Source organism: Trifolium pratense, linkage group LG3, assembly GCF_020283565.1.
Source record: "Trifolium pratense cultivar HEN17-A07 linkage group LG3, ARS_RC_1.1, whole genome shotgun sequence".
In the NCBI taxonomy this organism is placed as follows: Eukaryota; Viridiplantae; Streptophyta; class Magnoliopsida; order Fabales; family Fabaceae; genus Trifolium; species Trifolium pratense.
In genome coordinates, this window is record NC_060061.1 from 50,021,554 (window position 1) to 50,165,732 (window position 144,179).

At 32.2% G+C, this 144,179-nt stretch overlaps 14 protein-coding genes, 2 long non-coding RNA genes and 1 other non-coding gene across 18 annotated transcripts in view; 9 read left to right on the forward strand and 8 right to left on the reverse strand.

Moving 5' to 3' along the window:
- LOC123917522 (vicianin hydrolase-like) overlaps positions 1-4,494 on the forward strand; it is a 7,720-nt gene extending 3,226 nt beyond the window's left edge. The window contains exons 8-13 of the mRNA XM_045969273.1: positions 2,034-2,149; positions 2,272-2,486; positions 2,581-2,612; positions 2,969-3,071; positions 3,475-3,583; positions 4,139-4,494. Coding sequence (XP_045825229.1) covers positions 2,034-2,149; positions 2,272-2,486; positions 2,581-2,612; positions 2,969-3,071; positions 3,475-3,583; positions 4,139-4,310 — 747 coding nt within the window. The 3' untranslated portion in view covers positions 4,311-4,494. The remainder of the gene's footprint in view (positions 1-2,033; positions 2,150-2,271; positions 2,487-2,580; positions 2,613-2,968; positions 3,072-3,474; positions 3,584-4,138) is intronic.
- Positions 4,495-10,248: 5,754 nt separating this feature from the next.
- Positions 10,249-16,661, forward strand: LOC123917523 (vicianin hydrolase-like). The gene is made up of 13 exons (XM_045969274.1): positions 10,249-10,453; positions 12,131-12,200; positions 12,306-12,364; positions 12,922-12,997; positions 13,216-13,287; positions 13,742-13,829; positions 14,033-14,285; positions 14,661-14,776; positions 15,030-15,244; positions 15,338-15,369; positions 15,696-15,798; positions 15,910-16,018; positions 16,306-16,661. Exons 1-13 carry the CDS (start codon positions 10,277-10,279, stop codon positions 16,475-16,477), a joined length of 1,542 nt encoding a protein of 513 aa, XP_045825230.1. The 5' UTR covers positions 10,249-10,276; the 3' UTR covers positions 16,478-16,661.
- Positions 16,662-34,170: 17,509 nt separating this feature from the next.
- LOC123917525 (O-fucosyltransferase 20-like) lies at positions 34,171-37,913 on the forward strand. The gene is made up of 6 exons (XM_045969275.1): positions 34,171-34,959; positions 35,241-35,406; positions 35,610-35,699; positions 36,065-36,348; positions 36,628-36,886; positions 37,130-37,913. The coding sequence occupies exons 1-6, from the start codon at positions 34,280-34,282 to the stop codon at positions 37,397-37,399; spliced, it is 1,749 nt and encodes a 582-aa protein (XP_045825231.1). The 5' UTR covers positions 34,171-34,279; the 3' UTR covers positions 37,400-37,913.
- A 1,280-nt stretch (positions 37,914-39,193) lies between these two features.
- Positions 39,194-42,803, reverse strand: LOC123917526 (S-adenosyl-L-methionine-dependent uroporphyrinogen III methyltransferase, chloroplastic). The gene is made up of 6 exons (XM_045969276.1): positions 42,595-42,803; positions 41,999-42,550; positions 41,323-41,400; positions 41,139-41,208; positions 40,081-40,358; positions 39,194-39,932 (listed from the first exon to the last, which is right to left on the reverse strand). Exons 2-6 carry the CDS (start codon positions 42,518-42,520, stop codon positions 39,786-39,788), a joined length of 1,095 nt encoding a protein of 364 aa, XP_045825232.1. The 5' UTR covers positions 42,521-42,550; positions 42,595-42,803; the 3' UTR covers positions 39,194-39,785.
- Positions 42,804-45,524: 2,721 nt separating this feature from the next.
- On the reverse strand, positions 45,525-50,824 carry LOC123917527. Its single transcript, XR_006812478.1, has 8 exons — positions 49,549-50,824; positions 49,282-49,427; positions 49,004-49,039; positions 48,834-48,917; positions 48,327-48,427; positions 47,900-47,939; positions 46,849-46,929; positions 45,525-45,964 (listed from the first exon to the last, which is right to left on the reverse strand). It is a non-coding gene; the product is annotated as an uncharacterized LOC123917527 (long non-coding RNA).
- A 13,300-nt stretch (positions 50,825-64,124) lies between these two features.
- LOC123917528 lies at positions 64,125-66,894 on the forward strand. Its single transcript, XM_045969278.1, has 3 exons — positions 64,125-64,394; positions 65,728-66,534; positions 66,642-66,894. The coding sequence occupies exons 1-3, from the start codon at positions 64,385-64,387 to the stop codon at positions 66,674-66,676; spliced, it is 852 nt and encodes a 283-aa protein (XP_045825234.1). The 5' UTR covers positions 64,125-64,384; the 3' UTR covers positions 66,677-66,894.
- A 4,810-nt stretch (positions 66,895-71,704) lies between these two features.
- On the forward strand, positions 71,705-73,177 carry LOC123917529. Its single transcript, XR_006812479.1, has 2 exons — positions 71,705-72,759; positions 72,862-73,177. It is a non-coding gene; the product is annotated as an uncharacterized LOC123917529 (long non-coding RNA).
- Positions 73,178-74,322: 1,145 nt separating this feature from the next.
- Positions 74,323-76,079, forward strand: LOC123917530 (thioredoxin-like protein Clot). Its single transcript, XM_045969279.1, has 2 exons — positions 74,323-74,595; positions 75,690-76,079. The coding sequence occupies exons 1-2, from the start codon at positions 74,451-74,453 to the stop codon at positions 75,941-75,943; spliced, it is 399 nt and encodes a 132-aa protein (XP_045825235.1). The 5' UTR covers positions 74,323-74,450; the 3' UTR covers positions 75,944-76,079.
- A 5,018-nt stretch (positions 76,080-81,097) lies between these two features.
- LOC123915310 (F-box/LRR-repeat protein At4g14096-like) lies at positions 81,098-82,222 on the reverse strand. The gene is made up of 3 exons (XM_045966446.1): positions 81,311-82,222; positions 81,150-81,218; positions 81,098-81,103 (listed from the first exon to the last, which is right to left on the reverse strand). The coding sequence occupies exons 1-3, from the start codon at positions 82,220-82,222 to the stop codon at positions 81,098-81,100; spliced, it is 987 nt and encodes a 328-aa protein (XP_045822402.1).
- A 14,765-nt stretch (positions 82,223-96,987) lies between these two features.
- On the reverse strand, positions 96,988-100,098 carry LOC123915311 (F-box/LRR-repeat protein At4g14096-like). The gene is made up of 3 exons (XM_045966447.1): positions 99,151-100,098; positions 98,835-99,026; positions 96,988-97,710 (listed from the first exon to the last, which is right to left on the reverse strand). The coding sequence occupies exons 1-3, from the start codon at positions 100,084-100,086 to the stop codon at positions 96,988-96,990; spliced, it is 1,851 nt and encodes a 616-aa protein (XP_045822403.1). The 5' UTR covers positions 100,087-100,098.
- Positions 100,099-102,431: 2,333 nt separating this feature from the next.
- Positions 102,432-107,609, reverse strand: LOC123917531 (30S ribosomal protein 2, chloroplastic). The gene is made up of 4 exons (XM_045969280.1): positions 107,273-107,609; positions 105,736-105,837; positions 105,331-105,624; positions 102,432-102,767 (listed from the first exon to the last, which is right to left on the reverse strand). Exons 1-4 carry the CDS (start codon positions 107,531-107,533, stop codon positions 102,729-102,731), a joined length of 696 nt encoding a protein of 231 aa, XP_045825236.1. The 5' UTR covers positions 107,534-107,609; the 3' UTR covers positions 102,432-102,728.
- A 6,621-nt stretch (positions 107,610-114,230) lies between these two features.
- Positions 114,231-116,582, forward strand: LOC123917532 (FT-interacting protein 3-like). The gene is made up of 2 exons (XM_045969281.1): positions 114,231-116,167; positions 116,270-116,582. The coding sequence occupies exons 1-2, from the start codon at positions 114,231-114,233 to the stop codon at positions 116,580-116,582; spliced, it is 2,250 nt and encodes a 749-aa protein (XP_045825237.1).
- A 2,308-nt stretch (positions 116,583-118,890) lies between these two features.
- Positions 118,891-122,132, reverse strand: LOC123917533 (FT-interacting protein 1-like). The gene is made up of 2 exons (XM_045969282.1): positions 121,030-122,132; positions 118,891-120,842 (listed from the first exon to the last, which is right to left on the reverse strand). Exons 1-2 carry the CDS (start codon positions 121,861-121,863, stop codon positions 119,208-119,210), a joined length of 2,469 nt encoding a protein of 822 aa, XP_045825238.1. The 5' UTR covers positions 121,864-122,132; the 3' UTR covers positions 118,891-119,207.
- Positions 122,133-125,988: 3,856 nt separating this feature from the next.
- Positions 125,989-132,425, forward strand: LOC123917534 (putative disease resistance RPP13-like protein 1). Its single transcript, XM_045969283.1, has one exon. The coding sequence runs from the start codon at positions 126,111-126,113 to the stop codon at positions 129,912-129,914; it is 3,804 nt and encodes a 1,267-aa protein (XP_045825239.1). The 5' UTR covers positions 125,989-126,110; the 3' UTR covers positions 129,915-132,425.
- Positions 130,159-130,319, reverse strand: LOC123919129. The gene has a single exon (XR_006813058.1). It is a non-coding gene; the product is annotated as a U1 spliceosomal RNA (small nuclear RNA).
- Positions 132,426-134,689: 2,264 nt separating the features above from the next.
- On the forward strand, positions 134,690-142,095 carry LOC123917537 (chaperone protein dnaJ GFA2, mitochondrial-like). Of its 2 annotated transcripts, XR_006812480.1 has the most exons (19): positions 134,767-134,963; positions 135,065-135,155; positions 135,330-135,416; positions 135,745-135,827; positions 136,701-136,784; positions 136,906-136,944; positions 137,231-137,320; positions 137,806-137,850; positions 137,931-138,018; positions 138,140-138,204; positions 138,313-138,387; positions 139,082-139,154; positions 139,696-139,787; positions 139,888-139,959; positions 140,691-140,747; positions 140,835-140,883; positions 141,054-141,120; positions 141,666-141,874; positions 141,942-142,095. XR_006812480.1 is itself a non-coding variant. In XM_045969285.1 (18 exons), exons 1-18 carry the CDS (start codon positions 134,901-134,903, stop codon positions 141,763-141,765), a joined length of 1,320 nt encoding a protein of 439 aa, XP_045825241.1. In that variant the 5' UTR covers positions 134,690-134,900; the 3' UTR covers positions 141,766-142,095. The 2 variants fall into 2 exon arrangements, 1 of the variants encoding a protein (XP_045825241.1); XM_045969285.1 differs by having other exon boundaries at positions 134,690-134,963; positions 141,666-142,095.
- A 474-nt stretch (positions 142,096-142,569) lies between these two features.
- LOC123917538 (protein LIM1) lies at positions 142,570-143,609 on the reverse strand. Its single transcript, XM_045969287.1, has 2 exons — positions 143,241-143,609; positions 142,570-142,803 (listed from the first exon to the last, which is right to left on the reverse strand). Exons 1-2 carry the CDS (start codon positions 143,548-143,550, stop codon positions 142,790-142,792), a joined length of 324 nt encoding a protein of 107 aa, XP_045825243.1. The 5' UTR covers positions 143,551-143,609; the 3' UTR covers positions 142,570-142,789.
- Positions 143,610-144,179: the final 570 nt, after the last annotated feature.

A 144,179-nucleotide genomic window follows, 5' to 3' on the forward strand; every position in this document is an offset into this window, starting at 1 on the left:
TATATATTTCTTTGAGACATATATTAGCATGACCATTTTTATTATTGAAATGTAAATGGATCTCATCATTTTAAAAATATGATTGTTAAGGGTCCCATAATAAATACTCAATGTGATAGCCATGATTCTCGGCAAGATTGCAAAGTTTAACCAAATGAAAAAGGACTATACTCTTTTGAATTTAATTCTATTTATGGCTTTAAATCATAAAAGAGGTCCACACTTTTTGAATGGTGGTGGGTCCCGCATGTAGTTAATACTCCCTCGGTTCATAATATAAGAGAGGTTTTACTTTTAGATTCATTGAGAATCTATGTATCTAGCGTATAATATGGACTAGATACGTTAGATTTTCAATGAATCTAAATAGTAATGTCTCTTTTATATTAAGGACCGGAGGGAGTAGTATTACAGACAATTATGGTAAATTACCATTAATGTTCTTTTGAAAATAGAGATAATAAAGGGGCTCAAACTTTAATGGTATCTGTAATAAAAGAAAAAAGTTCAAAGGTATTTGCGCATAAGTCCTAGTTTAATTAGGAAAACATGTCGAAATTATTAAGTCAGATATTATGATTTGAATTTCGAATTATTAAGTCAGATATTATGATTGGAATTTGAATTCCGACTCTTTCACTTATGCTTGTGTAAGTTTCTTATGGCTTTGTCAATTCGTGCATCTACCAAAAAATAAAATGTTGAGAGGTATGTTCTCTGTCGATAGTTCGATTGATGATTTAAGCGACAATATTTTGAGAAGGAAGGTTAATGTTCAATCTTAAGAACTACAACATACTTATTATTATTATTTTCAGTTTTTTATAAGAGTTAATTGAATTTTTAGATTCATTGAATAATTAATATATCTAATCTATAATACTCTCTCCGGTCATAAATATTAGCAAAAAAAGTTGTTTACACGGTGTTTAAGAAATTTAGTAAGTGTAATTAATTTTCTTGATTTAATACAAAACATGAGTTAAATTTACTATATTACTCTTTTTGAAAAGTGTAAACGTGAAATAAATGCCTAAAAAAATAGAATTAAATAAGGGTATATTAGAAATAATAATATTAATTAGTTTAAAAGTAGTTAACTTTTACTTATAATAGTGACCAAAATTTGAAGTGTTTTTTTTCTTATAAATATGACCGAAATGAGTATACACTAAATAAATTAAATATTCAATAAATTTAAAAAATAAGTTTTTTTTTACGGTAAATTTAAAAAATAAGTTGTTTCATATAAAAATGACTAAAAAAGTACTTGCTAACATTTAGTCACATACTCCCTCCGGTCCTTTTTATAAGGAACACTTTGGAAATTTTATTTGGTCATTTTTATAAGAAACACTCTTTAGATTTATTCTTTCTTAAATGCACAATTTCATTTATACCCTTATTAAATGAAATCAAATACTTCATTCCAATGCACTAGCATTAATTAGAGAGATATATTCCACATGTTAGTCCAAGGTTACTTTTGGAATACAATATAAAACTCTAGAATTATTAATGAGAAAATTAGCTTCCTTGGTTCGTGTGTTTTTTTCAATGTGTTCCTTATAAAAAGGACCGGAGGGAGTATTTTTTTTATAACAGGTTTAGTCACATTTTTAATCAATCCTCATTTGCACTCTATTGACTATTGACCATAAATATGAAAAGTCAAAAGCAATTATTTTGGTTCTTAAAATGTACATTGAACTTGTAAACATGTATTCGGTAATTTTTTTCTTTCACCACCAATTTAATCTGGTTCGAGAGTCAATTCTACTATCAAGTAGTTTCAACCCCTCCTGGTCGTGGTCCTTCCTATCAAGTTTAGCGTTAATCACTACTGAATCAACTAACAATTGGTGTATTCGGTGACTTTTTTCTTTAGTAATATTATGAAGTAAATTGACAAGCGAAAGATACATTTGAAGATAAGTTAATTATTTAAAAACAAATTTGATAACTATAGTCTATAATTGTTCTGTTTATTTATTATACAAAATTGATAAATTTATGTTTGGTGTCATATATAGGCTCATCAAAAAGGACAAATTGGAGTGACCTTAGTGACTCACTTCTTTGAACCATATTCCAATAGTGATGCTGATCGCAAAGCTGCAAGTCGAGCTCTTGACTTCTTCTTTGGATGGTATGCATTCCATATCTTCGAACAAATTTAGAGGAAGCAATCTTCGAACAAATTTAAGCTTTGTTACATTATTAATTGAAATGTGATAAAAATTTATTAATTGAACATTATTAATTTTTCAGGTTTGCTCATCCAATTACATATGGTTACTATCCCGAAATTATGGTATCATTATTAGGTAATAGACTCCCCAAATTCACAAAGGAAGAATCTGAAATTATCAAAGGTTCCTATGATTTTCTTGGTGTAAATTATTACTCCACATATTATGCACAAAGCAACAAACCAGCATATGTCAACCAGACCTATTACACTGATATGCAAGCAACTGTCTCTCGTAAGTATATATTTATAGAAAATTTATAGAAAAATAAGCCATTATAAAATATTTTCTATTGCATTTTAATATTGAATTTTTCTTTTGATCACAGCATTGAGGAATGGTGTATCTATTGGTCCTTCGGTATGATTTTTTTCCTCCGCAATTTCTCTATTTTTTTTTTTGTTTATTTGATTTTGTTTGGTTCATAATGTAATACACCAATTTCATCGCATTATATAGAAGGTTTTAAACTGCAGTTACAATTTTAGTTAACATATAATCATTCTCAATATTATAGTAAATCATAAACAAATGCGACCTATGACACTACGATAGTTAAATTGTGACGCATTTGTGGATATCTTCAAATTTTATTTTTCAATCACAATTGCGGTTGTGAACTGCAATTTAAAATCATATTTTTATTTTGTATAGATATTATTAAAAGTGTAAATAAAATACTTAAAGTAATGAAGCAAAAATTTATGATTGTGCAGACTGATTTGAACTGGCTCTATGTCTATCCGAAAGGAATTCATGGTCTTGTGACCCACATAAGAGATGTGTACAAGAATCCACCGGTGTACATTACTGAAAATGGTAACTATATAGTTATTATTTATGTTTATATTTTTGTGACGAACTAAAGTTTGAATTCTTGTGAGTTTAGGAGGCATAGAATCAAGGGGTCGGATAAATCCTATACAATCAGTCGAATCAAATATTAGTTTTTACAATCGTCCAAAGGATCGAAGCCATGAAAATATCCTATTAGACAAAAATGTGTGCTAATTCCAGCGCTCTTCAAATAAAAAATTAGAGAGACAATTAGATTAAAAAATTTAGAGAGAATTGGTTTCATTCTCCATGGTTCTTTTTCCTTTTTCCACGATATATTGATGCAATAAGTAATTTCAAGTACTTTTTAAGACACTTGCTAGTTAAATGTTCAATTGAATAAATGTGATAAATAAAATTAATTTGTTTTCTGAATATATTTCAGGTATTGCTCAAAATAGGAATGACTCAATTCCAGTCAATGTAGCTCGCAAAGATGGCGTAAGGATTAGATACCATGATGGCCATCTCAAATACATCCTTCAAGGAATAAAGTATGAGTCAAACAATTTACTTTTACTTTGACAAAATAATACTCCCTCGAGTCGATCTTATATATAAGAAAACTTTTACTTTTTAGGTTGATTGAAAAATGGATGTATTTAAACTATAGTATAGATACATTCATTCTACAATGAATCTAAAAAGTAATTTGTTCTTTACTATGATAAGTATAATCAGAAGACTATAAACCCTTCTTTAAAACTTTGCACACATTATAAATATACACTAAATTTGCACGGTTAGCTATTTCAATTTTACTATTATATATACACTCTCCGGCTACTATGATAAGTAATATATTTTTAAAATAATTATTAAAATAATAATATATTTTATTTATAATATGGAAATATTCTCTAGAAAATTGTATATTCAATTTTCTAAACATTAAATATTTTACATTATTAAATATTAAATTTTCATATTTAAGTACAAGGACACATGTTAACATATTCATAACTCAAAAACTGATTTTTGCATGATATATTATTTTATAAAATATCTCAACAATTATTTACATGATTAAATTTCCTTTTTCCTTGCAGAGATGGTGCAAATGTAAAAGGATACTATGCTTGGTCATTTTCTGACAGTTATGAATGGGATGCAGGCTACACAGTAAGATTTGGAATCATATATGTGGATTTCAAGAACAATTTGAAAAGATATCCCAAGTATTCTGCTTTTTGGCTTCAAAAGTTCCTACTTAAGGGATAACTCAAAAATGTGTTGTTCATTTGGCATGCCTAAGATGTTTCTCTTTGTTGTTTTTCCAATGTCACTTTAGTATGTTGTTACTTGTATTCAAATACATTGAGATAATTGGTGACATCAAATAAGTTGTTCTTATTGGCATGTTGAAATGAGCAAGTCAACATAATAAAATAAGTTGTTCGAAAAATGTTTCTTAATTTTCTTGTTTTCATGTCTTTATATTATTTTATTTTGTTTACTATGATTATGAGTGAGTAGACCTCTTATTTTTGGAATTGGATATCAGGCGATGGACCGAAAGGGCGAAAGGTGAAGCTTGATATTGGCATATAAGATTTGATAACCATATGACTATAGTTGCACGTTTTTAGACGTTAATCTATGGACCGAAAGATGAAAGTTGACGTCAAACATATAAGATTAATTGGACAAGAGAGTCAAATTATGAAAATAGACTAAATTTTCTTGAGATGATATAGGGTAATCAATCTTAATGTGATTTGTCAGTGATTCCGCCATAAAAATAGAATGTTTTGTTAGTTCAAATTACATTTTTGCAAATCTGAAAGGAGACATTTGATACATTAGTTTATCTCATCTTTAAACCATTAATTCTCGTAACAAACAAGAATTGATGTTGTAGTTTATATCACTGTGACGAAACCACGATCCTATAATACTACTAAAAGAAATATATTATAGCATATTTTTTAAACAAAAATTGTTCCTACGAATTATTAATCTTTTAGCTAATCACCATAGTTAAAGAGATATGTACTCGATACAAAGTCCTTGAGAGATTGATGCTTTTCATTATGCTTATCATTTACAAACTATGTATTTGAGAGACATTTCAACTCAACATAATATGATGCATTTCTCACATTTTTTTACACTTCCACAACCAGGGCCGGCCCAAGCCCAAAGCAAGTGAAGTTAGGGCTTTAGGCCCCCAAAATTTGGGCCAAGAAATAGGCCTCAATTGTTTTTTTTTTTGTTGGGGAAATAGACCTCAATTTTTAATATAGAGATATTTGTTCCTAATTGTTGACAGTATTTTAGTAATAGCGCAGCGGCTGAAGGCCTTGCATTTTTTAGCTCTTGGTCACAGGATCGAAACTTAACTGTTGCATTTTCAATTTATTTTTCCAAAAATTATTAATAAGCCTCATTTTCCAATGTTTGAATAATAACACACCACCACCACCGTAATTGCTTTCTTGGTGAGCAGTACACCAATATAATTAATTCACTAACAAAGTTAATTTTTTGACCTGATGATTTATTATAATTATTCATAAGTGATTAAATTATATTTTACAAAAAATTCTAAAAAAAAACTATTTTTTACAAAATTACCTATAACTTCTTTTCTTTTTTTTTTTTTAAAACTTGATATCCGGCCCTAGGATCGACTAATCAAAGGGACCAATCCCACTATTTTTTGAAAACTTGAAAAAAGTAATTAAAAATAATATTAGAAATAAAAGGATTAATATTTAGCCGAGGTGTGACAACTATTATTGTATAAAAGGATTAATTTTTTTTTTTATCATTTCTTTTATTTTTTTTGACAAACTTTTTTTTTAATCATTTCTAAAAGGCCTCATTTAATTTTTCGCTTTAGGCCTCAACATATGTTGGGCCGGCCCTGTCCACAACTTCCTTCTTTTTACAACTCAATTTCTTTTGTAATTTTTTTAGACAAACTTGTCAAATTTCCCACAACTTGAAAACCCCACACTATGCAAAATTAATCACAAAAAAAATTCAAGGCAAATCTCCTCCATTCCCTAAAATTGAATAGGCGAACATATCATTGTTTTTTACTTTGAAACTTGTTATGAGCTATAAAATAAAGAATAGGATACAAAGACTCAAGGAGATTAACAAAGGAAAATTATTTATGTCTCTTGGGAGGTGACATATAGATATAGTATTGGACAGACTTTTATTACCAAAAATTTTGGCCAACGAATTTCTCTCAAGATTTGTTTTAAAGGAGCTTTCGAGTTTTCAATATTGTAACGCCCTAACCCGAATACTCGTATTATCCGGTTTTATAAGAGGATTGTTTTAAAATTTCGCAGCGGATAAAAATATAACTTCATTGATTAACAATTGAGGATGAAAATAGAGGAATATTATGAATTAGGGTGTTACTAATCTCAAATTACATTGCTAGAAATTTAATTAGTATACATGTGCATTAGATGAAAATCCTTTCCTAGTGGCTTATACATTTTATGTCTTAACCTAGACAATAGAAATAAAATTGAAATACTATACACCCTCCCTATGTGTCCAAATCAGAGCGAGGCTACACCGGATCACGAACATCAATACGCAACACCTGAGAAACTAAGCTCCCAAGTGCCCAGTCAAATAACAGGGTAAGTTTATATTTATGAGTAATAACGGACAAATAAACAAAGTATGAAAATACATCATTTAGATTCATACATCACTCATAATAAATTCACCATCATCATCTACACATCCACAAAACAATTTCAAATGCACAATTCACAACAAGTACACATTCTCAATCAGAAATGCAATGAATCCCTAGATGCAATCTAATACATGTGGTACCAAGTTTTTGGACGTCAGAGTTATTATACTGAACAATTCCTCTCCAACACTGAGCCGAAGCTCTAATCTTCTTCACCGAGCCGAAGCTATACATGTTATGAATGTATGCATGAACACATGACAAGTAAACACACAACATTTTGTTACTCATCTCATTACACCATCATCATTGTCATTTGAACACCAGAGATCTTTTACTGATATAGTTCACACCACAAACTCTCCACCAATTTAATTTCAGAGATATATTACCGAAATCTAACACACCATTGCACTTATAAATTATTAACATCATCAATAATCATACACCAATTTACAAATTATCAATTAGACATCGTAAACTTAAACTCACCAATACACCATCAACATAGTAATCATTTAAAAAAGACATACCAATCAAACATACCATTTACGATTCATTCGTAAATCATCCTTTTAAGATTAGATAACTAATTTAGCTAATCATAAACTCCCCTCAATCACATTCTCTAATATTTCCTAAAATTCTTAATTATTAGTTACTAAATTCATTTTATTTTCAAAACAACTTCTCCTAATTAACCACTAAGTTTAATTATGAAAAATAGTGATATAAACTCCCCCTAAACTCGTATAATAGTTAGGATTAAGTAGTCTAAAGATTAGGGATAAAAAAATATCAACGAAACTGCACCACAACACAAGACAACACAGTAAAAGGCCACCTGGGCTGCCAAATTCGCCTGGGCCGAAACAGGCTTCACATGGGGCAGAAAAGACAGAGCAGGAAGCATGTGTTGGACTTGGAAAGCTAAGGAAATGACAGACAGTCTGCAGAATTTTGAGGTTTTGAACTACTCACCGTACAGACCATAAGTTGAGCTACGAGTATCCGATTGAGGCGCGTAAACATGTGTTGGAATATAAAAAGACAGTTTTTAGGAAAATAGCTAAGGAAAATAGCTACAACTTTCATGTTGACGACAAAAGCCAATTTGTATCGCAAAAGGTTCAAAAATCACGTTTTCACTCTTCAGACTCTATAAAAAGACAGTTTTTCTTATACTACAAAAATCCAATCTTTGATTTTCCAAAAACTCAAGTTAATTCCATTAAACCAAAAGCATCACCGATGATATTTGAAGCTTAACAAACATCATTCCAACTACAATCAACACCAAATCATCAAGATTCATCATTAATTCATGAAATCATATAAAAACTCATTTTTCAAGCTAAACCGTCCGAAATCAAAGAATGATACGGATATTGAGATAAACCCGGCACAATAAAGACAGTATGAGACCGCTCTAGGAATAAGTCTTGTTGAAAATTCAAAGCAACCCAGAACAATCAAAAGCCAGATCGAGGGATGGTCAATCAATGGACTCTTATCACCACGAACACAAGAATCACCTAAAAAACCCGCAACTCATTAGCACAATGAACGACTACAACTGTCAACACAGAATATCTACGCACTTAGCTCTTTCGAACATTATTAGGCCGAATCAAGTCACGATGAATTCGGATCGTTGGAAGCTTCCAACAAAACAAGGCACCTTTTTTGATAAAAATGTTGAACATATTGAAGCCGCCAAAAAGGCATCATATGAATCAACACCGAAATTCATAAAATAAACTCTTCTCTGTCGGTCGATGAAAAGTATATATACAAACTAAAGGACATGAAATTCATGAAATTGTCCCTCTCCTAGAATGAGACAAATCATCACCGATTGTATGTTCATTGCAAATTCTGAAGCACCGAAGCAACAATTATGCACTGTGTAAAATATTATTGCATTTCTTTTCCAAACATATAAGAACAACAAAATTATATAGCATTATAGCAATATAGCATGCACTTTAATATTACAGAGATGGCAAACAAATTTAGAGAAGTACTCCAAAAGGGACCACAAAACTTACAATAAAAGAACAAACCAAGACATGATGTACAAACGTTTGTTGTTTTTTTTTCTTCTTAAAACCAACGCTTAGGTATCATGCACTTTAATTATTGGAAAATGTTAACTTGTGTCCTTAGGGCACATGTTAAAGAGATAAATATAATACTAAATTTCTATATTTAGTTATCTTATCATGTGCCCTTAGGGCCATGTTAACAAAAAAAATTATTGTATATGGGGCAATTTTGCATTATTAGTAATGGTAGATGAAATGTCTAAATTAGAGATGGGAGCAAAAGGACATTCTAGTGGCTGGACCAGTGGATTTATACCGGGTGTGTGCCTAAATATTATTTTTTTTTTTTGTGCCCAACTAAGTATTTTCCTCACTTGCATTCACTTCTTTTATGTTTTTTTATCTGGTCAAGTTTTCTGCTCCTGCACATATTATACGATGTCTCTGTCAACTGAGCTAAGCTCACGGGAACGATATTAAATATCATTTCATCCTAATCAAAATATAAGTCGTTTTGACCATGTGTATTACACAAATTAAGAAATATAATTAATGATATATGGAATAAAGAAAAATTACTCTATCAGTTAGTTTACAAAATTGTCGTTTATTAATAGTATGAGAAACATAAATTGAATAATTGAAATTAAAGAGAGTAATAAATATTACCTCCGTCCCTAATTATAAAACTTTGTTTGATCACTGCATGTATGTCAATGCATAATTTTGATCACTAATATCTTTAATTGTCTATTAGTAAAAATTATTAAAACTCAATACTACCTCCGTCCCTAATTATAAGACCCTGTTTGACAAAAATTAACTACTCATTTACCTTGTTTTGACCGTATTTTTTTAAAAAATATATAAATGTAAATATTAATATATAAGATCTTGTTCAATTTGTTTTGATGAGTATTTTCAAAATATTAAAGTTTTATAATTTTTACTAATAGGCAATTAAAAATATTAGTGATCCAAATTGTGCATTGACGTACGTGCAGTGGTCAAACAAGATCTTATAATTAGGGACGGATGTAGTATTTTGAAAATACTCATCAAAACAAATGGAACAAGATCTTATATGCTAATATTTACATTTATATATTATTAAAAAAAATACAGTCAAAACAAGGTAAATGAATAATACATTTTTGTCAAAAAAGACTTATAATTAAGTACATAGGTAGTAGTTAAATGTATAATAGTAAGTGCTTCATTGGTAATAGTAAATGATTCATTGATAATATTATAAAACGACTTATATATAATTTGGTATAAATTTTTATCTCAAAGCGAATTATAATTTGAATCATTTGATAAGGAGGGAGTACTAACTACTAAGTATAATTTTTTAACTAAAACTATTTCCAATAAGCTAATTAAAAAAATCACGGTCCACTCTTTTGCATTTAAATAGATGTGAGTACTACATCTTTAGACATCAAAATCTACAAACTACAGCCATGGGAGCCAAAGGTCCTTCCCTTTTCTTTCTTTTATCTCTGGCTACCCTTTTGGCTGTTGTCACTGCAGGAACCACTGCATCACCAAATGTGCATCCAAGTCACTATGCTTCAACATTCAATAGGACCCTTTTTCCAAAAGATTTTCTATTTGGAATTGGTTCTTCTGCTTACCAGGTTCATATCATTGAATTTGAAGAGAATTATATTTCTATAGTTTGTCTTACATTTTCTTTCTAATTAATTAACACCTACATGATTTTTTCAACTCTTTGTTAACAATTTAAATCAACACAAATTTTACAAACTAATTGCTGAAAGTGTTTTTAGAAAGTTAAAAGACCCCAACTTTCCTACATTATTTTGTAAAAAATTTGGTAAGGCATTTTCATTACTTTTTTTTTTTACTTAAAAATGCTCATAGCATTTCATTCGTAATAATATGATTGATACATGTCGGTACATCAATGAAAATATTAGAGCTAGCTAAAGATGTGGCTATCATCGCAAGATCATGAGCTGCCTCATTTACTTGTCTCCTACCAACTCAACATGAGAGTTTTCAAAATACAAACTAAAAACACGTTTACATTCATTCAATATAGAACCAAATTCTGTAACATCATTTTGGCCTTTGTGAAAATAATCAACGGCCTTATTATTACTTATTAATGATAATATGAGTTAAACATTTTACACATGAATTCACATTTTATTAAGAGTTCCACATTAGTTTAATAACGCTCTGATATGCATTTTATGAGTAATGACAATTTTTACTTTATAAAACCATTTTGTAGGAAAATTTTAATATGGATCACCTCTTCAAGTGGTCCATGGTAGATCAGTCATGAATAACATTATAACGAATAAGAATTTCACAAAATTCATCGTTGGATTGAAAGTTTATATTATATAGATTATTCATAAAATAAAATAAAAAATTGAAAATAATTTGATATGTTATTGAGACACATCAAAATTAATCATTGGATTGATACCGTTAATCTTATATTTCTCAATAACATATCAAATAATTTTCATTTTAATTTTTTTTTATGGATGATCTATATGATATAAATTTTCAATCCAACAGTAAATTTTATAAAATTTATATTTGTTATAATAGTATTGATCACTGGTCCACAGTGGACCACTTAATTAAGAAGGTGGTCCACCATAACATTGGCCAAATTTAACATAAATTTTAATATTGTATAAAAATTTATCTAGACTATTGGATCACATGTTACTCATTTTGTACCAAAATGTAAGTCGTTTTGCTCATATTACACAAATTACGAAATGTGATTAATGTTGTATGAAAAAAATAAATTATGAGTTATTTTACAAAATTGTCCTTCATTAATGGTATGAGAAGAATAAATTGAAGAGTTGAAAGAAGAAATAGAAATAACTAATTAAGGGTATAATAGGAAAAAGATCATTAAATACTTCATTGATAATGTAAAATGACCTATAGTTTGGTACAATTTTTTTTCTCAAAATGACCTACTTTATTGGATGTACCAAAATTAACGGGATCCGGATTGTATGGAATCAAAACTGCATCCAGTCAAGACAGATCTAGCCATCTGATTATGATCAAACATTCTAGATTAAAAAAATTTTATTAGACTACATAATTGTTTTAAATCTGTACGTATAACTGCATGCAATTTTCCCTGCATGCAATTTAAATCCCAATTATTGCCACTTCAAAACTCTTTTGTAGTTAGAAACTTAGATGTTGATCAGACCTGTATTGCATCTGTCATTTCCTCAATTTTGGTTAATTAAATTTATGTCACAGTCACAAATATCATTTTTGTTGTTTTGTTAAATATTGATTAGGTAGAAGGAGCTTCAAATATAGATGGGAGAGGACCAAGTATATGGGACACTTTCACTAAAAAACATCCAGGTTACCATATTATTTATTAGTATTTTTTTTTCTATCTATTTATCCATTTTTTGAACTCATTTAAAAAGAATTAAATTTCACCTCTCTCTATCTTTGATTGAGCAGATAAGATTTGGGACCATAGCAGTGGTAATATTGGATCAGATTTTTACCATCGATACAAGGTACAGTTGCTGAAAATTTTCAATTATTATTTACTTTTTCTTTCGAGAAAAGTAAATGATTTCTCCCTCTGTTAAAATTTTCTTTTTTAATGTACCGAAATTTTTTTTGTCTTTTTAAGTTTTTAATACAATATTATTTGTTCTAAATGTAACTTTAATTCCAAACTATTGTTTTCGACTATATATTTATGACAATTAAAATATATTAATTAATAATTAAAATGGCTAATTAATAAAATCATCATTAAATTTATTTAAGGATTGACTTCTTCTAAAAAAATGTTTTTAAATACATATTGATCGGAGATCAAACTCAAACACCGATTAAATAATTCAAGTATCTACCACTTACATTATACTTTTAATGATAGAAAAAGTTAATATATGCCCTTAAAATATTTGTTAGTGTATTATAAAAAGTTAATATATGAAATTTTGTTGTGATACCATCATCGATATCTGAATCCGCGTGAAATACAGAAGTTATATCCACAATTTGTTGACCAAAAAAAGTACAGAATTTTAAACATCAACTTCAAAGTTCAAATATTTTGCAGAGTGATATAAAGGTGGTAAAACAAATTGGGTTGGACTCGTACAGATTCTCTATCTCATGGTCAAGAATATTCCCAAGTAAGAATTGACTCACTATTCTCAATTATTATAAAGGGATACCAAAATAATTGTGTTCGGAAGGGATACCAAAATAACAGGTTTAGAGACGAATTTCATATTATTATAAAGGGGTAGAATAGGGCTCACATATTTTTTTATTATAAAAATTTCTTCACTAATTTATTCTGGCAAATACGTTTTATTTGATTTTGAGTGTGCAATGATTTCATATGCAGAGGGCAAAGGTGCAGTCAATCCCTTGGGAGTTAAGTTCTATAACAATCTCATTGATGAGATCCTAGCAAATGGTAAAAATCTCTTATATATTCTCACTGAATTTAACTATAAGTCTATAAGGAATTTGTTTTATGTCCATTGAATAAAACATGTAGTTGAATCATAAATAGTCCAGATATATATTTTATGGAAAATGCTAAACAGTGCCCCGGGCGCTAGTTAAGGATACAAATATAGAAATTTTATCTCATAAATTGTGCATTCAATGTTTTAATGAAGTGAAAAGTTATTCTCTCTCATCATTAACTTTATCATTTGTTTCCTTTTTTAGTATGCTTAACTAGTGCCCCAGGGGCACTGTTTAGCATGACCCATATTTTATTTAATAAACTTAATTTATTTTTTTGCATATATATTCAAAACTGGATGGAGTAATTTACTATTTAGTTTATTCTTAATATTAATTAATTTGTTATTTCTCCAACTCTGCCTTGTGAACTCATTTTTTGACATGTATTATGGCAGGCTTAATACCCTTTGTAACTCTGTTTCATTGGGATCTTCCACAAAGTCTTGAAGATGAATATATGGGATTTCTAAGCCATAAAGTAGTGTAAGCGACAATCTATTTCCAAATCACACATTAATTTAGGATGAATAAAATAATTATGATGCATTATCGGTGTAAAATTGTTTTCAACAAAAAAATAAACACAATTAATTATATATGTTACTTTTAATTATTTGACGATTAATTGATGGTATAAAAAATCTTTACAAAGAAGTAACTTATTCTTAATTTAATGGATAAAACAGGAAGGATTTTGAAGATTATGCTGAGTTTTGCTTCAAGACATTTGGAGATAGGGTTAAAAATTGGGCAACACTTAATGAACCTTTTTCATTCACCATAAATGGATACATGGGTGGCACATTTGCACCTGGTAGATGTTCTAAATGGGTAGGAAATTGTGAAGCTGGTGATTCAATAAGAGAGACTTACATTGTTGCTCATAACTTGATACTTGCTCATGCTGCTGCAGTTAGAGTCTACAAGAGAAAATATCAGGTAAATTATAGGAGGGATACATTGCATGTAGTGAGCGAAATCTGGATTGTCCAATTAAGATCGAACGGTGAGATTTTAAAGCCAATTTTTTACTATTTAAAAAAATTAAAACTGCAACAAAATTTGTACCGTCGAATTTCAATATCAAACGGCTACCGACTGCTGACTGCAGCTTGACTGCAGCTTGACTGCATGGTTAACAACTACATTGGATCCAATTCCATTATAGGAGTAGTAAATTACTATTAATGTTGTCTTGAAAATATATATCAATAATAATAATAATAATAATAATAATAATAATAATTATTATTATTATTATTATTATTATTATTATTATTATATTGATAAATTTATATTTGGTATCATACATAGGCTCATCAAAAAGGACAAATTGGAGTGACCTTAGTGACTCACTTCTTTGAACCATATTCCAATAGTGATGCTGATCGCAAAGCTGCAAGTCGAGCTCTTGACTTCTTCTTTGGATGGTATGTATCTATTTACAAATTAAATTGAGATGAAGTATAATAATCTATTTAACAAAAATAATTTATTTTTATATATGAAATGCATTAATCTATGAAATTGAATTTACCTTGCATGAATAAATTTATTGTTATTAATTAAAGTAATATTATTTAACAATTATCTTCGAACAAATTTAAGCTCTGTTACAAAGTTAAACTCTTATCACTAACGTGATGCACGAACAATTCAAATGTAACATTATTAATTTTTCAGGTTTGCTCATCCAATTACATATGGTTACTATCCCGAAATTATGGTATCATTATTAGGTAATAGACTCCCCAAATTCACAAAAGAAGAATCTGAAATTATCAAAGGTTCCTATGATTTTCTTGGTGTAAATTATTACTCCACATATTATGCACAAAGCAGACCACCAACAAATACCAACCAGAACTATTACACTGATATGCAAGCAGAAGTCAGTCGTAAGTATATATATATATTTATATAAATTATTTTCTATTGCATTTTAACATTTTACTAAGAACACAATTATTGAATTTTTCTTTTGATCACAGCATTGAGGAATGGTGTATCTATTGGTCCTTCGGTATGATTTTTTTTCACGACAATTTCTCTAATTTTTTTTATTTTTTTCTGTTTTGTGGTTGCAATTTTAGTTACCATGTAATCATTCTCAATATTATAGTAAATCACAAACAAATGCGACTTATGAAACTACAATAGTTAAATTGTGACGCATTTGTAGGTATCTTCAAACTTTATTTTTCAATCACAATTGCGGTTGTGAATTGCAATTTAAAATCATGTCATATAAATTATATTTTGTATAGATATTATTAAAAGTGTAAATAATATAATGTTTTGAGACTTTTTCTACTTAAAGTAATGAAGCAACAATTTATGATTATGCAGACCGATTTGAACTGGCTCTATGTCTATCCGAAGGGAATTCATGGTCTTGTGACACACATAAGGGATGTATACAAGAATCCACCAGTGTACATTACTGAAAATGGTAACTATATATATAGTTATTTTTTATGTTTAATTTTTTTTTATTAGCTTGTAAATAAATATAAGAGACTTTTACTAAATAAAATTAATTTGTTTGCTAAATATATTTCAGGTATTGCACAAAATAGGAATGACTCAATTCCAGTCAATGTAGCTCGTAAAGATGGTGTAAGGATTAGATATCATGATGGCCATCTCAAATACATCCTTCAAGGAATAAAGTATGAGTTAAACAATTTCCTTTGACAAAATAATAAATAAATAAAAATTTGGACAGGATTTTAAAAAATTATTTATTAAGAGTTTAATAAATATGCACTAAATTTTCACGGTCGGCTATTTCAGTTTTACTATTTGGTTATTATGATAAGTAATTTATTTTTAAAATAAAATTATTAAATAACTAATATATTTTATTTAATAATCTAAAAATGATTTTTGCATGATATATTATTTTATAAAATATTTCAACAATTATTTACATGATTAAATTTCTTTTTCCTTGCAGAGATGGTGCAAATGTAAAAGGCTACTATGCTTGGTCATTTTCTGACAGTTATGAATGGGATGCAGGCTACACAGTACGATTTGGAATCATTTATGTGGATTTCAAAAACAATTTGAAAAGATATCCCAAGTACTCTGCTTTTTGGCTTCAAAAGTTCCTTCTTAAGGGATAATTTAAAAATGTGTTGTTCATTTGGCATTCCTAAGATGTTTCTCTTTGTGGTTTTTCCAATATCACCTTAGTATGTTGTTACTCGTATTCAAATGTATTAAGATAATTGGTGACATCAAATAAGTTGTTCTTTTTGGCATGTTGAAATGAGTAAGTCAACATAATAAAATAAGTTGTTGGAAAAATCTTTCTTTTGTTGTTTTCATGTCTTTACATTATTTTATTTGGTTACTATGTATGTGTTTGGTTCTGCGGTGGACATAATTGATTTTGACAGAATTGAGTTTGACAAAATTGATTTTGATAGAACTGAGTTTGATAGAATTGATTTATGTTTGGATATATTCATACAAAAGTGAGTTGAACAAAGAATTTGAGTGTAAAAATCAATTCTAGAATGAGAAGCTACAATTTCTAGCTTCAAGTAGAATCCATTCTAGAGACAGAATCAATTTTACTTTTGAGGAACCAAACAAGTCAGAATCCATTCTACATGTCCAGAATCAATTCTGGCTGCTCCAGAATTGAAACCAAACATACACTATGATTATGAGTGACTAGAGCTTTTAGTTTTGGAATTGTGGAAGAAATTAAATGAGAGGATTTTCATAATCCGAATTCTCTCTTTTTCCTATGGGCTTTATATCTTTTAATTCAATCTTATTGTTCTTCTTGTATGTAACCATAGAAATATAGTTATCTAATCTTAGATATCAAGCGATGTACCAAAAGGTGAAGCTTGATATTGGCAAATAAGATTAGATAACCATATAACTGTAGTTGCACGTTTTTAGACGTTAATCGATAGATTGAAAGGTACAAGTTGACATTAAACATATAAGATTGAATGAGATAGTCAAAACATGACAATAGTCTAAATTTGTATAAATAATATATCCATCCTCAATATATTTCATTGTTTTTTTTTCCTTTCTAATTTTCATCACTCTCATTTTTTGTTTCGTCTTTCTTTCACCACTAATAAGAGCACATCTGCATCATACCACGAAGACTTCGTGGTTTGATGTGGATGTGCTCTTATTAGTGATAAAAGAAAGACGAATCAAAAAATGTGAGTGATCAAAATTAAAAAGGAAAAATAAACAATAAAATATATAGAAGAAGTTAAGGATGAATACAATATTTATAAATTTATTTTCATTGAATGACATATTGATTGAAAATGAGAAAGCCCTTTAAAACATGTAAAAAGCTTATTTGGTCAATGCAATTTGTCTTCTATTGAAATATGGGACAAAACCTCTTGTGAAATTATATTACCAATGATATATATCTATATATGTTGTTCATTCTATCATGTTTGAGGTCTTATAAGATCTTCACATTTTTTATAAAATATAGTACCAAATAATTATTATCTCTACTTATCAAACAAATAATTTCTGTGTTGTTCATAATTTCTGTGTTGTTCATAATTACATGATAAATTAATTATAAACAAATATTCTCTTTTAATATTCATTTAATAACTAATATATCCGATCTTTAATATAGATCAGATACACCAGTTATTCAATGAATATGACAATGAATCATTGATGCAATGTCTTTGGAAAAATCTTATTTTTCAAAATTGTGAAGAGTTCAACTGAAATTACTTTTTATTTTTAAAACTAATTTCATAGTAAAATAAAAATGGTTGTAAGATTAATCTTCTTGAAGGTCGTATTTGTAGAACAATATGTATATCTTACATATTAAGAAATGATGATGAGAAACATAAAAGATAAAAATACATATCATATTAATGTTGGGAACTCACCAATATCAAATGAAGAATCTCATGTGCCATTTTATCATCATTAATAAAGAAAATCACAGCTGCTGGATATTTATGTCATGAGATTTATCATCTTTAAGGGACCATTGTGAAACCTAAAATATTTTTAAGAGACCAATAAATTAATTAAGTCTTTTTGTTTCTATTTGATCACATCTACGTGGCAATACAAGTTTAATAAAAATTCGTAGAGTTATTTAAGATATCGTATCATAAGAAAATATGATTAATTATGCTTGTAAGTTGTTTAATCAACCACCAAAAGAAATAATTAATTAAGCTATATTACTTTATAAGTTGTTTAAATAAACACCATTGAAGTAAAGTTATTGTGGGTTATATAAATATGATGTGGGACACTCGAATCCACTAAATAAGAGATAAACAACCTAAAATGAGTTTCATAAATTATGTTCATTGGAGATGCTATGAATGGTACATGATACGAGTGGAATGAAAATAATATTTTTGATATGTAGGGGCCGATGTTCGGACCCCAGACATCCCAATTATCCATCTTAAGAATGAAATTTATAGCCACTAGATTACCTGAACAAAAAATCCAAAAGGCCATAATAATAAAAAAATAGGTCGTTAATATTTTCAAAAAAAGGTAGAAAAATTCCTAAAATAGTATATATAAAAAAATAGCATTAAATATTATTTCTATTTTTGTGAGTATGTATATAAATTAGACCAAATTTTAGTAGAAGACAAATTGCATTGACCAAATAAACTTTTTACATATTTCAAAGGCGCTTTCTCATAAACAGTTTACAAATAATATATTCATTCTCAACTTCTATATATTTCATTGTTTATTTTTCCTTTTTTCCACCACCTTCATTGTTTGTGTTCCATTTCCTTCACCATCAACCAGAGTACCTCTGCACCAAACCACAATGCAGAGGTGTTTTGGTTGGTGGTAAAGGAAAGAGAAAACAGACAACGAAATTGGTGAAAATTAAAAAGAGAAAATAAACAATGAAATATATAGGAAAAGTTGAGAATGGATATATTATTTATAAATTTATTTTCATACTTTCTAATGGCATTAATTGAAAATGAGAATGTCCCTTTAGAACATATAAAAAGTTTATTTAGTCAATGCAATTTGTCTTCTATTAAAATACGGTCTAATTTATATACATACTCGCATAAATAAAAATATTTACCACTATATTACACATATATATATACATATATATATATATATATATATATATATATATATATATATATATATATATATATATTGGGAATTTGTTTACCATTTTTTGAAAATATTCTTCCGATCATTGAATAAATGATGTACATGGTCTTTAATATAGATCAATACTCCATCCGTCCCAAAATATTAGAACGACCACTGCACGTACATCAATGCATAATTTTGATTACGAATATCTTTAATTGTCTATTAGTAAAAATTATAGAAATTTGATATTTTGAAAGTACTCGTCAAAATAAATCAAACAAGATCTTTATATGATAATATTTACATTTATATACTTTTAGAAAAATACAGTCAAAACAAAATATATGAATAGTGAATTTAGTCAAATGAGATCTTATAAAATGGGACGGAGGGAGTGAATCTAAAAAGTGAATATATGCTTATAATTAAGGCTAGAAAGAATATATGACAATGAATCACCGATGCAAATTGCTTTCGGAAAAATCTTAGTTATTTTTCAAAATTGTGAAGAGTTCAAGTAAAATTACTTTTAATTATTTTTAAAACTAATTTCATAGTCACAAAATAAAAATGGTTGTAAGATTAATCTTTTTGAAGGTCGTATTTGTAGAACATTATGTATTTACATATTAAGAAATGATGATGAGAAAGATAAAAGATAAAAATACATATCATATAAGACAACATTAATGATTTCCATTATTTATATTTTTCTTGCCTTGCTAATTGATCGAGTGCATAAAAAAACCTTAAGATTCAACTTGAGAAAACAAATCCACAAAAAATTGATGCATCCAACAATAAAACAAAATGAATAATAACCTGAGATTTTCCATGTATTGAGTAGAACGAAGCCGTGATTTATTGTAAGATAGCGAAGGGATACTTCTGTATGCCAACAGAAGAAAATCAAGGCAAAGAAAAGAGTGAAATCGATGCCGATTTGGAGCCGCGGCGCTACTAATGTCACTACAACCTTACATTTATATAGCGTTCACGAAGAGAACTAGGGTTTAGTACTAGGTTGAATTTAACATTTTATAATTTTATAATTTTTTTATTACCAAAATAAATATTATAAAAATCTATATATTATAATGTCTAAAATAATTATGTTAAATGTGTTTTAGAATACAAAACTATTTATTAAATTAATTTAATCAATTCGTTTAGTATTAATTTTTTTTATTAGTAATAAAGTCGAATGGTCTAATACTCGATGAAATAATATGAAAAAATATTTGTTCAAAAAAATCAATACTTTAATGGATGTCAATTATCTCAAAGAGATTTTTCTTCACAATTGCGCATATAGAATATATATTTGGTATAAAAGAAAAAGAGAACAAGAGGGGTGTTTGGATTAAAACGGGAGTTGACAGATTTCCAATGTGTAAAACTAGCGGCCCAATTCACAACGATTAGGTTTTCTCTCATTTGGGCCGGGCTGAAATGTAAATAAGACAGCCTTCACTTTTGGATGGTTTCTTTTCCCACCCTCCAAATTTCTCTTTTCGCGCAACACGCAGAAAACTTCGGAAAATGTTTTCTGAAATATTTTTTTTTCAGTGCAAATTATCGTAAAAACAAAATTTTGAAAAATGATTTCCGAAATTTTCTGCGCGAAAAGATAAATTTGGGGGTGGAAAGACAAATCATCCTACACTTTCTAGTTCTATTCCAAAGATGGATACCAAAAAAAACCATTGTGCTTATTTTGATATGCTCATATTATCTACTTGTTTTTTTTGGACAGACTTATTAGCTTCTTGTTATTTGCCACATAATGTCTAATCTTGATTAATGAGAATGTTTCTGCTATTAAAACAAAGATAAATAATCTCAATGGATTGAGTTTTTTTAGAAAGAGATTAAATTTTCACAACATAATAATTATAAATTTCTCTTTGAATCTCAGTTGATAGATGTTTCCACATAATACCTAACACTAAAAGCACTTAGAATAGAATCACATATAGTGGTAGAACCTGTGAAGAAAAAAAAACCAGTTGTTTGTTACTTCATAGAAATATATTTTTAATTCATATATTATGGCACCAAATGTATACTTCCTCTATCTCTAAATATATTTAAAAAGTTGATATATTTAATTTAAAATTAGATTTAAATACATCAATTTTTTTGCCAATTGTTCCGGTTTAAAACACAGACCTAGGCTTTATCCCTGATGAAGGGTGTTTGCCTAAAGTTTTGAGCGAATGCTTAATGAGTAGTAGTAATTAGGCCCCTTACCCTAAAGGTAAATTCTCGTTATAGTGTGACAAATTTGGGACTTTTTCTTCCCATGAACCACAATCATTGTAAGACCCAAATCCATATGAGGCATGGATCCTAAGAAACATCTTATCCAAGCTGAAAATGATACTACATCTATCTTTCCTTTGCGTCATAGCTCGACCACTGTTGTGAATTCGATAAAAGTCACACCAATAATAATCTTGATGTGTGGAGCAAATACGATTAAGCAATCAAAATAAGCGAACGGCAATAATAATCACAAGTAATGATAAACGGCGAGAAAAGAAAAGAACACAATAAATTGTTTACCCAGTTCAGTCAATGTGACCTACTCTAGGGGAGAGAGCAGCTCTCCGTTCCACTATCAAACTTTGTTCCTTGATTACAATGAGATTCTCAAAAGAGTTGCAAGAAAAATAGAGTTATCCTATTTCTACCCTTTTCCCAAATCTCTTCCCGTGACCAAGAGATTTCAATGAAAGTGTTTCCCAAGGTGATAGAATGATTACCCAACCCTAGAGTGTTCCCAAGATGTTACTCTTCTAACCCTAGTTTGTATGTTGGCCTCAGAAACCCTAAAAACTTGTTATGAAAAACAGAAAACGTGACCCTTTAAATACTCTGCAGCGATTTCCGCCTGAAACACAGCTTTTTCCGCCTGGGGCGGAAACTTCCGCCTGAAACACCAGTATTTCCGCCTGGGGCGGCAAAACAGTGAGCACCCCTTTTCCTGCTTCAAATTTCCGCCCGGAACACAGGTTTTTCCGCCCGGGGCGGAAAACAGCAGACTTGAGTTGTTTTCTTCACGTTTTCAAGGCAATTTGCAACAAATCTCCACCTTGCCTTTAAAACGATGGTGATGTCAACTTCCCATCAACCACCGTGCTGCTCTCTCCAACCTCCGTCTACTCTTCAACGAAGTTAATTAAGTCCAAGCAATGCTTGAACTTAGCTCTAGGTAACGATTTGGTGAACATGTCAGCTGGATTCTCCTCTGATGCAATTTTCTGTACCATGATCTCTTTTGTTTCAATCATGTCTCTTACAAAGTGCAACCGGATGTCAATGTGCTTTGTCCTTTCATGATACACCTGGTGATTTGCCAAATGAATGGCACTCTGACTGTCACAATGTATCTTCACACACCCTTGACTAATCCCCATTTCTCCAATCATACCCTTCAACCATATGGCTTCCTTGACTCCTTCAACAAGAGCTATGTATTCTGCTTGAGTTGTTGACAAGGCTACAACAGATTGTTGATTGGCCTTCCACGTTACCGCTGTACCGAACAATGTAAACACAAAACCCGATAAGGATTTTCTAGTGTCAATATTACCTGCATAGTCCGCATCCACATATCCCTCCAAAGCATCTCTTCCTGGGTCAGTTCTTGTGTACTTCAGACCACCCTTCAAAGAACCATTCAAATACCTCAGAACCCACTTCAAAGCTTGCCAATGAACTTGGCCCGGATTTGCCATAAACCGACTTACCACACTTATTGCATATGATAAATCAGGCCTACTACAAACCATGCCATACATGATGCTTCCAACCCCACTTGCATAGGGAGTACTCTCCATCTTCTTTCTCTCATCCTCGGATTGAGGACACTGTTTTATTGACAACTTTGAATGGTGACCAAGTGGTGTATTCACTACCTTAGAATCTGTCATTCTAAACCGCTCCACCACTTTCTTCAAATAATCATGCTGAGATAAGAACAACTCACCTTTACTCCGGTCTCTCAAGATATCCATACCAAGTATCCTCTTCGCATTTCCAAGATCCTTCATCTCAAATTCACCATTTAATTTCTCCTTGAGCTTTTGAATCTCATGCTTGTCAGAACTTGCCATAAGAATATCATCTACATAAAGAAGGAGGTAGAGAATGACTTTCTCATTCCTCTTCATCATGTACACACAACTGTCATAGTTGCTTCTCACAAATCCAGTCTTCAATAAGAAATCATCAAACCGACGATACCACTGCCTCGGACTCTGCTTCAACCCATACAAAGATTTCTTCAACAGACATACTTTAGAATTGTCTTCCACAAAACCTTCAGGTTGTTGCATGTAGATAGTTTCTTCTAACTCTCCATGTAAGAATGCGGTCTTCACATCCATCTGTTCTAACTCAAGATCATACATGTTGACAATAGCCATAAGTACCCTTATAGAACAATGTTTTACCACCGGTGAGAAGATTTCATTGTAATCAATCCCCTCTACCTGAGTAAAACCCTTTGCTACAAGTCTCGCCTTATACCTTGGTGCTTCGACCCCTGGTATACCTTCTTTCCTTTTGAACACCCACTTGCTACCAACTACCCTTTTATTTTTAGGTAATGGCACAAGCTTCCAAGTCTGGTTTTTCTCCAATGAAAGCATTTCCTCATTCATTGCCTTCAGCCAGTCTTGACTATCTACGCTTTCTGATGCTTCCCTGAAGTTCTTTGGTTCCGAGTCTTGCACTTCTTCAGCTGCATTCAAAGCATAACAAATAAGGTCAGCATAACCGAGTCTATTAGGTGGACGAATAACTCTCCTCTCCCTATCTCTTGCTAGCTGATAGTCAGGAACAGTTGTTTCATCACTTCCACTCTCATCAGGTACTTGAGTCTCATCCTCCTTTTCCCTCTCATCAATGGAAGGCTCCACCTCAAAATGAATTTTCTCCACCCCCGTTTCTGGTCTTTTCTCCAGGTCTTTGCACTTCATCCCCATCCGGGTCTCATCAAAAGTGACATCCCTGCTTATGATAAACTTTGATCCTCCAGGCTCCATCTTCCACAGCTTGTAACCTTTCACACCCTCGGGATAACCAATGAAAACACACTTCACAGCTCTAGCATCAAGCTTATCTTGCCTGACATGTGCAAATGCTAAAGCTCCAAAGACTTTCAAGTTAGAGTAGTCTGCCGGCTTGCCACTCCAAACCTCCATAGGTGTCTTTAGATCAATTCCTGTTGATGGACATCTGTTGATCAAATATGCAGCAGTGTTAACTGCCTCTCCCCAGAAACTTTTGGGTAATCCAGCTCCCAACAGCATACATCTCACGCGCTCCAACAAGGTCCTGTTCATCCTTTCAGCCAGACCATTCTGCTGCGGTGTGTATGCAACGGTTCTATGCCTCTTTATACCTAGTTTCCTGCAAAACTCATTAAATTGCTCTGAAACAAACTCCAGGCCATTGTCAGTTCTCAACACTTTCAGTTTAGTTCCTGTTTGATTTTCTATTAAGGTATGCCATTCCTTAAATTTTTCAAAGGTATCACTTTTGTTCTTTATTATGTGAACCCATACCCTTCTAGAATAATCATCAATCATAGTAAGAAAATATGAACCTCCCCCATGAGTGGAAACAGACGCTGGACCCCAAAGGTCCGAGTGAACATACTCAAATGGTCTACTAGAATTATGCACTCCCACCCCAAACTTCACCTTGTGTTGTTTGCCTAATGTGCAGTTATCACAAAATTCTAGTTTGTTCAATTTTTCTTGTCCTAGCAAACCTTGTTTAGCTAGTTCAACTAAACCCCTCTCACTGACATGCCCTAACCTCAAATGCCATAGTTTGGTTATATCTGCAGCCTCTACACTAGTTACTAATGCATTAGAAATAACAGTGGAACCTTCTAAAATATAAAGACCATTAATTTTAGACCCTTTAGCAATTACTAATGCACCATTTGAAATTCTCATTACCCCACGTTCAATTCTAGTACAAAACCCTAGACTATCAAACATGCTTATGGAAATTAAATTTCTCTTAAGTTCGGGAATATACCTCACATTCTTCAAAAGGAAATCACGGTCATCAAACATTTTGAGACGGATAGTACCCATACCTTGAACCTTGCACGCCTTATTGTTACCGAGACGGACAACTCCACCTTCTTTAAGTTCCAAGGTTTCAAAGTACTCCTTTCTTGGACAAATGTGATATGAGCACCCTGAGTCCATGACCCAGCTTTTCTCAGGTTCCCAACTTGTAACTGTTAGTGCTCCTGCACTCTCATAACCTTCCTCCTCACTAGCGGCAATTTGGACTGACGAACTACCACCACCCCTTCTCTCGGGACAGTCCTTCTTGAAGTGACCTGGTTCATGACAATGGTAACATTTGAACTTGCCACCACCATCACCCTTTGCCCTAGACTTGGACCTGTGTTTCTTCCCTTTTCCTCTCCCTTTGTTTTCACTTCTCCCCCTTGCAATATTCAAGCCTTCTCCACTATCATCAATTTTCATATCTCTGAGTTTAGTCAACTCCTTGGTTCTCAAAGCCGATTGGACTTCATCCAAGGTGATAGTGCCTTCTTTGCCATATAGCAATGCATCCTTGAGATTGTCAAGAGACTTGGGAAAAGCACACAACAGGTGAAACGCTTTGTCCTCATCTTCCAGGTTCACATCAATGTTCGCCAAATCGTCAATAATTTTATTGAACTCCGATAGTTGTTCCATTACCGACTTATTCTCCACCATACGAAAGAAAAACAACCGTTCTTTCAAACACTGCTTATGTGCCAGAGACTTCGTCATATACAACGCATCAAGCTTGGTCCACATAGCCACAGCTGTTTTTTCTTTCGCTACTTCTCTCAACACCTTATCCCCAAGGCACAAAATAATCGCACTCAGTGCTTTATTATTCATCTCGGTCTTTTCTGCTGGTGTCAAAGTAGCAGGCATGTGTGCCTCTCCTAGAAGCGCCTCATCACACTTCTGTTGAGTTAATATTGCCCTCATCTTCACCTTCCACAACCCAAAGTCGTTACTCCCGGTGAACTTCTCGATGTCCCACTTAGAACCCATGATACTTAATTCTGTTTGATCCTTTGCCCCACGGTGGGCGCCAATTGTTGTGAATTCGATAAAAGTCACACCAATAATAATCTTGATGTGTGGAGCAAATACGATTAAGCAATCAAAATAAGCGAACGGCAATAATAATCACAAGTAATGATAAACGGCGAGAAAAGAAAAGAACACAATAAATTGTTTACCCAGTTCAGTCAATGTGACCTACTCTAGGGGAGAGAGCAGCTCTCCGTTCCACTATCAAACTTTGTTCCTTGATTACAATGAGATTCTCAAAAGAGTTGCAAGAAAAATAGAGTTATCCTATTTCTACCCTTTTCCCAAATCTCTTCCCGTGACCAAGAGATTTCAATGAAAGTGTTTCCCAAGGTGATAGAATGATTACCCAACCCTAGAGTGTTCCCAAGATGTTACTCTTCTAACCCTAGTTTGTATGTTGGCCTCAGAAACCCTAAAAACTTGTTATGAAAAACAGAAAACGTGACCCTTTAAATACTCTGCAGCGATTTCCGCCTGAAACACAGCTTTTTCCGCCTGAAACACCAGTATTTCCGCCTGGGGCGGCAAAACAGTGAGCACCCCTTTTCCTGCTTCAAATTTCCGCCCGGAACACAGGTTTTTCCGCCCGGGGCGGAAAACAGCAGACTTGAGTTGTTTTCTTCACGTTTTCAAGGCAATTTGCAACAACCACCTAGTCCTTAATGACTAGGTGTAGGGATGACCCGTCCGTTTGTTCCCTCGACTCTTGTTATATCTCTGACTCGACTGTCTCCCAAGTTCTCATGTTCTTTCCAAGGGTACCAATCTCCGAGCATTGTACACTCATTTTTGTCTATAGACCGAATAATGTATCCAAGACTATGCTCACATTAATGATGTCCGATCCTTGGATTCCTAAGATTCAAAATCTAGCCGAATGAAGTTTTATTTAATTCTAGGGAATTTCAAAGATATATCCAAATCTATACTAGAGGATTATTCTGATCAAGAACAGAACAGGACTAATCCATTCACATGACTAACTTCCCAACATACAATTCGTGTAGATCTCTATGAAATTATATGCTTTACTTCACCTCTTTGAATATATTAATTTGCATGCCATGTGATGAAGTGCATTATTTTTAAGATTTTCATTCAAACAAACAACTTGGTGGTGGCCTAGGGGTGCAGTTTGTGGTATTTTGGTTTGTGGATAACAATTCAACACACATTATTTTCTTAAAATATACTCAAAGTAAAATATTATGCACTAATGAGAATTGCATATTCAGTACCTATATTGTGTTATCATAAAAAAAGAGTAAATTGACTACTTTTTACACTACCAAAAACCCATGGTACTATAGCCATTAATAGTTCAACCCAATTAAACTACTAGCTTGTACAATACTCCTTTCTTAAATTATGCAAATTTTAAAAGTTTCTAAACCTTTCTAACCTTTCCTACCTAATTAAAAAGTTATCATGAAATTAATTTCAATATCACCCTATTGCAGTTATATGTGTTGAAAAAGACTCATTCCCCTCTCTATTTAATGGAGATTTTTAATCTTATCGATTTATTACTCATGATTTTGACCTATAAACTACTTTTTGGTTTACGGTAGAGCCAATGAAAATCGAACATATGATTTCATGCATTCTATCCAAACATCTTATACCAGTATAATTAATGTATTCATTATATATATGTGAATTTTGTTGAAAGAATCGACATACTCATAATAATAAACAACATATAAATATAAGTAATCAAATAGTAAGTGTTTATAATTATAAATGGATGGAATAATAATAATAATAATAATAATAATAATAATAATAATTGATTATTATTATTATTAACACAAATCTCCAAACTTGAAAATGAAGAATTGAAGATAACTTTTAATAGTGATAATTAAAGAATGTGGCTCTCTTCTCGATCTGGCATTCTATTATTCATTCAAATTTTTAGCAAATTTTTAAAACAAGGTCCACTATAAAATTTCTTCTTATGTAAAAGAGAAGCATTTTTTCTACCATGCCCTCCTTTTTATTTTGGGGTACAATCAATCTAGCATGCCACTTTTACTCAAAAACATACCAATTAATTATTATATGATGACAGATCAAACGTTTTAGCCAATAGGGCTTAAGGATTCCCGTGGAGTGCAAATTTGATGTAGGAGGATTTCTTCGGTATTTTATTATTTTAATTAGATTTAGTTATATTTTAGGTAGATTTCTTATTTTTATATTTCACCTAGATTAGTTATTTTTATATTTTAGGTAGATTTGTTATTTTTATTTAGGTAGGTTTGTTATTTTTATTTTTACAATTTTTTTAGAAGATTTGTTATTTTTATTTTTCACTACTATTTAAGGTAAACTATTATAGCCTTAAAGGAAACCTTTTGATTCAATAAAATTATAGAGAATTTTCTCAAGTTTGGTGGATTCCAAATTAATTACTTTTCTAGTGGATTCCAGAAATTTGGTGGATTCCAGAGCCTTATTGACATGTCCATTTATAGGATTAGCGATTGCTTTTCGTTCACGCTTCCGTACCGTGTCAAAATTCATCATCAGCAAAAGTAATCTTTTACAATATACATAACGGCCTAGCTGAATCGGGACAGTATGGACCTTGTAGCGCCGGCTGAAGCGAGCAAGTCTGATAGCGGATGAACCAACACGATATAACAAGGGCAAGAGAATTAGCTCAAAGGTCTTGTGAGGTGTAATGTGGATGATTTTCCAAGAGCAGAATTGTTATGGTGCGGTGCGGGGATCAAAACAAAAATGGAGAATGCCGCAATGGAACAACACATGTGTAGTCTGACTGCGCGCCAGCTAGCGCTATATTTTTATGTGCAATCTTTCGAAGATTTGCTTGAAGAATTATTTCGTGGTTACTTATACAACAAGGCGCATATGGTCTATTAGTTTTTGAAGGCAGCCGAACCCTAGTTCTATTTTCTAAAGTAATGAAATAACTTTAGAAAATATATTCAAAAATATATCTGTTGCAGCCGCAATTCTAGAAGACCTAATTCTGACTTGAAGGCCAAACTATTTCACAGCTATAAATACAAAGGCAAGCATATGGTTCTGAGCATCTAAAATCGTGGTATTACAAAACGTGTGTTTCTTAGGGTTATTAAATAATGTAAACTTTCACTATATTTAATAACTTTTAATCTGCGTAAAATTTTTTTTAATCAAGTAGTTTTGTTTTGAGAGGTCGCACGACCCCATCCATATAGAATAGAGGTTTGTTATTTGAACATCAAATTTGAGATAAAAAATTGACATTTATCCTTTCTCTACTCAAAAGCATGCAAATCGAAGTATGAAAAAATATTAAAAAAACAAAAGGTATATTTATCAAATTGAATAACATTTTCCTATATAATATGCATATATAGCCTTGGTACCTAGAATCAGAACCCAAATTCAGAACTGTGAACATATACACACTAATAGGAGTAGTACACCCACTTTCACCTAAGTAGTTAAAATATTTAATTAAATTTGTTAAAATATTAGTGGTTAGTAAGCTATAACTAGACCACCCAAAATCACATAGTAAGGTGAACTAAAGCTAATATAATATTATTATTAAAAAGAAAACTAATATCATATTATTTTTGAGGTGTAAATTATTATTAGTCAATTGATATATAGTTAAGAAGTAACAATCATTGTTTATTTCTAAAATCATCTTTTGACATTTTTGTCGATTCTAGGTATATCTAATTTGTTCAATTAAAAAATTACTAATTAACCCCACAAAAGAAACCTGTCCATTTTATATTGATTACATAATTATTAAATTAATGTTAGCATAAGTTAACAAAATATAGTAAATAATTACAGTTTAACTATTCAAATAAAAGACTTAGCATTAAATAATACAATTTTTATTTTATAAAAGTATTTTTTTATTATAAAAAAGTATTTTAAATTCTTTGAAATCTTGAATACACGTACGCCGTTAGTATTCAAAAAATTGACTACAACTACAAAAAAATTATATCTATATTAGACTCTTTAACATGTGTTAAGAGAATCACTTCTTTACAAGAGCACTTAAATGAGATGACATGAGTCTCTTTTAGATTAATCAAAGGTCCTTGATTCGATCTTTGACTTGGGCATCCAGCCGTGTTAAAATTTTTAGGAAGAGTTTGTCATTCATTTGAATTCCACAAAGCTTAATAAATTAGTCTATACAATTGCACACAGATGATACTCGATTTACAAAAAGAAAAAAAAAAAAAAACAACCAGATATTCCAACTATATATTGATAACGAAATGATTAAAGCAAATAAGTTTTAAGATACGGGCCTTCAATAAAAAAGTTGGGTTTACTTGTACTTGTGATAAAATAAAGAAATATATGGAAATTTTTTTTTGGTTTTTACCACAGTTTAATCTGGTTCGGGCATCAGTTTTGACACAAAGTGGTTCCAGCCCCCTCCCCATCAATCACCATTGAACCAACTAATGATTGGTATATATGGAACTTCTTTTAATTGTTAATAAACTAAATAAAATAATTGTTAATTAATAAACTAAATAAAAGCATGCGCTAAACATGAGTTTAGTTATGATGTTGTCATAATGTTTTAAAATTTTGGTTGCGACACTTACATGTCAACTGTATGCCTAGCTTGTGCATACATTTTTAATTAAGTCAATATGCTCATACATATGAACTTATGATTATTTGATCATACATATTGAACTCATGAAATTTTTTCCTTTCTTTAAACATGATATAATTTGAAAGGAAGGATCAAGTGAAAATGGCATAATTTACTTATTTTCAAACCAAAATATGACTAACAATATCAAAACTCGAGCGAAAACACAAATATTTAATCAAGGAAAATGCTAATATGTAGTCTTAATTAAGTAGGTAAATGTAAAAATATTGTTTTAAAACTCATGGATTAAATATTTTAAACATTATTTTTTTTTATAAATGCAATCTCTCTATATCTAATTAATATTTTAACATGTGTCCTTACAAGTTAGAATACATTTAACTAATAATAATGTTATCATGACCCTTTAACTAATAATAATGTACTTGAATAATAATGTAAAGTTACACACAATATATCAAGGTGATTGTATTTAATTAATATTAATGCTCTTAAAATTCGAACAAGTTTTCTTAATTCTTAGTATATAAACCAAGATATCGTTATACCCAAAAAAAAATATTGAAATATTGGACTCAAGTGATTAATGAGTTTTCTCCGGGACGAATTTTTCAGGATAAACCAAAGTTTGATTCCTAGTGGGAATATTTTTTGTTAGACTTTATTTACCTTGCGGCCGAACTTTGGATTACTAGGGTACATTCCTCTGAGAATCAAAGAATTAATACATTTTTTATTATATTTTATAATTTCACTTTTTTTTTTATAATTATAATTTCACTATACTATAAATTATATATTAGTGAAAAAAATACCATATTGATTGGAATTTCCAAGTAAGAATGCAACAAGCCAACAACTCACTATGTTGACTAGAAAATGATGCGTGGTGGAAACTTGAGGTGTCATGATTCATACGTAGTACTTAATTTTATTTATATGATTCTCTTTTAATATTATTAATGATGATCAACAAAATTTTAAGTATACTCTCATTGTTTTTTTTTATGCTAATACACTGATGTAGCTAGGTGTATCCTCCCCGAGAGGTCGAGCTCTAGGCTCAACATCACCCCTTTGGGTGGAAAAGTTAGATGAGAATAGTTAATATTAGACCAATTTTTTGTGAACAATTAGTTAATTAGTGTATTTTTCAAAGGAACGTTTTTAATGAAATAATTTATTTTATATTATTATTTTAACATGCATATATATGTCATATTTGCAAAAGCCTTTTTGATAGTTTGTCTTTGAACAATATTTTGTACTATAATTTGATGAGGTACAACATTCAAAATATTTAACTTGTCTAATCTTTAACTCTCTTTTTGGTCCAATCTCATAGGACATGCTTAGATAAACAACTCATTTATAGCTTATAACACAAACACACTTATCATAATTAACACTCATGTATAAACTTAAGCAATTTTTATAACAAATGATAAAATGAAGATAACTTATGAAAGTTGTTTTCATAATTTATATTGAAAAATATAAAATATACAGGAAAAAACTTATGAAAATTGTGTTAGTAAATTATCCCAAATAGTCTCACAAAATTTATGTTATTAAATAAGTTTAAACAAGGCAATCCAAATATATTTTACAAAATTACAAAGCAAACATATATATAATTTTTTTCCTATCTACTTTTGTTTATTTATTATTTTAAAAACTAACTCACCCTACGAGAAACAAAAGTCGAAGGTCTTCACTTATTCACTTTTCAATTAAGCTCACAACTCACGAAAAGACAACTTAATCTCAAAATTTTTCTTTAGTTTCCTTTTGATTAGTGTTTCTGTCGACCCTCTTCACTCACTAGAAACTCATAATAATAATAATAATAATAATAATAATAATAATAATAATAATAATAATAATAATAATAATAATAATAATAATAATAATAATAATAATAATAATAATAATAATAATAATAATAATAATGTAATTTTTTTTAAGTTAAATGATCACCAAATATAAGAGAATAATGCTAGCAACACACTCTTTAACAAACACACTCCAACACACTCTCTTTTATTGGTTGAAATTCACATGGGTCCCATAAAAAAATGTGGATCCATATAATTTTTATGGGACCCATATAAATTTTAACCAATAGAAGAGAGTGTGTTAGAGTGTGTTTGTTAAAGAGTGTGTTGCTAGCACTCCTCAATATAAGAACTCAGGTGATCAATTTAATTAAGTTAAAAAAAAAAAAATCAATATACTATGTCACTAGTGATGAATTTCTTTTTGAAAATTTTATAGACAGTAATAAAAATATGTGGTGTATTTAACATCTCAATGAATATTCTAAAATACTGTACTTTTTGTATATATATTTGTTTAACCTTTAACTTCTTATTTTTCAATTTCAAGACTCTTAAAAATATATCGGCTAAATTGTATTTTTGGCCTCATAATTTATACAAACTTGTGATTTTAGTACTTTAACTTTTAAAAAAGCTCTTTTGGTCTCCTAATTTTTACAAACTTGCAATTTTGATCCCCTGACCAAGTCAACGCAAATGTGGAAGTGACTCACATGCCACGACGTCATATCTGCAAGCCATGCTGACGTGGAATATGAGTCACTGTCCACGTGGCAAGACATGGTGACATCACATGTGAGTCACTTGTCACATTTGCGTTGACTTGATCAAAATCAGTGAGAGTCATTCTTTTGCAAAATTGGCTACGGTTAGAGTCAAAATCACAATTTTGTGAAAGTTAAGAGGTCAAAATTGGAAGTTGTAAAAACTAGAAGGTCAAAGTGGAATTTAGCCAAATATATTTTAAAAATAACAATATAATCTAATAATTTAAAATAAAACTTATATTTAATACTACTTTTTTCATTTTTCAAATGGAGTTTAAGTACTCTTTTTTTATTTTATTATAAATACACACACACCAAACACATAAGAATCTCTCTAAGTTCTTCTCAAGAACTTCAGAAAGAAGAAAAAAAACAGAATTAAGAAAGAAAAAAAAAACAGAGTCTCTCTCTCTCTCTCTCTCTCTCTCTGAGATAATCAATGGCAAAATCCAAGAACAATGCAAAGAAGTTATCATTCATATCAGTTCCTTCACAAATCATAAACTCAATATCATCTTCTTCACTTCAATCTCTCCTTGAGTCTCCAAAGAAATCTTCAAGAACTTCCATTTTCACCAGAAAATCAACATTATTGTGGTTTCTTACTCTTTTTCTTGTTGGTTTCTTTGGTATGTTCAAGTATGGTTTCAACTTTGACACCCCATTTCCTCAAAAACTATGTTCAACAACTCACCAAAAGTTCTCACTGTCAAATCATCATTCAATATCCAATCTTGGTGTTAATCTTCTCTTGCAGAAAGAAAGAAAAACTTTGAAAAATGACCATAAAGACGAGTTTTCGAAACATGAAAAAGAACAAGTTTTTGTTTCTCATGTTGAACTTGGAGCAAAAGGGTCTATTGGATTTGAGAAAAAGAGTGATTTTTGGAAGCAACCAAATGGTTTAGGATATAAACCATGTTTGAGTTTCAGCAGAGATTATAGGAAACAAAATGAAGAAATTTTGAAGGATAGAAAAAAGTATCTTATGGTTGTTGTTTCTGGAGGAATGAATCAACAGAGGAATCAAATTGTTGATGCTGTTGTTATTGCAAGGATTCTTGGAGCTGCTTTGGTTGTTCCTGTTTTACAAGTCAATGTTATTTGGGGTGATGAAAGGTATAGATAAATAAATATTAATTCTTTTTTCATACTCTATGATGATTTTTGTTTTCTATGTTTAATCCTATTTAGAATCGACACTTCCCGTTGGGGTGTCCGTATTTGTGTCAATAGTTCATAGAATTCAAGTTTAAAATTTGGACTAAAAAATTATTTTACTTAGTTTTGGAATTTGGAACTGCAGTGCAGATTAAGCAACAGTTATGTTAAATCATTAGTAATGATGTAATTTATTTTTTTACTATATTTATGATGTTTTTTATTGCTTTGATTTGCAGTGAATTTGGTGACATATTTGATTTAAAACATTTCAAGAAAATTCTTGAAAATGATGTGAGAGTGGTATCAGCATTGCCATCAACACACATAATGACAAGGCCAGTTGAAGGAAGGCCTCCTCTACATGCTACTCCTAGTTGGATCCGTACAAGATATCTAAAAAGAGTAAGAATAGTTCAATGCTTTTTGTTCTTGGCTAAAAGTAATTTTTGAATTAATTGATTTTGTAAAATTGGTTTTTACTAAAAGTGAGTTGAATGTAACATGATTTTTTCGGATATATTTACGTAAAAATCTATGTTTGGTTTTGGTTTTAGGAGATAAGACCCTTTTGCTTATTATATATGATCCTTTTTTGTACTATGCAGCTCAATAGAGAAGGTGTTTTGCTTTTACGCGGCTTGGATTCAAGGCTTTCGAAGGATCTTCCTTCTGATCTTCAGAAGCTTCGATGCAAGGTATAAGTTATAACAAAATTTCTTCTTTTCTGGTAAGGTTTTAGAAAAGAAAAATGCTATTTGTCACGAAGGAACCTCGGACAAATATGAGGCAGTATATTTTTATAGGTTAATATTTAACCGTGATGACTCGCTATTTAGGAAATGAGATAGGTTTTAACTTAGCTTCAAAAAATCGGCTTATAAGATTAAAACTGATCAAATTTTATGAGCACTACTTAGACCATATATCTTCGAAAAATGTGAGACTAAGCATACTTCGAGGAAAAGCCAAGAAAATAACTAAAACAGATTCGTAAAAATTTATTTTTATGACAGACAGGTAATTAATTGCTGATTGTGAAATTTGTCATCTAAATTTTCAGGTTGCTTTTAATGCATTAAAGTTTGCTAAACCAATTGAGGAACTTGGCAACAAGATTGCAGAGAGAATGAAAAGCAAAGGACCTTACCTTGCTCTTCATTTAAGAATGGAGAAAGATGTATGGGTGAGGACTGGTTGTCTCCCTGGTCTAAGTTCTGAGTTTGATGATATTATCAATAATGAGAGGATACAAAGACCCGAACTCTTGACTGCAAAATCAAACATGACTTACCATCAAAGAAAAATGGCCGGTCTTTGTCCTTTAAATGCTATCGAGGTTACCAGGTAAATCTTCTATCTATCTGTCTATCTGTCTGTCATTTCAATATAATTTTCGTAATCCTTTTTGCACGGGGTCACCTATGTAGCCCCTACGCTACAAATTAAAGGCATGTTTTAGTGTTTGACACGACAATGATGCATGCTTTTGAATATATACAATCACTTCTATTTTTTTAAATCATTATCGTTGTGTAGGTGTTGGTGTCATGTGTGATATTTGAATCCGTGCTACATGTCGGCTACTAGTATATTATGTTTGATATTTGTATCTGTGATTTCTAGGCTACTAAAAGCTCTAGGAGCTCCAAATGATGCAAAAATTTATTGGGCTGGAGGGAAACCATTGGGTGGAAAAGAAACTTTGTTACCATTAATCAAAGAGTTCCCTCATTTTTACAATAAGGAAGATCTTGCTTTGCCAGGAGAGTTACAACCATTTGTTAAGAAGGCTTCTCTAATGGCTGCTATAGATTACATAGTCTCTGAGAAAAGTGATGTTTTCATGCCTTCTCATGGAGGAAATATGGGACGCGCAATTCAGGTATATGATTTTGATGTTCTTGCTTATCATATGAATTGAAAAATGTTTAGTCCGACATGGACACATGTCAGTGTTCGACCTGTGTCAGTTTCCAACACGACATATGTCATTAAATTCTACCACTTCATTTTCTTAAACTATTACTGGTATCTATGTGTCAGTATCAACGTCGTGTCTGATATGTGTGTCTTGTCGGTGCTTATTGTGAAAATTTCTAATTTATGTAACTTAATGTTGTTTTAGGGTCACAGGGCATTTATAGGACACAAGAAATATATAACTCCAAACAAGAGACACATGCTTCCTTATTTTCAAAATTCTTCACTCTCTGAAGAAGAATTCAGCAGGATTATCAAAAAACTGCACAAGGACTCATTGGGACAGCCAGGGCTTAGAACCCACAAAAATGGGAGAGATGTTACAAAGTATCCTATCCCTGAGTGCATGTGCAATGCAATGCCTCACATACTCAATTCTGATTTACACATTAAGACAAAAGCTTCTGATACATAAAGGTTACCCTGCAATTCAACATGGAATTGAGTGCTATTTTGGATGGTTGTTGCATTTTTTTTATCCTTTGGAACCACCTCAAGTTCCTTTCAGGAAAACTACGAGAGTTCATAGTACCTATGTAGCATCGACACTTCTAATTGAAGGCATGTCCGGTGTCTGAGATCGACATGACACCGGTAAATTTGATTACACTTAATCACTTTTATTTTCTCAAATTGTTACCGGTGTCATGTTTGGTGTCCGTATCTTTGTCAATGCTTCATATTATCGCCATTCTTTTATACATAATTAGATATGGCAATGTAGGTTTGATATTAATATGGCAATGTAGTGTATACAACAGATCATTTTTTTTTATACAAAGTAATTGTATAGGATACATGTTCTCTTTTTTATTTTCTGTGTAATTCTTGTTACTACATGATTATGAATACTTGTGAATATTTCTATTTGTATAAATTACAATTTTTGGATTATATAGAAAGTTACCTTGTCCCACTTCACTTACCAAAGCTTAACATTATTGTAAGTTTGGCATCATGTGTTTGTTCTGGTATTATTCTGTATAATGTTTACTTTAGGGCATAATATTGTTGAGAATCGCAGTCAAATGAAACTGATGCAACCTCAACCGCAGTTGCAGTCACATACCTTTATTAAAAACTTCGAGTGGAAGGGGAACCATCAACTTTAGCGAAAGTTTACGTCAAAATTTAATATAGCCTACCGAAAAAAGAGCATCGAAAATAAACCAAAATGACAGATAGCAGAAGGTCCGGTTTAGATGTACCGACTTCCGTTGGTTATGAATGAGTGTTTTTTGCATATAGATGCTCTTTTTGAGGCATGAAATAAATCCCTCTTTTCCTTGCATGAATATGACTAAAGTTATCATCAAATTGACTTAGTTTAAGATCTTCTCACTGTCAATTTGATCCTAGGAAAAAACATCATGGCCTACTAGGACTTGGTTTTTTCTTCTTGTCAATGGATGTTTATCTACCATCATTACAAACTATAATAATGGTACCTTCCTAATTCATTTTACACCATCATCACATTACTTCTATTCACTGTTTTGCCACTCTCAGAAAACATGCACAATGGTAGTTTTTAGATTTTTTTTTCTGTTGATTTACATCACATAGTATTGAGTTCAACTTTACACAATTGTGTGTGTCAGCAATTCAGGATCATGTCTTCCATGCTGGCATTTTTGCACAATGTCCTTGATCCTATAACTAGTCTGGTCCCAACGACACAAATTAACAATTGGTAGGTACTAAGCTTGTAACCTTGTGCTTGTCCTTAAATGGAATTGAGCATCAAAATAGTGTTTGATTTGGTGTCATGGGGCCCCTAATGGCCCCTAAATATTTAAGTGTTGTTAAAACATATATGAATTGCCAATTTCCAGATTTGGCATGTATGATCCTTTACAACCTACATAGTGCAGCTGATTGTAGAGCCGTTTGATTTTTTATTTAACGGCTCTGCACTACCAGTTGCTGAGTTGCATAGAGCCTCGGATCCAATCCGGATCATCTCAACTCATTCAATCTGTAACGCCTGTCAACAGTTACTCAATCGCGACATTGATGACCATCAATTGTAATGGCTTCACTCTTCAATGTCCCAATAACTCTAAAACGGCACCTATATACACAAACACTTCACAACAATCTCAAGTAGACACTATCTATCCCTTAACAGATGCTCATATGAGTAATTTCAGTGACCTAAGACTTGGCCCATTAAACATTGAATAGTTTCATAGTTTGCAATGCCAGATTGAAATTCTACATACCATAAGTTCCACAAAGTGAATTGATGACAGTAATTACATGTTCAACTGCAATCACAATTTGAAATCATTACAATATGCTCAACTAGCTAGTGACAATACCAAATGAATGTCGAAAGAAGGAGCATCTTCGAATTCTAACTAGCACGTAACAACATTGATAAATTGAACTATGAAGTCAAATATTCAAACTAAACTCCATATTTCTCTGTTAAATATGATCCTAAATAGCTTATGGCTAAAGTTTTCATCTAATCACTATGGAAAGTCAACAAATGCAGGTAACTGTGGCCTCAGCAACACTTGAATTATTTTGTTCCTCGGTCAAAAAATGAGTAAAATCTGTGCATCTCACTTTATTCCCAATCTAGAACATGTTGAATCAAAATTTGTTCCGAAATACTTCTGCGCAAACCTAACAATTCAATAGAAACCGCAATCCAAGTGCAGAAGTTCTTGATTTTTTTCTTTAAACATCAGAAAATACACCAAATTACATGGACCTTAAACCCTTTTGTATGCAAAGGGTATCTTTCATCTTCACAAGCATCGCAGTAATAATGTTTCACAAAAAACTCATCATGCTTGCATTAAACATGATTCTTGTTTTGTAGGAATTGGCCAAAATGGTGATAACTCGACAACTTTTCCTATTATTAGTAGTGTTGGTGACTCCAACCCAGTAGATGCAATTTTCTCTGGAAGGTCCTTAAGTTCTGCAAACACCTGCACGATTACAAATAATATGTCTAAATCAGTCATTGGACCTAACATACTAAAATGTTGGAACTCGTAGATTCATATTATTACAATCATTCAACTCTCAACAATTATGTTGCCAAACGGGAAGGGAAGGGAATGGACTCGGTCATACCGTGCGCTGTTGAATTGTGGTCCCTCGCTCAATGGCTACAGCTGGTGTCTGAGGCGACAAACCATGATGCATTAGCTTCTGCGAAAGGGAAGGGAAGGTTGACAGACCCATATAAACCACCAAGGTAGAATCAGGATCAGCTGCATTTTCTGATACAAATAAAGGATCGGTTCCTCCTTTCCTTGAATGCCCTGTGAGGAATCTAACGCTATTTGCAATACCGCGGTGAGTTAATGGAATCCCTAGCTCTGCAGCTATTCCAGATGCTGCAGTTATACCTGCAAGTAATAAGAACTAATTCAATTTCACAGTTTCTTTAATAAAACATTGCATCCATAGATATCTCTCACGTGCTAAACAAAATGGATATTAAAACAAAAGTACAATAACACGTGCAGGCACAATGTTTCATGCTTTCTTTTGTGTTCCTTTTCAATGACTCTAGTATACATTATGGATGACATTCTCACTTTTGACAAGACCTGAGTTCATTTTATTGTTTTGCGATGTACAAACATAACATTTTATCACCGTTTCTTTTTGGTTAAGTAGCCTAGTGGCCAGAATTTCACCCCTTAAGGTGAATAAGTGGAGAACCTCAGGTTCGAACCTTGACCCTTGCATCTTGCAATGTGCCTACCAACTGAGCCAAAATCCCGATTTCGGAACCCGGCCCCTGGAAGCAGTTTGTATTTCTAAACGAAAATGCCAATATAAGTTGGTAGTTGTACTGACAACAAACTTGCTATCAATAGCCATCAGTTATATAGTTTAAGATATGTCTGTTATAGATTGATTGAGAGATAACCATTTCAACAACTTGCTATAAATAACTAACCATTTTCCATTATTAATCAATCCGGTCAAAATGAACAATGACTGTTTCACACTCATGACCACATTTAAACCGATATAAATATAAGTGATGGAAAGGGAATAAAGATATAAAGTAAGACACAAGTGAGTGCGAAAAAAAAACCAGGAATCTTAAGAAAAACTTTTGAATTAAATAGCACTTTACATTCATGATAAAGAAAAAGAAATGAGCAGCAGCATACCTGGAATAACTTTAACATGGATACCTTGCTGTTGCAAAAAATCCATTTCTTCACCACCCCTCCCAAAGACCTACAAAGAACACATTCACATATGTTCATCATACAAACCATAAAAATCTAATATATGCATTAAATTCGTTCGCGAATAATATCTAAGACTATACAATCCCAAATGAAAACTCACCAATGGATCACCTCCTTTAAGTCTCACAACAGTAGCTCCAGCTTCTGCAAAATTCAAAAGAAGTTCATGTATCTCCTCCTGTCACAAGTTCACCAAATCAAACAAGAACAAAAACTCATTTCATCAGTGTCAAGTCAAGTCACCAAAACAACTCTACCCCAACAAAATTAAAATGGCATCCGAATCCGAAAATATAAAAAAGGGGGAAAAACAACAAAAAACTAAGAAGGGATTAGTAATTGACATCTATGAAACATCATCACTTCAGATTGAAGGCGTATCTAAGTGTCTGCACTGACGTGACACCAACACTAACACGTGTAATTACAATTTACATACAATCATTTATATTTTCTAAAATTATTATCAATATCTACGTGTCAGGGTCAGTATCTTGTATGTGCTTCATAAATTGATATCTATGTAGAACCGACACTTCATATTGAAGGTGTGTCTGATTGTCTACATCAACATGACATGGAAACATGTAGTTACAAACGATCACTTCTATTTTGCTAAATTATTGTCAGTGTCTACGTGTCAAATATTGTGTTCGGTGTCTCTACTTCATAAATTGACATGTATCATAAAAAAATCTTCTTAAATAAAATAACCAACAATAAAATTAAAACAACCCCATTTATCAAAACACAAAAAAGACAGTAACTTTTTATACCTGAGTTCTACTATGGTACCCAGCAGTTTTTCCAACATAAAGAAGTTTAGCATCATTAGAAACCAAATCCAAAACATCATTAGAAACCAATCTATCATACAACAACAAATCAGCACTTTTAATAACTCTAACAGCTTTAAGAGTCAACAATTCAGGATCACCAGGTCCTGTTCCAACCAAAAAAACATCACCAGGAACACATTTCCCTTCACTACATTTCCCTTCACTTGCCCTCTTTTCCTTCAATACTTGAACAAGCTTTTTCAGCTCAGGAAGCTGTAAAGCTATATCATCTTCTCTTATTGAACCAATTGAATCACCAAAAGGGTTGTGATTACATGATGTAGTACTAGTAGTGTTCTGGTAAACCCATTGGTCTCTTTGGTATCTTTCTGTTGAGTGTTTTTCAGTGAAAGGTGAAGTAGAAGGAGTTATGGAGTTGATTGAAGAAATGGGGTGGCGTTTGTTGATGAAAAAATGATGATTTGGAGTGAAAGATACGATTTTGTGAAGAAGAGCCATGTTGGGTTAGTTTGGTAAGTGAAGAATGTGTGTGAGAGAGAGAGAGAGAGAGAGAGAGAGAGAGAGAGAGAGAGAGAGAGAGAGAGAGAAATTAGAGGGTTTAATAAATTAAGGTTATGGAAGATGTAAAAGAATCTTAAAAAGAGTGGCAGTGTTTGAATTGGACTTTGGAGAGATTGAGGAGACAAGCAATGTTCGGTTTGTTTTGTTCTTCTTCGCCGCTTTTCGGCTTTGGGAGGGACACACGCTCTTACTTCATGGCTGATGCTTTTTCCTTCCTCTTTTTTTTTTTTTTTTTATTTTTTATTTTTTTTTATTCCATTCTTTCAATTAATGTACTCATTTCCGTTTTATATATAAGAAAAAATTAATTAAGTAATTGGATTTGGTTTAATGATGAGAAATTTGGATAGTATCTTATAGGTTATGGGTTCGATCCAAACTCATTGTAAATCAAAAAAAAATAAAAAATTAATTTTTTAAAATCATAAAAAAAGTTTATATATCTAGTCAAAAGTGATGTATCTGATCTACATAGATTTAATATATTAATTTTTCAATAAATTTAAAAAGTTAATTTTTCTTATATATATATGATCAAAAGAAGTATATGCGTGTGCGTGTTATACTAAATACTAATCGATGTTTTTCATAGATTAAAAGAAGTATATGCGTGTGTGTTATAATAAATACTAATTGATGTTTTTCATACGCATTAAGATTTATAATCGAACTCTGAACTAAATAATTGAGAGATATAGGTATCATTTGCGTCACACTATTTTTTTTATATATTTTACTACACACATGATGATGAGTTTTTCTTTTTCAATTGAATTTTTTTCTATATGATAGAGCTAGGAATTGAAAACAAAATGAACAAATATTTTTTTTTTGACAGAAAAATGAACAAATATATAACTCATGTATATGGAAAGAATATCAATTGAGAAAAGGTTAAACTATGTCTATAAAGAATAACTTTTTGTTAAATTTTATTTGTGGAAGGTTAACACAATAAAGAAAGTTAAACTTAATTGGTTGATTCAACTCCTTAAATTAAGAATTACTTTATTGATCTAGAAGTTTGATTCTAAGGTTAATGTAGTTGTCTTACTAAATTAGATTGAATCAAAATTTAACAGACCATTTCAATAAAAATAATAATTTAATAGAGCATTTAGATGAGATTGCGTGGATTTTTTCTAACTTAATTAAAGTCCTAAGTTCGATCCTTGACATATGTATGTAACAATGTTAAAATCTTTTATGAAAAATTTGTCATCCATTTGAATGTTGTTAAACGCAGATGATATCTGATTTATATAAAAAAAATAAAAAAAAAAAAAAAACAACAAAAAATCAACATATTCCACCATAATTAGTTTAATAGATTCAATTTTTTTTTATTACAAAATAGATTCATTTCTTTTAAACTTTTCATGAGTATTCTTCTTTTTTAAAACCAAAGGTATCCTCCGCAATAGATTCATTTCTTTTAAACTTTTCATGAGTATTCTTTTCTTTTTTTAAACCAAAGGTATCTTCCACGTGCAACTGCATATACTAATCCCCTCGAGATAATTGAGATCCACGGCAACTACAGAGACTAATCACCTTGTTGGATATAAATTTGGTATTTATCAATTAAATATAATTGGTGGGTCCAATATTTATTTAGATTTACTAGTTGATCTCGCGAGTTTAAATACTTAAACTAGCGGTTGTTTACCAAATTTTCACGTAAACACACCTCAAGATAACTGAGATCCATTTAAGGGGTTGACCTCTCCCAACAAATGCTTCTCCATACGCACTGGCCGAGAATCGAACTCAGGACCAAATGATTAAGGGAGACAAGTATCTACCACTTGTGCCATGGTGATTTCATTATTGACTAATGAGTATTCTAAAAACATTATCATAGCCTTCAATTATGATTTTTATTTATGTGTTAGATACGTAGAATTATTATTTTTCGATAATACATGCATAGAATTATTTTCAATATAAAAGAATAAATTATAAAATAAAACATATTTATTCAGATTTTGCTTTGTTTTTTTTACTAGTTAGTGACCCGTGCATCGCACGGATTTTATAAATAATAGAATAAAAAAAATGAATAATCAAATTAAAGCGAGGAACAAAAAAGTTAGATGATAAAGACAAAAAAAAGACAATGAGAATGGACAATTTACTATGTTAATTTTTAGAAGTATATTTTGTATCGTATTAATTTTAAAAAAATCCCTAAAAAAAATTAATCTTTAGATCCAACGTAAATCGTAAATAAATCTTTCATGTTTCTTTTTATTATCCTTATCGTATTACCCACATTTGAGGGAAGAGAACTACGATAGGAGCAACCAAAGCCACTTGATGCTAGAAATAACTCCAGATACAAATTAGTCCTAGTGGCCAGAAACTTGAAATACAATTATGAAAACAAATCTTGTCTGGTATAAACGAAAAATATTTTTGATGACATTGAAGTATAAAACAAATTTCCAATATGAAGAGTATGAAAAGAATAAGGGAATTGGAAATAAAGGTTTCAAACAACAAAAGAAAGAGGGTTTAAGTAATTATGAGTATTTGGTAGAGATTTTCCGAACAAATTGAAAGAGAAAAAATTTGTTTATTGATTGGCGAACAGAAATATATACTGTTTATTGATTGTCATCGTATGGAATTTTAAAATAATAAAAAATGTAATGCATAATCAAAATTAGTGCAACAAAAAAAAATACACATCAAATAACACAAATGACCAAAGTATTATAATTAAGTAGTATAATACCTATCCCCGTATCTGCAGTTTGAAACAATACTCGTACCCATCCTCATACCCGCGTGGGTAACAATCTTTGTACCCGTGCCCGTACCCTATAGCTACCTAAGTACCCAAAACCGTATCCATTACCCGCATTTTTACTAAAAATAAAATCATCAAAATCATTTGTAATATCATGCTAAGCTAAACTTCAGGATACACAACATTGATTGTAAAAGTTTGTGATTGATCATTATCATCTGTTATTAATATCTTTAAATCAGCTTGAGTTCTAACACGGGAAACGACAACATATAATTGATCAAGTGTAAAAATAGGCTTAGGAAGATACAAACCAAGGATAGAAAACATAATAAGAAAAAAATTAAATCATAATTTTCATAAAGCCCTAAAATAAGTAAGTTTTGTCTAACTCCAAATTCAAAATTAAAGCCATTGGATAACAATCTCTTCGAACATAGAGTCGACAGATTAAATTAATATGTGGTGTTAAATGTATGATAGCATTATATACATTAAACGACCCTCCTTATACTATGCATCAAATTTACCATTCTATTCCTTTTTCTTCCCCTTATCCCTCAAGGTTCTCATCATATATGCATCTGAGTCTATCTTCTCAAAAGGCATACCTACTATAGGTGCACCTGTAATAAAAGTAGTATGTCAAATATATTGTATGAAAGTTGTGAAAGTAAAGTAACAAAATGCAACATGTTTCATCCAAGAGTAGGTCAAATATACGGTATGAAAGTTAAGTAACAAAATGCAACATGTTCCATCCAAGATACATGAATCAGTTTTGGCGTAATAGCTCCCAAACGTCCAACACAGTTTTCTTAACTAATTCAAAATCTTATATATAATGGCAATAAAAACCATAGTTTATGTTCAGAAAATGTAACATAATCAGATGTAATATTGTGAAAATAAGCTCAATCCATTGTTGCAAGCCCTGCACCCATTGGGTCGTGCTGAAGGGCATTTGCATGATGTTGCAGGGTTTTTAATGTAACAATTCTAGATTCAGCCAGATGGAAAACCAATTCTGATTGAACACACATCACATACAAATAAGTATATTCAATCAAATGACAAAATAATGTTTCTTAGTTTTCCCTCCTCAATCTTCCTTGAGAACATTTAAACCGGAGATATTATGAATAGAAAATGCTCTACTGCATTTAGTTAAGTATTTAAATGTACTTTAGTAAACAAAAAAGTCAACGCAAGTCTAACTTAATCCAACAAACCATGACATTGAAACAAAATTAAGATTATAGAGGAATGTAAAATTGGTTCAAAAGTTGAGTTTCTATCTCCATATAAAATGGAAAGAACATAATAAACAAAGAAAATCTAAATAATCACATCCTTTAAATCTCCAATCACATTTTTATATTGTTCATAATTCAACTATAATTGTATATCTTCTTTTTTGAGTAAATAAAAAACTAATATTAGTTTGGAAAAAGGTGTGTCATGTATGGTACTAATTTCTCATCATATTCATGTCAATATAGTGTCATACCTTTTATGTGGCTACTTTGAGTACATAGAACCAATTAAGATATATCAATTGAACCTTTCTTTGCCTTTCTTTGCCTCATCTCTGGAAAAAAATACAAATAATAGAAATTCAACAAATGTTAGAAAATCAGTCATTCAAAGTCCAAAATGCATTCAAAGGGAAAATAGTAACTAAAGATTATATTGATGAATGTCGTACTATCTTGAAAATTCCAAGTGTGAATTCATATTATTCAATGAAAAATTAAAGTTTGAAGTCAACTTTAAGAGCATAAATCGGTCTAATTTACTTCCAAAAAATTTAAACTCCAATTTTCAAAAACCAAAAGTAAAAAAAAAGTAAGAGCAACTACATGTAGCAAAAAACAGCAGAAAAACAGTAATTGGAATGAACAACTTTGGTCAAGAAACCTACACTATATTTATACTACATTTTGTTTGGGTAATAGATTTAAATCAATAAGACGTTGTACATGTGTATCTATTTTTCATGTTTCCATTCTAATCTAGTGAATGATCAGAGATAGGAGGAGTACATTTTCATAAAGCTGTTGTGCACACTATGTGATGAAGAGCATACATAATTAGTCATGAAAGATTCTAAACAGGGCAATTTGTGAGGGACTACATAATTAGTCAAGTATATATCCTTCAGAACTTGTAAAAAATCTGACACTAAAACATGACATATTGATCCATATCACGATTAGTTAGGGACGACACTTTAATAGTAAAGACATAGTTGGCAATTAACAGTGATTAATAATAAATCACCTTAAACTTTCAACTACAACCACATATTCTTTTTCATTCCTTCATATGTAATTAGATACAAATGTCAATAACGTATTCAAACTATATTTCACTAACATGTTAAGTTCCTTTCTTAACTTCACATTTGGATACACTAAAATTTAAGTTCGAAAGAATGAAAAAGCATAGAGAGAGCATCAAGTCTACCTATTAGGAAAAATTCAAATGCAAGGAGATCCAAAATTTGTTATAAAAAACAGCAACCTTTTTAATTTAACCTTTGAAATTGCAGGTCTAACCTGTTTTTGTTCTATGCGGATCTCCACTTACCTTCCAAATCTGGAATAAACAACACAACAGAAAACCAACAAAACCCAGCTCATATGATCATCAATCAATAGATAGCATTTAACAAATAATTAAGTTTGCAAAAGTGAAACAAAATCCTTTTGATTTAAACCCTTTTGCAAAAGTTAAACTCATACGTAGAAAACAGGAAAAAGGAAAGATAGACACAATGAAAGTCATTAACGTATAGAACCAAAAAGACATTAACATATAAACAAAAATTGAAAAAACCAATAGGATAAAAAGATGTATATAACTTTCTTACCACTTCCACTATTAAATGGTCAATATCCAAATTAATTAATAAATGAAAACTGAACCTAATTGAAATTTAGAGGAAAAATGAACCTGAAAACTGGATATAATTGGAAAAAATACCAGATATTCAAAGAAAGAAGCCTTGAACTCCAAACATTTGTTAAGCTCCTCCAAGTTATGCATATAGAAGTTGTACCATTGCGTATTAAATTCATGTACACCTTTCATAATCAAAAGACCTAAAGTGTTAGAGAACATATAGGTTGTAGAGAAAGAAAGAAAAAACCATATATTGATCAACCTAATATTCATAGAGAAAAGGCCAAGTAAAATTACTCCATATCAATTATGAATATAAGAAAGCACAAAAAATAAGACCACAAAACCATCAATTTTTCATATTGAGACATTTATTCAAATACTTTGAGTGCTAGCTTTCACAATAAGAAAATCCAAAGAAATTCCAAGGCAGAATAATTAACAACTTAAAACATTAACCTTAACACAACAATCACAAAAACAACATCTATAACTTGTTAGCAACAAAAATGTTTACCCTTTCATTGCAAAAAAAAAAAAAAGTGTACCCCTGAAATATCTAATTTTTCCAAATTGGATAACAACTACCGGTAAAGAATCAGGTGCACCCTTAAGAACACCCTTAAACTAATGAATCAGGTGCCGCCAGCCAGTAGACAGAATCTTGCAACCCTGATAAACAATTTATTTAAGTAGATAAGCATAATTACACTACATATAAATAAATAAAAATGGCTTAATTAAGCTATTGTACGTACCTTCTCATCCATAAGCACCATTTCAATTGAATTGTCCTGGCCAGATATTAGTTTGGAAGAAACACACATTAAACATGTAAATCCATAAATAAATAAATAAATAGGGTTTTCCAAACAAAAATTAGTAATTAATAAACCCTAAATTCGTTTTCTATGAAGAATAAGCACATAAATTCCTAATTCATGTATATTGAAATCCTAAATTCACAAAATTAAGTAAATATAATTCAAGAATTCAAGAATAATGAACATTAAAGCATTATAATAGACTGACTTACTTGTGAAAAGATAAAGAAAGAGATGAACACAAACATCACTTATTTTGCTATAAGCATTAACCATCGTGTTGAATCCTTCAAGAACGAAACCGAAAATAAATAACCCCGGCTTTTGATTTTTCAATTCGGCTTAAGGTACTTATATACTACAACGATCAAATTTTGTATTAGATATGGACAGAGGACAGCAATCTGAATGAAGAGAACAGATCTGAAAAGCGAATTGTAATCTAAAAAGCAATATTCAGAAAGGGAAAAAGAACGAACCTGCCATCTTCCTTCAGGACCACACCCAACGCGACACACGAGCAACAGCAGGAAAAATTCTGGTTCAGATATGGCAGAAAACGAAACCACTAAAAATGCGAATCAACAGTGGATTTGGGGGATACTCTCTTCGTGAAGAGTATAGATAGTAAAAACAAACATATTTATTCAGATTTGTATGATGAAATTTGTGCATTTCTTTTCTACCATTTGGGCCAAAAGAAAGCATAGACATACTGGATATTTTGTTAGGCCAAAGTGAGCTCAAATTTGGTATACATACGGTGTAACTAGTATTAATTTGGAAGCTACTTTTTGCACCCTAAACTCATTTTCCAAACACGTGTATACTGTATACTAACTAGTTTTTTTAGAAGCTCTCTTAATTTCCATCATTTTGCTTTTTGCACCGATAAAGTCATTCCAAACACAAGCTCTTTTAATTTCCATCATATTGCTTGTACCACTAAAGTCATTTTCCAAACACATGTCTAGTTTTTAATATTCTTTTAATTTCCATCATATTACTTGCACCTCTAAAGTCATTTTTCAAACTAAGTGTATCGAATGGATTTACACTTGATCGGAATAAATTTTTCAATCTGAAAGAAATAAACACCACATAAAGAAGGAAAAAAACAAAATACACCGCATAAAGACGGAACAACAAAATACACCACATAAAGACGAGACAACAAAACACCCCAAAACAAATAAATATGTGAAAATCACACTTATTTAATATAAGTAGAAAGAAAAGACAATTTGGAGGGGTGATTCCAGGTCAAGATTTGACCTGAAATCACCCCTCTTTAATAAATTAAGACGAACAAAAAAGTGGTGACGGCTAGGGTTAGAACTTATAAGAGGAGAGGAAAATTTTCAATAATTACAGTTAACTAGAAAAAAGAAAAAGTGGAGTTGAGAAAATAAGTTTTGCATCTAGAGATTAGATGCAAGTCTACAAGCGAGAAGGTTGAGAGTTAACAGGGAAATAAGAAACAACAATAGGAGCTGAAGATCGCTTAATATCATCATCATCCCCTTTGGATTTTTTTGACAAAGAACCTGCTTCTACTACTACATGATTATTCTTGTCTTCTTCAATATTGGACTTGAAGCAGCAGAATATGGCTGAGAGTATACTCATGATTTTGTGTGTAAGTGATGTTATGATTTTATTTTGTTTTGACAAAAAGTGATGATATGATTTATGAACATGTTTTGTGGACTTTAGGATATATATAATGAAAAGAAATGAATGAGCATGTGAATATAATATAATATTGTATTTTTTTATATTTTATAATACATCCTTGCTCACCAAGCTTTTGATTTGTTTGGCTTCCTCAGCAAGGAAAAACGACTAATAATTATAAAGATCAAAGACTTTGACTAATAGACTAATAAGTGCCCTTACACCACACCATCTCAAGTGGTGAGTTTCTATTTTTTTTTTTTAAAGTATTTATATCTATTAATTTTATTAGAGAGCAATGAATGATTTCATATTTTCACCAAATGTTCCGATACTTAAAGAATATTTTAATATAATTAAAATGACTTCTTGGAAGTGGTTGGTCAGAATAAAAAGGTAGGACATTTATTTTTTATGAATGAAGTACTAATCCAATGAATTGTATATTTAGATAGGGTATATTGCCTTTCTAAACCCCGTTAGATTTTTCTCTTTTGCTTCTCGTCTTGTGGCTTGGATTTAGTACCCCTTGTACGTAATCCCAAAATGTGGGTGTAGTATTATTTGTACTCATTTAGCCATCCAATTAATATATTATATGTTTGATGCGTTAAAAAAACGTTATTTTATTGTGGAAAAATAAAATTGAGTATCTAATAGCTATAGGTACAATTTCTACAATAAACACTATTCTCATTAAAATATATGTTTGGATGATTCATTTATACTTATGTAAAATTAATATTAGTGGAATACATAGAGTTATTGATGAGACTCATTTAAATTTTTTTAACAGGTATTGGATTGGAGAAGTTAAGTACTTATATGAGTGATATGTATACATTGAGACTCAGTTAAATACTCAAAAATAGAGAGCTCCATCATGAATGCTCTTACAATTTCCATTACAAACTTTTAAATATAGAATAAATAATCAAATACCTTATGAAATTACAAACATCGTCACTTTTTCTCCTGAAATTTTTGAAATAGCAAATAACCTCCTGAAAATTGTCCGACGTTTGCCAATTTACCCCTCTATTAAAAATCATTTGCAACTTGTAGTTGCCAATAATTAAAGTTGTTGTTGCATTTGCATATGATCCTTGTTTTTTTTCTTTACTTCTCTTGTGATCAGATATATCTTACATGTAAATTAAGATTATTGTTGTTGTAATTGTTCTTCCTCTCTTTGTTGGTTTGTTTACATTTTGTTCCCAATCACATAGTGTTAATCGTCAACAAATCAATTTTTTGAAACAAAACTTGTTTAAAGATCATCCACGTGCATTTTTACATATATTAAAATCTGAATACATACAAGTTTTGTTAATTTTTTTATTCAAGCTGCACTTTTTTTCCTTTACCTTGAGTTTATCTCAAGGGCAATGAATTTTACACGTAATATTTTTTAATAAGTCTATTGTTTTTTCTTTCTTCGATTGGGTTTTGACCATATATCATCATTTTCTAGTTGAATCTGAGCCATAGAAAATAATTGGGTGTCTTATTTAGCATCTTTTTATGCACCTTTTGACGGTTTGAATAGAAGTTTTTGAAGAAGAATTCAGTGACAAACAGTATACATTATTAATGAAATGAATTTCAAATTATATCAAATAATCTAATTCTTCTTATACAAAGAAGCAAAAGATAATGAAAAAAAAATCAAGCACCAAAATAAATAAATAAATGTCGATTGTGTAAATGAATACCAAGTGACTACAAACGTGAAGGATAATAATTAATAGGGAAATAAGAAACTACAATTGGAGCTCCCTTTGATTTTTCCTTGCTCTTGTGTTTCTCTGATGATGAAGATTTAGCTAATTTTTCATCATAATCAAAAACTTGAGATGATGAGTTTGAAGAGGACCCAAAACAATTGAAGAAAGATGAAAAAGCCATAAAAAAGTGGTTTAATGAATACTTTAAGCCAAAGGGAAATTGAGCCAATTGATTGAGGTGTGACTTGAAATTTGAAGTGGGATTTCTATTTGTCAAAGCTGAAATGATTGAGTTTGTGAGATATTGTGATTTGAATAAAGATAATTTATAACTTGGTCTATTTTATAGTGATAGAAAAAATGTTAGGAAGGTACAATGTTAGTTCCATTAATTTGCTTAGTGAGCAAGGAGAAGAACATATATGTGACCACAAAGAACTTTGAAAATTCTACCATGTATATATTTTGTGGCTGCTTTAGACACGTGTTAATTGTTTATTTGTTTGTCTTTATCATAGCCTAATTAATTGGTGTATAGAACCTGCCTTGGGTTGATTAATTCACCATTGCCAAGTCTTTGTTATTGTTCCATAAAAGTTAGACAAATTAAGTAATTAAGATGAACAATTGTTTGCACAAATTAGTTTTGGTGATACTATGTCATATTTAGAGTAAGAATTCTCATGAGAATAGTTTAGTTGACAGAGACATCACATACAATATGCAGGATCAAAGTTTAAATCATGATATAATTATAGTCACTAAGCTTAAAAGGTGAAATTATAGTCACTAAGCTATTTGACCAAATAAAAAAAAATATTAGGGTCACAAGAATCTAAAGATATAGAGGAACTTAAAAAAATTATTTTGAAAATAAAAGTTAAATGCTTGTCAAGGTAATAAATATATATTTTTTTACAAAAAAATTACTGAACTTTTGTGTCAAAAAAGATAAATTTACAGAGAAAAAGAAATTGTACTGACAGTATAAAATAATTTTATATCATAAATCATCCCATTTTTTTCGCATATCACCCCACTTCACCACACTTTCTTGATATGACATGATAGTTGTTTATTGGACGATCGTGTAAAAATATTTTACACCGTTCATACATATCCTTTATGAAATTTACGGTAGTCCATCTTTCATGTACAACCATGAAGCTCTATAACCGGTTTACATGTCTTGAAACTCTGTCTAGCTACATTCATCATGGCACATAAATCCTTTGAAATTTGATAACAAATTAAAGCCTCAACACATATTCTTCTTCATCTACGCGTAGAATGTGCTAAACTCACTATTCCGACTAAATAGTGTAAACAACAGACAAATCATTTTATTGGCGAACAACCATCCGGTTGTCGAAGACACGTATGAAGAGGAGGCGGGGCGTGACATAATTTGCTAAAAATATCAACGATATACACTCGTTCTCTCCCCTGTCTCTGTTGTTCACTTCAACATGCGCCAATCACGTTGTTCTCTTCCTTCTTCATCATTTCCAATTCTCTAACTCCAAGTACTAATCAGTAATCACGTCATCCTCTCTTTCTTTTCATTCAGACATGTTATCTTCTTTTTCATTCTCTTCCTGCTAGCCACGATTGAAGTCTATATAGCCACGGTTTTAACTGCGGCTAAATGCCACGGTTTTAACTGCGGCTAAAAGACCGTATTTGGCCGTTTAACTTTATGTTGTGGATTAATCCCTGTTTCGGGTTTCTCTAACTATAAAAATTCTCTTTCACCTTTTGTTCTTGTGTATATATTGTTCTTTACTTCATTAATATATTTAGTTTCCATTTCAAAGTTAAAACTTCATCCAATTAGTTTTAGGAACACAATTTTTTGAGTTATTGTTTGAATTTAATAGAATTTTTGAAGATGAATTCAGTGACAGAATAAACTATTTATCAAATGAATTTCAAATTATATAAAAAATTGGCACTACAATATTAATTACTTTTGAATCATATAATTTTCCTTATAAATGCAAGGGAGAAAAAAAAACTAAAACGAATAAATAAATAAATGTTGATTGTGTATATTAATACCGCATGACTACAATTTTATCTATTAGGCTAGACGACAAAAAAAAAATAAAGTAAATTCCACATGACTACAACCGGGATCGTTTATAGCAATTTTATAACTGTGTTAATATGTACCGTCCAATCTATAATTAACGGTCTAGATCTAAAATTGTGTAATTTTCTACGCCAGAGAATCTCAATCCCTACAAACGTGAGAGATAGGAGTTAACAGGAAAATGATATACTACAATTGAAGCTCCCTTTGATTTTTCATTGTCTTTGTGTTTCTCTGAAGATGAAGATTTCAATTTAGATAATTTTTCATCATAATCAGAAACTTGAGATATTGAGTTTAAAGAAAGGCCAAAGCAATTGATGAAGGATGAAATGAAAGGCATTGTAAAGTGATTTAATTGCACTATATGTAACAAAATGAGCAAAGAAAACAAAGATTTGAGGTGTGACTTGAATATTAAAATGACGTTTCTGTTTGTCCAAAGTCTGCAAATTAAAAGCTGAAATGATTTAGGTTTGTAACATTGTGGTTTGAATTCAAGTAATTGATAGCTTAGTCTATTTATAGTGTCACCATAGTCTATTTGCTTAGCGACCAAGGAGAACATATTTGGGACCACATAGTATACAATTTTGACTTGCTGTTCAAGAAAAAGAGAATACAACTTTGACAATTCTTCCATGTATATTTCATTGGAGGAAATTAATCATCCATTAAAAGAAATAAAAATTGTTCCAATTATATTTCATTAAAAAAAAATTCTTCCATGTAAATTTTATTAAAAATAAATACATTAATTTCCAAGTTTATTTCATTAAAAAAAAATTCTTCCATGTATTTTAGCGGAACATTGAATTTGGTGAAACTGTCAACATATATATACACTATTACACTCTATATAAAATTTTTCTTGTTTGACACTTATAAAAAACTTACTATTTAAGGTCTTAAAGAATGCCCCGGAAGTATTCGTTATCATTTGCTTAAAAAGTTGTTATATTTATCAAATCATCCTTTAAGATACATTTAATTGCATTGAGACTATGCAATGAATTTAGATTCTCTAGATAATTCAAAAGTCATAAATTCACCTACATTCAAGCAAATTTTAACTAAGAAAAAGAAAATGTGGCATATTTAAATGCATTTATGTGGGGTGTAAAGACGAAAATACCCTTAAATTTTGTCTAAATGTAGGAAATTGTAACTTTAGAGAATCCAAATCCCTATCCAATCATCTTTTTTTTTCCAACGCAATATGCAATCATTTTTAAAAGTAGAACAATTAATCAAAGGTATTTTTGGAACAATAGTATTAAATAGAGTTGAATTTGGTTATTTTTGCTTATATTTAAAGCCATAAAATTACCAATCGTTAGTTAGTTCAGTGGTGATTGGTGCTGAACTTGGTAGGGAGGACTGCGGTTCGATCCCCCGCAACTGCGATCGGGAGGGGGCTGAAACCACTTGATCCAGAATTGACCCCCGAACCAGATTCAACTAGTGGTAAAAGCAAAAAAAAAACCACAAAATTTTGTTTATAAATAAGGCCGAAGCTCAGATGGAGTACAATACCATTTTTTTTTTGTCGTAAGTCAGATATTTTCTGTGTGCAACTGTAGAGACTAATCTTTCGAGTCTTGTGGGATCCAAATTGGTCGTTTCAAACTCTTCCTAAATTTTTTAACACTGCTGCATGTTTAAGCCAAAGATCGAACCCAAAACCTTAGTTAAGTTATAATAGACCCGCGCCATTTGATCTAAGCGCTTTGTGATTATACAATACTAGTTTAAGTTAGTACTCCTTTCCGACAATTTTATTTCTTAGATATATTGAATAACTAATACATTTGGTTATATAATGTTTGGCATATAATACATTATGTGATCTATATCCTACTTTTCTTTACTGTTAATTTTATACTATCTTGCAGACACTTCCTTGTTCAAAAAAAATATCTTGCAGACACTTCAATATAGTCGATCATATGTGTAGGTTTATACAATTTGCCGTTTTATACTAATAACATGGATACCGTGAGTTTACTCACATATTTATCTTTTTTTTTTTTAGAAAATTAATGTTTCTTATCGCGAATGCACGTTTCACGAAAGAATAGCTGGCAGCTATTAGTGGCACCAATTTAATTAACTTTGTTTCTCTCTCTTCTGTAAAAAAAAAAAAAAAACTCTGCTTCTATCTCTTCCACAAGAAAAACTCTGCTTCTCTCATCATCGTCAAAACACCCATATACAAAAAAAATTCATTCTCAGATTTTGGATTGGTAGTTTCCTTCTCTCTTTCATAATTTCTCTCCTATACTCTTATAATCAATTGAGGTCTTTATCTATTATCATTGCCTCTTTTCTCAATTGGATTTTGTTTTTTCCTTGTTTGAATGAATTGTTAAAATAAATGGGGTTTTTGTAAGTGAAGATTTTGATAACAACTGGGTTTCGAAAGTCTTTAGTTTGAGGATGCATGTATCCATGGAGATGTTTGGTGAATTGATTAGCTGTGTAAGAGATACCAGAATCTTAAGATATTCTAAGTTGTCAAATAATTGGTGATTCTTACTCTTTTGTTCAATGCTATGTTAGTTTCAATTCTCAAAATTGAAACTCTTTTGTTCAATGTTTGTATAAAATTTGATTTTATCTATCGACACCTTAAAACAATCATGACTATGAATTTTAGAGGATTTGCAGTTCTCTAATAAATAATGTGACGGTATATTTTGAGAAAACAATGTGGAGTAGTAGTTACTATGTACTCCCTCCGGTCCTTTTTATAAGGAACAATTTGGAAAAAAAATTTGGTCCTTTTTATAAGAAACAATCATTAAATTTATTCTTACAATTCCATTTTTACCCGTATTAAATTGTATTCATTCCAAAGTTATGCATTAATTAGAGTGATATATTCCCTAAGGATAAATTAATACACCAAGGTTAGTTTTGGAATAGATTGTAAAATTTTAGAATTTTTATTAAGAAAGATAAGGTTTCTTGGTATGTGTGTTTTTTCCAAATTGTTCCTTATAATAAGGACCGGAGGGAGTATTGTATAAGAGTACGCTAAAAAAAGTATAAAATACGGTATTCATGAAATTCGCTTAAAATACCTTCACGTCAAATAGCATAGCTCTTGTTTTTAATGAATGAATATCGTTTATTTTTAGTAAAAAAAAAATTGTATATCTTTTTATTGTAGTATAATTAAATGAAATTGTTAAATAAGAACAAAATAACCTCTATGTTGTTTTGTTTCTATTGCAATGAAGTTTAACCGATTTTTCAATTGCTAATTTAAATGATATTATAAAAAAGACAAAATGTCAATTTTTCGGTACACATTTCACTACAAGAAAATCTGTTATTACTCACATAAAAAGCTGTCTGTAATATTATGACGAAGATATATGATATGTCGGTTATTGATTCATATGTTTTTTACAATAACCGACATATCATATATCTTCGTCATAATAATTATATAATTCATGTCACATTCACTATTCAACAAAAGAAAAATAGACCAAAATTTCTATAATTTTTATATAACTTGAATCAAATTTTGACATAAATAATTGTATGAAGGTTTACAATTAGAATCTCCTTCATCCTGTGAATCTACCAACATCAATCCATAAATATACATCAATCTAGAGAGGCTACTCCATTATTCTAGAGCAACCAAAGTTTACATCAATCCATCATTCAATCAAATTTCTTATCGTCCACCAGCTCCTCTTCTTTTAGGGTGAATGAGAGGATACTCTGACCCTTAGTTGTCTTGTTTCTCGTTGTTTCTTATTTAAATACCAGTACATTTGTTGAGATCAACAATTGTTATTTTCTAAGCCAAAAAAAAATTGTGATAGATTCACAAATTATGTTTATTAATTTTTCTATATTAAATACTACTTGTGAATTTATTAGAATTATTCATTTCAACAGTTTTCCGATACATGTCAAAATTAGATATGTCCTAGAGTGTTCACTAAACAATTATATCGAATGATAGGTATATCTGCAAGGAAAAGTACTACCAAAAAAACTACATATTCCGTTTATATATAAGTAGAGATACAACATAAAATATATATATATTTTTTATAATAATTAATAAGAAAAAATCAAATAAAAGAAAGTCAAGTACCAAAAAATAAATAAATGTCAATTTTGCAGATTAATACTGCATGACTACAAACGTGAGTGATATGAGTTAACAGGGAAATGATATACTAAAATTGGAGCTCCCTTTGATTTTTCCTTGTTCTTGTGTTTCTCTGAAGATGGAGATGAAGATTTAGATAATTTTTCATTATAATCAGAAACTTGAGATGATGAGTTTGAAGAGGGAACAATGCAATTGAAGATGGATGAAATGAAAGCCATAAAAAATGGTTTAATTTGTACTATATATATGTAGTGAACAAGGAGATAGGCAATGGAACAAAGATTGAAGTGTGAGTTGAAATTAAGGCTTGAAAAGCTGAAATGATTTAGTTGTAATGTTTTGGATTGAAATCAGGTAAATTAACTTGGTCTATATATAGTGTAATCTTATCATAGGATTGAATAATAAAAAGGTTAGGACTTGGAAAGTTTCAATGTTGGTCTATTTGCTTAGTGGGCAAGTAGAAAGAACATATTTGGGACCACAAAGAACTTTGAATATTCTTCCATCTATATATGTAGGAGTATTTATTTTGTGGCTGCTTTAGACACATGTTAATTAGTGTATGAGAAGTTACAATGTTTTTTCATTTGTCACTTTCAGAGGTTGTTTGGTGCATGAAACTTGCCTTGTTGCATAGGTTGGGGAGGAACTAGTCTAGTAATTAGTATGACTTTTTCTAGTATGGCTATTTGGGTATGGATTATAAAACCCTATAGCTACATTAATTTTTTTAAAAACATCTTATTAGCAAAGGCTTGACAATAATTAAACCATTAAGAATTTTCCAGTGTCTTCTAAGATGTAGGATGGAGAAATTAAGTTTGTTTGAGTGCATTTAATTGTAAATGTGATCAAATATGTTAGATAAAAAGATTTGATGAGATTAGATATTATTAACTAATCAATCAATTAATGTAATCCTTAAGATTGATAATATCCTTTCTAAGTTTCAAAAATGTTATACACATATCGCGTAGCGAAGAATGACTCGCTAAGTGACTTGAGCTTTTTTCAGATGGAGGGAAATGCTCCTCTGAACCCCTTGGCTTGCTTAGCAACAATTTACTCGCTAAACAACCCATTATTAGTATTATTATTTAATATACTGGACTTCCTAGAATTTGCTCGCTTTGACCTTGCTAGCGAGTAGCCATGATTTTCCAATCCTGGATATTTTGATCTACTTCGCTTTGAGGTCTCTACTATTTACCTATCGAGTAGCCTTGTCTTGAAATCTTCTGGACTTTCTTGAATTTATGGCTTTAATAGCTCACCATTGCTCGCTTCGCGACCAATCTATAACATGCAAAATTTGGAGTTTGAAGTCCACATTGTTTTGAAAATTGGGTAGAATTGGCTTAATTTGGCTGCTTTAAGAAGAAAAAAACTAATATTTACAACTAATTGAGTTTTTATAATGAATTTTTTGTAAATAAATTTATAAATGCCTGAATTGTGTATGTAAAATTACTGATTTTTAGCCCTTATCAATGGATTAAATGATGCTGAATACGAAGGGTATGGATTTTGTGATGGTGGGGATGAAATGGTGTTTGCGTATCATTTTGCAACACATTTTGTGCAGGTTATTTCAATTTCAAAAAATTGAAAATCCGTACATGTTAATATGTTATACACCAATTTTCCTAAAAAGAATTAGATATTTTTTTGAGGGATTTACAACGGTTTGAACCTTTGAAATTGTATTTTCTTTGCGAGTGGTTTGTGTCCCTGAGAGAAATTCTTATCAAATTGACAGTTTTTTTTTTATTTATAAATTTTTAGAAGAATAACTAAGATAAAGTACATTATGTGCTCGTTTGTCCATTTTTCTATACACTTAATTGGGTGTATATATATTTATTGTTTCTGGATATACATTTTTTGGCATATACTATACTTAAATAAATGGACAAACAATATCATAACAAAAAAAAGATAAATGGTAACTATAAATAATGAAGGGTATATTCGTAAGAAAAAGTATTGCAAAATAACTTAATTATTTCGTAAAAAGAATCAATAAATCATACAATATTTTTTGTTATAAAAAGAAGAAAACTCAAATAAAAGAAAATCAATAACAAAAATTGAAGAAATAAATAAATGCCGTTTGCTAGTCTCGATAAGAAGCGGATGCAGATCAATCATGACTACAATCGTGAAACATAGGAGTTAACAGGAAAATGATATAGTACGATTGGAGCTCCCCTTGATTTTTCCTTGTTCTTGTGTTTCTCTGAAGATGATGATTTTGATTTAGATAAATTTTCATCATAATCAAAAACTTGAGATGATGAGTTTGAAGAGGGAACAAAGCAATTGATGAAAGATGAAATAAAAGCCATTAAAAATGATTTAATTTGCACTATGTAGTCAACAAGGAAGCAATGGAACAAAGATTGAAGTGTGACTTGAAATTGAGGCTTGAAAAATAAAGCTGAAATGATTTAGTAGTAATGTTTTGAATTGAAATCAGCTAATTAACTTGGTCTATTTATAGTGCCTTGAACAATAAAAATGTTAGGACTTGGAAAGTTCAATCCAATGTTTTTTTTTTATTGGTCTATTTGCTTAGTGACCAAGTAGATTAATATATTTGGGACCACAAAGAACTTTGAATATTAATCTTTCCATATTTGTATTTATTTTGTGGCTGCTTTAGACACGTGTTAATTATTTTTTCTATTCAGAGGTTATTTGGTGCATGGAACCTGCCTTTGGTTGAGACTTGAGACTTGAGAGGAAGGAACTAGTCGTGGTCTAATTAGTATGACTTCACAGTTGGGAAATTATATATGAAAAAATTTGGCCATAATTTGTTCTAAATGGAAATTATTTTTAAAAATTGTAGCAGGTGAATTTAATTTGCCCAAAAAAATATATATTAACTAATATGTACACTATTGTTACAAAAACACACTAATATGTACACAAATCCTATGTCGACCGTTAAAAATAGGTGAGGCCTACACTATTTTTCATTTTTTCTAAATTTTGTTGTCGTGTTCATGAATTAACCTAGAAATTTAGCAAAATTTGAATTATTTTGTTGTGGATTTTTGTTAGTGGCACTATACATGTATCATGAAAAGAAGTTTTCGGAGGCAACGATGATGCCTATTTTTTTTATAAAGCGAAGAGCATCTAGACACTAGGGAATAAAGCAAGCTCGCCCCATCTTTTGCCTATATCTCGTTGTTATATTAAAAAAAGAAAAAAATATTTACATAGACTGGGGGGACATAAACCTAACTCAGTGAGTCCGCACAAGGGCGCATAGGACATTGAAACATACAACCTCTAATTAATTTAAAGGACAAACTAAAAGTACTAAAAATTTAGGCGAATGAACCGACTCTCAACACAGATGCGGTACAGTACCCGCTACTCCCTGCATCCAAGCAACAAGCAATGAGAGCTTTTTCAAGCCAAACAATCCGAAAATAAGGAATGATACAAACCATAAAGACAATGTGAGAGAATCGAGTCCTGTTGAAAACAACCCAGAACCAATTGAAAGCCAGATCGAGGGATGGTCGATCAATGGAGCTGAGCACCACGAGCACAAATACACCAAAAAACCGGAGAACCCATTAGCACGACGACCGATTACTACAGCCAACACGGAGTATCTACGCACCTAGTCCTTTCGAAACATATCAGGCCGAATTAGGTCTTGATGCGTCTCGTTCGTGGAAACTTCCAACAAAGTCAATTCCTTCAGTAGCCCGTATGAATTCGTCAAACTGCATAAAAAAATAATCTCGTGTGTTCCACAACAATCTTTCGTGTATTCTGCTTCTTGTCAACAGTGAATCGGAATCAAAACTAATCCCAGACAAACTGCAACAGAAATAGAGACCGACAACCATGAGCATCGATCTGAAACAATCATCGAAACTACAGAAACAACCACCACCTTTCACGATGGCGGCCTTGACCGGAACCCAGCAAAGTTCTAAAGGCGACAACCAACCGAAGAAGGTTCAAACCTACGAAATCACCAACGGTGGCGGCGAAACCCGCACGACCCAGCAACGCGGTGGTTCGTTGAAACCCATCTCAAGTCGTGAGACACAGAACCAGTCGTTTAAGCCAACAACCACTGCAGTAGCATGCCGCCGACGAACTGAAAAGGGGTGGTGAGGGTGACTAACGTCGACCGTCGCACCACCCAAGGCCGGATCTACATCTTCAAGGAAGTGGTTGGAATAAGGGCGAGAGTGGGGGTGAAGAGCCTGGGAAATTAATTTGAGGAAGAGTAAGGGTGAGAGAAAAGGTAAGCTTTGTTAGGGAGGAGGGTGGCGGCTGAACCCTAGCAGAGAGGGTGAGAGCCACCATGATGCCTCATAAATATCAAGGTGGAGGAGCTGAACAACTTGCAAATGTTGGATTTGGATCCTCTCCAATTTGCCCTCATGTTTTCTCTCATTTTTCTTAATCTAAGGGTTGGTAAATTACAAAGAATAAAAAGGAGAGAAAATCAACTTTTGAATTAAGAAAAATGAAAGAAAACATGAGGAAAAAATTGGATAGGATCCAAATCCGCAAATGTAACATAATAAACAACATCAACATATAGTTTTTTTTGTGTGGGTACATACATATAGCTAATTTCTACTATTAATAATTGTATAGTATAATTTAATTGAAATAAATATAAATATCATATCCTTTCCAGTTTCATATATAAACAAATTTTTAATTTTTAATTTTTTTTGTCAAGTAGCTTAATGGTTATAAATTCAACCCTTAAAGTTGATAAGTGAGATGACCGAGGTTTGAACTCCAACCCCCTACATATATAATACAATGTCCTGTCAATTGAACTAAACTTGAGAAACTTTTTAGATTCATTTAATGAATATGAACACGGTATATTAATAATTATAAGAATTTAAAAAAGAAAAAATTTGTTTATATATAAAATCTGGTGTATTTCTAAAGAAAAATACATAAAAAAAGCTCATAATTAAGATCATGATTTTTTTATATTTCATTTGATAAAATTCTTCCATAATTCTTTTAATAGTGGATACCTTTACAATAATTTATTGTGTATGTAGTGAAATTTGAGTAAAAGAAGATGAATCATGCGATGAAAGTTGAAGTGAGGAAGTCCAATATTGTTGCCTTAGTGGAACCATAATGAAATAAAATATAATTTATATATACTAAGAGGGATGGTCATTAATTGAAAAGGGGCGAACATATATTTTGTTACAGGGCAAACATATGTATGTAAGTGGGGTACTAAAGTATTACTATGCATTAGGGGTGGCGACCACCACTTTTTCCATATATGTAGTTTCGTTCCTGGACATAACAATCCAAATTTCTAAACCTTGTAAGAGAAGTTTCTGTAAGAAAAAATAACGGTCTTTTACATTATTATTAGTAAAAACCCACAATTAAGTGGTCCATTGGTTTTTATGAGTCATGATAAGGAGAGTCTCAATTTTTAATGGTCATTACAATTTTTAATGGTCATTATTTGGGTGGTAATGGCTCATGATTTCTTGATGGTAGAATCAAATATATAAATTAGCCTTTGGTCCCTAAGCTCAATCTTAATTCACTATTCAGAAAATATACACCATCTATATTGTTGAGAGTAAGAGCTTGGAAGACTAAAAGAGCAATTCACTCATAACTCTACTGTAACAATGGCTGGAGGTAATTGCTAATCTCTATTTTTCCGCATTTGATTTATTGATCTTGTTCTTTATTGTTGTCAGGAACATAGGATCAATTGAGTTAAATTATACATTTGGTATCAGAGCGTGTCTACTGCCTCTGCCTTGTTACATATTGGTTCTTCCAAGTTTGGTATTTTGTGGTTTGTTTATTTTTGAGTTTTGAGTTTAAAGCATTATATTTCCTTACATCATTAAAAATCAGTAATTTGTTAGTTTTCTAAGTTTTCTATGATTTAGAATGCTTAAAACGATGTATAAAACTCATAGAACGAACCGGGTTTAAGTTGGGTCGTAACTGGGTCAAACTGACCCGCTCAAGGTTGAAGATGAACAGTAACAGTAATAAAAAAAAAAAAAAAAAAAAAAAAAAAAACAGGGGATAATTGTAGGATAAGGGACTCGAACCGGCTTCCCCTGTGTGTTTGACACATATTGTTACCATCAGGCCATGCCTTTATATCTGTTTATTCTGCTGCGTTAATAATATATATTCAATGAACTGGTATTTTAAAGAAAAAATTATACAGAATATAGATTCAGGGATTCGAACACAGTTCCTTTCTGTAAAAGGTTTACCTTCTTGATCACTGGGACAGGTAACAACTACTGTTATACTATTATCTTATTATATATTTGTACTCTGAATATGCTGTTTTCTGATTAAGTTGATTGATTATGCCTTACAATTTTGGAAAAAGTTTAATCAGGTACATAATATTATTTTTAGTTATGTAATCATATATGAGAATTTTTATTCATTTTTATATCTTATTTTGATATGTATAATTTAATTTCTCATATAATTCAGTTGTTATGTCTAGTGATCTTTATAATTTTAATTAGTTTTGGTTTAGCCGCAGCACCCTGAATTAGTTAAAATTATTTCTAAAGTTTTAAGGTCACATAAGAAATTAGACATAACATTGTAATTAATTATATGTGGTATAGTGAATCTTATCCTACAGGAATTTTTGCTATATTTGTATGATTAATTAGGATAGAATGTCAAATTATTTTCATAACTTACCCGCAGGAATTATGAATTGGTACATAATTTGATAGTTTTATCATAAAGTATAATTTTGGATAGAAAAACAAATTATTTTATGCACGTAAAGTATGTTGTTGTGTATGTAATTTGAAAATTCTATCGTAAAGTTTAAATAAATCTTATTACATCAAAATTTAGCCCGCAGGTAGTTTTTATGTTATAAGATTTATTTGTGGTATGTTTACTTTGTTAATCGGTAATACATACAATTTAGATAACATATATGCCTCAATTTTTGACATGAACTTTTGTTTTTCAGCTTCTCAACCTGCTAATTTTTCTGATATTCGATGTGACATTCCCGAGCTCAAAGGAGATAACTATAAGGTGTGGAAGGAAAGGATCCTTCTCCATTTAGGGTGGATGGACATAGACTATGCTATTAGGAAAGACGAACCACCTGCAGTTACTGAAGAGAGTACTCCAGCTGCAGTTGCACTATATGAGCGGTGGGAGAGATCCAACCGGCTCAGTGTGATGTTCATTAAGACTAAGGTTACAGCTGGTATTCGTGGTTCTGTCGATCAGCATGAGAATGTCCGTGATTTGTTGAAAGCCATTGACGATCAGTTCGTCACTTCAGAAAAGGCTTTGGCAAGCACATTGATTATGAAATTTTCTTCCTACCGACTCACCAGTGTGAAAGGTGTGCGCGAACATATAATGAAAATGCGCGACATTTCAGCTCAACTTAAGAAACTTGAGGTTGATATGTCTGAGTCCTTCCTGGTGCACTACATTCTGAACTCTCTTCCAGCTGAGTATGGGCCTTTTAAAATTTCATATAATACACATAAAGACAAATGGTCAATCAATGAATTGATGACCATGTGTGTTCAAGAAGAAGAAAGGCTTGTGATGGAACAGGGTGAGAGTGCATTGCTGACAACCACTCGCGGGAAGAACAAAGCTATCAAAACTGACAAGGCTCAAGCAAATCAAAAGGGTAAATTCAAAATACCACCTCAAGGTGATATTAAGAAGGAGGACAAGTGTTTTTTCTGTAAAAAGGGAGGACACATGAAGAAGCAATGCCCTAGATTTAAGGAATGGCTTGAGAAGAAAGGTAATTTATTTTCATTTGTTTGTTATGAATCTAATATGACTAACGTTAATATTAATACTTGGTGGATTGATTCTGGATCTACAATACATATAACCAATTCCTTACAGGGTATGCAAAGCCTAAGGAAGCCAGTGGGAAGTGAGCAAACTGTCCTATCAGGAAGCAGGATGGGCTCACATGTGGAAGCTATTGGAACTTGCATTTTAATTTTGAATAATGGTTTTATTTTGAAATTAGAAAGGACCTTTTATGTACCAAGTTTCTCACGAAACTTGATTTCAGTTTCAAGACTTGTACCTTTTGGATATTCCTTTAATTTTAAAGACACGTCATTTGAATTATTTTATAATTCGGAATGTGTTGGGAATGGTATATTGTCTGATGGTCTTTATCGTATTAATTTACAAAACGAATCCATTTATAGTTCAATGCATGTTCAAACTGGCATTAAGCGGTGTAATATTAACGAAAATTCTTCTATATTATGGCATCGGAGATTAGGACATATCTCCATAGAGAGAATTAAAAGGCTAGTAAAAGATGGGGTACTTAATACTCTAGATTTTACTGACTTTAAAACTTGTGTTGACTGCATTAAGGGAAAGCAGACCAACATTTCTAAGAAAGGTGCCAATAGAAGTTCAAGCATATTAGAAATAATTCATACAGACATATGTTGTCCAGATATGGATGCATATGGTCAGAAATATTTTATCACCTTCATAGATGATTATTCACGATATATGAATATTTATTTGCTTCATAATAAAAACGAAGCATTGGATGCCTTTAAAGCCTTTAAGGCTGAAGTTGAGAACCAATGTGGAAAGCAAATAAAAATTGTGAGATCTGATCGGGGTGGTGAATATTATGGTAGATACACTGAAAATGGACAAGCACCTGGTCCATTTGCTAAGTTTCTTCAAGAACATGGGATTGTTGCCCAATATACCATGCCCGGTTCTCCGAACCAAAATGGTGTTGCAGAAAGAAGAAATCGAACTTTATTGGACATGGTGCGGAGTATGCTTAGCAACTCTAATCTTCCTAAATCCTTGTGGAATGAAGCACTAAAGACGGCTGTGTATATTCTCAACCGGGTTCCTTCCAAGGCTGTCCTAAAGACACCTTTTGAATTATTTAAAGGTTGGAAACCGAGTTTGCGACATATGCGCGTTTGGGGATGTCCGTCTGAGGTGAGGATTTATAACCCACAAGAGAAGAAACTTGACCCGAGGACCATTAGTGGGTATTTCATTGGATATGCCGAAAGGTCTAAAGGCTATAAATTTTATTGTCCATCTCACACAACTAGGATTGTGGAGTCAAGAAATGCAAAGTTTCTTGAAGATCACTTGACTAGTGGGAGTGATCACATCAGGAACATAGTTTCTGTGCATGATCATATAGAGACCCAACCTTCAGTTTCAGGTGATAGATTGGTTGTTGTTCACAATACCCCTCAAGTTCAAATGGATGTTGATCAACCACCAATCATTGAGATTCCACAAAATAATGATGTTCCAGTAGATCAAATTGATCATCAAATGCCTGAAAATGATGAACAATTAGTTGAACAACATGATCCACAAGAAAATGTTGGTCCAACATTAAGGAGGTCTACTAGGACAAAGAAATCAGCTATTCCTAGTGATTATATTGCGTATCTACAAGAATCTGACTATAACGTTGGAGCTGAAAATGATCCTGAAAACTTTTCACAAGCCATGAGTTGCAAAGAGTCAAATTTGTGGTATGATGCCATGAAAGATGAAATGAATTCCATGAAAAACAACAATGTCTGGGATCTTGTAGAGTTACCTAATGGGATGAAGGCCATTGGTTGTAAATGGGTATTTAAAACCAAAAGGGATTCATTAGGTAACATTGAGAGATACAAGGCTAGACTCGTTGCTAAGGGATTTACTCAGAAGGAGGGAATTGATTACACAGAGACTTTTTCTCCTGTATCAAAGAAAGATTCTCTCCGTGTCATCTTGGCATTAGTTGCACATTTTGACCTTGAGTTGCACCAAATGGATGTGAAAACAGCCTTTCTTAATGGTGATTTAGAGGAGGAGGTTTATATGAAACAACCTGAAGGTTTCTTCTCTAATGATGGTGAGCACTTGGTTTGCAAGCTTAAGAAATCCATATATGGTTTGAAACAAGCATCCCGTCAATGGTATCTTAAATTTCATGGGATAATTTCTTCATTTGGATTTGTTGAAAATCCTATGGATCAATGCATATACCAGAAGGTTAGTGGGAGTAAAACTTGTTTTCTTATTTTGTATGTGGATGATATTTTACTTGCTTCTAATGACAATGGTTTGCTACATGAGGTGAAACAGTTCCTCTCTAAAAATTTTGATATGAAGGATATGGGTGAGGCATCTTATGTTATTGGCATCAAGATCCATAGAGATAGACATCGAGGAGTTCTAGGTCTATCACAAGAAACTTATATCAACAAAGTTTTAGAGAGATTTCGGATGCAAAACTGTTCACCTAGTGTTGCTCCCATTGTGAAGGGTGATAAATTTAATTTGAACCAATGCCCTAAGAATGATTTTGAGCGGGAACAAATGAAGAACATTCCTTATGCTTCTGTTGTTGGAAGTCTAATGTATGCTCAAGTATGCACAAGACCCGACATTGCATTTGCTGTTGGAATCTTAGGAAGATATCAGAGTAATCCAGGTATGGACCACTGGAAAGCTGCAAAGAAGGTTTTGAGATACCTTCAAGGAACAAAATACAACATGCTTATGTATAGGCAGACAGACAATCTAGATGTGATCGGCTATTCAGATTCTGACCTTGCAGGTTGTGTTGATTCTCGAAAATCAACATCAGGATACATTTTTATGATGGCCGGTGGAGCTATTTCATGGAGAAGTGCTAAACAAACTTTGATTGCTACTTCTACTATGGAGGCTGAGTTTGTCTCCTGTTTTGAGGCAACTTCTCACGGTGTATGGCTTAAGAGTTTTATTTCTGGGCTTAGAATCATGGATTCTATCTCTAGACCTCTGAAAATTTTCTGCGATAATTCAGCTGCTGTTTTTATGGCTAAGAACAACAAAAGTGGAAGTCGAAGTAAATACATCGACATTAAGTACTTAGCCATTAGAGAAAGAGTTAAAGATAAAGTAGTGGTCATTGAGCACATTAGCACTGATTTAATGATCGCTGATCCCTTGACTAAGGGCATGCCACCACTAAAATTCAAGGATCATGTAGAAAATATGGGACTTGGTTCCTCTTTATGATTGTATACATTCAGTTATAAATAAAAACTCTTATGTTGTGATGTTTTCTCATATTCATGCGCACTATAGATTTTGAGAAAATATATTTCATTTGGACCAAGAATAAATATATGATTTATTCATTAAGTTTTATTACCACATTAAGTATATACTTGAGAAACTAAACATGTTGTAATACATAGATGAAAATACTCGTTTTTAGAGGAACTATCGCTATGATTCATGTGTTTATTTCTTAAGGAAGATGTATGATGGCTCAATTTAGGTCAACAATTAAAATCCTATGGACCAAGTGGGAGAATGTAAGAAAAAATAACGGTCTTTTACATTATTATTAGTAAAAACCCACAATTAAGTGGTCCATTGGTTTTTATGAGTCATGATAAGGAGAGTCTCAATTTTTAATGGTCATTACAATTTTTAATGGTCATTATTTGGGTGGTAATGGCTCATGATTTCTTGATGGTAGAATCAAATATATAAATTAGCCTTTGGTCCCTAAGCTCAATCTTAATTCACTATTCAGAAAATATACACCATCTATATTGTTGAGAGTAAGAGCTTGGAAGACTAAAAGAGCAATTCACTCATAACTCTACTGTAACAATGGCTGGAGGTAATTGCTAATCTCTATTTTTCCGCATTTGATTTATTGATCTTGTTCTTTATTGTTGTCAGGAACATAGGATCAATTGAGTTAAATTATACAGTTTCTTCACAAGTCAATGCATTAAGCATTTTTCTCAAATTATAAAAGAAAGTTTTGTTTACATATTGATTTTTTCTATAATTTTTTATTTTAGGTTTTGCGTAATAATAGTTGAAGAATTACATTATGAAAATATAATAACTTAGAATTTGACCTTCAATGTTTTCTTTTATATTGGTCATGTTTGTGAATTGATTCGTACGTAGTTAAGTAATAGCTAGTTCTAGAATTTTGTTTTATCTAGCTACTGTTTAAATCATGTGAAATATTAAGTGTGATTTTGTAATCTGTATTAGTAGTAATACTGATACAACTTAGAGTATGAGCTATATATAGTTGTCTGTTCAAGAGTTTGAGTGCTTCCGTTTGTTTGACGTCTAAGCGTCCATAAAATCGGTATAATTTGCTAATAAGATTCTACAATCATCAATAAGTACACCATATTCAGACAAATTTGGTTTCTTATTATACACATCGTCTACCACCACCATCTTACACAATCCATTTCAAATTCTTGTTGACATGTTTGTTTGCCATGTTTTATGTTAATTGTTTATCTACTAAAAATATTTTAGTTTTGAATTTAAGAGAAACCAGGAGAAATTTATCTGTTGTCTAAATTTTAGCGGATTCTATTTATCACCGAAACTTAATGTCCTCCCCATCTTTCCCACAAATAGGACAATTTGTGATCCTCTTTAGAATTTCGCCAGATTCGTTAATAAGCGATCCCTTCTCGCCAGCTATAGGAAATGCTTATAACATGATTAGAAACTCCAAAAAAAAAAAAAAATTCGAAGTCTAGCCGGTCAAGTACCACATAAGGAGGCAATCCTATCAAAGCGAATAATCTAATGACTTCCTTTTTTTTTTTTGCTTATTTAGGCCTGAAGGCTAAACAAATGTTTTATATATTCCCTAATGCTAATTAATTGGTTACAATCACTCCTTAGTGAAATTAATATCATTGACAACATCACAGTAGTGCTGAAGATTGACAACAAATCAACAATCAACTTGGCCAAAAACTCTGTTAGTCATGGTAAAAGTAAGCACATTGAGACAAAGTTTCACTTCCTTAGGGACCAAGTTAACAAAGGTAATTTGAGCTTGGAATTGTCCCACTGACAATCAAAAAGTTGATATACTGACTAAAGCTGTGAAGAGAGATCAGTTTCCTTATATGTAGGCCTGGATTTGAACATCAATCATCCCATTTATCTATCTTAATTTATATTTTTCAATTTCAATATTTTGTATTTTGACAATAAACTATACATATTTTCAATATTATTTTAGTGGGACATGAAAAATCTCAAACATGAAAATATTTAATAAAATATGAAGTATATTTCTCTTGAGAATATATTCGTGATTGTTTGACCGTTTAAATTTAGTGGTGACCATAAAAAAGTTTGATCCCCAATTATGGTGGCCGATGAAACAATCACTACAAGAAAAATAATATTTTTTTGGGTAAAAATTACCCTGAAAAAATGTTCAAATCCGCCAATAACTTTAAACTTTTTTGTCAAGTAGTCTAGTGGCTATAAAATCCACCTTAAAGTTAAATAAGTGGAGTGTTTGGGATTCGAACTCGGGCTCCTGCACATATAGTACGATGTTCCTACCAACTGAACTAAACTCACTTGAAGAATTTTAAGCTTATTGGCAGAATTAGTCTATCAATGAATTCCATCACAAAGTTCGCCAATGAGAAAATTTCCATCAAACCAAACATACATCATTTTTAATCCTGAACTTTTCATGCTCACTTGAGAAATTACTGATTAATTTGATATCTAACATATTCTGTAGCTATAGCCTAGGGCTAACATGAAATCCAACACTATTATTCCTCTTTTGTAATTGTCCCTTTTTTGTCATGAAAAGTTATAAACTAATAGATATTTTGTAAAATAAGCATGAAGTTTTATGATTGATAAATTTTTTTATGTGACCTATTTACTAAGTGTGCTAAAGAGCCAAATAAAATATTTTGACATATTTAAAAAATATTTAATAATAATTCTTGTTTTAGGAAGATTTTCTTATAACTCTATAATCCCTAGAAACTATTTAATGTATATAAGGAGAGAACGAGATATAGAAATTATAAAGTGCTAAAACCATATAATATTTCTTACATATTAAGTGTAAAAAATATGGCTAATGTTATCAAGTTTGTTTATAGTATGATTATCTTTGTATCTCTATTTCTTGTTGCAATGAAAGTCGATGGTAACTAATTTTTATCCTTTTCAAATTTACATTAATTGTTACTTACAACATAATATTTTATCTCATTTTAAAAACATTGTTTTATTCTCATTTTCATTACAGCTAATCATTGTTATCAAGAATCTGATTGTGTATATATGTTAAGGGATATGTGCTTTCCTCCTCGTAAATCAATATGTAAGTACTATGAATCGGTGCCTAAGTCCCTTGGTGGCAAATGTATTTGTATAGATTAATGTAACAATAAGATTATTATGCTAGAAATTTCATGATCTGTCATTTTGTTATAATGTTGGCACCTAATAATTTGAATTTCTTTCTTTTTCTATTTTTATGTCATTCTAGTTATGAATTATGTACTCAAATAATATCAATGAAATGAAATAAGAAGACATCAAATAATATTATTTATATTTTATTATAGCTTTTATAAGATACTTACTCAATTTGGCTCTTACTCCGTCCGATTTTATTTTATTTTGTTTACAATGAGTTGATAATTGAATTCAGGACTTTTAGCATACTACCTAAACTTCTTATCACTAGACCAAACCTACCGACTTTACTCCGTCCGATTTTAAGTATAAGTAACATACAACTTTTTACATTCATTAAATAAAACATTATCTGAATCATAAATAGTTCAGAAAATTGAACTAATTCGCTATTGCTTCCTCATCTATCAATTGTATGAATGAATTCTACAACAGTGCTGCAATTGAAAATTACCTATCATGTTGTTCACCATATTCATGTGTTGGTTTTCTATTTCACATACCGTGCCTTGTTGTAGCTTACGAAGCACCGATTTACGAAGCACGGTATGTGTTGGTTTTCTATCATCGGATTTCGATCCACCGAATCTACATTGGTTTTCAGAATACATGTTTACCCAAAATCTTAAAACATTAGATATAAAGATTCATTCACTGTTATGAACAGTGCTCGGAGATTTGATCTTGTCTTCTTTTGCTTGGTTTCCCATGTGGTGCGGTTGGGGAGTTGAGACCTCGATGTCAGGTCGTTCCAAATCCAAAGTAACTCACTATTGCTGCTCCAGTGTTGTTTATATGTTGTATAATATTATTTGTACTCATTGTTCTCAAATATCTTCCCTCAAGAAAGCATGTGTTGGTTTTCTATTTAACATACCGTGCCCAATTTACGAAGCACGAATTTCGACACAGATATCTGACACGATAAATATATGGACACGTCGATACAATTAATATAGAAAATATAGGACACCGACACCACTACATGTGTATATATATAATATGATGTTTCTATTAATTGAATTGAGCTCACAAAAAGCCCCACTTATTTATTTATTTATTGATAAAGTAATTTAGTCGTTAGAAATTTCATCTTTAATGTGGATAAGTGAGATGACCGAGATTTGAACTTTATCCCTGCATATATAGTACAATGTAGATGGATTTCAGTCCAGGTGCATATTTAATTAAATTCATTTTTATTTAATTTATATATATGTTAAAAAAAATTAATTAATTTTTAAAAAAACAAAAATAATAGTAGAAAATATTATCTCATTTTCACAAGATTATACCCAAAGAAAATTACATATATAACATTATAACCCCTGTTTCTAGCGAAGCAAATTGGTATCATATTCTTTCTTTCTGGAAACCCAAAGAATCTGCAATTGCGTTTAGTTGAAGAAGTGAAAAATGCCTCTGAAATTGTTTACAGCAACATTATCAACCTTTGATTCCGTTTTTGAGAAGTTCCGATCAGAGATTCCTCAAAACAAAGCCAATCTCATTCTCTTCTTAGCTGATAATGACCCTTCTACCTCTCTCAGTTGGTGCCCTGGTATTTTTCAAAGCTTTCTCTGTTTTCTTGTCAATTTTGTGGAAAAAAAGACTTGATTTTTAATTCAATATGTTGATATTGTATTTGATTTTTATGATGGAGTATTTGTTTATATTTGTGTGGTGAGGATTCTTTGATAACATTTGCAGTCATTACATAAAATTTGGGGAAATGTGAAAATAAAATTTGGATCCCTAATTTGCTTAGGTCCTATTTGGATTGCCTTATTTTTTAGCTTATGAAAAATAGCTTATGCAAAAATTATATCTTATTTGTTTTTTCAAAAACTACTTTGGCAAATTTATAATAAAGCATAGAAATTTATTTATTTGCGTAAGCTATTTTGTATAAGTTCAAAAATAAGTCAATCGAACAGACCCAAAGGGAGTAATAGTTCAAAATGTTTTTGGAGAAAGGAAAATATATAAACAGATACTGAAGTGACTGAGAATTGGATTTCCCTGTAGTCAATGGATCACGCATTCAGGACATCGGTGAGGTGACCATTAGACAGTAAAAAAAAAAAGAGTAGATTTTATAATTTAAAATGCCATCGACCGATGTTCCGAATGTGCGGAGAACTGACTGCGGGGGTGCTGGGTCCAAGTGCGTGTTTGTAATCAAGATGAGTTGGATGGATTAACAGTGACACTTATTTTGTTGAAGCTCTGAAGTGCAGCTTTTGTAAGATCACTCTGGTACGCTGTGATTATGTCAAACTCACCACAAGTCAGAAACATATATTAAACTTAGCTTTTTATACTAAGCATAAATCACTAAATTATCCATGCATCAAATTCAATTGTGGCAGACAAATGAAATGTTTGTGTATCGGAAAATACCCAAGTTCCACCTCGAAAAAAGTTAATAAAGAGTCATACAAATGATGTATATGTGTCTTACAGAAGAAGAATTTCTTACAATTGAAAGTTATGAGTTTCTGTTTCTTTTTGTTATTCACCTTTGGATGTTTTATATATTTGATCGGCAGATTGGTTAACATGGTACTTCTCCGGTTTACGAGAATCTATGATGAATATGACTAGTTTTGTCCGTATTTTTTTCATGATATTTACCTTTTCCTTGTTAATTAGATTGTGTGAGAGCTGAGCCAGTGATCTACAAGAAGCTGGAAGCTTCACCTAATGACATTGCACTTTTGAAAGTTTATGTTGGAGATAGACCAACATGGAGGAACCCACACCATCCATGGAGGGTGGATCCTAACTTCAAGCTCAAAGGTGTGCCAACCTTGATCCGTTGGGAGAATGATGCGGTCAAAGGTCGCCTTGAGGATCATGAAGCTCACATTGAAAACAAAATTGAAGCTCTTGTTGCTGATAAATAAATGCAAATGTGTCTCATGTAATTGTTATCAAAATGTAATTTAAACTTTGTGGTGTAGTAATGGTCACAGGTAAAACATATATAATAATGGTGACAAGGGAAGGTTTGAATAAAGAAGATAGTGGTTGTTGTTTTTACTGTGTTTTGACTTTTGAGTTTGCTGTATTTAACCTTTGACAACCAGAATTTGAAGTTACTCTAGTCAATAATAACTTAATTATCCTTTAGAGTTTGGATTACTCTAAATAAGTGTTTCTGTGATATAAAACTATCCTAAACTCTCTTCTTCCAACTTTCTGGGATTCTGTTTAGTTGTTGCTTACAAAGAAAGGTAGATTGATTATGAATTTATGATCTTCTTTATTGTATGGTATTCTAACTCGTAACAATTAACGACGATGATCTTTTATTGGAGTGCTCTTATTTATTCATGATTCACCAGTATGCTTCAAAATACCTTTGCATGTACCTTTGTACAAGTCTGACTTGAACTAGGCTAGGAGATTAGAATTTAAAAGCCTCAGTTCAAGTCTAGCAATCCCTTTTCTACACTCAAAGGGAAGAATTCTAAAACTACGGAACCAACTGGTTTCAAACCGGGGGAACAAAATCCGGAGCAACTACCCCAACAGTTTGGAAGATTTCAGTTTTGTTGCAGGAATTTCACAACTCACCTGAAGGACACTCAGGATTTATATGGACACCTGAAGGGCATGTCATCCAAATTAGGGAACTGAGACTCAATACATGAACACTTCACTAGTTGTTTTAAGAGCTAATTTGTTAAAAGCTCAAGATCAGCTGAGGAAACATGCCAATAAACATCGCAGGGAAGTCAGTTTAGAGGTAGGTGATTCGATATTTCTGATATTACAACTGCACTTGATGACTATCAATATTTGTGGTATATAAGATGATAAAACAATACAAAGAAGTTGTTTAACTACTTTAGAAGAATATTAGAAGAATATAAGGAATGCCCCTATCAACACAAATCCATAAGTTATGATAAATAGTTAAATACTACATTGCCAAGGAGAGAAAACAGGATGAATGCAATTATTGCATGAATATTTTTACAATAAGCATCTTGCAGACGTGAACAGCGCAACTCTATTCTGGACGTGAAATCCAACGTTGCGCCAGCAACCAGTAATGTGTGAGGCCACTGGCCTCAACATGGCAACCAACCACTCTTTTGTGTCGCGGAGGGTGGGGAAAATTTCTGCTATTGAGTACCTTGATCTTTCCTTGCTTGCAGACCAAAAGGGATAAATAACCATAAACATAAAACAGACAATCTTAAACAATATCCACATCAAACCATGCTCTCCAAATTAAATAGGATCAAACACATGAATCAATATATAAATCCTCAAAAAGTCGAATACATGAAATTGAATAGGAACTGTAATATAGTAGAATGCAGGAAAATAAATAAATATCTTAAACATGTTATCTAGCTAGTTGAAAAACTTCTCTAGGAAAAAAGTGTTCTTGTTATAAAGCCTGCACACTTCAAGGCGTCTCTTGACTCCAATTGCTTCACAAAATTTCTGCGTTAAAATTCCTCAAACTTTTGTATCTTCCACTGTGCCTTTTCTGCAAAACCGAACATCTATAACTTCAACTGAAAAAGTAACAACATCAAGAACTTGTATTAACTTTCCCACAAATTTATATTACAAGCCTTAATTTGAACTCAAACAAGTAAGCCATTTTCCCAAACAACAAAACATCTAAAAAAAGAGGTAACCAATACAAAAACAAAGGAAAGGAGGTAATTAAAAACAAAATCTACATAAAAAGTTGAAAGAACATTTCACCTTAATCATTATATATGTTGATGACCTTTGCTGACGGTGAGTTTTGAAGCAAAAAATCCACTATTCTATCAGGTTTGAATTTAAAAATATCGATAGATTTCAATCCTATCAAGTCTTCGTATGTTGGACGGGAAAGTTCTTTCTCTTTTATTTGTAGTGATTCCAAGTTATAAAAGGATGCGAGTTTAACCTTGAATAAATCAGGAACAAAGTAGAGAACCTATTGAATGAATGATAGACAGTCGTCATTCATTTTTGACAAAATTTAGAAATAAATAAATAAATAAATAAATAAAAGAAGCAAATCAAGAAACAATACCTGAAGAGTAGTAGAAGACACCGTCAATGATTACAGGGACGAAATTGCAAACTAGAAGAAGTTAAAATTGTTGAGCTTGGGAAATAACCTTACCTACATTGCAAAGGTATTATCTCAGTGATGTTTATTGTATAAGGAGTGATTCACTATCAAAATATGTGTCTTTTGAACATGATTATTTCTCTCAGAAGAAACATTTAAGAAGGAATATTTGAAGGAATGGACAAATTTCATACCTGAAATTGTTCCAAGCCACAAACACAATTCTCTTGGAGTCATATATGTTGTCATAGATACAAGTTGAAGGGTTCCACAAGTTACGAAATCCCATCGATTTCTGAGAATCGACCGCAAGAGTACTACTCAATTTCCATGGTAACCCTCATATATACATTTTCATGTTATAACTAACCTTTGATAATTTCACTTTTTAATATTCATGTACGTCTTATATTTATTCGGGATGCATTATAGGTATCGAATTATCTTGCTCGATGTCTTTCAAGATCAATATCACTGTGCAATACTACAGTGCATGATAAAACTGGTCGATAATTGGAACACGTATTTTGACACATTAATGCTAGTGATGATCATGATAAAAACCACAAAGATGAGGAGTTGATCCACCTTCATCTTGCAGCTTTGAAATGTCTCAAGCTTTCGTGTCTCCCAAGTTTAATCGGCATCTGTACCAAAAACTATCGCACAACGTCCCCAAATTTGACAGAAGCTGATCTCTATCTATGCCCTCAATCAGCTAACCATGCACCCACTCTTCCCATATTTTTATTAATGTTTGTGAAATTATTAATTCATTTGTTTTTCATTTGGTTTATTGTAGGAATTGAGTTGGAACATGGACTTCTTTGTTACTTTGAAAAGACTCAAGGCAAACAATATCTCCAAAATAGAAAGTATCTTTTGTCTAAATGAAGTAAAAATGAACAACAAATGAACTTAGATTTGCAACACATGGAGTTGGATTTTCTGCCTATGATGATGTGCCTTTTTTCCCTCAACAACCTAGCAAGCTTAACAATCAACCAATGTGAAAATTTGAAAGTTGTTTTCTCCACTTCTATTCTATAATAAGGTGTCTACCACAATTGTATTATTTGAGTGTCAAAGAACGCCAAGAATTGAAGCATATCATTGAAGATGATGATACGGAGAATAAAAAAAATGTCAAGTTTTGTGTCTTCAAAAACATGTTTCCCAAAGGTAGAAATGCTTGAAAGTGTGTTTCCGATCTCAATATGTAACGAGGTTCCTCAGCTAAAGGGTCTATTTATACACGGTCGAAATGAGTTACAAGAAGTAATTGGGACCGAAGGTGATCAGAAAGTTGAGATTCCAAATCTAAAACTTGTAGCATTTACCAGGCTACCAAGCCTCAGTCATGCTCAAGGGATTCAATTTCAGGTCGTACCAAATTGTCTTATACCAGATTGCCAAACTGTCTCTCACACTTCAACTATATCAACTGAGTTATGAGTCTTTAGTATGCTTATGAGTTACTGATGTTAATAATCTATATAATATTTTTACATAGATTATGAGTTGAAATTGAAAAGGAGTTTGTATGGTACATTCCGAGAATTACAAGGAGAGACGTCTCCAAGGGAAATGTATATATGGTGTGAATATTAAAGTTCAAGAATGGGTGATGATTTTGTAGATGAGCTTGAAGTTGAAGCAATATTAGGACACATATTGGATTCTTCACAGGTAAATACCCACCTGAATACAAGTGAACACTGTGTTCTGCTTACCAGTATTGTTGTGTGTTTTTTTCATAATTTAAATTCCAAATCAAAATTGATTTCTCTTTTTCATGGATTGAATCAGCAGCTTGATGTGAAGGAGTTTGTTGAGAAAGTACAGAACTTTCTTCAATGACAGGCACTCAAGATGCACAACCAACTTCTTGATTCGAAAATCGCTCTCATGAACTAGCTTTCGAGTGCAAAGAGTACACAAACTCAGATTGACAGTGAAACTTCAACCGCCAATGCTCAGATACATGAGCTCTCTTTACAAATAGATGAACTTAGAACAAAGTTGGCAGATCTTGAGAATCGAAGATATGGTTGGAAGGTAGTAGTGAACGAATGTGATGTTCATAAGATGAATTTGAAGGCTAAATGCACTGAGTGGGCTCAATCAACAAAGTAAAAAGTTCCTTAAGCTGAGCCACCATATCAAATTAGATTTACAGAATATATAACAGCAAAGTACATCCTGTTCTGGACGCGAGACACATTGTTGCGCCTGCAACCAGTAATGTGAGAGGCAACTGGCCTCAATGTGGCAACCAGCCACTATTTTGCGCCACAACGGCCTGATTGTGGTGCAAATTTATGCTATTGAGTACCATGCTCTCCAAATTAAATAAATAAGGATCAAACACATGACGCATAAATATTCGAATATAGAAATATAAATCCTCAAAAAGTTGAATACATATGAAATTAAATAGGAACTGTAATGTAGTAGAATACAGGAAAATAAATCAAATCTTCAACATGTTATATAGCTAGCTAGTAGAAAAGCTTCTCTAGGAAAAAGTGTTCTTGTTATAAAGCCTGCACACTTCAAGGCATCTCTTGATTCCAATTGCGCGCTTGACAAAACTTCTGCGTTCAAATTCCTCAAACTTTTGTATCTTCCCCTGTGCCTTTTCAACAAAACCGAACATCTATAACTTCAACTGAAAAAGTAACAACATCAAGAACTTGTATTAACTTTCCCACAAATATATATATTACAAGCCTTAATTTGAACTCAAACAAGTAAGCCATTTTCCCAAACAACAAAACTTCTAGAAAAAGAGGTAACCAATACAAAAACAAAGGAAAGGAGGTAATTAAAAACAAAATCTACATAAAAAGTTGAAAGAACATTTCACCTTAATCATTATATATGTTGATGACCTTTGCTGACGGTGAGTTTTGAAGCAAAAAATCCACTATTCTACCAGGTTCAAATTTACGAAAATCACAAGATTCTAATCCTATCACCTCATAGTATACTGGAGGTTCAAGCAGTTTCACTTTTACTTGTAGTGATTCCAAGTTATACAAGGAAGCGAGTTTAACCTTGAATAAATCAGGAACAAAGAAGAGAACCTATTGAATAAATGATAGACAGTCATACATTTTTGACAAAATTTAGAAATAAATAAATAAATAAATAAATGAAGCAAACCAAGAAACAATACCTGAAGAGTAGTAGAAGACACCGTCAATGATTTGATATTCGCAAGCTCTAGAAGCAAGTTGAGTACAAATGGATAATACTCTTTATATGGGCTACAATATGGATTGAATACATCAATGCACACATCTTTAAGAGAACAAAGATCGCTACGACATAGGTTATGAATCAGAACACCAGTATAATTCAAGTTGCAAAGACTCGGAGTAGATAACTTGCATTTGTAACTATCAAGATAATTATATCCAATCTCATAATTCACAGTTAAATTGATAAGTGTGGTACTTGATATACAAAGAATTTGTGCATCCAAAAGTTGACAATCTTCAATGAGTAAAGTATCCAACTTGTTAAAAGCGGAGAAGGGCTCAGAGCAACCATCATCACCGGCACAAAAGTAGAAGGATCTTAAAGCCAATGTAGTTAATGCAGGCAAATTCAGAGAATTTGGAAATGATGCCCTTCCACTAAATGCAATACTAGTGTGAACATTAAGATCAAGAGATGTTAAAGTTTTAGATGAAAAAAAGCAAGAAGGAAATTGTTTAATTTCACAAGTGATAGAAAATCTTAATAGCTGGATATTATGTGAAACAGCGTATTCCAAAATACTTTTGAGTATGTCAGGCTCCACGAAATCTTGATCAAATTCCATCCAATCAAGAGTGTCGAGTGGAGTTGAATGATTGCGAAGAGACAAAATTTGAGAGACAAACTTTCCGAAACTATGGCCATAGTTGAAGTGTGAGGGTTTAAATATAAGTGTTGGAAGATGCCTTGGGATATTCTTCCATCTTTTGGAGAGTACGTAAGTTTGAAGAGCTTCTTCGGTTTTTAAAAAGGAGAGAATGTGAAGGATAACGGAATCGGGTAAATCACTGAGTCTGTCTTCTTCGTTTTGGATTCCGGTCTTCATTGTGTCGGAATTTGAGTAGTAAGAATGAATTAATTCTAGGGCAAGTTTGGAAGAGTAAAATTGCAAAGTGGGATGGAGTGAGTGAAACTGAAAACCCTTGTGATTATTTGATCGTGCAATCTTCAACCAAATATCCGCTGAGTATATCACTAGGTTAGGAATATGCCGTCAGGCATGAGCATGGCCTACGGCCTATCAAATGCAACTTTTTTTTGCCTGGCTTGAGTCTTTTTTTTGTAGCCTGTTAAAAAAAAGCTTGTGTTACATAAATCTCTCAATATAATTTATTTTTTTTTTGAATCACATATAATCTTTTTAAATAGGTTAAACAGGCCTTAAAACCTATTTCACATTTAAATTTTTATAATTTCTATAACATTAAGGAAAACTAATAAAATGATTAGCACAAGAATTAAAAGTTAATAAAATAACAAATACGATTACGACAAAGTTAAGTATGCCATAATAAAATTATTATATAAATAATAATATTACATAGATAATAATTATTAAATATAAACAGGCCGGCCTATCAGGCTTTGTAGGCTTTTTTAAAAGTCTGAGTCTGACCTATTTATGTAAATAGACATTTTTCAAAGCCTGAACCTAGCATTTTTAATAAACAGCCCAGACCAGACTTAAACAGGCCAGGCCGAAGGCGGCTATAGGCCGCCTGGCCTATTCCCAACCCTATATATCACTCTCCTAAATAATTTGGAGGGGTTAATATAACAACAAAAATATTACTCCCTCCGTTTTTTTTTTACAAGTGTCTAGTTAGAATGATAACACCAAATTAAGAAAGTGGTTTATTTTCCTATTATACTCTTATCTTAATTCACAAATAAACGAAGGAACAAACTTTCCAATCATAAAGAAAAAAGGAACAAACTTTCTTTTTTTTTAAAAAAAAAACTTTAATTTTTCAAATATATATATAAAAAAATTATTGAAAAAGATAAGAATAATTGACAAAGGGTATAATTGACAAATCGTATCCTTAAAACACAAACTGAACAGTTAATTAGAAACGCTAAATATGATAAAACTGGACGCTTATAAAAAAACGGGGGGAGTAATATACTATACCAATAAAAAAAATAACAGGTAATATGAAATTGAGTTACCCATTTTATGCCATGGGTCTTTTTTTTTTTTTTCTTCATGCATTCCTTCTATTTATTAAATTATTTTGTTTTTTTATTCAGATAGTAGTCTCTATATTTTGTAAAAAAAAAAAAATAGTAGTCTCTATATGCTGCTCTTTCCGTCCCAAAATTTGAGTTATTTTAGAGTTTTGCACGTGGCAACAAAAGAGGTGAGTTAGCCTTGATAGAATTTTTAAGTGAGGGACTCATAAACCTAATGCCTTAAGGTATAGTGTCAACTCACTTGTATGGTTGCTCATTAGCCTCTCGGATTCAATTTCTATAATATCTATACTGTAAAATACCAGAAAAATAATATATTATGACTATATAACTTAATAAAATTTTATATAAACATTGAAAGCACTAAGATTTTCTCAAAAAATGAAAGCACTAAGATTTCTATGATATGCACTTCCAGACGAGAAGCAAACCACTCTGTTCTTGAAGCAAAACCGAGTGATGCGCCTGCAGACAGTAATGTGCGCGGCTGCTGGCCTCAACATGGCGAACTGCCACTGTTTTGCGCTGCAACGGCATGATCATGACACAAATTTCTGCTATTCAGTGCCTTAATTGATAATAACAAAATTGTACAAACAGGACAGAAGAAGGAACCAACATCTTCAGTCACCTTTGTCATTAACTCTTATGTATCCCACTTCTAGAAGCAAGTTCTTGACACAAATTATTACTTTGTTGATTTTACTTTCACAAGTTATTTTCTAAACAACTAATTATGATTTAAGTCTGAATTTGAAATTTAAATCGATCAACTTAAAACCATAATATACATCTAGCAGACGTGAACCCTACCACTCTGTTCTTGACGCGAATCCAATTGACTTGGGGCACGTGCCTGCAAACTGAGTAATGTATGTGCAAGGCTACTGGCCACAATGTGGCGACCAAAAACTATTTTTGCGCCGCAATGGCTTGATCGTTGTACAAACTTAATATCAAAACGTCTTCAAAAACCATAGATTTAAGCATAAATTTATATAACCATACTTCTAAGCATTAGCAAATATTGTACAGCAAATAATTTGTTCTCACTCGTTTGGCATTTGACAACAATAACCATAGATTTATATATAACCAAAACAATTCAAAATATAAATTCCAAAAAGTAGAATTAAATGGAATAAAAACTATAATATAGTAGTATGCAAGAAAATAAATAAAATATTAAACTTGCTCACTAGCTAGTTGAAAAATAGGAGAAAGTGTCCTCCATTGTGCCTTTTTCTACAAAACACAGCATTATTCTTGTGAACTCTTGGTTCTTGTTTCAACTGAAACAATAACACCATCAAGAACATGTACTAATTAACTTCCCCACAAATTCAAAATACATGTCTTATATGAACTCAAACAAGTACAACATCGAGAAAAATGGACGTCAATCCAAAACGAAAGGAGGCAAAAAGCGAAACTAAAAGCAAACTCTATTGAAAAAGTTGAAAGCACATTTCACCTTAATCATTATATGATGGTAACCTTTGCTAACGGTGAGTTTTGAAGCAAGAAGTTCACAACTTTAGCAGGTTCAGTTGTACGTCGTCTTTGTCTCAGATGAAATTGGGAAAATCCCCCGTACACATATAATGGAGTTGAAGGCCGATACCGTTTTATTTGTAGTGATTTCAAGTTATACAAAGAATTGAGTTTAACATTCCATAAATCAGGAACAAGGGAGAGAGCCTATCAAATGAAGAAGGATAGACGGTCATACATTTTCGACAAAATGTAGAAATAAATAAATAAAAGAAACAAACCTCAAGAGTACTATAAGAGATCGTCAATGATTTGATATTACCAAGCTGTCGAAGCAATCGGAGTAAGCATGCATAATCCTGTTCAAATATTCTACTGCATTCGTTCCTTACATCAACGAACACATGTTTAAAATAACCGACACAAAATAGTTTTTGATTCAAAGTACCGATATAATTCAAGTTGGAAAGATTCGGAGTATATAACTTGCATACATAACTATCATCAATGGCCACGTCCTAAAAGATTGTGGAATGAAAAAAAACTGTGTTTCAATAGAGAAAAAGAATAATTCCGGTGAAAACAACGGCGACAAGACTGATTCCGGCGCCGGAGAAAAAATCATGGAAAATCAAAACATAAATCAAGGGGTGAATAATGATGAGAATCTTTCAAAATCGGTACAAGCCGTTGGAGAATTAACTCCTGATTTATTGCATGGGGAATGGATTAAAGTGGAGAGAAGAAACAAAAACAAGAAAGTTCCTAAAAATGGATTTAATGGGCAACCTGTTAATGGAAATAGTCAACATTCCAATAATACTTTCCTTAATATGGTGGAGAAGTTAAATAGAAAATATCCCCTCCATCAAGGCCACGTAAATGATGCTACCCCACCTAGTAGTAGAAACAAAAATAGGTCCAAGAAAAAAAGGCAAAGAAATGATTTTGTTGGCCCAAGCAAAAATATTCCTATTGGAATACAAAATAAAATGGGTGATGAGAAGGCTTATGTGGAGCAGCCAATTGCAAAAGAAAATAGAGCTCAACATGACTTTGAGCCCAAACATCTTGAACAACCTGAGATGCATTCCTCTATGGACAAGACACAGCACAACACGCACAACAACACAGTTGGAACATTCATTCATGGAATGGAGTCAAACAACACTGTCAATGTGGAAAGTCAATCAACATCTAATGGAGATGAACACACCACCATGGCTCAAAGAAGTGGAGATAATAGTGTGGGAACAACCCATGACACTACTATGTTTCTTAATTAATGTATCCTTTTATTAGGAGTAGTTTGTTTCTTATATCATATTATTTTTAATGATTATTATTAATTGGAATTGTAGAGGAGCTCAAAGTTTAAATTTTCGGCGAGCTCTTAATAATTTCTGCAGGAAGAATAAAGTTGATATAGTGGCCTTACAAGAGCCACGCTGCAGTGGGAGTACCGCAAGAAAAACTATCAAGAAGCTAGGTTTCAAAAATTATGTTATGGCCGAAGCTAGAGGTTTTTCGGGTGGTATTTGGCTGATGTGGAACAGGTCAGACATTCAAATTCAATTAATTCAAAATAACTTTCACTTTCTTCATGTGCAGGTAGGGTTGGGAATAGGCCAGGCGGCCTACAGGGGCCTTCGGCCTGGCCTGTATAAGCCTGGCCTGGCCTGGCCTGGTTATTAAAAATGCCAAGCTTAAGCTTTGAAAACGGCCTGTTTACATAAATAGGCCAGGCTTAGGCTTCTAAAAAGGCCTACGAAGCCTGATAGGCCGGCCTGTTTATAATAATTATTATTTATATAATATTATTATTTATATCTTATAAAAAAATATTATTTATATAAATATTATTAGCTTTTAATTATTGCGACTTTTCGTAATCGTATTTGTTATTTTATTAGTTTTTAATTATTGTGTTAATCATATTATTAGCTTTTTCTTAATGTTGTAGAAATTATAAAAATTTAAATGTGAACTTTTTAAGGCCTGTTTAGCCTATTTAAAAAAACTATATAGAGAAGCTTTAATGTAACACAAGTTTTTAAACAGGCTACAAGGCCAGGCCAGACTTTTCAAAGGCTCAGGCCAGGCCAAAAAAAATAACATTTGATAGGCCACAGGCCAGGCTCAGGCCTGAAAAAAAATCGTAGGCCAGGCTCAGGCCTGTCAAGGCCTGGCCTGGCCTGGCCTGTTCCCAACCCTATGTGCAGGTTAGCGAGAAAGGTATGGAACCTTGGCTTCTCACTGTGATTTATGCTAGCCCTCGAGAGAATGAGAGACATGATACTTGGCAATTATTGCGACACCTTGCTACTTCAATTAACAAACCGTGGCTTGTGATGGGGGATTTTAATGAAATTGCTTATCCAGATGAGAAGAAAGGAGGTGCCCCAGTAGATGTTAAAAAATGTCAAATTTTTAACAGTTGAATCAATGATTGTAACCTCCTAGAAGTCACTACCGCAGGAACGCGCTTTACTTGGAGAGGTCCTAAGTGGAATGGAAGGGATACAGTTTTTAAGAAACTAGACCGTGTCGTATGTAATGTTGATTGGAGAATTAAATACCATGAAGGGTTTGCTAAGGTCCTTCCAAGGGTTCAATCTGATCATCATCCCATTATTGTATCACTAGAGGGGCATGCCACTTCAAGCAGAAACCGTCCTTTTCGTTTTGAGGCAGCATGGAATTCTCATGTTGATTTTAAGGTGTTATTTGTTGTTTATAATATAACGTCAACTAAAAAATTTAAATAATTGAAGGAAGAATGACCTATAGTTGAAACTTAAAATAAATAAAAAAAATCATGAACATACATTTTTTTTAGGCAAGGACATACATAGTTCATAAGTTGTTTTTTTGGTACAAACATAGTTTTTCAAGTTCTTCCAACTTTATAACCAAAAATCAAACAAACAAATCAACTATTAAGCATAAACAATGTCAATTACTCGGAGAAACACAATTATAATATAAATCATGTATACATATAGATCAAGTATGTCAATCTCTAAATTAAAAGCAAAATATATATAATGCAAACATAAAAAAGTATAAATAAATAAAAAGCAATACACTATATATACATACTCTCTTAATAGAAACCCAAAATAAATAGTAGCATATATAAAGGCAATTGCATAATAGTAGTATTACATTATAAATATATAAGCAATCACACCAAGTCCTACTTCCATGATGATAGCAACATCTACCCGGACAAAAATTAAAATAAAGTACTTGTTAGATCAACCAATGTAAATTAGTATATCTACAAAACAAAAGATTTTATAGATATTCAAAGCATATGAATTAAAACTACTGTTGCAAATATCTTGAATGCAAGTAATTAAGGGAGGAAACGAAAATAGTTAAAATGACGAACTATTACCTAATACTATGTGCAATCACATTAAAAAGGAAAATGAAAAAATAAGAAGGATGAAGAGGTGAATGTGAAAGGAAGATAAAAAAAAACATAGGTAAAGAAGAAAATCAATTCTTTCTAAAGGACTCGGATGGTGGAAAGAATTGAAAAACAAACAAAGAAATAGAAAGGTATTTATAATGTCCACCAAAAAGATAGGTACTTATATGAAATTAAATTTGTACAACTTTTCATTGCTTAAAAAAACTTTTCATTAGAAACCATTAGATTTCTTGGTAATTAAAATGGACATATGAAAAGGATAATGGTGTATGAATACAAATGAAATGAAAAGGCATATGAATGCTTCAAATTAAATGTGGCATATGAGAAATCATTAGAAATAATGTGGCATGTGGCTAAATAAACAATTAATTACAATTGTTAATTTTTTTATTATTTATGTTTTAAAGAAAATTATTTAAAAGCTATGATTGGTTAATACAATTAGGGTTAGGATTAGTAGTAGGAGAACTATTTATGATTTATATATATAGATACATAATATAATAATAATATAATCTATATCTATACTATACTCCCTCTATCCTAATTTAATTGACACAGTTGACTGTTTCACGCATGTCGATGCATAACTTTGACGATTAATATTTTTAATTATATAATAGTAAAAAATATAAAAATTTGATATTTTAAAAATACTCATCGAGACGAATCAAATAACATCTTATATGCTAATATTTATTTTTGTTTATTAGTAAAAAAATAAGGTCAAAACAACATGTGTGAACAGTGCACAACAGTCAACCGTGTCAATCAAATTGGGACGGAGGGAGTATATATATAAAGAGGATACAAATATTTTTGGCGTGGATTTTTCATAACACCAACAGCGTAGAGACATCACACTATATAAAGCGATTGTGTTTTTTGCCTTATGCATGGGCTGACTCTAAAGGCGCACTAATAATTTGAAGTTCGGTAAGGGATAATAATAAAATAAAAGGACAATAACTCCTAGAGTTTGGTTCTTCTGTCAAAAAATTCCAAGAGTCTGGTTCTAGTAGTAAAAAGACAACTCTTGAATTGCGGCCCTCAATTTGAGGGTGTCCTCGAATCAAACCTTGTTAGTGCTTTTATATGAGGTAATTATATATTTCTTAAGCACTTTAAGTGCTCTAAGGTCTTTCCTTTAAACTAGGACTAGGACTAGGACTAGCATATCATCCTCTTACCCTAAATTTAATTTTATAAGAACAAAAAAAAAAAAAAAAAACTCAAAACTCAAGAGAATACGATTAGATGTAGAGAGTGAATTTCGCTTGCCGTATTATCAATAGCAACTTACTACAAACCAAAGGGTTGTTCTGCAACAATGAAGAGATTCCACAATCAAACCACTAGGGGTTTTTTCTTTTGCACGGATCCTATGCAGTCAGGCAGTCATAGAGTTTATAGCCTGGATATCATCAGATAAGAAAATCTATTTTTTGTTTAATAATGCAAAAAAAACATTGTATTTATATTAGGACTGTCCGATCTTAATTAAACGATCATTAATGCCTAACTGCGTGACTGAATGGCTATTTTAACTGCACCTAATCGAGTCCCTTTTTTTCTAACAAAACAACTAGGGTTTTTTGTTCTCCCATTTTTTCTGACCAAACTACTAGGGTTTTCTAAACTTGCCGCAAAATTGATTCTTACTACTCTTCAAAAGTTCTGCAACAATGAATAGGGAAAGCACACAAAATGATAGACTCAGTAATTTATCCGATTCCATTATCCTTCACATTCTCTCCTTTTTGAACACTAAACAAGCTTTTCAAACACGCATACTCTCTACAAGATGGAAGAATCTCACAAAGCTTCTTCCAGTCCTTAGATTAAGTTCCTTAGACTTCAAACCTCACCACAATTTAGGTAATTTAGTCTCTCGAGTTTTGTCTCTTCGTGATCATTCAACAACACTCCACACCGTTGAATTTACAGATATCACCGATTTCGTTGAGCCTAACATACTCAAACGTATTGTAGAATAAGCTGTTTCCCATGATAGTCAGTTATTAAGAATTTCTATCACTTGTAAGCTTCAACAATTCCCGCCTTGTTTATTTTCATCTCAAACTCTAACTTCTCTTGACCTTTGTGTTCATCCTGATACATTAAACTGTAAAATATTTCCGAATGCTCTAAAATTTCCCGCGGTAACTACATTGACTTTAAGATCCTTCCACTTTTGCGCTGGAGATGATGGTTGCGCTGAGCCCTTCTCGGCCTTTAGCAAGTTGATTACTTTGACCATTCAAGATTGTAAACTTCTCATTGCACAAGTTCTTTGTATATCAAGTTTCACACTTGTCAATTTAACTGTGGATGAAATTGCATTTTATGATGATAGTTATGTATGCAAGTTATATACTCCGAAACTTTCCAACTTGAATTATATTGGTACTTTGAATCAAAAACTATTTCGTGTATGTTGTTTTAAACATGTGTACATTGATGTAAGGAACGAATGCAGTAGAATATTTGAACAGGATTATGCATTCCTACTCGATTTGCTTCTAGAGCTTGGTAATATCAAATCATTGACGATCTCTTATAGTACTCTTGAGGTTTGTTTCTTGACTTGTTTCTTTTATTTATTTATTTCTACATTTTGTCCAAAATGTATGACCATCTATCCTTCATTCAATAGGTTCTCTCACTTGTTCCTGATTTATGGAACGTTAAAATCAATTCCTTGTATAACTTGGAATCACTACAAATAAAACGGTATCGGCCTTCAACTCCATTATATGTGTACGGGGGATTAAATCGTACAACCGAACCTGCTAAAGTAGTGTACTTCTTGCTTCAAAACTCTCCATTAGCAAAGGTTAAGGTCATATAATGATCAAGGTGAAATGTGCTTTCATCTTTTTAAATAGAGTTTGCTTTTAGTTTCGTTTTTTGCCTCCTTTCTTTTTGGATTTGCGTCCATTTTTCTCGATGTTGTACTTGTTTGAGTTCATTCAAGACTTAAATTTTGAATTTGTAGGGAAGTTAATACATGTTCTTGATGGTGTTATTTTTTAGTTGAAACAAGAACCAAGAATTCACAAGAATAAAAGTTGAAGTTATAGATGCTTGGTTTTGCAGAAAAGGCACAATGGAGGATACATGAGATAGAGGAATTTGAGATTGGAATCAAGAGAACACTTTTAGCATGCTTAAGATTTTATTTATTTTCCTGCATACTACTACTATATTATAGTTTTTATTTAATTTAATATATCCTACTTTTTTGGATTTATATTTGAATTTTTTGGGTTATATATATGTTATATCCATCTATGGACATTGTTGTCAAATGTCAATTGAGTGAGAACAAATTATTTACAACTTTTGGTCTGCAAGGAAAGATCATGGTACTCAGTAGCAGAAATTTGCACCACGATCAAGCCATTGTGGCGCAAAATAGTGGCTGGTCACCAAGTTGTGGCCAGTAGCCTTGCACATCACTCTATTTGCAGGAGCGTGCCACGCGTCACTCTGTTTTGTGTCAACAACAGAGTGGTACGGTTCACGTCTGCAAGATGCATATTATAGAAATCTTAATGCATAAAGTTATAGAGTTGATTACTGATTCGAGGGAGTGGAACTGGCAGCTTTTAGAAGATTGGCCTCTGTTGAATATATTGGCCTGCATATTGGGCTACTGCTTGTTATACACTTTGGATGGATGTGGCAATGTGGCATCATAAAACTATGAAAGATTATGAATGTAATAAATCATTAAAATTGTTCTATAACTAACACGGATACTGTGAGTTTGTTCGATATACTATTCTATCAATTATTTTTAGCGATTTTTAATTTGTATTGTATCGATATAATATTCTATCAATTTTGAAAAAATAAACAATTAAATATTATTTATTCAGTAAAAAGAATTTGACCACCCCCATTACTTTTTCCTGGTTCCGTCCCTGAGTTGGTATAGTGCAGTATCATTGAGAGAAACATATTTGCATTCGATATGTTGAGCTAGGACTTGATGACAATAACAAGCAACTTGTCTGTGAAGTTAAAATGATGTTATCAGAAAGAAGTCATCATGATTGTTTGCACATCCTCAACCTTGCATATATCATCGAAAATAATAATAATAATTATGTTGAATTCTTGGCAAAATAAATTAAAACAGTTTACACAAACTCGCTTATAGTTAAGTGCACCACATTATAACACACTTTAAATGTTGTACGAATCCCATAATTACAATATGTTCAGAAGTTAAATAAATATTGCTTGAGTTAACACCAATTTGTGCACGGGCTGGTTCTCTATAACAGATCACACCTCAACGACTTGTACATATTACAAGTATACATACATAAGAGTAAGATTAAACAAACCCAACACAACACAACACAGACAGACCATCTACACACAATGTCTATACTGTAGACGCATCCTCGGATTCAGTCCTAGCTAAACATACAGACACTATATAGTATTACTCAAGGTTTTAAATTGCGGTTGCGGTTGCCGATGCGGTAACGGTTGCGGTTGTTGCGAATGCAGCCATTGCGGTTGCTGCAACGCGCAATGCGGCTGTTGCAGCGTGAAATCATTTTGAAATTTCACAAGCTATATAAAATAAAACTATTATGTAACTACACTATTTATCTATCATTGCATAGTCTTCGTATATTCCATAAACACCAATTTGAAAGTTCTTAAAGTACACGGTTGATAGATTATTAAAAGTAAGATTTTTCATTAGATTTAACACAAATTATGATTTGAAGTTCATAAAATTTATTTTTTTGTGAGAAAATTTGAACGAACATAGCCAAAAACGTCTGATGCAGTGATGTGGTTACGATGCGACCGTACACATGAATTAAGATCACACCGCAATTGCGGTGTGATGCGGATGCGGAGGCTACCACATCAGCAATATTGAAAGAGAGATAGGGAAGTACCAAACCTGTATATGTATCTAGAATTTAATTTATATGCACCGTCGGTGTAAAGTTATTTTGCACATGCGTCCAATAATATACCGACACATCATGTATGGTCATTAAAAACACATGATGTGTCACATTCATTAAATGATGTGGCAACGTGTCATTGGATGTATGTGTAAAAAAAAATTACACCGACGGTGCACAACAATTAAACTCATGTATCTATGCTTCGTTACTTTGTTTGGTAGATTCATTACACTTGCCCAATTCTCAAAATTATATATTATATACTCATCATTCAATTGTTTTCGGCTCAAAATTCACGCAAACAAATTGGAGAGCGAGATTCCAAAATCAAACCGCTAAGGTTTGTTTTTTGAACATGGGTTCGGATCCTATATATGCAGTCATAGAGTTTACACCCGTCTGGATATCATCGACGGTCTAGAGTTTCTAATGCATAAAACACTGTATTTAAATTATGACCGTCCGATCTTAATTAATCAGTCAATAACACTTGACTGCGTGACTGTATGGCTATTTTGACTGCACCTAATCCGGGTCCTTTTTTCTAACCAAACAACTAGGGTTTTTTCTCCCTTTTTTTTCAGACCAAACCACTAGGTTTGCCGCTAAATTGATTCTTACTACTCTTCAAGAGTTCTGCAACAATGAATAGGGCAATCATCAATAGAAACGATAGACTCAGTGATTTATCCGATTCCGTTATCGTTCGCATTGTCTCCTTTTTGAACACTAAACAAGCTTTTCAAACACGCATACTCTCTACAAGATGGAAGAATCTCACAAAGCTTCTTCCGGTCCTTAGATTAAGTTCCTTAGACTTCAAACATCGCCACAATTTAGGTAATTTAGTCTCTCGAGTTTTGTCTCTTCGTTATCATTCAAAAACACTCCACATCGTCGAATTTACAGATATCACAGATTTCGTTGAGCCTAACATACTCAAACGTATTATAGAATATGCTGTTTGCCATGGTATTCAGTTATTAAGAATTTCTTTTTTTTTTTTTTGGTAGTAAAAGAGGGCTAACGCCCAAAAAGAAAAGAACTATAGAGTTACATGAAAATTTCTAGGCATGCAAGCCCCAGAAAAGTCATCAAAAAGAAGACTCGAAACCTCATTTGGAGGAGTCTCCATGACATGAATATTAAAAGAATTCAGAGAAAAGCTGAAATTAGCCAGCCAATCAGCACTTCTATTTCCCTCTCGCCAAGTATGATTGAATTGCACCTGCCAATCAAACTTTAAAAGCTCTTGTATACGACGCACCAAGGTAGGTGGATTACCATTGAATTTAACTTTCCCCGTGATCATATCAACCAGACTTTTTGAGTCACTTTCCACCTGAAGATGGCAGAAACCTTGTCTCCAACCAAGTTGCATTCCCAAGTACATTCCCCACATTTCAGCGGAGAGAGCGTCACAAGTTCCTATTTTGCGCGAGTATCCTTTAATCCATCTGCCATCTGAATTTCGAAAGAGTCCACCACAACCAGCTAAACCCAAAGAATCCTTGTAGGCTCCATCACAGTTAAGCTTAATCCACCCTTCTCGGGGTTTTTTCCATCCAATGAAAATAGTGTCACATTGGCGAATATTCAGAGGATGGTGGATGCACTTGTCTATGTCTTCAGCCATCTTGATAATCATGTAGGTTGGGTCAGTCGGACGTTGAAAGTCATCTTCAAAAATCGTTTGGTTTCTCCACTTCCACATGTGCCAGCACGCCACCATAAAAATTGTTTTCCACTTCCTATTATGGATATCTTGCAGTTGAAGGTTGATGTTTTTGAAGATCCATTCACTGCAATTAGAAGAAGAAAAAAAATTAGTGATTTGATTTGAAGGGACTAACCTTATCCAGGTTTGGGTTGCAACAGGGCAATCCCTCAAAACATGAATAAGTGTTTCATTGACTCTGTCACATCTAGAGCATGTGGGAGAAGCTCCAACACCCCATTTGCTCCTACGAAAGTTAGTGAGCAACCGATCATGAGCCGCCATCCACATAAAAGTTTGAATTCTATGAGGTCCTTTCCAACTCCACACGGCCTTCCAATCTCCCTCAATAGGTTGAGCTCTAATGTTTTGATTCTCATAAGCACTTTTAACTGTGAAATTCCTAGTGTTGGTCCCTCCCCAACCAATTGTGTCTTTCCCGTCTATGTCCATAGGTGCTGGGATAGCAAGAACCTGAAAAGAAAAATTAGATGGTAAATTAGAAGTAAGGAAATCAAAATCCCACTCTCCTGAGGGGGTAAGCACATCCCTCACAGAAAGAGTCGTGTCAATAATAATTTGATTAGTAACAGAGAGCAAAGAAGTTCCACTCGGGGTCCATTTATCCAGCCAAAAGTTGATATTGTTTCTATCTCCCAACTGCCACACAATATTCTGCTGGAATTTTTCCCAAATACCTGTCAAAGCTTTCCACAAAGGAGAGTCATAGGGTTGAGAGCTTATTGTTACCCTCAAGTCCTTATTTCTTCCATACTTACTATAAAGAACCTTACACCAAAGGTCATCTGGTTTGTTGATCAGATTCCAAAGCATTTTCATAAGAAAAGCGTCATTTATATGTTGAGGTCTCTTAATGCCTAGACCACCCTCATTCTTTGGGAGACAACAAATGTCCCATCCAACTAGATGGGGTTTACGAGATTGGTCAGTATCTCCCCATAAAAAACTCCTTTGAATTTTTTCCATCTCATTACAGAGATTTTTTGGGAGCTTGGCATACTGCATATGATAGTATGGTATAGAGCTCAAAACTGATTTAGATAGAGTAAGTCTGCCTGCAAAGCTCAAACATTGTTGCTTCCATCCACTCAACTTGTTTTGTATTTTGTCAATGATGTTATTAAACTTTCCCCTAGAAGCTCTGCCTGGACTAATATTTGCCCCCAAATACCTGTCCATGTTATTGATTTGTTTATAACCCGTGTGATGTAAAATGTCCTCCCTGACCTGTTGATCGACATTTTTAGAGAAGTAGATTTCTGTTTTTTAACTATTAATTTTTTGTCCAGAAGCTTGACAAAAAATATCGAGGCAATGCATAATACAATGTGCTTGCTCGATAGAAGCCTCTGCAAACAAAAGAAGATCATCAGCAAAAAGAAGATGAGATATTTGAGAGCCATACCTACCTGCACGCATTGGTTTCCAATACTGGGCATCCACCTGATCAGCTATAATATGAGACAGTCGTTCCATACAAATGACGAAAAGGTAAGGAGACAGAGGGTCTCCTTGTCTAATGCCTCTCGAATAAACATATCTGTTTTCTCACCATTCCATAAAATTTTAAAAGAGGGGGAAGAAATACAATGTTGAATAATGTTAATGAGGTTAGGCGGAAACTTACATTCATTCAGACAATTTTCCACAAATTTCCAATTTAGACGATCATAAGCTTTTTCAAGATCAATTTTAATGGACATAAACATTTTACTACCTTTCATCCTAGCCATAGAATGCACCATTTCCTGTGCCACTATGATATTATGATGTATAGTGCGCCCTGGGATGAAACAAGATTGATAGGGAGATATGATCCCATCCAACGCAGGCTTAATTCTATTCACAATAACCTTAGTGATAATTTTGTAGACAACATTACACAAAGCTATAGGACGAAATTGAGAAACAAATTCAGGTCTGTCAACTTTAGGAATTAACACAAGTAAAGTATTATTGATTGAAGAGATGAGAGAAGGATTACGCCAAACCTAGTTAACATATTGAAAAAGAGAGTCAGCAATAATGTCCCAATTTTGTTGAAAAAAGAGAGCAGGATATCCATCTTCCCCAGGTGATTTCAGAGGCCCCATATCAAAAAGGGCTTTCTTGCATTCATCAAACTGGATTATAGCATTTAAAACATTTTGATGTTCTTCCATGTTACTTGGGTAGGTAGTCCAAGAAATAATCGGATCACGAACTTCTTTATCTTCTTTAAAAAGATTGATATAGAATTCTCGTACCAAGTCTTTAAGGCTTTCTGGTTCATCCACCCATGTTCTATCCTCTTTGCGCAAAGAAATGATTTTGTTGCGTCTCCTTCTAACAATGGTTTTAGAATGATAATACTTTGTATTTCGGTCTCCATCATTAATCCATTGACTCCTAGATTTTTGAAACCAGAAGCACTCTTCCTGATAAAGGGTGACAACAAGTTGATCTTGTAACTCTTTTTCCAAATTCTCAAGAAATATGCTATGTCCGTAGTTAGAGCTATTTTGGATACCATTAAGTCTATCTAAAATCTCCTTCTTTCTTTTAAATATGTCCCCAAAGATATCTTTATTCCACTTTTTGAGTTGAATTGTAAGATTGTGAAGACTTTGAACGATATTTGTGTCCTTCTCCCAGTTGGAATTCAGAAAAGATGAAGAGGGTCTAGTAGTATAGAATAGATGAAGAGGAGAATAGATGAATGGCAGGGCTCTGCCCTTTTTTTTGTAACCAAAAAAAAAAAATAGATGAACGGTAAAATTGGCAAATAAAAATCCACATAAAAAAATCTTCTTTATTATATGTATAGATTAAGAAAATAAGAAACAAAATCAATTATATTAATTTAATAAAAAAAAAAAATTAAAGCATATGAAAAATAATATTTATACTAAAATTTAATAAGTTTACTAAAATATTAAATATGAAGCCCTTCTAATATCTTTCCACGGAAACTAGAGGGTTAGCGCCAAAAACGTTTCTCAACTCACCTATTTTATTTTATTTTACGAGTAGCGTTTAATTATTGTACAATATCAGTATAAAGTTATTTTACACATAAAACCATAAAGGATCGTTGAATTATTTGTTCGAAGTGATAAGTTTCACCGTCAATAAATTTCTAAGAGCTACACAACAAACCATTGCAAAAAATTATTTTGTCTATGGGAAGGAGATAATTTGAAAAGGCATGGAAATTTTGTAACAAAAGTGCATGAGACACATGTTATTATTTACTTCTCTTCCGAGCTCAGCATTTGAAACCAAATGTTGAGTTACTACTACACAGCAGAATTCTAGAACAAGAAATTGGTGAAAATTACACATAAAAGGCACAGTTATAAATCCAATCACATGTGAACATGTGCACAAAACTGAATCTAGAGCAAGGCTTTGCAAATTCTATAGAAGTTATAATAAATGATTTGCAAGAAACAATCAAAAATCACATTTATGCATAAACAAATGAAAGTCTTATATAGTTGAAACAATTCTCCAAGAAAAATTGTTCTTGTTATAGTGTCTCTTGATTCCAATCGCTTGAGCGTTTCAAATCCGTCTATCTTATAGTGTCTCTTGAAAGTCTTTTATTCTTGTGTACACTTGGTTCTGGTTTCAACTGAAAAAATAACACCATTAAGAACTTTGTATTAACTTTCACTCAATTCAAATTACAAGTCTTATATGAACTCAAACAAATAGGTCATTTTCATTTCCCAAACAAGTACAACATCGAGAAAAAATGGTCGCCAATCCAAAAACAAAGAAGCCAAAAAAAACGAAACTAAAAGCAATTCTCTGTTTAAAAAGTTGAAAGAACATTTCACCTTAATCATTATACGAAGTCAACATTTGCTAACGGCGAGTTTTGAAGCAAATAGTACCATACTCTTTCCGGGTTCAAATAAATTTTGATAGACCCGTGGTCCATGTATAATGGAGTTGAAGACGATTTCAGTATTACTCGTAGTGACTCCAAGTTATACAAGGAAGTAAGTTTAACCTTCAATAAATCAGGAACACGGCAGAGAACCTGTTGAATGAAAGATAGACAGATAAGACAGTCATGTATTTTCAACAAAATGTATAAATAAATAAATAAATATATAAATAAATAAATAAATAAATAAATAACTGAAGAAACTCAAGAACAAAACCTGAAGAGTATCAGAAGACACTGTCAATGATTCGATATTAGCAAGCTCTAAAAGCAAGTTGAGTACGAATGGATAATCCGGTTCAAGTGATCCACTGTATTCGTAGTTTACATCAATGTACACGTGTTTAAGAGAACGAAGATCGCTACAATATAGTTTTTGATTTAAAGTACCAATATAATTCAAGTTGCAAAGACTCGGAGTAGATAACTTGCATTTGTAACTATGACGATAATATTCACATTCATCCACAGTTAAATTGACAAGTGTGGTACTTGATATACAAAGACTTTCTGTATCCAGAAGTTTACAATCTTGAATCATCAAAGTACTCAACTTGCTGAAAGCCGAGAAGGGTTCAGCACAACCATCATCACCGGCAGAAAAGTAGAAGGATCTTAAAGTCAATGTAGTTAAAGCAGGCATATTTAGAGAATTTGGAAATAATATCTTACTATGTATAATAATATCACCATGAACACAAAGGTCAAGAGAAGTTAAAGTTTGAGATGAAAATAAGCAAGGCTGAAATTGTTGAAGATCACAAGTAATGGAAGTTCGTAATAGCTGAATATCATGAGAAACAGCATATTCTACAATACTTTTGAGTGAGTCAGGCTCAATGAAATCATTGAATTCCAATAAATCAAGAGTGTGGAGTATAGTTGAATGATCACGAAGAGACAAAACTTGATAGACTAAATTACCAAACCTTTTTGGAGAATGAGACATTAAATTACCAAAAGTCATGAGAGATTTGAAGTCTGAGGATCTTAATCTAAGGATTGGAAGTTGCTTTGCGATATTCTTCCATCTTGTGGAGAGTATTAATGTTTGATGAGCTTGTTTGGTGTTCAAAAAGGAGAGAATGTGAACGATAACGGAATCGGGTAAATCACTGAGTCTGTCTTCTTCATCTTGGTCTCCCTTCTTCATTATCTCACAAGTTTTTTCTTATTATTTTTAAACAAGATTGTCTCAGAATTTTGAGAAGCAAATCTAAGGCTAGTTTTGAAGATTAAGAAAGCAAAGTATAAAACAAGTTGCTATTTTATATATGCAGCAAAGTAAAAACCATTGTTGTTTTGTGATTGTGCAATATCCCCCTTAAAAGAAGCCTCTTTTGACGATTCTGGAAACAAAATTATCTATTTTAAAGGGATAATGTGTCACTTTTGTTACAACTGTTTAAACCTTACTTTGGTTTTTATTTTTTTTTTTACTTTAGTTCTTTTGTTTTACCCCATCTTAGGGATGTTTGTTAAAATGATTTTTATAATATATGATTTTTTTGTTAAATTTTATTTAACAAACAATTATTTAAAAAAATTAAATGAAAGGATTGGTTTAAATAGCTTCTTTTGAAAATGATTTTTATAGTATATCATTCTTTTTTTTGTTAAATTTTTTTAACAAACAATTATTTAAAAGAAAATTAATTGGTTTAAATAACTTCTAATAAAAAAAGTGGTTTAAATATTTTTTATTTTGTTACAAATTTTTTGGATAATAAAATTTCAACAAATCTCTAACATAAGAAACTATTTTGGTGCCCGTTGGACCCTCCTTATATTTTAGTCTTAAAAGTTACTTTAACAATAAAGTTTTTTTTTTTACAGTTACTTTAAGAATAAAGTTGAAAATAAAAGCTTTAAACTTAAAGTTGTTTGGCATTTATTATTATTTTTCAACTTAATTATCACTTTTAAGTTAAATCTCTTTGGTAAAATAGATTAATAACTAACTTATCATAAATCCATGATCATCTAAATTTAAAAGATAATTATCCTAATAATATAATAAACTTAAAAAAAGATGATAATAATAATAATAATAATAACTTTAAAAAAATAATTATCATAAATTCTTTTTTTATTTATGAAAATAAATTCTTTTTTTTAAGTCACTTATATTGTGTTTTTTTCATTAAAAAAAAATTTCTTATTTTAATAACTTTTTATCAAAATTGTGATTGACCCTACTTCTCCTTAAAAGAAGTAAAAAATAAGGAGGATCAAACGGACAATCGCTTTTAATAAATAAAAAAAAAAAAAAACTCCAAATATTGTCGTAGAATAGTCCTTAGTTATTTTCCATTTTGAAATAAATAATACATTTCTGTTTGTCTTTTATTGGCGTTTAGTATTTCTTTCTAGAAGGATGAGTCAGAATTTTGTTATTAGATTTTCCTTTCCAATGATTGGTTAATTGTGTAACCAACTTGCTACTTATAGCCGTTGTGGCCAAGAGAGGAATCAATCCAATACTTCAACAAATTCTCCTTTCTCTAATCAACTCTCTCTGTGTTCTCTTCGTTGTTTCTACATCAACGAGTGGTATTCTCAAATATTGCTACTCCTGGTATAGTTATAGGGTATTACCGGATCTAATCCCTAATATCCAGAGACCGGTATAAAGATCATTCCAAAACATTTTTTCCTCTTCACAAGTCTCGTAATACATGCGTAATGATTTTAGGTTACTCACTCATTTAGGACAAATTAACTCTAAACATACCTCTAATACCTTTATCATTATTAAAAAATGTAAAAATAAATAAATAAAGGATTTTACCTGTTAGAGCCTTGCCAAGATCAAACATGTTGGAAAATATCCAGATTTGTTGGGATAGAATGATGTTGCCCATGCATGATTATACTGTAACAAAATTTTAGAGAGAAATTTCTATTTGTGGTAAAGGTTCCATTCCAGCAAGGAAAGTCTGATTTCCGATTCATTGGTGGGCAGCTTAATTGCTGCACTCTTCTCGCAAATATCTCGAGGAAGGAGATGATTTAGGACTTCCCATTTCCACCGGCCATCCACAGTGTAATGAGACAGTAAAAATATGGTGCCACACAATCCTTAATTCAGGCATCCATCCAAAAACTAACAGGGTGCCCAGTTTGAACTTTGAATACATCAAGTTATGTTACTTGTCTTCCCAGACACTAACAAAAGCTTTCCAATCCAAGTAGATGTAGATATGGATTTACTATTAACTGTTGGAATTGTTGGATTACCATAAGAGTATTTACTATTTAGTCTACCTTGACCCACAACTTGTCTGGACAGATGATCAAAATACCAAGTCAACTTCATCATATATAAGCATAGTTCAACCATTGAAGGTTTTTAAAAGATAATACGCCCTCCTCTTTAGTTCGATAACATTTGAGTGTGCGTCAGTGAATGTTTATAAAACTCAAAAAATAAAAAAAATCTGTGAATTGCATAATGATAAGTTGATATTATTATACTTATATAACAAAAGACAATACTTGGTTAAAATTAATGGATTGCATAAAAATCCCAACATGCACATGTGCACATTCATAAAACTCATACAAAAAAATAGAATTGAATATATGCATACATTAACAACACTAGACATAACAAAGGAGGTAAGAAAGATGCAATATAATCATGAAGAAAGTAGTGAGGTCTTAGCACTATGTTACTCGTGAATCTATGCCGTAAAAGTGACGGAGCAATTTTCTTGTTTTCGCTTCACAAAAGTATGCTTTTTCCTGCTAGAGGACACAAGATCAAACATGCTCTGCGACATTGCAAATTCTCTACGCCTTATTCACACGGATTTTTTTACCTTCTAACAACTGCAGTAAACAGGTCATCAAACAAGTAGCAAATCAGTGTCAGCATATTGTATTTAGAAGAAAACTAACCAGTCATTAAATCATCCATTATTTTCAATCAATAAAATTAATCCCATTGAACAACACATCGGACCATGATAGGATACATCTAAGAAAGCTCGAGAAAAATTAGGGCAATCAAAGTAATATAAGAATGAAAAAGATAATGTGACCTTCTTAAGTAGGCTATTGTGGCTTTATCAATGTCATTTATTACTTATTAGAATATATCAAATATCTCATATGTTAGCTAAATTGGACTTGAAGTCGGGATATCATCAAATAAGAATCAGAAAGATAGTGAAAAAAACAGTATTTAGAATCCATGAAGAGCATTGTGAATTTCTAGTTTTGCCTTTTGGGTTATCAAATGCACCGTCAACTTTCAATTCCTTGATGAATGAGATCTTAAGACCGTTTTTGAGGAAGTTTGTCTAGGTTTTTTTTGACGATATGTTGATTTACAGTTCAGATTTGGAGACCCACATTAAACACTTGAGATTGGTGCTCCGAATTGTTAGCCAAAATGAACTGTGTGTGAATAAAAATAAGTGTTTCTTTGGATAGCCTAACTTTGAATATTTGGGTCATATTATTTCTTCATTCAAGAAAGATAATTTTGGGTATGGAGTGGCAACAGATCCAAAAAATTGGAGGCTATGTGGTTGTGGCCAATACCATGGGTTAATATAGGAGATTTATTAAGAGGTACGGTATGGCAACATGCTAAACCTTACTCAAATACATAAGAAGGATAATTTTGGTTGGAATAACGAGGCTCAGGATGCATTTGATAAATTGAAGAAAGCTTTAACAACACTCCCTGTTTTGGCTGTCCCTGATTTCTCTAAGAATTTTGTTATTGAAACTGATGCTTTTACAAGAGGAAAAACCCACTGGCATTCTGGAGTGAAGAGTTGTCTGAGAGAGGAAAGAAGGAATCTGTTTACGGAAGAGAGAAGTAATGGTTGTGGTGTACACGGAGCAGAAACCGCGTCATTATTTGTTAGGAGGGAATTTTATAATCAAAAGTAATCAACACGGCTTGAAATTCTTAAAGAAATCAAGTTGATTGGGTATGACTTAGAATCCAGTACAAACCATGAAAGGATAATTCTGCTGCTAATGCCATGTCCAGAAAAGCATCTTTTACTGCATTATCAGTGGTGCACAAGGGAGATATGACAAATTAGGAGGAATAAATCAAAGGGGACAACAAATTGCATCATATTTTTCAGGATCTACTGGCTGGGATCAGAGATATGAAGTACATGGCAGTCATTTCATTTGTATTATAGAGGCAAGCTGTTATTTCCAAAAAACTCTACGAAGATTCTAGTTTTGTTGCAAGAATTTCACAGCTCACGTGAAGGAAGACACTTATACTTCAGCCTTCAGGACCTTTAAAAGATTGGCAGGGGTGTAAAGTGTAAACAGAACAAATATACAACATTATCACCTACAGATTAATTCAGCCATTGCCTATTTCTACAACGGTATGAAATGATATATATCCATGGGCTTGATTGGGGTCTACCTAAAACTCACGGCAAAGACACTATCTTGGTCATTGTTGATAGATTAACTAATTTGTACACTTCATACCATTGGGACATCCTTTCACCGATAGTTGTTTGACAGGTTAACACGAAGATGTTCCCTTTTCAGGATTTGTATGGATAAGAGCCATATGTGTTAGTTAAGGGAACAGCAGTGCCATTGTAATTAGTGGAACTTAACAAGCTATAACTTAACAGAGGGACAGTTAACCAGCTGATTTAAGACCTAATTTATTAAAGAGCAATGCTAACAACACACTCTTCCCAACACACTCTCTCCAATTGGTTGAAATTCATATGGATCCCACTAAATCATGTAGGCCCCACATAAATTTAGTGGGACTCATTTGAAATCCAACCAATTAGAAAGAGTGTGTTAGAAGGTGTGTTGCTAGCATAAATATCTGTATTAAAAGCTCACGGTCAGTTGAGCAAACATGCCAATAAACATCGCAGGGAAGTCACTATGTAGGTATTGATAGACTACGAACCTTGATTAAGGTGGTCTATGTTTGGCTAAAAAAGCAGGTTATAAGGGATTATAACTCAAATAACCAGGCAGTTATGAAAGATCTCAACGATTAAGAAATGAGCATCATTTAGGAAGTTAGAAAGTGGGTATTAGGGAAGTTAGAAAGGAGTGTGGAGTTATTTTGGGAATGACTCCTTTGGGGAGAGTCTGTATATCTCGAATAACTAGTGTATTCACTATCCAATCCCAATTCATGCAATAAACAATTATTTTTCACAATTATTTCTTTTTCTATTGCCTTTTTTCATCACAGGTTCTCCACGACAAACTTAAATATAATGAAATAAAAATCAAATTGTTAGTCTCCACAGAGTATAATTATCTACAAGCAAGGTTTGGAGAAGTAACTCTACTACATAATGGTGCCATGAATTTGAAGTTTATCAGGATAACTCCGCTTACAAATAAATAAGAAGAGCAGTAAACAACTTACAGCATCGTTGAAAGATGAGATAGCAGCTTCTACATCCTCATCTGATGAAAATGTGACAAAACCGAAACCGCTGGATTTTGTGGTCCCAGGAACCCGTGAAATCTTGGCACTAAGAGCTTTTCCTTTCTCAAAGAAACTTTTAAGGCTATCAGATGTTACATTCTTAGCAAGATTTCCCACATATACCTTGTAGGGACTATCAACAAATTCAGACTCCCCAGCCTGGAGTGACACACTTCCCGTGGTTAAAGGCTTTTCGGTTATATTGACTTTAATCTCACGCCCTCCAATTTCCTGTCATAAAAACATGAAGTTCATAAGTCTTATAAGAAACCGAAATTATTGATCGAACATTAACAATCTTTTAAAATATATTTTGTAAACTCTACATGCAATGAAACTTACAGTGCCATTGAGTTTCTCAACTGCTGCATTTGCATCCTCAACAGTTTTCATTGTAACAAATGCAAAGCGACGGCTCCTTCCAGAGTATTTATCATACATAACCTATGAATCAAGCGTAAAGAAAAGTTAACAGTGCACTTGATACTCTCAATATTTGTGGTATATAAAATGATAAAACATACAAAGAAAGTTGCAGTTGTTTAACTGCATCAGAAAAATATAAACAATGTCCTTAGGTTATGATACATCCTACATTGTCTTGTTCAGTTCATGTTATCAACAGAAATCTGTAGTCATTCCACCCCTACCAGTTTCACCTTATAATGAAGTAAACATTATTGAGGTTTCAAAACTTAAATATTTATTCTATATCAGTCACATGAACTAAATTCTATATCTCTTTTTCCTTTAAGTTTTTCTTGATAAATTAAGGTAGGTCCTGACTCACCATTACTTACATTAATGCTTATGAAATCTAAATCCTGTTATTTTCATATAAATGTGATGTGACCATTACCAAGGAGAGAATATGGGATGTGTGCAGTTATAGTTGTATTTCAATTTCTACAATATACATCTACGAAATCTGCGCCACTATGTGACCTCGGTTCTTTCTCTTAATTCTCAATATCAAATTAGTCATGCATCCTTATCTAGTTCAATGCTCTAAATAATTAACAAAGTTGGCCTATTTTGGTGGTTTACTTCCATTTTTCCTTTGAGAAATTTTATTAACCATTTTACTCTATATATGTTGTACTATATTACTAGTTACTACCACCGTCCCTAAATATAGAACTCATCTTGAGAAATTCGTTGTCCTTTTTTATACGATTGTCTTTCAATTTTCAACCAACTTTTTTTTTCTTTTTTTGGTAAGTAGCCCAGTGGCTAGAAATTTCAGGTTTAAGGTGAATAAGTGAGGTGTTCGGCGTACGAACCCCGCCCCCTACATCTATAATGCAATATCCCTACCAACTGCTCAGAGGGACTGACTACTAATTTTCTTAATTCTTGTGATTTAGTCAACGGGGTCCTATACTTAGGAACGAAGATAGGATCCAAGTCATACACATTCAAAAGTACTTTTATCAAACCCAAATAAGGGCCCGTTTGGATTCTGCTCATCTTTGAGCTTATGAAAATAACTTATGCAAATAAATAAGGTTTTATGTTAATTTATAAGGTTTCACTAACAAAAATTGTATTTTTATAAGCAATTTTCTCAGGAACTACCTTGAAAAGTTTATAACAATACATAAAAACTTATTTATTTGCATAAGTTATTTTCCATAAGCTCAAAAATAAGTCAATCCAAACGGACCCCAAATTACATTTTCTAAGACATACATTTGAGAAAACTTACCCAAACATAAATCACTTGAACAAGCCCATTACAACCAAAATTAATTTTACAAAATAAAGTCTAACAAAAACCTAATTTTACAAACTTTAATCCAAACATACACAAATCAAAATCCCAAATTCCCAACAGAAAATTTGAAAAACTAAAATAAAAAAAATAAAAAAATATTACCTCAGCTTTCTCAACAGCACCATGTTCTTGAACAATCTGAGCAAGTTCATCATTACTAACAGTACGAGGAATGTTCCCAACATAAAGCTTTCTAACAGCAGCTGAATTCGCCGTAGCTTGTTCAGAAACCGTTACGTATCTTCTAAAACGGCGTGTCGTTGAAGTTCCAACTACTAAGGAAGAAGGGAGTGTCGTTTTGGGTTTGAAGTTGTTGTAAGTTGTTAAGGAAATGAAATTGCATTGTGAGAGTAGAGAAGCCATTGTTGTTGTGAATACAGAGAGAAAGAGTAACTGCAAATTGTTTTAGAGGTTTATCTCATTATCTTTGATGGTGTTGGAAGTAAATTGACGTTTATGTCCTTAACAATGATAAATAATTTTTTAATTTTTTTGGCTTATATTTTTTTAAAATGGAATATATATTATAAAATCAACCGAGTAATCTACTCAGCATAAGGTGTACTGAGATAGACTACGAAAAATTACAAGAGTAACAATCAGAGAAATTACATTAAAAACACAAGTAGTCGATACTCAAACGAATCAACAAGCTCGACCACCATCTATGATAATTTGAAACTATATTTATAATAGTTGTATAATTCAACTACCAAAAAAAGTAAAGTTTTCGCGCAAAATATAAAAAATTTCAATTTTAGGCTCTACTTGCTAAGCTCGTATTTTGAGTTTATAATTTATTAGCTGATATAACTAACAAAAATATGTTTGGTGAACGTTTTTTTAAAGAGAACTTGTAGTTTATTTTATTAGCTTATAGTTTATTTTTCAACGCAAATTCAGGTAGTTTATGAGGTTAAGCTTATAACTTATCATTTTTTCTTCCAATTTTACCTCTGCCATCTAACTTGAAAAAAATTAAATATTAATTAAACATATTTTTTTATGTCATTTCATACTTATAAACTAGTTCAAACAGTTAGTTTTACCAAACTCTACAAATTCAATCTAGCTTGTTTGTTATAAGTGCTATAACATATTAAATAATTTTCAATTTCTTTAAAAAAAATTATAAATGATTTATATGATATAAGCTTTCAATCCAACGATTAATTTTGTAAAATTGATATTTGTTATCGTGTTATTCACTACTCGTGCATCATGCACCACATGAAAGAGTAGACGTCGCAGAATAATTAACAACTAAAATGATGATGATTTTTTTGACGGTGACTAAAAAAATGATGATGAGACACATATTATAACAACTAGGGATAAACCTGTGCGTTGCACGGGTTTAATTAAAATATATAATTAAAATATTTTTATAAATAAAAAATAATAATTGCGATAACTATAATCACATATAGTTAAATAATAGATATTATTTTAAAATATGATTATATTTAATATTAGTATATGAGTAAAAAAAAAAGTTGTTTAGAAATATTAGATTTTTTATTAATTTATATCGTAGTTTGTTTACATTTTAATGTAATAGATCTCTTATAATATTTCATAAGTTTGAAAGGATGTATAATTTTTTATTTTATTAGTGTAATAATATAAAATTTTAGTTTTCTTTATATGAGTTGCAATTTTATAGTCAAATGTCACTTTATTTTTTATTTTTGATGTATCACTTATTTTATTATTTTCAATAAGAGTTTGAGGCATACCTAATTATACTTGTAGACAATATTGCTCATGAGAAATGTTAAAAAAAGTTTTGATTATAGAATATGATTCATATATGGTGGCTTTGACTATTTGTTCCACGTATTCTCATTTTTTGAAAATTATGTATCAAATAGCATATTTTGCTTACTATGTTTTATGCAATTTAAGGTTCCAAATAGCTTATTTACTTACTCATCTCTCGTTTTCTTGGAGTTTATTCTTACATATTCACTTGGTGAAATTTTATTCCAACTTTATTAGTCCCAATTTTTTAGTCTATTGTTTGATTCACTTTTTTTTTTTTGCTTGGTCCTTTTGTTTTTGGTTTGTTTTTCTTTTTCTTGGTGAGGTTTGTGTCTCTTCAAAATTATTGTTAGTTTTTGTCCCTCTTATTTAATATTTTCTTGAACATTTATTTTCTTATTATATTATATAAACTTGAATATTTGTTGTTGTCAATATATAAGTTTGGACGAAGATTTTATATATTTGAATTTAGGTTTAGTTATTTGGTTAAGGTAAAGAAAGTCTTATAGATGAATTTAAGATTTAACATGTGTCATCTTCTTATTTGCTTAAAAAAATGTCATCTTATTCTTATAAATATTCCACTATTTTATTTTCAGCTCTAACGTAAACATTCTTTTAGAATATGTACTTAATTTATCCAAAAAGTTATATTATTATGTAAATTAAATTAATAATTTTTGAATTATTGGTGAATTTTAGTTGTGTGTAAATATGTTTAAATATATGTGTGATTATATTTTCTAAATATATGTAAATATATTTTAACATCTACGGTTTTAATAATTTCTAAAATTTATTTTGACAAATGAGCATCAACAATTTTTATTTAATAATTTTTGTCTTTTTTTAATTTAATTTAGAAAGTTTTTAGTACAATTCTAAGTGGGAGGAAAAAGTATTTAGCACAATTTCTAAACTAACATGTTTTTAGCACAATTCTTTTCATCGATTCATTTTATGGTTGTAAGAATAAGATGACATGCATAGATTAAAATAGGACCGTCCATTAAAATTCATATATACTCATATTGAACCATCCAGATTTAGGCAAGTGTTATACGATAAATACATGAAGATTATATATTTGGACAACCTCTAAGTCAAGTTGAATCAATATAATTGCTTGCATGTATTACAATTATAAGAACCGCATGACTTGAATGTCAACTACAAAAAAAAAAAAAAAATTTATTTTAATTTCTACTTTGTTTTTGTTTCTATATTTCTCTTGATCGAGATCAAGTAGATCACCTACACATTGTAGACAATATAGTATTTAAAAATGAGACACATATTTATATTTCTAAATTATTTGGATTGTCCTCTTTTAATTGAATGCCTCCAACATCAATATACCGTCGATCTATATAAATTTTAAGGCACTTCAAAATCAATAAATATAAGTCTATTTTATCTTCTTCAACTTATTCACATGAAAATAATTAATTATATTCCCATTAATCAACAATTTTTTATACAAATCTTTTACCTTATATAAAATAATAAATGAAAAAGAAAATAAGAAACAAATAAGCTAAAACATTAGACTAATAAAATAATAAATGAAAAAAAAAGTTGTCTAATTACAAACATTATATCAATAAAAAAAAATGATGGTTTACAAACTGCCATTAGAGTTAAATACACATCCTTACACGAGGTGCCATTTCATAGGCTTTATAAGGAGCAAGGATGCAACGTAAGCAAAAAAATAAGTATGTTTTATCTTGTTCTCCTCCTTCACATGAAAAAATAGTCACATTCATATTAATCGATTCAACTCAAAGTTTAATTAATCATCGAACAAAACACCGGTTGATATTTAAAAAAATATCCAACCTAAAAAAGAAATAAAAAAATGATTAGAGATGTTCTAAACTCAGAGTAATAGAAAAATTCCAATTTACAAACATATTAATAGGCAACTATCACATATATGTATATCAATTTCTTAATCAATCACATGTAGACATACCTGGTATTCTAAGAGGTTAGACACCATCACATACCAAGGACAAAAACCAATATACTTATGATGTAACTATATATATGCACACAATAGCCTTTAAATCAATTCAAGACACTATAATATGTAACTTTAAGATATGAAAGGTGAAGATGCATAACTTTTTCTCATAGAGATGTTAGACAAAGAAACCATAGAGTTTTTGCCATGAGATAGATAAATTAAAATTTTGTTAAAACATAGAAGGTAGACTTCCTGATATGGTGGTGGTGATAATTAGCTTTTGGGTTAACTTTATATAGAGCTTGTGTTTGATAATTAGCTAAATTTACATATTCAATATTAGTGTCTCCAAGAATTCTTTGTTTTCAATTGCATTAATAGGAAATTGTAACATACAATATATATTTTAATAATATATTGCAATGCAATTAAAACAATAACATGATGCATCATTCCACCTTTCATTACTTGCAATTCATTTTTGCCTCAATTCAACAACAATAAATTGTGTTAGTTTTTTTTTAATATATTATTATTGTTTATTATTTATTATTAGAGTAACTCTATTATATGAAATATGAAAAGGTTTTAATAAAGATTGTAGACTTTTCTTATAGAGTGCCACATCATCACAATAATTTATATGTCTAAGTAGAGTCATAAAATTAGAAGTATGATCCCTTTTAATTCATTAGGCTAAGTAGAAGTATGATCTCTTTGGTTTCAAGCAATCCCTTCTAAACAATATAAGTAATGAAGAATGATCCCTTTTAATTCATTTAGTATTGAAAGAATATATTTCAAGCAAGAGAGACACACGTTTTTTTTATTATTAAATTCAGTTCTTTAAGGGATTGATCAAAGAGGTTTGGAATATCAAAGTGACTCACTTGCTTGAAATATAATGATTCCTTTTTTTATTAGTATTGAAAGAATTCCAATAGTCATGAATATTTTGTGGTTATATAAATCTTATATATTAGTTGGTCCATTTTAATTTAATAATTTTTCATTTTCGTTAGTTGGTCCCTTATAAGAAGTTGGTCCCTTGTAAGAAGTTATATAGTGATAATTTGATATATTGATAATTAAAATTAAAATGATTTAATTAAAGATAATTAAAATTAAAATGATTTAATTAAAGGAGATATGATGAAAAAGTTTTTTAATAGAGATTGTAAACTTTTCTTATAGAGTGCCACATCATCAAAATACTTGATTGTGAGCAACTCAACATTCCTTTTACTCGTAAAAGATTCAATAAAATTAAATGTGTATTTTATTACGAAATCAGTTACAAATTAGGGTCTGTTTGGTAAAAATAAGCTATAAGCTAGCTGATAGCTGATAAGCTAGCTGATAGCTGAAAAGCTAGCTTATAGCTGATAGCTGAAAAGCTAGCTTATTGAAATTAAAGTGTTTGGTAAAATTAGCTTTTAAAGTGGTTATTAAATATAAAATTACATAATTGATAGTGGGTAGTTTATTTTTTAGAGTGGGTAGTTATTAAATTAAAGGGTAAAAATGGAATAAAGTGTAAAAAGCTATAAGCTATAAGCTCAAATGCTACTTGAAATAGCATCTGAAAAAAAGCTATAAGCTAGTACAAAAAGCTTGTTACCAAACACCTCTAATTTTTTGAAACAAGCTTATAAGCTCATATAATAAGCTATAAGCTAGCTTATTTGTGTTACCAAACAGAGCCTTAGTAATCAAATTGTTATGATCTCTTTGAGTATCACTATTAATTGAATTGTTTGCATTTTCTTTTATAAAGAAAAAACAGTTTAAATTTGATTTAAAAAAAAAAAAAAACAGTTTAAATGTGTAAAACCGCTAACTCACTCACTGCCATACTGTTTCAAAGATAATCATTTCAAAAGTTTGGTTGGATGAGAACTTGAACCATCTCAAATTCAACCACCATCTCTTGCTATATCAGGTTGCATTAAAATTTTGAGTAGTATGAATTTCAATTTCTCTTCCTCATTCACTTTTGTGTCTCATATTCATCATTTTTTTGTACCGGCCGATGCTTCTGATTGAATGTGTGTCGGGTGTCTGAGACGTGTCAGTACCCCAAATTGATACGGTACTGACACACATGATTACATTCAATTGTTATTTTTTCAAATTATTATCGTTGTGTCCAAGTATTGTATCCGGTGTTTGTGTCTCAGTGTTATGTAGCAACTATATATATATATATATATATATATATAGTTAGTTATAATTGTACAATCATTGTTCATTAAGTAATATTTCCTTTCTAGACACACAAGAGGCACAACTTGGAAAACTAGAATGTTGCTGTTATGAAAATAAATCAAAAATTTGAAAATTTGTAGTAAATGCAAAATGTTATAACTTATATATTATATATTATGAAACAATAACTGGTGCAATAATTACACAAGTTACGGTTATAGCAATCATTTAGAAATAGTTTCTCAATTTCCATAGAAATAATAGCAGTTAACATATTCAAAATTTCCAAACATAAAAACATTGACATTGTTATTGTTAGGTACCACTGTCCTCTGCTTCTTCCTCTGCACGCCGGCGCATTGCTTCCTTCTAGCCGTATTGTGCTTCCTGCAACGGTGCTCCACTTTCCTCCGCTTCCTTGTAAGTGCCATGTGCTTCCCAAAACAAATTTGTTTCATAGTTTTAAATTGTGGTTACGGTCGCGGTTGCAGTTATGCTTCAAGCAAACTTTTATATATTTTGAGAAAATATAGCTGATGTGGTTGAAATTGTGGTAAATATTGTAGTTGTGGACTTCAATTTAAATTGCTGACACAATTGCAGTTACCGATAGCAATTTTAAACTATGATCGTTCTCACCCTCATCTCAATTTTTGTTATGAGTCCTCTCTCTTTCACCTTTAGATGCAGTGATTGTTTTGCATATTTTTGTTTTGAAGCAACTATTTTTACTGTAGTGTTTATCTTTAATTCTAAGGACAAAATTTAGGCCCATTTATGTAGATGATTTTTGTATGGTTCTTAAAATAAAATACATTTTTTCCGAGGCTATAACAAACTCCGACAAAAGTATGAATTTCAGAAAATTATGGTTAGTTAAGTTAAGAACGCACTACATGTCCATAGAATCGCATCCACATTTTCGTGCATTCGGTGAAGATTCAATCTATCCCTAATAGTATACATGTACTTGTTCTTACTCTTGTTGATCACAATTGAACACATGATTCTCCTTTTGATTTTATACCAATATTGTCATTATATATGTTTAGATTTCTATGACTTTGTACTTAGACTTACATTTTGTGTTCACATTTTTTTGTAGGGTAAGCAATGGCCAACCAAAACCAAAATCAAAATAACAATCAAAAGAAGCAAAGAGAAGATTTTTCTCTAAAGGAGACAACACCAAACATCAATGCTGGAAGAGTGATAAGTGGTGATAGGCTTCCAACATCATTTGATCTTGTTGAACAAATGCAGTTTCTTTTTGCAAGGGTAGTGAGGGCCAAAGACTTACCGGGAACCGGTAATTCCAATACTTGCAACCCTTTCGTGGAAGTGAAGCTTGGAAGTTTTATTGGTACAACAAAGGTCTTTGAGAAAACTTCAAATCCTGAATGGAACCAAGTTTTTGCTTTTTCTAAAGAGAGGATTCATGAACAAGTTTTGCAGATTATTGTGAAGGAAAAAGATGCTGGTGCGTTCATCGGTCATGTGACATTCACAATTTCTGATATTCCTATGAGGGTTCCTCCTGATAGTCCTTTAGCACCACAATGGTATAAGCTTGAGGGTCAAAATGGTGCAAAGCTTGATCAAGGAGAGCTAATGGTGTCTGTTTGGATGGGAACTCAAGCCGATGAAGGTTTTCCTGATGCTTGGCATACAGATGCAACATCTACTAGTGTTGAAAACATCGCGTACACTAGTTCAAAAGTGTATATTTCTCCCCGACTTTGGTATCTTAGAGTTAATGTGATTCAAGCACAAGATTTGTTGCTCAAAAACAAAACTGGCAACAATGAAATCTTTATCCAAGGTGTTATAGGGAACTTGGCTTTGAGAAGCCGTCCGATGAAGATTAATCCAAACCCTATATGGAATGAGGATTTGATGTTTGTTGTAGCAGAACCTTTTGATGACTCCTTGCTTTTGAGCATTGAGCAAGGTCAAGGAAACTCCAACAAGCATGAAAGTTTGGGAAGTTGTGTGATTCATCTTAAAGACGTGGAGAGAAGAATAGGTGCAACTCCAACAGCTAGTGTTTGGTACAATCTTGAAAAGCCTAAAGAACTTGAAGGCGGAGAGGAGGTTAAATTTAGTACTCGATTGAATTTCCGAATCTCTTTAGATGGAGGGTATCATGTTCTTGATGAGGCAACTCACTATAGTAGTGATCTAAGGCCGTCGTCAAAGTATCTGAACAAACCAAGTATCGGTGTTTTGGAATTGGGAATCTTGAACGCTGTGGGACTATCTCCGATGAAGAAGGATCGAACTGACGCGTATTGTGTTGCTAAGTATGGTCCTAAATGGGTGAGAACAAGGACTATTGCTGATAGTTTTTCACCGAGGTGGAATGAGCAATATACTTGGGAAGTTTATGATCCTTGCACAGTTATCACAATTGTGGTGTTTGATAACGGACACTTACATGGAGGAGCTAATGCTGGAGGAGGGAAAAATGCTGATGTAGGTGTTGATAAGAGAATCGGTAAGGTAAGGATTCGGCTTTCAACACTTGAAAGTGATAGAATCTATACTCATTTTTATCCACTTATAAATTTGCATACTCAAGGAGCAAGGAAAATGGGAGAAATTCAATTGGCAGTGAGATTTTCTTGTCCTTCTTTGTTGAATGTTTTGCAAACCTATGCTCAACCTTTGCTCCCAAAAATGCACTATGTGTGTCCGTTGTCGATGTTTCAGCTCGATAGTTTGCGAAACCAAGCTGCTGTGATCACTATAATGAGATTCAAAAGAGCCGAACCGCCTCTGAGTAAAGAGGTTGTTGAGTTCATGCTAGATATAGGGGCAAATGTGTGGAGCATGAGGAGAGGAAGAGCTCAGTTTTACAGAATCGCTAGTCTTCTCAGCGGTTTAGTTTCGCTTGTTAAACGATTCGAGGAGATTCGCAGTTGGAAGAATACAGCTATAACCATAGGTGTTTATATCATCTTTCTCTTTATCCTTTTCAAGCCAGGAGTTATTTTGCTGGCAACGTTTTCCTTCTTACTGTTGAAGGGGATGTGGCAGTACCGAATAAGGCCAAGGTATCCTTCTCATATGGATATGAAATTATCTCATGCTGATACAGCTACTACTGAAGAACTTGAAGAAGAGTTTGATCCTTTTCCAACTAAATTTAGTGGCGCTAATCTTCAGAAAAGGTATGATAGATTGAGAGGAATTTCAGGGAGATTGCTTGCTGTGATGGGGGATTTGGCAACTCAAGGAGAGAGGGTGGAGTCTCTTATCAGCTGGAGGGATCCAAGAGCAACAGTTTTGTTCCTGATTTTCTGTTTCATTGCTGTCATTGTGACTTATTTCGTTTCTGTTCGCTTTTTAATCTTCATTTCGGTAACTTATGTGTTAAGACCTCCAAGGTGTCGCTTCGATTTGCCTGCATTTCCACAAAACTTCCTCAGAAGGATGCCTGCAAAATCAGATAGCATGTTATGAGTTGACTTACTTCAGTTTTTTGCTTCTGTTTGGTTTTTTTCCAGTTATGTTGAGTAACTTCACTTTGAGTATTTCAGACACGCATTGTCTTTCAATTTTATTCGTTGTTTTTTATCTCTAGATTAATCAAGGGAATGGAGCTTTTTCATGAATATTATGATATTATGAATTTCTTTTTTTTAGCTAGTTAATATTTTATGAATATTATTGATATTATGAATGTAATTCACTCTAATATAGCAGTAAAAAGACACTTTTTTAAATAAGCAAATATAAAACTGTAATTCATTCTAATATCAATGGTTTCCTTCACCTTTTATTAAACTCGATGTATCAAAATCACTCACTGTAAAAAAACAAAATAAGTCATTGCTAGCTATATTGCTGCCCCTGATTCTGATACTGCTTTAGAGCTTTTTGAATTATCTTTATAGTATTCGCTTTGCTATTCCAAATATCAGAATAAATTCCAATATAAATTTCTAAAACTTGATTTATCAAACAAAAAGGTATTTGATTTCATGCATGAAAGAAATTTAGAAGAATGAACCATATTTTTTTCGACACAGAGGGAGATACTTTACTAAATGCTACCTCAAAATGACATGTCTTGATGGTTTCAATGTTTTCATCGGTCGAGTTCCACATCTCAATGAGTGCAGCCATCCCTGCTTCATTCATCTGAATGGACAAGAAAATCAACAAATCCACCAAAATGACTTTTTCTTATAATCCTACCCTTATACCTTATCTATAACCAAACATGTATATACACGCTTACACATGACATCACTACTAATTAAGCGTGTGCGCACACACACAAACACACACGACATTCACAACTGGTAAGCACAAATTCAGAGAGGATTCATTTGGGGGGATGAGATTGATAAGCACAAATTCCATGCTGTTCGGTGGGATTTGCACACAGTGAACGCAGCATGTTTAATGAAATTAGGATGGGAGCTGCGTAGCAGGACAGAAGCGTTATGGTGCCAAGTTTTGCGTGGTAAGTATGAGCGGGGAAGTGTATCCATTAATGAGGTGAATGCAAAAGTAAATGATACTTCCCTTTGGAAATCATTAGTGAACCTTTGGCCTGAATTTACTAAGCACCAATACTGGTCCATAGGTGATGGCTTAAGGCTTAAGCGCTAGATGGAGTGCCAGGTGGCTGCATGATGGTGTTCGCATTGATGAAGTAGTTGAAGATTTCCCGGAGGAGAGGAGGCATGATCGAGTTAGGGACTTGCTCAATGAGGAAGGGTCTTGGAGCGAAAACAAAATTGCTTGGTTACCTGCTCAGATTAGAGATGATATCAAATTGATTCTCCCTCCTTCAGCAGACATGGGAAGCGATCAGTGTCTCTGGCCGGGTAATAATCGTGGTGATTTTACAGTCTCAAGTGCTTATAAATTATTGAAAAAAGATGATATAGCAGACAGTATCTTAACGGACGGATGGAGCATGATTTGGAAACTTCAAATTCATGAAAGGGTGCGTTGTTTTATTTGGATTTTATGTCATGGCAGAATCTTAACAAAGAAACATATGCATTATATGCATTTGAGTGATCCTTTCTGTCATAGATGCAGCTTAGATATAGAAACTAGCCTCCATGCAATGCGTGACTGTCCACATGCAAGAGCAGCGTGGTTACACTTAGTTCCTAGAGAATTGAGAGCTGTTTTTTTTGTTATTAATCTCCCTGGTTGGATTAATATGAATATAAATTGTAGTGTGGTGGTGAATGAAGATCAAATCAAGTGGAGTTCTTTGTGGGCAGTAACATGTCATACTCTTTGGATGTGGCGAAACAAGGAGAGTCATGACAATAATGTCTCAAGGCCGCCGGAACTCTGGTGATGGATTCGTAAAATTGCATGCGATTACAATATAGCTATGCAGGTGGGAAGAAACATGAATAGGGGACGCAAATTTCTTGTGAATATTGGCTGGACTCCTCCCAACTCGGGTTGGGTCAAAATTAATACGGATGGAGCACGAAGACTAGATGGCAGAGCTGGTTGTGGGGGATTGATTAGAGGTGAGAATAAAGAATGGCTAGGAGGCTTCTCCAAATATATAGGACAATGCAGTGCCTTTGTTTCAGAATTATGGGGTGTATTTGAAGGCTTGAAGCTGGCACGAGCTAAAGGCTTTGAAAAGGTAGAAATTTGCGTTGATTCTCAGGCTGTCATCAATAGTATCAAGAATAGAGATGGAGGCAATGCAATGGGTTATAGGCTGATACAGCGTATAAAACAATTGCTGGAGCTTAATTGGGAAGTTAACATAAGCCACAGCTACAGGGAAACTAATAGATAGATGTGCAGATGGACTAGCAGAATTGGCTCTCACCTTGTGAGATGACTTACATTTTTATGTGATAATTTCTACTGTTACATTATTTGTTAGTAAAATTATTCATTGATGTTGTTTGGATAACTTTACAGAACTGGCAAACTATGATGATGATACATATAACCACAAGTAAAGTATTTTTACAATGTATAAACTATGATGATGTTTTTTTACCTAAGTGACATTGACAGAAGATAGATAGTAAACATTGTAAATGCTATGAAGAAAATAAAATAGCCATTGAAGAAAAGAAACAAGTATCACAGCATGCTATCTGTTTGAGCCGGTAGCCTCTTGAAGAAATTGCTTGGCACAGAAGGCATTTTGCTCCGAAACTTCGGATGCCTCAAAAAGTACAAACCAGTAGCCAAAGCCACCACTTTTGGCGGTGTCGCATAGAGAATCACTGCTGAACACAAGCTGAAAACTATAAAGAGACTAGTTGCTCTTGTATCTCTCCAACTCAGTAAAGAACGAAACCTCTCTCCTTGTGTAGCTATGTCTCCAACAACAGTTTGAATTCTTCCCGCGACACTTCTAAGTCTATCATACCTCATTCTCACAACATCATGAGGTTTAGAACTTGGAAATGTATCAAACTCTTCGTCAAGTTCATCTGGATTAACTCCTTCAGCCCATGAGAGTTTAGTATCCATGTGAGTTGGATTTTTTGGACGAAACCGATAATTCCACAAACCAATTAAGAACATGTAGAGGAACAATGTTGGCAAAATCAATTCTGGATACAAAATCAATATCAGAAACAGAACGTGAACTAGAACCGATGTGACCGGATTCTTCCAATTGCAAACTTGGTTGAACCATTTCCCCATTGTGATCACACTAGAGAAAAGTGACATGATGCGAAAGAAGTTAGCTTTGCTTCTTCTCATACTCCACATATGAGAATCAACATCCAACATGTACTCAACTACTTCCTTTCTGAGAGGAGGTTCGGCTCTACCAAGCCTCATAGCTACAATATTCATCGCTTGGTACCTTAAATTTTCAACTTGATTAACTGTGAAAGGACTTAAATAATGCATCTTTGGAAGCAAAGGTTGTCCATAAATATAAACCATGTTAGCCAGTGAGAGAGTAGTGAACCTTATTGCTAGTTGAAGCTCGCCCGTTTTTTTAACACCGTGTTGATGCAAAACAAGAAGTGGATATGAGTTTGTGTAAATCCTATTAGCTTCAAGTGTTGAGAGCCTAATCCTTACCTTTCCAATTCTTGAATCCCTAGCTGGATTGCTACTACCACTAGGGCCTTTTTCTCCTCCTCCACCTAAATGGCAATTATCAAAAACTCCTAGTGTTATAACTGTGCAAGGATCATAAACCTCCCAAGTGTATTGTTCATTCCATTTAGGACTAAAAGTGTCGAGAATCGTTCTAGTTCTGATCCATTTCTGACCATACTTGGCTACACAATACGAATCGGTGCTTCCACGGCTATTGTTCATCTTCATTGGTAGAAGCTTTTGTGCTCCTAAGATCCCTACTTCAAGCATTCCAATAGGTTGCTTCCAAAGCTGTCTAGCGGTTGGTCTATGATCACTAGCATACAAAGTTGATTCATCTAAGACATGGTATCCACCTTCAAGGCAAATTCTCATGTGAATCCTACTTGAAAATTTAACCTCATTCCTTCTATCACCTTCCATCATTCCAAAACCGTATTTCTCAAGATTGAACCATCGAGAATGAACCGGCCTATGGTCTAGACGCTTATCGAAGAGTGTCAATGGTAACATTATCTTTCCAAGCACCTCATCTTTTGAACCGTGCACGCGATCCTCCACCGTAATCGTCAATTGCTCCTCAAACGGTTCAGCTGCCACAAAAACTAAATCTTCATTCCAAATTGTTGTAGTAGATCTAGTTGGACATACCTGTAGAATAAAAGAAAATACCTTATTATCTTTGATGTTACAGTACAGTTTCTTAGTCTATTTCCTAGGATCAGTTTATAATACTAAAGTATATTAATTAGATTATCACATCAGTTTATAATGCTAAAGTATACATTATAATATCTTAGATTATCCTTTCATCTAAAACTCATAACTTTAAAAATACCTTAGTCCTCAGTACTTGGCTTCCCATCTGAGCTTTGATAAAAACTTCCGGCACGCGGTTTCTGTCATTAGATATCACATCTTGTGCTTCAATGACATTAACCCTTAGATACCATAGTTTCGGTGACACATAAACCTTTGATCTGATATTGAAAACACCTTCTCCATAAACAGTTGCAGCATCAGAATGCCAAGCATCTGAAAAAGCTTCATCGGCTTGTGTTCCATTCCAAACCGCGAGCATAATATCGCCTTTAACCCTTCCTTCCCCTCTTCTGTCTTCAAGTCTATACCATTGAGGAGCCAATGGACTATCTGGTGGAACTCTAGTTGGAACCTCATTGAGATCAAAAACAACTCTTCCAATGTAATCATCTCTACCAACCATTTCTTTATCTTTCACAATCACTTCTAAAACAGAAGATTGAATCTGGTCTTTGGAGAAAGCATAGACTTGGTTCCATTCCGGATTCGATCTCTTATCGATATGCTTTGTTCTTCCTTTATAGTTCCCTAACCTCACTTCAACATAAGGATCACATGTTGAGGTGAGTGTATTTAGGGAGAGATTCTTCGCTTTCACGACACGAACATAAAGATAAAACATCTGCTCAACAAGGTCATATGTGCTTGTTGATCTTTCACCACCACTCATCCATCCTCTTCCATTATAATTTCCACCATTAGGCCACCGTTCTCCGAGTTGCGGATTTGTGTCTCTCAGATTATAGTCCTCTTCATCATGGCTATTAGAATGAACTTGTTGAACTTGAGGGTTGATTGAGTTCATTGTAACTGGATTATTACCTCTTGGTCTTCTCTTAATTGAAATCATTTCGGTCTTCTCTTTTTCAAGGAAGATTCGGTCTGGAATAGGCCTCTTTTCGTGGTGGACCGAGACTATGATAGTTTGGTTATCGTAAGATTTAATTGTAATGTATTGAAAGAGAAGAAAAGTTTGTAGTTTCAAATGGTATTGTTCTGCTTAGTGATTATGCAATAGGAAGCTAAAGCTTTAAGTAGCTATTCACAAGTAAACAAATATTCGATTCTTAATCAACCAAATTATAGTTAAGAATACAAAAGGTGGAATTTCACATAGTTAAGGTTGTCTCTCACTTTGTCACACACTTGTAGAAGTCCTTGCTTGCAACTTTCTTTAGTTTCAAGAAAGGAATATTTTGATGAAGAAGTTCCATGAGCTTTAGGTTTAATCTTAATATGGTACAGCAGAAAAGGATGAAGAGAAAGCTTCTGTTTGATCAAATGTAAAGTTAGAGTTTTAATCTGTCAATGATTTACAATATATGAAACTAGTAAGGATGTGTTTGGTAAGTCCAATAAGCTACCTTTGGACTAGCTTATAAGCTTGTTTGATAAAAATAGACGTGTTTGGTAGCAAGCTTATCTAATTAGCTTATGGTGTTTTTTGATATGCTATTTCAAGTAGTGTATGAGCTTATAGTTTATAGTTTTTTACATTTTATTCCATATTTATCCTTATTGTTTTCATTTTTTATTTTTTTGAAATTATAATAATTACCACTAACCATGTACTTTTATGTCATTTTGTACTTAGAACAGTTAAATTTGTCAAACACTTTACTTTTATTCTAATTTTTCAGCTATAAGCTAGTTTATCAGCCATCAGCTCGCTTATAGCTTATTTCTCCCAAACAGAGCCTAAGTGTGTGTTCGGTGGTTTTAATCTTGAATTAATTAATTTTTAAAATTAATTTTGTTTAAACGTGAGATGAATAGCAGATGATACTTAAAGGGAATAGTTGTAATGAAGGATCAATTCTTTCTTGTATTTGCAGCAATACCAAAGTAAGTAAATTAGCCACCAAAGGGTGATTTGAATAGTAAAGGAAGCTTTGTGTTTGTGTCTATGTGACTATGTCCAAAGATACTTTCCTTGTGCTTTATTTATTCATCCTCCTGTTAAGATTCTATATCATAATTGATAATCTTATGACATTTTTTAGATTGTTCTATATTTATACTTAATTTCTGAAAAAGTTAAGGAGCTATTTCTGGGACAAGTCATTCATGCAAACCATAAAATAGGGTAACATCAACGTGGGAGGATAAGCTAAAAAGAAAGGATGATGCAGTGATGCAAACACAAGTTAGTTTTGTCTTTAAAATAAATACACTAAGTAAGTTATTCTTTACTTGCAGATGACTATTTGTCAAGGGATTAGAAAGAAAAAAAATTCCTTGCTAAAGATTTTATTATTAAGTACAAAATTATCACTAGATGGAGCTTAATTTTTGGAAATAGCTATGCATGGTGTGTATGATGAATTGTGATTGATTTTTGTTTTTCTTATTATTTCTTATGTTTTTTTTTGACAATTTTTTTATGTTAATTAGATTTTATTTTTTTTTAGTTTTAATTATTATTATTTGTCAATTAATTTAATACTGAATCCGTATTTTGTCAAACGATATCTTATAAAAATAAACGGATGAAGTATATATTAAAGGGGGCTGCTAATTTAGACACAGTTGGGTCTAAATTAGCAAGGTGCACCTTTTGAGTTGGACAAAAATACCCTTTCTTTTTTTAAAAAAAAAAAATATATATATATATATATATATATATTGGCGCTGATCCAGTGTCGCGCGCCTACCGCAGGACCACTGTTACAGACCGTTGATTTCCATCAGACGGCCAAGAGATGATCTCATCATGGCTGTCGGATCAATCAGACAGTCCAGATCATCCATCTCCATGATAAGCCAGCGCGTGCACCACACTAGATCTGCGCCTGGAGAGAGAAAATTTCATTTTAAAAAAGCAGGACACGTGTCAACTGCTGGGTGGTTGGCGTGTTTTTTTTTTCATTTAATACTTTAAACTCAATTATTTCGTTGTAAATTATTTTTTTATTTTTTTATTTTTATACCAAAATTCATAATTTTTTTTTGTCTATAAATAGAGACTTGGTTCATTTGATTTGGACACAAAAAAAAAAACTCAATTTTTCACTACCTTTAATTATCTTTATATAATACTGTGAAACCATTTAGCTGGTAGAATGGTTTCACAGTATAACTCTCTGAAACCATTTTACTGGTAGAATGGTTTCAGTGAGTAATTTCTTAATTGTTTGCTTCTGAAACCATTCTGAAACCATTTAGCTGGTACAATGGTTTCAGAGCGTTGTACTTTGAAACCATTTCACTGATAGAATGGTTTCAGGGGAGTTGATTTTTAATTGTTTGCTTCTGAAACCATTTTACTGCTAGAATGGTTTCACAGTATAACTCTCTGAAACCATTCTTCCAGCTAAATGGTTTCAGAAGCAAACAATAGTTTTTAATTACCGTTTTATCTCATTTAATTAACGAAAAATAGTTTCAGGTCTCAAAAAATTTCATAAAATATACCAAAAGTTCCAGAATATTATCTAATATTTTATTAGAAACAAATAAAAAAACAATTGGTTTCAGAGTACAAATCTATGAAATTATTATTATTATTTGTTAAATGGTTTTAAATAATCAGCGGAATTTGTGAAAATAATTTCATGACTTGAACTAGGGAGAGTGAGGTACACAAGAGGGTTCTAAATAATTCATAGTACTTTACATAAAATTTTGGAAATTTTTTATGGAATTATAATATTTTTAATTACCTTTTTACTCATTTAATTAACTAAAAATAGTTTCGGGTCTCCAAAAATTTCATACAATATACCAAAATTTCCAGAATATTATCATCTATTTTATTATGAAAAAAAAAAAAAAAATAGAGCCTCTTGAGGCCGCACGCGCCCCCACGCGCCGCCGGTGAGAGTGGGCGTGGGCGACGCGCACTGTTCATCGTCCCTCCCACCCGTTTTATGCAGAAACGGGTCGTGCGACCCGGTTTTTGACCCGGTTCGATCTCCCTCAATACTCAACGAAACTCGACGTTCCTTATATGGATTTTGATCGTTTTTCAATTTTACAAAGGTTTCCGGTATTAGTTTTTGAAATCGGCGTTCGATTCGCACGTAAAATGAGGTCGAAATTTGGAAGAAATTTAAAAAATGTAATAGTTGTTCTATTGTTTCAAAAAAAAAAAAAAGGGTATTTTTATGATGCAAATTACATACATGCCCCAGTTGCTCTATTGTTTCAAAAAAAAAAAAATGGGTATTTTTGTCCAACTCAAAAGGTGCACCTTGCTAACTTAGACCTAACTAGGGTCTAAGTTAGAAAACCCCTATATTAAAAAGGGATTACATAACTTTTGCATAGTGGTAATTGGAATGCTACACTCAACGAGTTTATGGGACAGCATGTTGTGCCATTTTGGCATTTATGAGAAAGAATATAATAATAATTATGGACGGGGTAATATCCGTGAGATTTTTATTGGAGAAAATCCGATGATAATTTTGAAGATAAAATTCTTTTTTTAATAACATAACTAACTGATGCTATAAAAAAAAGTGTATGGCATTGGCAGGAATTTAACTGCACATATTATCTATTGCAAGCGATTTGCTCCTCATAATTTGGTGCATCAATCAGCCAAATCAGCCTAATGTGTTTCTTGTTATTAACAATTGGTCAAATAATAATTAAGATATTGAACTCAGGTCATTAATAAAAAAAATTTATGACAACTCGTTTGAAAGATTTGGAGTTTGATTTTTGGTAAGAATAATTTTTTGTCAAATTTTATTTATTTCATGGTCGAATTCTGAATTATCAGGATCCAGGCTCCTTTACCCTGAAAACCAAAGGGTCAAATAATTGGTAAAAAAAGAAATGGGTAAAATAAATTTCTCATGTCTAAACTCGAGAGAAGGTTTCATCATCTAGACAAACGTCTTTGTTGAACATGATGGCATGCGAGATAGTATATCGGATATGGTGGTGAAAAAAAAAAAAACTTACATACTATTATTATTTACAATTTTTCTTTAATTAGTAGTAATAGTTACCTCCTATTATCATTATCAAAATAAAGTAATAATTTCCTCCTGACTCATCTTCCTTGAAGTAAAGTCAACTGTTCAGAATTCTCATAGATCTGCAAGCTAACTTACCTTACCTACTTCACTCATCACTCAGAAAAACATGGCAGTAGCTTTGATTGGAGGTTCCTTTCTATCTGCTTCTGTTCAAACCTTAATGGACAAACTAGCTTCAAAAGATTTTCAAGATTACTTCAACAACAAAAACCTGAATATCTCACTCTTAAGACAATTAGAAACAACACTGTTAGCTTTTCAGGCTGTATTGGATGATGCAGAACATAAGCAAATCAACAATCTTGCTGTCAAACAATGGCTTGATGAGTTAAAGGATGCAATTTTCGACGCAGAGGATTTGCTTAACCAAATCAGTTATGATTCCTTGCGATGTAAGATGGAGAATATACAAGCTGAAAATATCACTAATCAGGTTCGAAACTTTCTTTCGTCTCCTTTTAAAAGCTTCTATGGAGAGATCAATTCTCAAATGAAGATCATGTGTCAAAGGCTTCAACTTTTTGCACAGCAGAAAGATATCCTTGGTTTGCAAACTGTGAGCGGGAGAGTTTCTCGTAGAATGCCTTCAAGTTCGTTAGTAAATGAATCTGTTATCGTTGGTAGGACCGATGATAAACAGAAATTAATGAATATGTTGTTATCAGATAGAGGTATAGGCAATAATATAGGCGTTATCGCAGTTTTGGGCATGGGAGGTGTTGGAAAAACAACCCTTGCTCAACTTCTTTACAATGATAAGGAAGTTCAAGAACATTTTGAGTTGAAAGCTTGGGCATGTGTGTCAGAGGATTTTGATATTTTGAGAGTAACCAAAACTCTTCTCGAATCTGTTACTTCGAGATCTTGGGAAAGCAACAATCTCGATTTCCTTCGAGTTGAATTAAAGAAAAACTCAATAGAGAAGAGATTTTTGTTTGTGTTGGATGATATGTGGAATCATAGTTATAATGATTGGGATGAGCTAATAAGTCCCTTCATTAATGGAAAATCTGGAAGTAGAGTGATCATGACAACGCGGCATCAAAAAGTTGCAGATGTTGCACATACATTTCCAATTCATAAATTAGATCCTTTATCTGATGAAGACAGCTGGTCTTTACTCTCGAAGCATGCTTTCGAAAGTAACGAATTTCATGAAACCAAACATATAGACCTAGAAGCAATAGGTAGGAAGATTGCAAGAAAATGTGGAGGGTTGCCAATAGCTGCTAAAACACTTGGAGGACTTTTACGTTCAAAGGTAGATCGAAAAGAGTGGACTGCAATTTTGAACAGTGATATATGGAACTTACCGAATGATAATATAATGCCTGCTTTGTTTTTGAGTTATCAATACCTTCCCTCGCATTTGAAAAGATGTTTTGCTTATTGTTCAATTTTTCCAAAGGATTATTTCATTGATAAGAAGCAATTGATTTTGTTGTGGATGGCAGAAGGTTTCCTTGAACATTCTCAAGGTGAAAATGCAGCCGAGAAAGTAGGTGATGATTACTTTGTTGAATTGTTATCCAGATCCTTAATTCAACAATATGATACACAACAATTTGTCATGCATGACCTTGTCAATGATTTAGCTACATTAGTATCAGGAAAAAGCTGTTGTAGACTTGAATGTGGTGATAAAATCTCTAAAAACATACGCCATTTTTCTTATAACCAAGAAGAGTATGACAATTTCAAGAAGTTTGAGATTGTCTACGATTGTAAAAGCTTGCGAAGCTTTCTGCCTATTGGCTCTTGGAGGGGAAAAAAGTACTTGTCTACAATGATGGTTCATGATTTGCTACCCTCATTTAGAAGGTTGCGTGTGTTATCATTATCTAATTATGCAAACCTCACCATACTTCCAAATTCAGTGGGTAGTTTGGTGCAATTGCGCTATCTAGATCTCTCCCACACTGAAATCAAAAGCTTGCCCGAGACAACATGTAACCTTTACAATTTGCAAACCATGCTTTTATCTAACTGCAGAAATCTCACTGAATTGCCAGTGCATATCGGAAAGTTGATCAGTTTACGTCACCTTGACATCTGCGGGACAAACATAAAGGAGATGCCAATGGAAATTGTTGGACTGGAAAGTCTTCAAACTCTTACCTTTTTCGTAGTGGGTAGGCAAAAAGTCGGGCTAGGTATCAAAGAGCTTCGAAAGTTCCCACACCTGCACGGAAAGCTTACCATCAAGAACTTGCATAACGTCATTGATGCAATGGAAGCATATGATGCCAATCTAAAAAGCAAAGAACAAATTGACGAGTTGGAGCTACAATGGGGTGAACAAACCGAAGACTCACGAGTAGAGAAAGATGTGCTAGATGCATTGAAACCATCAATAAACTTGAAGAAACTGAGCATTCGCTTGTATGGTGGGACAAGCTTCCCCACTTGGTTGGGAGATTCTTTGTTTTCTAATATGGTGTCCCTGCGCATCAATAATTGTGAATACTGCGTTACGCTTCCACCATTAGGGCAGCTACCTTCTCTCAAGTACTTATCAATTAGTGGTATGGCAATGTTGGAGACAATTGGGTCAGAATTTTATTATGTTCAGAGAGGAGATACAAATTCTTCATTCCAACCATTTTCATCCCTCGAACGCCTGGAATTTTGGTACATGCCAAATTGGAAGGAATGGCTTCCATTTGAAGGTGACAAATTTCCTTTTCCTCGTCTTAAAACTTTATGGCTATACCAATGTCCTGAACTGAGGGGACATTTGCCTAGCCATCTTTCTTCCATACAAGAAATTGAAATAAATGGTTGTCATCATCTCTTGCCGACACAGACTACTCTGCGTTGGCTCTCTTCAATCAAATGCATAACTATTATGGGCTCTCATTGGGATACTAAAGGGAGCCAGTGGTCATTACTTGAGAGTGATTCTCCGTGTCTGCTGCAGGATGTAAAAATATGGTGCTTCCATACTTTACTGTATTTGCCTAAGATGATTATAAACAACAATTGTCTTCGACACTTGACACTCAATGATATTCCTTCTCTTGTTGCATTTCCCGTTGATGGTCTACCTACTTCGTTGCAGTCACTTGTTATTCATCGGTGTCAGAATTTAACATTCTTGCCTCCTGAAACGTGGAGCAGTTACACATCACTTGTGACATTGGAGTTATGGAATAGTTGTCAAGAACTTACCGCCTTCCCACTGGATGGTTTTCCTGCGCTACAAAGTATCCACATTTATGGTTGTAAAAGTCTGGAGTCTATTTTTATATCAGACTGTTCTCCCCCTCGCTCGTCAACACTCCAATCACTTTCAATCAGTCGTTGTAAGGCACTGCCTCAAAAAATGGACAGCCTCACCGCTCTTGAACATTTATCTCTTTATGATCTTCCAAAAGAACTTAAGTTACCATTTTGTGAAGGTGCCTGCCTACCTCCCAAATTACGGTCAATTTATGTTGTATCTGCGGGAATAGCAACTCCGGTAACTGATTGGGGTCTCCAACACCTGAGCGCTCTTTCAAAATTGAGTATTGGTGGCGACGATGATATTGTTACCACCTTGTTGAACGAACGGTTGTTGCCTATTTCCCTTGTGTCTCTCACAATCACTCGTCTCTCTAAAATGAAATCCTTTGAAGGAATTGGACTTCGACACCTCTCTTCTCTTGAAAAACTTCAATTCCGATATTTCTCAAGGCTCAAGTATTTGACAGAAGGCACATTGCCTTGTAATCTCAAATCACTAAAATTTGAAAATTGTCCAAGACTCGAGTCTTTGTCAGAAGATAGTCTCCCTTCCTCTCTTAAGCGATTGATCATTAGGGAATGCCCTCTGCTAGAAGAAAGGTATGGAAGTGAGAGAGGAGAACATTGGTCCAAGATTGCTCACATACCTGTCATAAAAATAAATGACAAAGTGACAATTTGAGCCATGAGAAGCAAATAGAATGAAGTATTGCACTCTTGTTTGTTTTAGGTACCTTTTTTTTTTGTCAGTAGCTGTTCTCTGTATGAAATTTGATGTTCCTTTGCAATGAACTCTTTTTACTACAATTCACAGTCCAGAAGCAACAAAACTGATGGCAATATAGAATCAAAAGTGTTTATGTATACACAAATTATGATCCCATTTCAAAGATCCTTCAGGAACAAATTATTTAGAACTAAAATTGGGAGGGGCCGCGCGAACGCAGGCCCCCAATGCAACAAATTATGATGTAGACTCCACCACTTGGGTAGATCTTAGGCTAACACCCCTCCTAAGTGCAATGGAGGTCACTTGCCTAGGCCATGGACCTTCATGATCACCCATTGACCCCATCCAGGTAAGTAAGTTTTAATGAATCATACACTTCTCTTTTATAACACATGCTGCATTCTATTGACTCTAATATTAGCGATGTGGGACTCAAACAACATGAGAGAGAGTGTTTCATAAAAACAAAAAAGACCAGCTTCCATAACACCATTCTAGTTGCAGCCAACTATAGATCTATAAATTGTGATTAGTCCGAAAATGTATACATCATAAATATTTATTTAAATAGTACATCCAATCGTAGTCTAGTGTTGAAAGTAGACAATAGAATGGTGAACTTGGAGACATTGAAAAAGTTCTTACTAGGAGATTGAATGTTCAAACTTCAAACTTCAAAAACACATAAGAATAATTTATTAAAATAGTTGGAGATTAAAATTTCTTTACAATATAGCTACAAAATAAAGACAATTCAATTTCTATGTATATAATTGTGTGTTCACATGAGATCAGTTAGTATGACTCGAGGAACAGTCATGTCATTGAATTACAAAGTAGAAGGAAAATGAAACTGTTTGTAGGGGCCATGCATCATAACAATCATGTTTGAAATTGCCTTCAAATATTTATATATAATGAAATTGTGTCTTTTGAACAAATATTCACAACCCTTTTTTGCCTCACGATTTTTCTTTCTTTTAATGTAAAATCTCAATTCCTTTAAAAGTTTTTTCAAAAAAAAAAAAAATAAACACTCTTTTACGTCAAAGAGAAGTTCATTTCTTTTTTGTTAATTGATTAATAATTGATGAAGGATGAAGTCATAAATAACATTTATACAATTTAATTGTTTAATTGACATTTGAATTTCAATAATTTGTGAATGATTTTGTTTAGAATTTGTATTTAAAGAATAAAATTGTGAAATTGTGATATTTTGAAATTTTCATATTTTGTAGATGTCGTGATTTTTTTATAGACTCAGGTTTAATACCTAAAAAGTTTTGTTATAGATACCAGTTTATTCAACCGTGTTATTCGGTTTTATCTGATTTAGTCTTGCAATTCGACCAATAAATCAGTAATCCAGTGATCCACTAAGTCACTATGTTTATTCTAGTGGTGAAGAATTTGGGTAGTACACAGTATTTTATTACGGAACAAGTTTGAGTCTAAATATAAAAATATTTTTTGAAAGCTCAAACCATAAGTACTAAAACCTCACAATTGTGGCTTCAAAATAATTTCTCATCAAACTATACCTCTATTGAATTCCTCAAAATTTGCAAATCGATTTTCTCTGTACACAATGGAAACAATCAAACAAAAAATGAAAGCAACCAGAGAAGCGTTGGTCGCTGAGTATCAAGAACGATTTTATCCCCAATATTATCAGGTTCATTATTGCATCACATGATACTCCTATTGTTTTAAATATTGCAATCGCGTGGCAATTTTATATATTGTAGAGAATTGCAGTCAAATGCTGCCAATGCGACCGCAAATATTGTGGTCACATTGTTGTTTTAGCTAGCTACATTAAAAAATTGTTATATAATGACCTAGACTGTGATCGTGGACCTTTATTTTAAAACCATGCTCCGTTCTAATAATTTTATCTAATGATTGCGCGTGTACTCGTTAAATATCTAGTAATACTAATCGGTATTGCTAATGCCTAATAGTAGGCTACTTATGAAGACTTCGAAGAGTGGTGTAAGAAATATGACAAAACATACTCTTCGGAGAGAGAAAAACGCTACAGATTCAAAGTGTTTAAGAGATGCTATGCATCGGTCACTCGTCACAATCAAGTGGGAGATCCTAGTTGGACCGCCGGCCTCAATCATATGTCTGATCTCACCTGGGTTGAATTCGCAACCACGCGTTGTTCGGAAGGAAAACCATCATCAATTTTGTTATGGTACTTGTTATTTCTACTATATACCCCTATAAAAAAATTATTGTACTCACTTGATTCCACAAGTTTAATTAAAATAAAAAATAAAAATAGTTTCAATGTCAAATTGGAAGAAAAAATTAAAGGGGGTAATGTGCTATCAATTTTTGCTTTTGTTGTGCAATAATAACTTGGTCCACACGGCATTGATATTTACTCAAAACAATCATGATTAGGGCCTTTTATTTGGTTAATTATACTTGGCATTGTACTATTATTATATCTAATCATCATGTGTTCAAAATTGATTGCTTACTAGTAAATTTTCTTCTTGGTTTTCATTGTTGCTTGCAGGAGGAAATATTATATGGATTGCAGGAAGAAATATTTTGGCTATTAGGATGAAATAAACTATCTTGAGCAATTTCAACATCCTAATCTTGTTGACTTCGATCATAGGTTAATGGTGCTTAGAGGATCATAAGCAATTATTATCTTTTAGTTCTTGAATTTATCTTATGGATTTTAATTACATGTTTTTTGCATTATAAAAACTTATTGTTTAATCTAATCTATTAACTATGTAATGAGAAGTTGTTTCCATATGATTCAATTATGTTTAAATCATCGCAGTCATTGATAATCTCTCCTCTCCTAGTGTTTACATTACGTGATCTATATTGATTCTATATATAGATAGAACAATTGTGTTTGTTTCTTAAGTTGTGTTGTAAAATCCAAGTATTTCATGAATGGTGAGTGTTCTTTCTTTCAATGAAAAACTAGTTTTTAACGTGTTTGTGGCTAACTTGACGACTCGACAATCACATTGTTCAGGCAAGGTTTTAAAATAAGGTTTGTCTTAAGGATGCCTTTCAAAGGTTGTTTCAAATTTCATTAAAACAAAAGTGTGTTGTTTAAGATTTGGGGATTTGGATTCTCTCCAATTTTCCCTCATGTTTTCTCTCCTTTTTCTTTATTTAAGGGTTGGTAAATTACAAAGAATAAAAATGAGAGAAAATCAACAGTTGAATTAAGAAAAAGAAGAGAAAACATGGAGAAAATTGGAGAGAATTTAAATCCAAGATTTGAGTCGGTGGGTGGGTAGGGTGTGGGAGTGGGATGTCAAGTGGAGGATGTATCTTTCTATGTAGGAGGAGGAGCTTCGGGATACATTTGTTTCTCTTTTAAAACCTATTCAACCCTTGATGCCATTGAAGATGACATAATGTCATTGAAGATATGTTTAGGTGTTAACTCAATCTATCGGTATTTATCCGGCTCCATCTCGAAAATTTATCATCTCACCTACCCACTTTCTCACTCACCCCCTGTTTTTTCATTTTTGCTCTTGGTCAAAAAATTTGGAACGCGTTTTCCGAATTTTTTTTGCCTTTAAAAACAACTTTGGAATGTATTTTCCGAATTGTTTTCAAATTTGAACTAAAAAAATTCGGAAAACGCGTTCCAAATTTTTTGACCAAGGGCAAAAATGAAATTTCCGGGGGGTGGGTGAGAAAGTGGGTAGGTAGGATAAGAAATTTTCCTCCATCTCGCTTCATATCTATTTGGGTCCAAATAAGCTAATTAATTTGGGTAGATTGTGAAAAAGTTTTTCCCCATCAAAAATCATTGTGTTCTCCTGCGAACTTCTTCATGATCGTTTTCTTACTAGAGTGAATTTTGTTGAGAGGGGTGGTTTTTTGGGTGGGGAACCCAAATCATCATGTTAATTAAAGTTCTGTTTGGTAAAAATAAGCTATAAGTTAGCTGATAGTTGAAAAGTTAGCTTATGATTGAAAAGCTAGCTGATAACCGATGGTCGATAGCTTATAGATGAAAAGCTAGTAGAATGAAATTAAAGTGTTTAACCAATTTAACTGTTGTAAATACAAAATGACATAAAAGTACATGGTTAGTGAATATTTATTATATTTTTTAAAAAATAAATATAATAAATGAAAAATAAAAAAGATAAAAATGGGATAAAATGTAAAAAACTATAAGTTATAAGCTGAATAAACTCATATTACCAAACACATCTATTTTTATCAGCTATAAGTTAGTTTATTGAACTTAAATACAATCTACCAGATTTTGTTTTGGTGGGGAACCCGAACCATCATGTGTGTGGTGCCATTTGATTTTGTAGTGTGAGGGCCACCTTTTTGGGGTTTGTTCGTATGCTAGCTCCTTATCATAAAATTTATGACAGTAATTTTGACATTCAATAACTTAAATATTCATGTTGGAGATTTTAACTTAATAAAAATCACATTTTCTTTTGTAAAAAACTATCTCTAAAAAATAATTTTTATGAAAAACTATTTAAAATAACTTATTTTTAGAATTAACCTTTTTTTCAATTTGTTTTAAAATTATTACCCACAATCTATGATTTGTACTTCTGTGTATCTTAGGCTATGTAGGACTTGTACATCTTTTCCCAATTTATATATTTATTCACTTCTTTTTTACGCTTAAAAGAAAAAATATTTAAGCTCTAAATTGGGAAAGGATACGTAAGCCCTACGAAATCTATCGCGCGTCTTCCACAAGATTTCAGACACCTTTTTTCTTACGAAAATATATTTACTATATTAATTACACAATTTAAAAAAATAAATAATCTTCACCTCTCTCATCACTGTTTAATAATTCGTCAACATTAAACTTTCCACTCATTCGCACAAATTAGGGTTTTACAAAAGGGGTTTAAGGACCCATTGCTCGTAACCCCTAATCATCTTTCTCAAATGGTTCGCTCCAATGGCATCAAGCTTCTTCATTCTCTTTCTCCTAATCTCCTCCGTAACGCTGTACTTAATCTCTCTCTCTCTCTCTGATTTGATAGCTTTTTTGTTTGCACTGCAATTGAACTTAAAAATTGATTTTTTTTGTTGTTGTTGATGAATTTTAGATATATGGAGGAGTGCTTCAAAGAGGTTATAGAACATTGAATTCAAGATTTTGTAATCCTTCCAAAGTTATTGGAAATTCTTTTCCCAATGGTAAGGCATGAAAAACTGTTATTGCTGTAATTCTTGTTTGCAATTGAATGTTTGGAATTGAATGTTAAAATCAGTTTTTTTTTTTTTTTGTTCACTTTATAAAGAAATTAGATTGAGGGTGTAATTTTCTGCAACTTTTTTTATAAGTTTTTCACACTTTATATCTAATTGCAGTTGGAGATGGTGTTAATTTGAAGAAGTGGGTGTTATTGGGAGCAGCGAATAATTATTTCGGGGCATCGAGATCAATTCATGGCTCGGGTACAAATAAATTATGTGTTCCATTTCATTCATTATTGATTTTAATGTATAGGATTTGCATTGTCTATAATTTGCTTTGGTTGCAAAACGGATTTTTTCTTCATTTTTCACTCTTGGTCTTTATTATCTACGAATATACACCCCTCCGGTCCTAAATATAAAATACAAATTACTTTTAAAGTACTAATGTATTTAAGTCAGATACATTAGTTGATCAATGAATCTAAAAAGTGGTTTGTTTCTTATATTTAGGACTGGAGGGAGTATTTATTTGTTTATTGTCCATTACATGTCACTGACATTTTTTTGTCCCCTTACTCTTTTTCAGCATCATTGGCACGAGATTTTTATGACGTTCTTGGAGTTAGTAATAAAGCAAGTTCTGATGAAATAAAGAAAGCATTCTATGGGGTAAGTTTTACATACCCAGTATCAATTTCTTCAACCTTTGCAAAGTAATAAATTAGTTAAAAAAATTAAAAAATAGTAGTTAAAAAATTAAAAAGTAATAAATTATCAAAGTAACATAATTAAATAGTAATATTAGACCAACAATTGAGTGCAGATTAGGCCATTATCTAATTTTTCTTTGATAGTGTTTGTCAACTTCAATATGTTTGGCTATTCTAAACCTAATGGGCCTGACTAATGGACTAATTGGCCAAATACAAATTAATACTAATAATTATAAAAATACATTATTTACAACACTCCCCCTCAAGCTGCTGAATGACTATCTATCATTCCCAAATTGGAAACAATCTTTCAAAGTTATTTTGGTTCAAACCATTAGTTAGAAGATCTGCAAGGTTGCCTTGGGAAGAGACATATGAAGTTAAAATTGGCCGTTATCTGATTTTTTTGTCGACTTCAATATGTTTTGTTCTATCGTGCTGCATTACTAAGCTTACTGCAAAAGTAACATCGGGTCTAGTATGTGAACGGTATGTAAGTTTGCCGACTAACATTTGGTACATTCCCTTATCAACTGTGGCATGTGTTCCCCAACTTAACATTTGGATCAATTAGTCTACTTGTATCTTGTCTTGCTAGTATCTTGCAAAAGATCAATTCGCATTTGCTTGTATTAGTTTGATGTTTGCATTATTCACTGATCTATGCCTAATAATTGTTAATATATTGTAATTATCCAAAAAAATAATAATCATTCGTTATTTCTTCACGTATGATCCTCAAATATATTTGACAAGCAAGTGTTATTTGCGCGAAATGATTCTGTATTTTCTATTTTTCTGATTGTCAGTCTTTCTTTATGTTCTTCAGCTTGCAAAAAAGCTCCACCCTGATGCAAACAAAGATGATCCTGACACTCAAAAGAAATTTCAAGAAGTTTCAATGGCATATGAGGTGCACCCTTGTTGTTATTGTTCTTGATGCTATTAAGTGGTTTACTTTAAATCATTGTATGATTTGTTAACTGACTTTTGGTCCTTTGACCTTTATTCCCCATTATTTAATTGCATTGTAGGTTTTGAAGGACGAGGAAAAGCGTGAACAGTATGATCAGGTTTCATATCTTAAAAAATTTCTCTTTGATTTGTTGAACATTTTATATTGAGATAAATAGTAGGATGTATAATTGGTTTTATGCACGGGAGACTGTAATTTGTAGATTAATAGTAATAGACAATAAGGACACTAGTAGAGGACATTTGTTTCATAGTGATTGGGGAAAGTGAACCTAAAATTTATATAGATATTTGAGAGAGAAAGTAGGTTAGGGGTTGGGGAATAGTGGTATATTTCTTGAGTTTATCCTATTTCATTTGATTCAGTTTGACATGGATATGTAGGTTGGCCATGATATTTATCTAAAACAACAAAGCGGTGATTTTGGAGGCGATGGTGGCTTTCATAATCCCTTTGAGGATATATTCCGTCGTGTAATGACTTTCCCATCTTTCCATTTTTTATTAATCATGTCTTTTAGTAAATCTATCTTTCCTTTTTATTAGACCAGTCGGCATTGTGGTATAAATTTCATCAGGATTTCTTTCATAGCAATAATAAACAGTCATTCTAGTTTAATGTTTATTGTCAAATGCTTTACAAACACTAACCATCCAATTGCATCAGTTACTAGTTCAATCTAAAGGCATAAGACAGAATGGTTAATTGTGTTTTAAAAAACGTTCAAATATGCATGCTTAAGACTCAAGTAATGGTACAAACATTTTTTTTCCAGTAAAAAACTAATTAATATGTATTATGTGTTTGGTTATGTATCTATTCTTTCCATTATAATAGAAATTTTGTAAATTATTGTTCTCAATAAACATAAATGTCACTTAAATCTGCTCGAGTTATATATCCCATTGGAGGCTAACATGTATATTGCTTCTCTGGATATTCTCTCAATGGCGATCAGGGTTTTGACTTCTATCCTCAGAACATTGGCGGACAGGATGTCCAGGTTCTTTTTAATTAGCATTTGGACTTCTTTAAGTATGTTAAGCATTTATTTAAGGTAATAAATCTAAATCAATTTTTCAGACTTTTGTTGAACTTTCTTTTATGGAAGCTGTCCAAGGATGCACCAAAACTGTTACATTTGAAACAGAGGTGCTTTGTGACACTTGTGGTATGCTCATATCTTAATTAACATCTATATGCTATGAATTTAGGTTTCACCTATTCAGTTCAGTTTGTAAGTACTATACCCTTGAAGATCACAAATTCTCTCTTCTACTGAACTATTGCAGGTGGAACCGGGGCTCCTCCTGGTACAAGACCTGAAACCTGTAAGCGCTGTAAAGGGTCAGGAGTGGTGAGTATGGTTTTTATCTTGAAATTAAAATGTAACCTTCTTTAACAATGTCTCTGTTTGTTTTCATTTTAAATTTTTTTGTTAATTTGATGGCAATTATATATCCAGACACATGTACAAGCTGGCATGATTAGGATGGATGTTTCATGTGGTGCATGTAGGGGAACTGGCAAAATTGTAAAGGTATGGGGCACAAAACAATTGTTTTCTGATTAGTTATATAATTTTTTATTTTACTTGCTTTTTGCCCCCCAAGATGGACCTGTGTCAAATCTTTTTTCGTTTCTGAAGATAGCGATTTCAAACATATCCAAGAAATGGTATCGTTGTACACACTTATTGTTGATGGTATAGTCTTGGAGAGATGAGATTGATTAAAATTTAGAGATATGGTGGCAAGTTTGAAAACACATTATTTCAACCAACATAGAAAGTAATAGAGGTTTTGGAATTCAACTTAGCAAAAGTAAACAAATTCGTAAGCTGAAAATAGGAGAACATATGTTTTAAGTTTCTTAGATCCATAATGCTGAATGAACGCAATAGAGGGGGATTTCAACTATAGGATTCAAATAGGGTTGATGCTATGGAAGAATGTTTTAAAGGTAATATGTGACGGGAAAATATCACTCTAAGTGTATAAGAAAATTTTATTGCACAATTGTACGACTTGCAATATTGTATGGAACTGAATGTTGGACCGGACAAAAACAAGAAAGTGACCTTAGTATCACTAAAATCATAATGATAATAATAGATAATGCTAGGTTCAACTTGAAGCATATTGAATGGCTATGCCTGATCTTTTATACCAATAGCTAATACATTGTGTACAAATATTATTTAATTTAATTCCTTTTTTTATGGTTTAAAACAGAGTTTCTGCAAGTCATGCAGGGGTGTAAAGCTTAGCAAAGGAACAAAGTCGATCAAATTGGATATTAAGGCTGGTAATCATTATTTTTAGAATTTTGGGTTGCAATTATGTGAATCATATTCATATGGCTTAAAATGAGAGCACATCAGCTCATTGACCAATTTCCGGAGCAATTTCCTTTGTATTGTGCTCATTAGTCTAACAGTCTTTCTATCTCATTAGTCTAACAGACTTGCAATATAAGATCCTGCTTTTCAGACTAAAATTTGTTTGGTATGAACATGGAAGAGTCCAGACATTCCCAATTTTGCCATTTTATATTAGTAGTAATATGACAACGACAATGAGAAGAAGCAGAAAGGAGCTAGTAATTTCTAGTATATTGTGCTCGAATAATTTGAAGGGACAGTGACCATCTTTTTTTTGACAAATTTGATTCTATCAATTATGGTGCCAAACAAGACAATTATTAATATTTGCCTTTTCATATTGCATATGCACTGTGTTCAATTAGCAGTTATGACTTTTGGAACAAGTTCACTGATTTGCAAATTTGCATTTATTACATATTTATATATTTACATTCATGTTAACATATATTTATACATTTGAAGGGATTGACAACAATGAAACCCTTAAGGTTTTCAGAAGTGGTGGTGCAGATCCTGATGGAGATCGTCCTGGTGATCTTTATGTTACTATCAAGGTAAAAAATTTAATTTCTTCATAGTTTTGAGGTCATTTCCCTTTTCTTTTTGAATCTCCTCACAAGCACGATCATTTTTTCATCCTTTTCCTTCTTGCAGGTCAGGGAAGATCCTGTCTTCCGTAGAGAAGGATCTCATATTCATGTAGATACTGTTTTAAGTATCACTCAGGTAATGTTCCTTAATGAAGAAAAATATTGATTCTTTAGCTTGTTCCTAATATTTATTTGTTTCAACTTTCATTTTTCTCTTTGGGGTCCTTGAACTCAACCGTCGACACCACTGAATTTACCTAATCCTTAACAGTTAGTGTGTTTCCCTGGGCTATGTTTTGAGACTTATAATGGAATATCAGTGGAATTGAAAGGGATGGTATGTAGCAAAGAAAAGGCGACGATGGGATGAATAAGGGTCACCTTTGCTGTGTTTGTGCCCGAAACTATAGATTAGAAATCATTGTGAGATTTTTTTTCAAAAACCCTATTCCCAATCCTGCTCCAATGTAGGAGCAGCACGAAGAATTGGAAGAATATACAGTAAGAGTGTAAATTCCCTGGATATTGAAGAGCTCTAGCCCTCTCCTCCCCCTCCATTCTCTCCTTCCAAGTTTTAACCTATGAGTTTTAACCTATGAAATCTCTCTTTGCCACCGGCTTCCTAATGACCTAATTTTACTAACTGCTTATTAGACCTATCATTTTGAACTGAATATTGATGATTCACAAAAGGAGATGGAGTTATAATTTATAAGTGCAAAATTTCAGCGAGTTAACTAAATTTGTTAGGCTGAATTAGTAAATGAAAATATTTAGTAAATGAAAACTTCAAGAAAGTGATTTTGTGTGGCCGAATTAGCAAATAAAAATAATCTATAAACCAGATATTTTTTATTCCTTTTTCAGGCAATTTTGGGCGGAACTATTCAGGTCCCGACTCTTACTGGCGATGTTGTTCTTAAGGTTTGTATTATTATTGCAGCATGAATTTTATGACATTTTTCGTTTAAATAACTGATGAAAGTTTGGATGCCGGGTCCTGTTTGGCAGGTGCGTCCTGGAACACAACAAGGTCAAATGGTGGTTCTGAAAAACAAAGGTGAGCAAGTTGATATTGTTTATGGATAATAATATTGGAGACGATTTAAAGAAAGTTGTGTGAAAAATATACACCTGAAAAACTCCTAGATTCTGTTGCATGGATTTGTAAGAGTTTAGTTTGAGATCATCTTTTTACTATCATTAACTTGTTTGTCATCCTCTTTACAGGGATCAAGGGCAAAAATTCTTATACATTAGGCAATCAATACGTTCATTTTAACGTCAGCATCCCAGTGTGAGTGTTAATTTGATGTTATTATTCAATGTGCTTTATGAACTACACTACTAGAAAAACTGTATACAAAAGGTGAAAGCCCTTACAACCGACGAAAACCTGTCGGAACATCCCTTCTGACAGCAAGAACTAGTTAAAAATCATTTATGCAGAAGGGTGCCTAAGAAATTACTTCTGATGTAGAGGATTGACTTAAAGCTTTCTGTCGGTATTCGAATTTCAAAAAAATAATCATTGTAATTTCTGATGGCAACACCGTTCTTAACGGAGACTCGGATTAATTTTGTCTTCAGTACAAAGGGTCTTAATGATGCACGATCCTATGGATAGGCCCTTTTGAAATGACAAAACAATGCCTTCCTGTAGCCTTGTCAGTTGGAAATGGATTCCTGAGTTTCATTCATAGGTACCGACAGAAATGTCCGTTGGAACATGTAAAATTTCTGATGGGGCCGGGGCCATTGTTTTTCTTGTAGTGCAAGTATGTATGATACGTACTTGTGTATGATGGATATTTAAATGCCTGTTTCTGTAATGTTCTGCAGAAACCTAACAAAAAGACAGCGGGAATTGATTCAAGAGTTTCAAAAGGAAGAGCAAGATGAATCTTCTGATAAAGACAAAGCTGCTTCGGCTTCCGGTTGAAAACGTTGGCAGAGTATGCAGTCAGTATGGCCAGGAAGCTGTCTGCTATCAAGTTTTGTAGAAGTATTAATTATTTTATTATTTTGCTTTTTGCCCCTCTGATTTTGAGTTTATGTAATATATCTCGTCAATGTCGTCATAAGAGATAAAATCATAAATTCTAAATTCATTTTGAGGTTGGAAGAAAGTCCCTTCATGCACCTGTAGACTACAGACCACAGTATTCTGGTATGTGTTGTATATAAAATCCTTAACATAAAGGGGTTCATGCAAGACATGAATTGCCATTCTTTTTCCTTCTATACTAAGTAAAGGAACCTTGACAAATTATTAGACCGTTGCCAAACTAGTTGATAGTTTCTGCATCAATGCAAAAAGATGATATATTCATATTTTTCTAGAGTAGTGCAATGATTTTCTTGTGGCTTGACTTCATCAATTGGAAAATAAATTTGGCATTTGAATTTTGATTTTCACTTTACCATTTGAAATTTTATTATGAAAAAGAAAGTTGAATCTCATATTTGTTATCGTATTTTGACGCTTGGAAATGTTTCTTTTTCTTGTTATTCAACTAAATTATCAAACATTTTTTTGAAATAATGAAAATAATTTGCATTATTGTCATATATTGAATCTTTTAAATGTCAGTAAATCTATCATTACTATTGAGTTGTTGTAATTTGATTATATTTAAGTTATTTTTTTAAGAAATTGAAATTTTAAATTATTAAACATAAATTGTATATTCTATGTCCTTTCTCCAAATAATTTTTAGTTTTAGGGCAAAGAAAAATAGAATCGTGGAGATTAATGATTTTCAGTCTTGTTCAGAATTTAACTATTGAAATCTGAGAATCAATCAGCACCAGGTGAAGCATAGATTGAAGCATAATCCCATGTTGACATGAGTCTCATCTTATGTAACATTATTATGGGAAGCACTACATAAATTACTCCTAAAATAAAAATAAGAAACACACTTATTTCTAATGACATTCCAGCTTCATGCTCCCATTTCACTTCATATGATTTCACCTGCATAAAGAGACAAAGAAGATTAATCCTATTTTCACTTGTCTAATAATTACAAGTGTAACACATTTAAGTTAAATGTTTTTTTATTCACACAATAACATTAACACTAATATATGTCTCAATTACAAAGCCAACTAGTGAAATGATTCCTGAAATCTTATGAAGCTAGCAAGGTGCCTTTTGAAATTAAGCAATTGAAAAGATTATGTTTGAAATTGGAAATTGTTATTCATTTTGGTCCACATGTGACTCATTAGATAAATTTTCAAATTGAAGTTCAATGCTTAAAAACAAATTAACATTTTAGTCAAAGTACATTTAAAAAATCATAATTCAGAGTTAAGATTTAAAAAGGACCATGTTCAAAGTAAAACAAGAAGAAGAAAAATGAGAGAGAGAGAGAGAGAGAGAGAGAGAGAGAGAGAGAGAGAACATACAAGGATCAAAGCTTGTGGTGCATTTTTCTGGGAGTTGTGAGGCCATGTTGCGATCAACACCAGAAATTGGAGGGCCAGTAACAAGAACACACAAACATGGTTGACCTAAGGACCTAAGGGCATTGCAGCAAGCATCATTGGGTTCAATTGGACTAAAAGGTGCAACAGCTGCCCTACAAGGAATGAGTTGCACAAGTGCTGAGAAAAATGTGCTTGAACAAGGTGTGCTTTGAACTTGTGCCACCAATGTTACCATAACTAAGAAAAACAACATTAAGGACATAGTCCTATAGCTAATTAAAAACTTCATCTTAATTAATTTGAAAGTGTTTTGTGTTTTCCACAATTCTTAAATTATCACTAATTTACTATATACTATATATATACTATATAATATGTTGTTGGAGAGTTACTATGGTTTTGTATTTATATGTACAAGTGTGGTCATGTCATAAGGCATTGTATACCTAACCTAAAGGGTCATTCTGATAATGCTTCCTATATTAATTTGATCTTAGAGATCACCATCAATGCGATTAGTGTTGTATGACTACAGTTAGAATATTAGAATGACATGATTTCTCCCAATATTTGTCAAAAAAAATTTAATAAAATTAATAGCATATAGTAAGGTATGATAGATGTAGTGAAGTACTTCCTTATTATTTTTTCCACTTTTATCAACCTTATTATCTTTTACTTACTTTCAATATAACTTTATTTTTTTAGGTTTACTTTCAATAACTTAGCAATGAAGTAATATATTAATACATTGTTCTAATAGTTTTTTTTGGAAAGAATAAATTCGTATAATTTTAAACCGAGTAAACCAAACATATATAAAGAAACAAAGCTGACGTTTCTTGTTTTTCATGTTCATAAGACTAAACTCGAGAGCTTTTAAAAAAAATTAAATTTTTGCCACTTCAACAAATCGGC

Excerpts from the sequence above, each read along its gene's own strand:
- LOC123917523 (XM_045969274.1), top strand. The coding sequence starts at position 10,277 with ATGGGAGCCAAAGGTCCTTCCCTTTTCTTTCTTTTATCTCTGGCTACC. Across the intron at positions 13,830-14,032 it reads TTTCTAAGCCATAAAGTAGT|GAAGGATTTTGAAGATTATG; the intron begins GTAAGCGACAAT and ends TGGATAAAACAG. Across the intron at positions 15,799-15,909 it reads AGTGTACATTACTGAAAATG|GTATTGCACAAAATAGGAAT; the intron begins GTAACTATATAT and ends AATATATTTCAG.
- LOC123917525 (XM_045969275.1), top strand. The coding sequence starts at position 34,280 with ATGGCAAAATCCAAGAACAATGCAAAGAAGTTATCATTCATATCAGTT. Across the intron at positions 35,407-35,609 it reads GTACAAGATATCTAAAAAGA|CTCAATAGAGAAGGTGTTTT; the intron begins GTAAGAATAGTT and ends TGTACTATGCAG. Across the intron at positions 36,887-37,129 it reads ATATGGGACGCGCAATTCAG|GGTCACAGGGCATTTATAGG; the intron begins GTATATGATTTT and ends ATGTTGTTTTAG.
- LOC123917526 (XM_045969276.1), bottom strand. The coding sequence starts at position 42,520 with ATGGCTCTTCTTCACAAAATCGTATCTTTCACTCCAAATCATCATTTT. Across the intron at positions 41,401-41,998 it reads GGTACCATAGTAGAACTCAG|GAGGAGATACATGAACTTCT; the intron begins GTATAAAAAGTT and ends AACTTGTGACAG. Across the intron at positions 40,359-41,138 it reads CCATGTTAAAGTTATTCCAG|GTATAACTGCAGCATCTGGA; the intron begins GTATGCTGCTGC and ends TATTACTTGCAG.
- LOC123917528 (XM_045969278.1), top strand. Across the intron at positions 66,535-66,641 it reads GGAATGGCTTGAGAAGAAAG|GGTATGCAAAGCCTAAGGAA; the intron begins GTAATTTATTTT and ends AATTCCTTACAG.
- LOC123917530 (XM_045969279.1), top strand. The coding sequence starts at position 74,451 with ATGCCTCTGAAATTGTTTACAGCAACATTATCAACCTTTGATTCCGTT. Across the intron at positions 74,596-75,689 it reads CTCTCTCAGTTGGTGCCCTG|ATTGTGTGAGAGCTGAGCCA; the intron begins GTATTTTTCAAA and ends CTTGTTAATTAG.
- LOC123915310 (XM_045966446.1), bottom strand. The coding sequence starts at position 82,222 with ATGAAGACCGGAATCCAAAACGAAGAAGACAGACTCAGTGATTTACCC. Across the intron at positions 81,219-81,310 it reads TGTCTTCTACTACTCTTCAG|GTTCTCTTCTTTGTTCCTGA; the intron begins GTATTGTTTCTT and ends TTTATTCAATAG.
- LOC123915311 (XM_045966447.1), bottom strand. The coding sequence starts at position 100,086 with ATGAAGAAGGGAGACCAAGATGAAGAAGACAGACTCAGTGATTTACCC. Across the intron at positions 99,027-99,150 it reads TGTCTTCTGATACTCTTCAG|GTTCTCTGCCGTGTTCCTGA; the intron begins GTTTTGTTCTTG and ends TTCATTCAACAG. Across the intron at positions 97,711-98,834 it reads CGTTAGCAAATGTTGACTTC|GGCAGAGCCCTGCCATTCAT; the intron begins GTATAATGATTA and ends TACAAAAAAAAG.
- LOC123917531 (XM_045969280.1), bottom strand. The coding sequence starts at position 107,533 with ATGGCTTCTCTACTCTCACAATGCAATTTCATTTCCTTAACAACTTAC. Across the intron at positions 105,838-107,272 it reads GTGCTGTTGAGAAAGCTGAG|GTTATGTATGATAAATACTC; the intron begins GTAATATTTTTT and ends CTTGATTCATAG. Across the intron at positions 105,625-105,735 it reads TTGAGAAACTCAATGGCACT|GAAATTGGAGGGCGTGAGAT; the intron begins GTAAGTTTCATT and ends TTTTTATGACAG.
- LOC123917532 (XM_045969281.1), top strand. The coding sequence starts at position 114,231 with ATGGCCAACCAAAACCAAAATCAAAATAACAATCAAAAGAAGCAAAGA. Across the intron at positions 116,168-116,269 it reads ATGTGGCAGTACCGAATAAG|TGGCGCTAATCTTCAGAAAA; the intron begins GCCAAGGTATCC and ends AACTAAATTTAG.
- LOC123917533 (XM_045969282.1), bottom strand. The coding sequence starts at position 121,863 with ATGATTTCAATTAAGAGAAGACCAAGAGGTAATAATCCAGTTACAATG. Across the intron at positions 120,843-121,029 it reads GCCAAGTACTGAGGACTAAG|GTATGTCCAACTAGATCTAC; the intron begins GTATTTTTAAAG and ends TTTATTCTACAG.
- LOC123917534 (XM_045969283.1), top strand. The coding sequence starts at position 126,111 with ATGGCAGTAGCTTTGATTGGAGGTTCCTTTCTATCTGCTTCTGTTCAA.
- LOC123917537 (XM_045969285.1), top strand. The coding sequence starts at position 134,901 with ATGGTTCGCTCCAATGGCATCAAGCTTCTTCATTCTCTTTCTCCTAAT. Across the intron at positions 136,945-137,230 it reads AGCGTGAACAGTATGATCAG|GTTGGCCATGATATTTATCT; the intron begins GTTTCATATCTT and ends ATGGATATGTAG. Across the intron at positions 137,851-137,930 it reads TTGGCGGACAGGATGTCCAG|ACTTTTGTTGAACTTTCTTT; the intron begins GTTCTTTTTAAT and ends TCAATTTTTCAG.
- LOC123917538 (XM_045969287.1), bottom strand. The coding sequence starts at position 143,550 with ATGAAGTTTTTAATTAGCTATAGGACTATGTCCTTAATGTTGTTTTTC.